Source organism: Leptosomus discolor, chromosome 1 (assembly GCF_034619465.1).
Source record: "Leptosomus discolor isolate bLepDis1 chromosome 1, bLepDis1.hap2, whole genome shotgun sequence".
In the NCBI taxonomy this organism is placed as follows: domain Eukaryota; kingdom Metazoa; phylum Chordata; class Aves; order Leptosomiformes; family Leptosomidae; genus Leptosomus; species Leptosomus discolor.
In genome coordinates this window covers 205308726-205450441 of record NC_141391.1, presented here as the reverse complement: position 1 = coordinate 205450441, position 141716 = coordinate 205308726, and the positions used below count along the sequence as shown (strand labels likewise).

The 141716-nt window shown below is 39.0% G+C and overlaps 3 protein-coding genes across 3 annotated transcripts; 2 read left to right on the top strand and 1 right to left on the bottom strand.

Annotated features, from left to right (window-relative positions):
* The first annotated feature begins 22752 nt into the window (after positions 1 to 22752).
* GSAP (gamma-secretase activating protein) lies at positions 22753 to 69775 on the top strand. The gene is made up of 31 exons (XM_086474344.1): positions 22753 to 22837; positions 26407 to 26480; positions 30973 to 31029; positions 31889 to 31958; positions 32386 to 32442; positions 32582 to 32670; positions 33086 to 33155; positions 34259 to 34308; positions 35581 to 35685; positions 36589 to 36648; positions 37367 to 37410; positions 39023 to 39108; positions 43662 to 43739; positions 46320 to 46397; positions 46859 to 46951; positions 48226 to 48443; positions 48749 to 48818; positions 49532 to 49614; positions 50281 to 50334; positions 54251 to 54376; positions 54799 to 54854; positions 55264 to 55295; positions 56952 to 57013; positions 58590 to 58685; positions 62996 to 63066; positions 63617 to 63711; positions 64832 to 64951; positions 66223 to 66284; positions 68197 to 68301; positions 68451 to 68544; positions 69585 to 69775. The coding sequence occupies exons 1-31, from the start codon at positions 22753 to 22755 to the stop codon at positions 69683 to 69685; spliced, it is 2541 nt and encodes an 846-aa protein (XP_086330470.1). The 3' UTR covers positions 69686 to 69775.
* A 1360-nt stretch (positions 69776 to 71135) lies between these two features.
* On the bottom strand, positions 71136 to 137188 carry CCDC146 (coiled-coil domain containing 146). Its single transcript, XM_086462424.1, is given in 18 exon segments — positions 71136 to 71552; positions 72768 to 73016; positions 74404 to 74541; positions 76023 to 76151; positions 81579 to 81807; positions 82443 to 82667; positions 85030 to 85194; positions 85316 to 85404; positions 86740 to 86910; positions 88108 to 88203; positions 91871 to 92057; positions 92828 to 93055; positions 94385 to 94458; positions 95071 to 95240; positions 95770 to 95831; positions 104052 to 104261; positions 108965 to 109047; positions 137033 to 137188. Coding segments are annotated over 18 exon segments (3078 nt in total).
* Positions 122139 to 128032, top strand: FGL2 (fibrinogen like 2). Its single transcript, XM_009955765.2, has 2 exons — positions 122139 to 122886; positions 125632 to 128032. Exons 1-2 carry the CDS (start codon positions 122139 to 122141, stop codon positions 126336 to 126338), a joined length of 1455 nt encoding a protein of 484 aa, XP_009954067.2. The 3' UTR covers positions 126339 to 128032.
* Positions 137189 to 141716: the final 4528 nt, after the last annotated feature.

Here is a 141716-nt window from a genome sequence, read left to right as displayed (position 1 = left end):
GTTTCACACATGTTCAGTAATTATCAGGCTTTCCAGCACACCCTCTGCTTTCAGCAGTCAGCTCAGCAGAAACAGCCAATCACCAAAAAGCTGTAGCCTCCATGGGTTTCAACTGCTTGGCTTTTCTAAAAGGAAATATTATACATGGGTATAGATATTTATTACAGATCCCTCTCATTTCATCTCCTAAAGGTTAAGTAAATGTAGTTCGTCAATAATGAACAGCCTAGTTCGTGTTTTACAAACAGTCATATTTTAAGCTGAAAAACGTCCTGGATGACAATACATGTGGATGGCAGACACCCCCAGCAGCAATCGCAATCCAGTTTCTCCAGGAGATTCTTATTATGCAGCCAACAGCCAAACAGGGGACAGGGAACAATATGGGAGCAGATGTTTGTGTCCTTTTGTCCTATATAGAATTTCTGCCAGAGGAGATCAGCCCTGTTTATACTTCTTGTTCCTCGTGCTCTGTGAGAGGAGGAATGGAAGTGGCCAGCATGAACATTCGCAGGTCATCCAGAGGAAAAGGGGTACAGGATATTACTGATAGCGCTGCTGGAGTCTAGTCATCACTGACTTTGGCAGTTGTTTATTTAGAGTATATCGATAGCTGCTGAATTCTGGATCTCTTTGTGGTGTGGCCACAAGAAATGAAGACTTAAGACTTAAGCTTAACAACATTAATATTAGGGGATTCTGATGTGCAGTTTTATTCTATCATTAGAAATAATTTGCAAAGGCAGGAACAAAATCAATCTCATAAATATCATAACCCATCTTGGCAGAAAATGCACACAGAAGCTTTAACAATTTAAAATACATTCAGCTTCTGCATGAAAAACTGTGAAGCATCTGTCTCAAAAGCCTGGGTTTTTTAAATAGCTTTCTCTGAAGGACAGGTAAATAATTTTAAATATTATCACTTCATAATTTAATTGGTTGTAGATTATGACCTATGAATGCCAAATACTTAAACCTCTCACACATTTTGTTGTCATTTTTGTGTACATTGCTCATCACACACTTATCTAATGCAAATTTCTTTATTTTGACCTACCAGAGATCTCAGTTGTTTTTCACAGAAGAACCTACCTTTCAGAAATGTTTATGATAATGCATTTCCAGTTATTATTTTCTTGTCACCTTTTGAGTTAATCATTCACAATGGATTATGGTAGGGGGTTACAAAATGTAGATTTCTGCTTACTAAGGCTTTAATTTCTACTGAAGTTGAACAAGAAAGATTCATGACCCAAGCTTTAAAAAGCCAGCACATCTTACTTTCTACATTTTTAAACAACTGTTTGTGAGACAGGCAGAGAGAACGTTTTCAGGTCAATTTTTCAATCAATCAGGAGAAATAGTTCAACAGAAAAGGATTTTCCCCGTCAATGTCAGTTGAAATAGGATAAAATTCTAAGGATTAGGAATTGAGTGTAGAAAGTAGAGGTCTGTTGAATGTACCTGACGTACTAATGAGCATGTAACTGCCAGCAACATACATCAAAATCCTTCCCCATTTCCCTCTCCCTGCAAATTCAACAGGTGGGCGGTCTATAGATAATGGTCTCCCACCATAATGGCCAGTTAATGGTCACTTAGTGATATTCACTAAAAGCCCTAACATTAACAATTTGTCCATTTTTACACCTCCTAATTTTTTTGTGCTGTTATCTGGTGTACACAGAGGTCAAAAGGTGAATTTTAGCAAACATATTTAATTGCATTTCTTTCCGAAACTTCAACAACAAAAGTATTACAAGATTTTTTTTGTCATGGTAGGTCAGATCACTGTCCATCTGGGTCCACATCTCCCTGTAACTTCTCTCTAGAGTGGCCAGCAGTGGATGCTAAGGGAATGAATGCAAGAGATGGCATATCCATAGAGTGGTCCTCCACAGGCACTGGCTCTTAGCAGCTGAAGGAGATCCTTAACTAGAATTTATATATTGAACATCCTGTGCTGTAGTTACCAAACCGTATCTGCGAATTTATCAGCTCCTCTTCCTGACACTACATATTTCACATCCAAAATATTCTGTGGTATCGAATTCCACAATGTAATTATATGTTACCTAAAAAAGTACATCCCTTTGTTGATTTTAAATCTGTTGCCTGATAGGATTTCATTTGATTCCTTCTAATTCCTTCTATCGCAGAAAATGATAACTAGCCTCCATTGCATTCACAAACTCAGAGCTGTCTCTCAAAACCCTCCTTAAATTTTCTTTTGTAAGCTGGTCAGTCCAAATCTGTTTTGGTTTTCTTCATACAGAAGCTATTCTAGCTGTTTTATTATATGATACCTCCATTTCTTTCAAAAATGTTGGTGAGAGACCTAAGCTTTTAAAAAACTTGAAAACGTCAGTGTACTATAAACACTGGGTGACCCTTGCCCGTTCGACCTCTAATATCTCTAATAACTTTGTGAAACACCACGTCATGTACAAAGGTTTTGTTGATTTTTCTCCAACATACTCATCTAAACAAGTTGTTTACTTTTTTGTATTATTTTGTATCGTTTCTACCAATCTGCTTATATGGGCTTTCTCCTCCTATGGCCTTTCTGTTTTAGAACAGCACCTGGAAGGCTTCATTTCCCTAGCCTCTATCAATTGCAAAAGTAAACAAATATATTATTAATATTTGATTATCATTCAGACATCTGTAGTTATATCATTAAAACATCTTTTCATTTTTTGTATTGTATGCACAACAAGTTAAAAGAACTTTAATAAAAAATTAATACAGTGTGTTTGCAGAGCTCCAAAGACAAGTTTAACTGAAGAGATAGGTCTGAAAGCCCTTTGGAACTGGTTCAAAGCCCACTTGAGTCTTTTTGCAACTCCAAAGAGCTCTACTGCATTTACATTGTTTGGCAACTGTATGTTTGATGCTAAGAAATATTTGCAATCAAAATTTGCTGCAAAAAATGCTTATTACTGGTTATAATGTTCCCTATGAGGTTGATGCTGTTCTGTACAAGATTACCTACTGACTGCAGTGAGCACAGAATGAGGCTAAACCATCCCATTCCTTCTTTGTTTTGAGAAGCAAAGCCCATTTCAAGCAGAAGGAATTCTTCCATGAACTCTATGTCATGTTTTGGGAGAACCAAATCTCAAAGCGTTTACTCTGGAAAAATTTAATTGAAAGTAACAGCTTAAAGCTAGGGCTAAAGAAGACCAATTCTGCCCCAGATGGTAAATGTCTAAGCTTAACTATTAAAAATAGTGCTTCGAAGTAAGGAAAAGAAAAGTTGATCTGGCTTTTTATTGAACTTTATTTAATTTGTGAAAAATGTAAATGAGCAGTGACAAAAATGTCAAGGCTAACATTTTATCTACCCTTCCTCCTTTTCTTATGTATTTTTACATATTCCACATAACTCCTTATCAGTTCATTTAAAAAAACATGTGTTTTATTTTTATTTTCGCAATGTGTTGACTCAAAACTTTCACGCATGCACTATGATTTGCACATTAAAGGCCAATTTACAATGCAAAATTTCATACTAATTTTTATATGCAAGTCAAATTGCCAGAACAATGGTGCATGCATTAGAAAGACTGCATTTTGAAAATGTAATCTTATGTAGGCAATAGATTGCTATTGCATCTACAAAAGAGTATCATAAAACAGTGAAACATGTCTCATAGCAAAAGACATGTTAGCACTCTAAGCAGCAGCTTGTTTGCATGAAAATTAGCACTGAGAAGTTTTACTGGGAACTTGAGCGCTTGGGTTGTCCATTAGAGTAGTGAGTGCAAGATGTGGAGTTATTTTCATTTTTGTGTTGCCTCTGTTCTTCTGACCCACATGGAAATACCCACTTACTTTGAATTTTTTTGAAAAATCTCACTTAATTTTAAACAGAATAGTTAGGTTTGTATCAAAGTGTATGACACGGATGAATAAGACTCTGTTGCCTGGATGCCTTTGGGGAAGCTAGCATCATTAGTCTGCAGTCAGGAATATGATGTTGGATCTCAGCAGGGATGTTCGGTGCTGCAGAAAGGCTAAGGGAATGCAGAATTTCCAACTCTCCACTTTACACCTCCCAACTAATACCAGAGGATAATTTGTACAATGACCAAGGGTAGAATCTGTCCAGCTTTTAATGAGTTAGATGACACTGCTGCAGCAGTATTATACAGGTGTTACTGTCACAAGACCTAAAGAAAGGTAGAAATATTCACACTTTGGAGATCTCTGGTATCTCTGCAAATTGAATAAGGTAGTGTGGTATCAGTTCTGCAGCCTGGACAAAATGGCTGACATCTGAGATTTTTCCATAACTATGAGGTAAAAAATAATCCCTTTTTGATAATGATTCCTGAAATTCTGGACAGTCTGAATTTGTTGGCAGGCCCCATAAATGCTCCTTTAAATGATACAGACCCATTGAGCAGTCTGTGTATATGACAATCCTGTTTCAATGCATGCAAGGGGACAGATGTGAAGGGATCTGCTGAAACGTTGTTAGTTCTTAGAGTTAGTTTTGTTCTGCTGGGTTGCTCTTAAGCTTTTAGTATCTGGGCTTTCTACTATCGCCATTTACTATGCTTGTAGTTCCCTCTACGCAGCCTGGAGTAAGAGCAGGATGACCACAGACACTCTGCAGAGCTACAGTTTGTAACTTACACTGACACCAAATGTTGGTCACTGGGGTAAATACTTTTTTCCATTGTCAATTAAAATCCATATTATGTAGAGAAATTAGTATTTACCATTTCCACAGCATTTCGTGTTTCTGAAATACTGAAAACATTTTAAATTGATTAATCCTCTCTGTCATACACATTGAGGTCAAACTTGGTTTTATGGGCAGCAGCGTTACTCAGGATTAACTCAGCAGAACTCAGTTTCTCCAGCTTTATATGATAATACAATTTGGCTTTTAGTGTTTACAAATATTCTAAAGAGGTTAAAACATTGAATCAAATTTTGTCCTAATCTGCAAAGCTGTTGCTGTGGTCTTACAGGATTCCATAGTTTTAAGCACTGGCAGGATCTACTCATTTTGAGGTTAAGCTTGTACAAGAGGTTACTATGTTTGTGGGATAAAATTTATGCATGAGACAAATTCACTGAACACAGGTATTTGCCAACACCCTAGGCCCTTGCTACATCTGCCCTATGAGTGTAAAAATTCAGAGCAGGGCAAGATGTTACTGAATTTAATCATGGCTACCCCAGTGCATGTAGTCACAGGCAGACATTCATCCAGCAGAAGGGAAGGCTTCTCTTATTGCAAAGGAACAGTTGTAGGCTGGCACAGAGAAAGGAGAGTCAGCCTACAGACCACTAACTAGGTCCAATACAGCAAATCCTCATCCTACCAGTATTATTGCATTTTATCATATTAAAAATATATTTAAATAATTGTAGATTTTAAAAAATGAAATAGTATCTCCTTAAATGAAAAGCAGATGGTTAATTCTTAATTACAAGAGGAAAACCGAGAAATAAATGGCTTAATTTATAGCATGGGAGATTTAGCAGAGACGTTAAGAAAATGCTTTCCAGCCTAAAGCACTGTTAAACACAAAAATGGGTTAGCTCAGAAGGCCATAAGAAGGCTTTAGGAAACCGGAAGTTTTAAGAACAGTTATGCATACTTTTATTGAGGATGGTCTAGTATACAGATCAGTCTAGAGGAACGGACACCAATGTCTTGAAGTTCCATCCAGCTTTTCACTACTAAATTCCACAGGGGAAGGTCTGCCCTAAGACTGATGTATACAAACAAGCCTGAAAGTAAATGACCAACTTGAAAGAACTGCACAACTGAATAAATTCAAGAGAAAGGAAATGTCCTTACAGTTTTCTTACTACTCTCTATCTCAAAGTCATGTTTCACATTGGGTCAGCCAAGAAAACAAATACCATATTCTGATGCAATCCAGTCCTGTCTGTGTTGCCCACATCACTGTGTCTTTTTTCCTGTCTTGATTACAGGTCAGAGTAGTAAAGGCTTAAAATTGCAGTTGTCAGAACAAGAGGTCACTTGAGTCACTGCAATTTTCAGAGATGTGGCTTATGCCCTCAGAATTTTCTCTGGGAATGTTTTATTGCAAATGAAACATATTTCATATCACCCTGTCTTTGCAAGACTTGAGAAGACAAAGTGGGATAGAATGTCTGAAGGGTTTCTGCTTGGGTTTTTTTGACTGCATAAACATTAGAACAATACAGTCCTGGTTTGGTCACTTTTATGGCTAACTGCTCGCACTTCTGGTAAAGAAATAGTTTAAATGAATTGAAAACTGATGCTCTATTGCAGTCCTGTTGTCTGTGTCACCCCTTTAGAGAAGGCAAACACTTTTGAGTGACCTGAGCTTGACCTTTGAATGAAATTCTCTGCTGGTGTAACTTCTTTGATGTGTATAAATCTGACTTTTGCTTTCTCCAATCTTTGCAAATTTGTAACTTGAGTTTTCACATGTATTTTTCATGGTACAAATTACATTTGTCTCTAAAAATCCAAACTCTGACCTGAATGCAGCCTTGGCCATCTAGTACTGTAAAATTAGAAACTGAAAGCTGAAATGACACATTTGAAAATATACAGTCATTCTAATTAATGGTAGAGGAAACAAAGCAAAAAAGGCAGCAGATAAACTTCACTAATGTTCCCCTTAAATCCTGATTTCATTCCCACCAGCAAAATTACCTGTCTAGCATGTGTCTAGAAAGCAAATAGTTGATTTTCAAATGTGCATCCATACTGTGCCCCTAAGTATAATCTGCAAAGATGCAAATGGAATGCAAATATTACCAACATTACATCAAATTCTGGTCCAAACCAAAACCAAATTATGTTCCAGTTTTGCACCAGTAAATCCCCGGTGCAGGTCAAAGGCACAATCAGTACCCAACAGAATAAAAGACTCTAGCTGAGCTCTGAGCAAAAGCTTTACTGCACTAACCACACTGAAGCAGGAACAAAAAATACTAGCATAAAATAACAGTAGAAAGTAAGCTAAATTTATTCTCTAAATGCGGACAAAATAAGTGCATAGTATTTGTGGTTCTCAAATGCTTCGGAGGACTGCAGAGTATTTAGTGGAAATCTTTCAAAATTGCCAACTGAACTGATGGACATCTTGTTTATACATGTTACATTACCGAAATTGGGCATTACTATATTTAAATGAGGTTTTGTTGAAGTTTTTCACGTCCTACCAGTTTTAGACTAAACCAAACAGTGGTTTATTGAGATTGAAACATTTTCCAGTCAGTCTGGACTGAAGACAAGCCTTAAGTGACTTTAATTCTGGAATTGTTTCAATTAAAAAAAGAAAGTTTAAAGATGCTATGCTAACCATGTTAATTTATTTTTGCTGCACAGAATTTTTCCCAGCTTTTATATTTATTAGTTGTATTTCCAAGACTTTAATATCTGCCTCTAATTCTCTTTGCAGTTATTCTGTAGTCTAGATGGGTTGGGAGAAGTGGAAATATAAGCAAAGGTTGGATTACAGTGTTTAGAAAGTATGCTGTAAAACGTAACTCCTAGTAGCTTTAACTATGTTCTCGTGGGGAAACAACAGCTGAAATACAAATCTAGCATCTGGGACAGTCTGAGACCCATAAACCAGTTAATTTACAGTAATAAGTCGTGGCTGCCCCCTCCCTGGCAGTCAAGGTCAGACTTTGAGCAACTTGGTCTAGTAGGAGGTGTCCCTGCCCATGGCAGCAGTGTTGGAACTAGGTGATCTTTAAGGTCCCGCCCAACCCAAACCATTCTGTGATTCTATGATTCTATGCCATTCTCTTCTGTGTGGGTAAATAAAAATAGAAGATACTTACTGGGGTACTTAACAGGCCTTAACATACCTACTGCTTACTGTTCAAAGATACCCCATTTTAAGCAAAAAATGATACGTGTCTTACATGTGCACAGTTTTGCTAAAATTTGCAGCTTTATCTTTCAGGCACAGCATTAATTCCTGTGCTTTTCTGCTTCTGCAACATTTATATCCCCGTCTAGTCCAATCCCAACAAATCTGTAAGAAAAAATTCACACCTTTCCCCCACCTTTATGAACTCAATTTGCCCTCACAGACTGCTAAGCCCAATTTAGTTCCGTAGCACAACCAGCAGTGGTTGCAACCGTTTAGCTAGTTGAGTTTATTATCTCTATGCATCGCTTGCATGGCTTTCTATTACAGACTTGATAGTTGCAAAGCACCTGGGGGTGGAATAACTCTTCTTCCTACACTAGATAAATAGTTTCACAAGTTTAGTTTCGTAGGTAATTCTCAACAACTTGGATGTTTTCATTAGCCTTGGCTAAGTTTTGAAACTTTGTAGCCCCCACTGGGAAGATAAAGCCTTCCACCTCACACTCCTCCCATTCAATCATGGGGGTGACTCTTCACACCCTGAAGTAGTCACATAATTTCTCCAAATATTGTGCTTCCAGGACCTATAAATGAATCAATGTCATTTCAGCTGAAAGGACCAGTCTGCTCTGATTAAACTGGTCTGCCGGGAACAACAGCATGTTTCAAAACACTCAGCTTCCCTTGGTTGTGACAACTGTTATTGAAAGGATGGTCAGAGAGCAGTCGTTAACAGTGGGGCTGCAGCCCTGAACAAAGCGAAAGCTAGCAGACACAAGCAGAGCTACTCTTACAGTGTTTGCAGTCCACTGAAACAGAGGTACTCATATCGATTGTTTGAAAGCCAGAAATGAATGGTGCATGTCCAGTTGAGCCCATTAGGTGTGCTGGAGAAGTGGCAGCTTTGCAGAATGATGCATCTGAAAATGAAGCACTGAGAGGATCTCTACAAGTAAGTGCTCTGTGCTCTCCACGGTTTGGGGAAGGTGATGTCTTTAGATAAAAAAACATAGGATAAAAGGCTGAAATACATTACTTACAATTGTTATCTTTTAGTCATGTGAGAACTACAAAAAGTACAAACAACTAGTTAGATTTGCCTGTTGTGCATTCACACGCTGCTCCTCAACGCACTTCTCAGTTGCATGAACAGAGCCCGATGAGCAAGCTGGAAGTGCACCTCTGCAGGATGCTGCCTGGCCCCCTCAGTGACCCTGATGATTACTTCATTGGGTTGTTTTGTGGAGTAAATTTTCTAATTCCACCTAGATGTTAAGAAAGGTTACTCTTTTGCAAACTTTCCATACATTAAACAACTTCAAGCCTTTCCAGAAATGACAAAAAGCAGATCAGCAGTAGGCTGTATTACTTTCCACTGACTTCACTGGCTTTAGGTCAGGCAGTCTGAGATGTACTGATATTTAAAACGACCTATGAAGCTGACATTTATATTGAGAGCAAAAAACATTATTTCAGGATTTTGAGAAAAGGAGTCTAATATTGATATAGAGTATGTACCAGTAATTAAAGCATAGAATAAAGAGTAGGATTGTGGTAACTAACACAAAGAAATGTTTTTTGAAGCCCAGAATATTCAGACTTCAGGTTAGATATAGTAGGAATAGAAGAAGCTGAAATAGCAATGTGTCCTTAAGGCACCTAAACAACTGTAACCTCACTTCAGAGGGAAGTCATACAACAATCAGACAATCAGAATTAAGGCATTCTCTGGTGCATTTAGCTCCTAAATAATTAAAACTGGGGTTTTTTAAAGCCATATTTACATTTATTATGTAAATGTTGTTTTCCAACCTGATAATACCACTCAAGGCTATTATTCATGAAGTTCTTCAAATGAAAATGTGTAGAAATATTCACTCTGCACAATATGGGACATTCAACTCATTAGCTAACCTCCTCAGGCTCTCAGTCCAGAAAGCACTTCAGAGCATCTAATTTGAGGTCTTCAAACAGTTCAGAGCATGAAAACTAAGCAAGCTTCTTGTTCCCACAACCAGGAACCACAGTCCCACTGCTTGTGTACCCAGTACCGCCCTGCACATTTCTCTACCCACAGTCCCCACCATGAATGTGTGAACATGAAAACCCTACTGCAACTGCATGTTTTGTGTGGTCACTCTTTTCCTGCTGGGCAAGGAGCAGGTAAGAAAATGGGTTTGTCAAGCAGTGATCATAGAATCATAGCATGGTCTGTGTTGGAAGGGAACTTTAAAGATTGTCTAGTCCAACTCACCTGCCACAGCCAGGGACACCTTTCACTAGATCAGGTTGCTCAATGCCCCATCCAACCTTGAACATTTCCAGGGCAGGGGCATCCACAACCTTTCTGGGCAAACCGTTGCAGGGTCTCACCACCCTCATTTGAAACATTTCTTCCTTATATCCAACCTAAACCTACCCCCTTTCAGTTTAAAACCATTGACCCTTGTCCTGTCACTGCAGGCCTTGGTAAAAAAATCTTTCCCCGCCTTTCCTGCAGGCCCACTTTAAGTACTGGAAGGCTACTATAAGGTCTCCCCAGAGCTTTCTCTTCTCCAAGCTGAACAACCCCAACTCTTTCAGCCTGTCCTCACAGGGGAGGTGCTCCAGCCCCTGGTCATCTTCATGGCCCTCCTCTGGACCCGCTCCAACAGGTCCATATCTTTCCTGTGCTTAGGACTTCAGAGCTGGACACAACACTCCAGGTGGGGTCTCAACAGAGCGGAGTACAGGGGGACAATCACCTCCCTTGACCTGCTGGCCACGCTGCTTTTTATGTAGCCCAGGATACAGTTGGCCTTCTGGGCTGTGAGCGCACACTGCTGGCTCATGTCCAGCTTTTAATCCACCAGCACCCCCAAGTCCTTCTAGTCAGGGCTGCTCTCGATCCACTCATCTCCCAGCCTGTATTGATACTGTGGGTTGCCCTGACCCAGGTGCAGGGCCTTGTATTTGGCCTTGTTGAACCTCATGGGGTTCACACAGTGCTATGGTTTCTTACTATTGGGGCTGAGGAAGCCACTTCATCTTGATATTCTGAAGCCTTCAGTGTGGACGGTGCCAAGTACAGACTGTTTCTTCAGCGATTTTGCTGTCCCCACCAGCTTGCCATCCTAGACAGCTGCTACCTTCCCTAGGGCTAAAGCCAGCCCTGACAGGTACACAGGGACTGCAACAAAAGAACCAATGTGTGAACTACAGTTGATAATTAACATTAGATGGCTTTAGTGCCTGTGAAAAGCAAACCACTCATTTACATGCCTTCATAAAAGATGCTTAGGGAAAGTAAAGTATAAAATGGAAATTAGAAGACCTAGGTGAAAATTTGACAAACAAACAGGTATTGACAAAAGACAGTTACAGGGAACTTTATTTCAATATTAAAGATACAAATTATCCATGAGACTCCCAAGAAAATAAAACCAACAATTACAACAAATAAAGCCTCTGTATCCCATTTCAAATGTAATATGTAGTCATAGAAAGATACAAAGAAGTGTCATAAGGACGATAAAAGGTAGGGGATACATTTTACATGAAAAGACATTAAATAGACTCCTCATCTTGGAATAAAGATGATAAGGAAGGAAAACATGATAAATTTATATAAATTCCTGATTAGAAAATGATTATGCACTATTTTTCTTAATATAAAAACTAGAGTACATCACATAGAATTATCATGCAGGACAATTAAATACGCAGATGCACTTTTTCACATTTAGTAAACCATTAAACTAATTGTCACAGGATTTTTTGGATGCCAAAATAATTAATAGGTTCCAAATTGTCTTGATCCCTGATTTTTATAATCTGAAAGAGTTACAACAGAAGGAAATACAATCTTTTATATTTTTATATATGTTTTTTCTTAGCATCTATTACTGGCCACTGTCAGAGGCAAGATGCTAGTTAAATGGACCTTTGATCTGACCGGAAAAGTTAGTTCGAGGTATTATACAAAACAAATAATCACCTCTGTTTAGCTTTTTTTCCAGGAGAGAATTTGGTTAAAATAATATTTTTCTTGCAGAAAAAATACAAAAACAGCAGAAGGATTACAGAGAAAATAACACAGATGTTAACATAAACTAATAAATTTAAATAAAAACCAGGCAGGATACATCCAACCACATTTTAAGAATGAGAAAGTTCATGAGCTAACATACAAACTCTATTAAATCATCTAATTATCTAATAGTATTATACGTCTGTAGCATGTGTATATATCTAGAAAATTAAAACAAACAAACAAACAAAATTTATAGGAATTACAGAAATAATTCTATACAAATAATCATTGTCTTTTTCACAAGGCCAAGTGGTTGACACAGTCTCTAATGACAAACTCATAAAAGGCCTAACGACGAGCACGACAGGACAAACAGCTCTGCCCATGTAAAGAGAAACCACGCTCCTTATCATCTAAGTGTCGTGACAAAATGGAAAACCAAGTGTGTATACCTTACTTCTGGTTTTTAAAGAAAGTTTTTCAAAGTCCCTCTTCAGAAGATGTTCAGGAAAGGCTATAAGAATGATCCAGAGCATGGAAAGCATCTTCTCTGAAGACAAATTTAAAAGATTAATTGTGATTAACTTAGGAAAGAGCACAGAAGACTAAAAAGTGCTCTGGGGAATATAGAGCAAGAGTTTGAATTTAATTCAAAGCAATTAAATGATGGTAGTTTCTTAAATAATTCTGTTTCTTACTTCTCTCCTACCTCTCATGTACCCTGTAATTAGATTGTGGATAAGAAAGGTCGTTGAGCCCAAAAGTTAAAAAGGAATTAAACATTTCTATGGATTTCAAGAACATGTAAAGTTCTACATAATCTGAATACCCTGGAATATGAAATGTCAGACTTTGAGGCATAAATCAGTCTCTGACTATTAGAGATCGGAGTGAAACCTACCATCCAAGACAGGTGCAGAATATCTTTAGTTGACAATTGCAGGGCTTCTTGCACCTTTCTCAGAAGCATTTAGAATTGATCATTTCTGAAGGTACAACAATTCAATCCATATGCAATTTTAAATACATTTTCAATTTCTATACTCCTACCATGACAAGAACAGTTAAGTAGTGCTGTGGGAAAAGGTAGAACCAAACCCAGTCGCAGCACTCCTCTGTTTGGGACTGGTGACATTTGTAGTGGAATGAGAAGCCAGTAGCCCAAAATGAGAGAAAGAGGAAAGAAAAAAAGAAGGCTTTTGGTTAAACACCAGGGTAGATGGGCAGCGGTGAGCATGTCAGATATGATGATTTCAATGCTTATGTTTGCTGACTGGGGTTAAGGGAGAGGAGCACGCAGAGGGAAAGATGGAAGAGGAGGCTGGCCAGTATGTGCTTGTAGGGAACTTAGCACAGATACCTATAGCAGCTGTGTTTTGGAGGGAATGGAGGGAAGCTGGAGACCTTAGAAAAAACGGAGATGATAAGGCATGAAGACTGCTGCTTGTAGGACATTAGGGTCAATGACCACTAAACATGAGGACTACATAAAGGAGCTGGAACTGATAGAAGAGCTGAACCCAGGTCTAAGAGTAGTGTTTATCCACGTGGAGCCTTCATACAACTAATAAGCAAGCAAGGCCCCTTGTAGATACTGCTTGTAAGTATTGACCTAGCCGACAAGAATTGTCCTGGGGTCCAGCAGCAGAACTGTGTCCTCTGATGCCAGTAATGGAATAGTGAGGGCAGACATGCTCTTGGCCTGATCTTGGGAGAGAAAAAAAGCTGAGCCTCAACTTCCAACATGGCTGATAAAGGGCAACACCTTTCTGCCAGTGGCCCTGCTGTCTGTGGGTCTACAGAAGCAAGGAAAGATATATGTGCCTCCAAGACTTCTTTTTAACAGTGAGTTGTGGCAATTACACTCACGGTGTGAAGAAGCTGGGAGAAGAACCAAGAGGAGAAGGATGCTAAACTCTGTATGTCCTGTCAGCACCTTCTGCATGATCTCCAAGTAAACCTCAAAGAAGTTGTGCTACTATCATGATGATCAAGTACATCTAACTAAGTATACAGAGGAAGGCAACTACTGTAGAATGAAATGCTACCACTTAGCTTTGGGGAGGTATCTATCTACACTTTAGAATATCTGGAAAAACAAGTATGTTGTACATTGGCAACATTTGCAGATTACCAAATCATTTTTACAAAGTTCACTTAGAACTGTAGAAGAATACAAAAACCTCCAAGGGCTGCTGAAGCTAGGCTAACGGGAAATACAGCCAGATAAAGTCAAATGCTGATAAATGCATGACAGTGCTGACTGGAAAAAATTCCTTCAATTACGGATAAACATAATGGATCCCACCTCTACTGTAACTACCAAGAAAAGGGCCTATGCATCATAGTAGGCAGCTAACTGAAGACACCTGTTCATTGCACATTTATATTCAAAAGAACAAATAAAATAAGGAGCTACAAAAGACCACCATATAATATACTGACAATCCAAGTATATAATAAATAGACTTTCACCATGTACAATAAAATACAGGGAAATAAAAAGAAGTGGTTCAGACATGAATGAAAAAAAATCACTGGGGACTTAGAAAAGTACCTAAAATGTTGGATTATTCCACTTTAAAGTGAGAAAACAAGAAAGGAAATGAAAGAGATATGTAGCACAATGTATGTTGGAGAGAAGACTCATCAAGTGCACCTATAATCTTTATAATTGGAAGAGTCATTCAAACAAACTGAAAGATAGTAGACTGCTAGGAGTATTTTTTTGATACAGACAAGTCACTGTGTTACCCAGCTCGACTAATGACAATATATTAGCCTCTAAAAACATATTATCCCATATCAGAATGAAAAATAGAAAATTAATAGGGACATCGACACTAGTTATACATCAAGAGGTTTCTTAGGTGTTACAGAAGAAGATACAAAAATATACAGAAAAAAAATGCCATTGTCATACTGTGCTAGTGTAATCACTAAAACCAATATTCTGCTTAAAAACAATTATACCCTGTTGAGAAAAAACCAACTACTTTATTTAGTAATAATTATAATGATTCAGAAACTTCGTGACTGCTCTCTGCTCAAAATACATGCAGTCACTTCCAAAACAAGGAGAATTCAATGCTTTCATTTGTAGCTCTAAAAACCTAACATAATTACATTCAGTTAGTTGTGGTACTGAAAGCAGAACTTAGCTGCATATTTTTCCCATTTTTTTGGTATTTATGATATTGTAAAAATAATATATGCATCCTTAGGACTTGATTCTGTGACATTTACCAAGTCCCACTGAGCCGGGAACCAAGCCTGCAAAATCATACTCATGAGAATACACTCCCCAAGTCAGGTCAGTGAATAAAAGCTCCTCACATGAGTAAGGCTATAAGAATAGACTAGAGGAGGTCAAGGTCAGTGAGGAGTTTTGGCTGAGTCAGGGTTGGAGGATAAGGCCCTTATGAATCCTATAAATAGTTCATTGTTAAAAGAGGTCAGATTGAATTCTGGAAGTATTTTGGAAAATGAAACCATTGCATGACTAATGACGTACACCTACCCAACCATCTCTGCTTATTAATGTGACATTTGTTTGGAACCAACACATATAATAAATAAAAGATATTTTTAGGACATGCCAGGGAAGAAATGCATTCAGATTTTGAGAGAATACATTGAATGTATTTAAAGTGTTGCACTGTATCAAAGGAATGGTTGTTACAGCATAAAAATAAAGTATTAAAAAATAGTGGTTTCTATTGATTTTCATGGAAACAGGAAACCAGGCCAAGGATGCTAAGAATGGGATTTTCTTGTCTGACTTATATCAGCTAAGAGCTGATACCTAGACTCCTTTTACTGTAAGTTGAGAGAAGCAGGTGCCTCCATGCACAATTAACCCCTTCCTAAGGCTGCAGTTTGGCACAAACTTAAACTGGCCTAACTGAGCACCAGCACCGGGAGAAGCAGTTTCCCCAAGGCCTTTTTGCCCAGCGTGAGTGGTTTGTTCCCAGTTCTGTAGAATATTTCAATTTTTGTTGTCATAAGAGTTGATGGCATAACTTGATGGGTAGCTGATATTACTGAAACCAGCCCCTCCCTCCTCCTTTCTCCTTTCAAGGTTATTTTTCAGTTGGATCAGTTCTCTGGTCTGGAAACTATGCCAGTGGTGGCTGGGCAATGGACAGCAGGAATGCTGGGCCAAAACGACTGTTTCTTTTAACCTGAGAGTCAGAGGAAAGCAGTTGGCAAAGGCTCTGAATGAGCCTTGTGGGTCCAACACTTTATTACTGCCAATGCATGGAGGTCTTCTTCTATTGTTACGTTCCCCTCCCTGCTGCCAGCTGCAGACTACCACCACTTCCCTGTGCGATGGCTGTGGCACTTGTAAAAGCCTTCTGTGACTGGAGACACTTTTGTAACCTGGCAGAAAATTAAACCATTAAAAAAAAAGTAAATAGAGTTTAGTGGGTTAGCAAGAAGAGCTGGATCACTGAGGTGACAGATGTGCAGCAGAGCTGGCAGGCAAAAAGGGTGGATGACATGGGAATGAGGGTAGGAAGCAAAAAAATGAGAAGAGAAGGAAGTCTGGGACCACCCTTTCAACAATCATGAGTTGTTAGATCAGCTGCTCATTAAACCACACTCTTAGAGCCCCCTTCCACATTATGCTACATGGGAGAGTCACGCTTTCCTCTAGGCCTCCAGCTGCACATTTGTGGTAGGCATGAGAGCAGATGGGAGGGGACAGGAGACCCAGCATCTAGAATTGGGTTGGAGTATGTGAAATGCACCCTAAAGTAAGTGGCAGAACCAGGTTGTATCAATTGCCTTCCGCAGTTCTTCTCTTTCTTCATTAAGTAGAAGGAGGCTAGACAAAGATCTCATACGGGAATCCTGTTTTCGAGACGACTGAAGCTTAATGAGGTGAAATTCAACTGATATGTTCATCCCATGCTGTCCGTTTGTAGTCTCCACTCTATCACGCTGTAGCCTTACACCTTGAAGGAATGCATTTGTGCTAAATATTTCTTTCCTATTTTACAATAAAAGTGACAAGGAAAATGAAAACACACTGAAAAAGTGAAAGAAACTGGAACTGATCTGCTGATAATAATGCATTGTTACATCTGTTCCCAAAAGAGTTGCAAGTCTGTTACAGAGTATTGACACTGTCCTCTTGCAATGCAAAATGAAGTCAAAACTGAAAGATCACAAAGGAAAAAAGGGCAAGTTTCTAAACACTACTGATGGGTCCTAATGAGGCTGTAGCTGGAAGAATAAACACAGAGCAAAGAGCTCCTTCAACAGCTGTTGAGACAGTGTGCGCTCACGGAGCTTTCATCAGCGCTAGCAGGGGTTAGTCTGTGGAAAGAACAAAGGAGCCTCAGAGCCTGGGCCATGGAGGGAGAACCGACGGAAACAAAAAGGCCACTTGGACGACAGTCAGGGACTTCGTTTGGTCCCGTTCTCTTCCTCTTCCTCCCTTTGAGGAATACCTTAATTGCTTCAGAAGCCTCATTGACTTGAAATATGTTATTGGTTTGAGCACTTCAGTGAGGATATTTAAAAGAAGGTGTTGTTCAATATGAGCATGAATAGCAAGATGGAATTTCTTCCTTAGTAGCTAAACCACTATTTCCTATGATTAATTATTAAACAAAGCATAGAAAAACACATCCATGAAGCACTGTCATCTGTAACAGATCCTGACTGACTTCAGTGAAATTACTCAGATTTATGTTGATATTCTGTGATTAAAGATACTGAAGAAATGTTATTCTCACACACTGAAATAAAGTTATTTACCACCCTTGAATCGCAGCCTTTATTTTTACTACTAAAATACTGATTTCTAATTGCATCTTATTTGTGTTTCCTAGAGGGTTTAATAAACATATTGACCACCTCCTTGAGGAAACCAATTTATTTATATATTTTGTGTTTGACTGGCTGAAAATATTCTTCAAGGAAACAACTGTCTAGACACGATGACAATAAACCCTCTGTTGCTGGAATAGTGGGAAAAGAGGTTGCCCTCAGCAAGCAGTATTTCCCAAAGAAGTCATGAGCTGTTTGCCAGGCTGTCATGTGTTTAAATAATTATTTTACATATTCATTCTTCATAAGGAGTCTTAAGTATAATTTCCTGATGCGGAACACATTGATGATTTATGGCTCCATATGTTTTTTCCCATGAACAAAGCTTCATTCTGTTGAGATTGATGAAAGGTATGTTACACCCATCAATGCCAGGATGGGGGGCAATGTCTCATCAGCCCCACACTGGTTTCATGGTATGATTTTGTAATTCCTCCCACAGGAGCTGTTTGAAAAGGGATGATAGGCACGTACACAATTAGCACAAAAATTACTGGTAAAAAAGTGCTGATGCTGGTTACAATGCCATCAGCAGGGCCCCATGCACTTTCTGATGATTGGCCTGACCGTGGTCAAGACCCACTCCAGGTAAAGATTCGAGGCAGATTCTCCCATTACTAAGGCAGGAACAGATTCTGCTTAAAAAAAAAAAAAAAAAAAAAAAAAAAAAAAGATAGAAAAATTTAATCTGTCATTTTTTTCTGAGAGCTTTAGTTTCACATCTCTATCCCAGAGGTTGCTCCATCGGGACCAGCTCCTGTGCCTACACATTCCTTCAGACTGGCTCTAGAAACCCAAACTAACTTGAGCGTAATAGTCAGAAAAGGAAACTGAGCATAAGCAGAAAGTGAAATTCACAATTTGGTTTCATGGTTCAAGCAAAAAGGAAGCAAAAGTCAGAAATAGGTTATAACATGAATTTCACTTGGCAGAGATAAGAACTTTTTTTTTTTTAAAACCAAGAGCTTCTTTCTCCATCTAGCAAAGTTGACAGATGTTATCAAGAACACATCAGGCCCTCTGTCTTAATTCAAAGCCTGCTGAAGAAAAGTGTAAGGGTTTTCTTAGGTGTTTATGGCTTTTGCATCAAGCTTGTAATTTTATGTATCAGGGTTGAGGTGGCATGATACACTGAGTTATTACTTGAAGTACTCTGAATGAGTCAGCTTTGCGGCTTCTGAGGAATATATTATGCTTCTATGAATTCAACCTGGATCTCTGGGCCCGTATATATGGCCTCTCATGTGCCAGACTGACAGCTCAGGGAATAATAAGTTTCACACAATGAGCTCTAAATCTGTGAATTATTTTTTACAGTTGTGAAGGAAATAGATAAGCGAGAAAATAAAAACCATGGGAACACAAGAAGAGAAAGAAGAAACCCCATCCCACTTCAAAGAATTAGGTGCTATTCAGGTGACAGTGGCTGTAGCAAACACGTAGCAGTACCTTGCCAAGACAGAGCAGCAGTGGATTAAGTTTTCTTCATGACATTGCAAATTCTTATGTGAGACTGCTTGCTTGTTCCTTAAACGTAGGACTGTACAGCCCCAAACCTGCGATTGCCTGCTGTTTCCTGAAAGATGGGGTATCTTGTATACGTTAGTAAGTACGTGCTCTGAGTTTCATTTTAAGGTTAATGCTGACATCAGTTGTCAGCATTTTATGATGCTTCCTCAGATGATTTAAAAAGTCTGACTGCTAAAGTTAGTCAATTCAGAAACTGCATCACTTTCTGCATTTACTGTGAACTTCATTTATTTGATTGGAAGTATTCCCTCTGTAGTATATAAACACACAAACAGGCAGGCAAACCATTTGCTTTCTCTTAAACATATTTTTGGCAACTGAATGCAGATGTATGTATTCCTAACGTATATAATGACTGTAAATTAAGCCCTCAAAAATAAGAAATTGCCAAAAAAGCATTGTTTATACAAGCTTAATTAGTTATCTTTGAAATAGCATTCATCTCGTAGTATAGAGTCGGTTTTCCTTAAGACTCCCCTTTTATTTTGTTCATAGCATGGATTACATTTTAGAAACGAAAGAAGGTACAACAAATGAGACTGTTCTCTAAACCAGCATTTGTTTTATTGTAATTTTTATATATGATTGTGTGTGATTTTTTCGAGAAAGCACAAATAATTACACCAAGGAATCATAATGATATTCCCAAAGGTCATCAGCAGTGTTGGACCTTTAAGAATCACAAGGAAACCTTTACCACTTGAACCAAAGAAAATGGCAGAAGTAATATATCGTCTTTTTATGTGGATAAGCCACTGGAAAACAGTGCATTTCCAATCATTTGCTGGACAACAGAGAAACTTAGGAATCCTGACTTCAATTCTGGGAAGACTGACTTCAGTTCTACACAGGTTATAAACCTTTCTCTTGCCTTTCTAGATTCCCTCTTCCTCATTTCCTTCTCTTCTGGCTCCTTGCTCCTATCAATTCCTTCAGCTCCTGCTGGTATCATCTTCCGCAGCTCTACGTGGTTGCTCTTCTCAAATTTCTGTATCTCTTAACCCTGATAGTCATCATGAATCACCTCATCCCTTCCTGTTTCTCAAATCTCTTCATCTGTCAAGCTACCACTTCCTTCTCACTGAAAAGATAGGGAAAATTCTGAGAGAATTTCTCTTGCCCCAGTTTCAGGGACTAACAGCAGAGAAGCTTCCAAGTTGCTGGGATGGTGCAGTGGAGGTGAGGTCCCACTCTATGCCAGGAGTCTCTAGAAAGCGTATTTATAAACTTCAGTGAGATAACGCAAACATATTGGGCATACAAAAATAACAAGAATCCTTTGCAGTGAAAACACAGTCTGAGAGGAAATTTTATTAACTATTTCCTCAACATGAAAGTTCTTTCCTACTGCACACCTGACTGTGAAGTCTTCACTCATACAAACTCTTCCAGCAACTTGTACAAACTCTTTCAGTCCTTTCCAGAATAAGGATTGTAGAATGGATCCTATGCAGAAGCCAGAAGTGAATGGATCTCCTCCACACCCGCTTGTCTGCATAGCTACTCACCAGCTCACAACATCTAAGAACATTTCCAATTTCTTTTAAACATGTTAACCAGCTCAAGTTCTATGGCAGACCCAGCAGTTGCCCTGGTTAACTCCATGCAGCTCCTGCTGTCCAAAAGACCTTTCACATATTGTGTAAGATACTCCAGAGGAACAGCATCATCGTATGATTCTTGGTCTGTAAATATCAGAGGATAGTTCACCCAAGAGTTATGTGGGCTCTCTTTCAAGAACTATAAGTGACATGGTTGATTTTGAAACAAAATAACAGTGACAGTTGTTTTGTTGGTCTTTTTTTTTTTTTTTAAGGCAGGACCATCAAACTAGGCAGCTATATTTAATTTTCTTTCTTTTCCTTTTGCATTTGGAGGGCCTGCTGTCATAAGCAGACTCTTTGTTACCCATCTCCACATTTCTTTTTGTTTTGCTTTACAGCAGAAGCAAAAATTCTGCCAGCTGGCCTCATCCTGGCTTTAAATGCACTCTATAGCTCTGGGCATAGGCAATTTTCTCCATCTGAAAATTTTTGCACATACTTACACAATAAGTAATTTCATTGGCTTCGTTTCCATCCTTCACTTGCCTCTGTGGTTGTGTCATCCCCAAATACACATAATCATGACTTAGCCCTACCTCATCTCTTAAAAAATGCATCCATTGGGACCTTTCGTGTTTTCTACTTTTGTCTCTGAAATAAATATCCCAGTCACGCTTTCAAGCTTTCTTTCACAACAGTGAAAATATAAGCTGAAATTCTTGCACAATCACTTGATCCAAGAAGCTTTAAGAATGCTGATTATGAAACTTCTGATAAAAGTTAAGAGCTCACAATATGGAGTTTGAGGGAAAGCATATGCCTGCTTTACATACCAACTTGCCTTTCATCCACACTTTGCAGATGTACCTGATTCTCATTTGGTCTTTACACAGCTCCAAAGCTTAGCAATGAGGGGGAAAAACTCGGTACTGGATTACCTCTCAGAACAGGCGCAAGCTGTTCTGTACTCAGCGTATGTCTCGCTTGGTGCATGTTCTTACAGCCAATCCACTTCTATGCCACTTTTAGCTGGTTGACATCAGCCAGCACATGTCGGAAGGGAAATGGTAATAACAGGCAGGCTATAGATAGCCATGGAGTAGCATCTTATCAGCGCTACAAATATGTTCAAAAGCTAAAAAAAACCCAAGCAAACAAACCACAATACCCCCTAAGCTCACACTAAGCTTCACCTCCTTTCCGAGCAGATAGATGAAAAGCAGGATCTGGCCAGGCCTAGTCTGAGAGGACATTCTGAGCTCTGCCAAAGCACTTGGCACAGACAGACTACAATCTATTCCACCAACAATTTCAGAGCCCATAATCTCAGAAAACAGGGATGCTGCTGGAAATTCTGGAAAACACCTAACACTTCCCGGGGGAACGCAAGAAGGGTAACAGATGATTGGGGCTTCCTGATCAGTGGACACCTGACGACTTCAGCTTGACACCGGACCTCACCCGCAGGTAACTGTTTAAGGCTCCGTGAGGGAAGCTTCAGAAAGGACCACCCCTTCTTCCAGCACGCCCCGGGAGCAGCCCGGCCGCCAGCTCCAGCGGGCAACCGACGGCCTTCGAGTCCGCCCGGAGCCCCCCGTAGCGAGACTCCGAGGCGCTGTCCCCACGGCCTCCGCGCCCCGGAAGGAAGCGGAAGACCGCCGGGCCTCCCAGCGGGACCGGCTCCGCCGGAACCCCCGGCGGGTCCGCCCCGCCCCGCCCCGCCCCGCCGCCGGCTGAGGGGGCGCGGAGAGAGGCGGGAGCGCGCCCAGCCACTCCGCTCCGCCGCCAGCTGAGTGACACCCGCCGCGCCCAATGGGCGCCGGGGCGGCCCGAGCGGGCGGGCCCGCGGTGGCGGGTCCGCAGGAGCCGGTGCGGTGGGGCGGGGAGGTCCGGCGGCCGGAGGGCAGCGGGGCCGCGCTGGTCCGGCGGGGCGCCCCGCGTCCCCCGCGGGCCGGGGCGAGAGGAGGGCGCTATGCTGCTGCACCTGGTAGCCGAGTTTGACCTGCAGAGGGATGTGGTCCCCTGGCTGGCGGCGCGGGGTTGGGCCGCGGCTCTAGGTAACGCCGCGGCGGGTGGCGCTGCGCCGGCGGGCTCCGCTGCGGCGGGGCCGCTTGCTCCCGCGCTCCCCGGGGAGGGCCGAGGACAGCCCGCTCCCTCCCTCCGCCCGCTCGCAGCCGCCTCCGTGCGCTTCCCTCTCCCGGGGGCGGAGGAGCTGGGCCTGAGGCGAGGCCCCCGGGTGCGCCTCCCCAGGGGCCAGCGCCTTCCAGTCCGGGCCGCGCCGCGCCGCCTCCGGCCGCGGGGGGTCGGGGGTGATGGCGGCGGCAGAGTGCTCCCCTCCGGAGCAGGGCGGGGGCAGCGGTGTCTGCTCCCCCCGCCGCCGGGCTCCAGAGCAGCGGGGTACGGCCGGCGCGGGCTGCCTGTCCACGGAGGGGCTCGTCCCTCAGGTGCCTGTGGCTGGGGTACTTGTGGCGGGGACGTTTGAGGTCTTCAAGGAACTCACACGCCGAAGGCAGTTCTGCACGTCTGCTGCGCTCCGCAGCTTGCTTTCTTCTGCTTCACACTTCCCCGCCCCCCCCCCCCCCCCCCAAAAAAAAAAAAAAAAGCTTAGCATGACTCCCTCTCCCACGCTACACCCCTTTCTGGGAGAAAAAAAAAAAACAAACCAAACCCCAAACACTTGTCTATATGGTAAATGAGTGCTAGCTAAAATTAGGTAGTGTTAGCTGTCACTGCAGCATGCGATAGCTAGCGTAGCGGGCGCTCGGTGTAGTGGTTGGAAAAAAAAAGAATGACCCCCGCTGTATTCTTGGCCCTGTGGTTTTTTTGCTTGAATTTGTTATTCATCTGCAGGGCAGCTGGATCAGTTCTGCTTTTCAGAAACTGATGGAAACCTTAGTCTAAAAAACCGATAATAATACTGTAATGATTATTACTTCTGTAGAAATAGATGGTCATTGATCTACTGTGTGATGAGCTTGAAACCTCAACTCCTTTGGTTGTTTTTAATTAGCTCAAAATACTTATCGTGCTTCCCACGTTGAGGGGCTGTTATCAACTAGTTTCATAAGAACTTGTTTGGAGATAAACCAGAATGTGTCACCTTTTTTGGTTTTATAAAAGATTATTGTTTACGAAGCTATCAGTTCTGTAGTCTGTTAAAAGTAATTTCACATATACAAGATAGTTTACTGTTGAATGGTGTACTGAAGGGGTTGGAGGTAAAATTCTGAAATTCTCCACGCATAATCAATTCATCTATGAATTTACCTGTTTATCTGTGATGAATTCAGGGAGTCAGCCTATACATTGATGTCCTAATGATCTCAAAATGGTACTGACTTGTGTTTGGGAAAGGGACAATTGTATCCAGCTTTTTAAAATGCAGTACAGAGTCACCATTCAGTAAATGTCCCTGGTAATACAGAATCAGAAGAAACTAGGTGGAAGGTGCATCTGATCAGATACCAACATTGCTCTGTTGCGTTTCAATTTTTGTCTGTGTATATTGACTTTTTCCCCTGATGTAGTGCTGTTGTATCAGGAATGTGAAGGTGGGAGGTAGGAATTTGAAAAGATTAATATAAACATCAAAGAAATACCCATTCACAGAAAGTGAGTAGTTTTTAGGAGTCGTGGTACTTTTGTGTCAGTGGTTTCAGATGTTATAGTTATTCGTATTTACTATTTTCTTTCCTGAGTGCTTGAAAGCCCTTGATAGCATGTGAGAATTTCTAATTGCGTGAGAGCTGGGAGTAGCTCTGATGATGGGAGGGGAACGGCAAGTGGAGAGAACCAGTGTTCTCTTTATTCCACTTAGTTTTGTATGAGCTGCATATAATGGCCTTCAGGAAATCAAACACTGCATTCTCCTGAGTATGTTGATAAGGGTTGTTTGCTGGGCAGGCAGGTTGGGTTGGTTCTTTTGCAGCTCTTCATGTGCTGGTCTCAGCTGTGGGGATGAGGAAGAAGTTGTGATTCTACATGGGGAGTTGTACTGCAGGACTTTCCAAGGGCAGAGATGATTGTCACTTTGGCTCCGTTTTCCTACTGATAATGTTCAGTGACATGAAACTCACTTCTGACATGGAACTTTTTCAGCACCTTTAAGATCTCTGTGTCAGGTGATAGAGAAATTCATTGACATGGAGATTTCTTGTGGACCTTCTCTATTTAAATTCTGTTCTGAGGAAGTAGTATTGTATGAGAGAGAAGTGTGGAGACCGTAGTACTCATCTTGCAAGTTTGAGGTGGTGGTTAAATTCTGGGAAGTTTCCACTAAAAGAAGAGCAGAATATATGGTTATCTGAGTCTTTCTCAGTCATCACTGGCTAGCCCAAATGTAGTGCTATTGTAGGGTACTTTGAGTGTTCTGAAACCAGTAGAAAGTGCTGTGTTGTTAAATATACACTAAGGATTTTCATTGTCCTCCCACAACAAAGTAGAGAATTTATTTCCTTCTGATAATACTTGTAAAAATTTTTTTTTCTTGTCAGCACAAGCTGTACAAGCTTGTTTGTGCTTGTGAAACTAAGTTTCACATGTCTTCCTTCTGTCAACGTTTCATGATAACTGCGAAGTAAGTAGTGTAAAACTTGACTAAATGCTTGCTGAGAGTTGTGGAGAATTCTTTTTATTGATGCTCACTGAATGACGGGCTACCTTTATTCTAAAACCTAGGACCAGTCCTGTAGCTGTCAACCTTACTAAGGAAGGGCAAAATTTCCACTTTTAATGAAAGTTCCACCTGAGAAACAAACTTTTGGTATCTTCAGTGGTTAGAAAACTGAAAAGCAGTGTCAGGAAAGCAGGCATTTTTGTCACCTTGAGTACAATATTGTATCTTTCTCTGGTGTTTTTCTTTACTTTCTATTTTGTGCAGCTTTGTCTAGATGTGCTCTTCTCTTTCTGTGTCCATCCTAGCTTCCTGCTCCTCTGTTTCCCTTTTAACCCTGTTCTTTCATTCACACCCCACGTCATATCTCTTGTCCTACACTGCTTAATTCCCTTGTACCTGTATGTATGTTGCATATTTGTATATAAGGTGTTTCATCTTGTGGTTCTTGGGTTTTTGGTTGTTTTTCGAGATGTGGGGGCAGTTGTTGTGGTAGAACTAATCTCCGAAGACAGTTTATTTCCAGGCATTCCTTTGGGATGCTGAATGGGCAGGTGGGAGCAAGTGACGTTTTACTAGGGCTAGTTCTATTTCCTTGTGGTGTTCTGAGGTTTGGAGTGCAACTGAACTGTTTGAACCCCATGTTGTGTAAAATGAGTAAATGCAAATTTAGGTTTTTTCTGTGAATGGAAGATAGTGAAAAAGCACACTCCATTTTCATCACAAAAGGTGGTAGCCATTAGAATCACAATTATAATGAAAGTTAGTTTACGTACATAATTCTTTCCTGTGTGTTTTGAAACCCTTTAACTATTTTGTGTTGAAGTTTATGAGATTTAAATCGTGGTGTAAGAAATAGTCTCTCTCTCTTTCCAGAATGGAGTAATTCTGGCGTGTACGAAGAAGTATTTATATGTAAAAATGTATTCGGTATCTTTGCTTAAGGTGTGCATAAATTGTATGATGAACCAGGTCAAATGAAAATCCAGTGCCTTTTGATACTTATCATTTCAGATACTTCTGAGAATTCATCAGTGCTTTACATTGTAAATGTTGAAAGAAATGGAAAAATTATTTATACCTGGAAGGTAAGTCTGTCTCAGAACTTAATAAAAATATAGCAGAGAATAACACTGTATCTATGCTTAATTGAGTCCTTGTAGCTTAAAATTTTTTGTGGTGAGGGTTAGAACGTGAAAACTCGACTGGTTGCAACTCGAGGGGTTGGGCAATGGGAAAATACCCATTTCCACTTCAGACAAAGGTTAAGAATGATGAAATGGAGAGTAAAGTACTGACCTGATTAAGTCCACAGGGGTTTTGCTGTTAATTTTTTCAGGAGCCAGAATCTCACCCTGAATTAAATGCAATTTGTTTTAACAGATAAACTCTTCATAAGCAGCACATTCTCTCACCCTCAGAATTTCTCAGGGAAGTCTCACTATTAAATTCATTTACACTGCTTTAGTTAAATATGTTTCCTCCTACCAATATATATGTTAAGATGCCATTTATCTAACACTAATTCTGCTTCTGGCTTTCTTCTTAGTTACTTTAAGATTATTGCAAGTAGTCTGAAGTAACTGTTATTTGATGTCTTGAAGTATCTAGAGCTATCCTTTTTAACATCGGATTCTGCTATTTGTATAGCTTTTAGGTTGAAATGTCTGTAGTTCCAAGAGATAGTTAAATGATTTGAGGAGGTTTCCCCTTGATGAGACAAGCTGTGCTTCTTGTCTATGCATCTCTGAGAAATCTGTAGACCCAGCTGGATTCTGGAGGACCTTGGTTCTTGGAGACTACAGGTTGGAGATAGCAGACTCCATTAAAATAGGGCTGTCTTTCGTGCCCCTCCATCTCAACAATGCTAAAACTCTCCAGCTTCCCTAGGGTTAAGGGAAGAGGTGAGGCCTTCATAAAGGTATAACACACTTTAACTGTGGGTGGATGTTTCCTTTAGTACAAGCATAGGGAGGGGAGTCTGTACAAGACAGCGGTAACCTTAAAAACAACACTAAAGAATGTGTCATGATTTTTTTTTGGTTTTGTGTTTTTTGTTTGTGGGTTTGTTTTTTTTTTTCATTGCTCAGAACTCTACAATGCCTTAATGATAGTAAACCATCTAGCTCCCAACGGGAGATCTGTTACTGCCTATGTGTGATGTTGCTGCTTCCTAGCATCTGTGGAATCTCACACTAAGCTTTTTTGGGCTTCTGACAGCCCAGACTGCCTCATATGCTGTTCAGGCTCTTGCCACTGGCACAAGGGATGAGTTGTAGCTTGAGGTTCACACAGCTAAATGTAGACACCTAGCATGCAGGCAGACACCTAAACTCCCGTTGTAGTCAGTAGCAATCTGGTCAAAACAGTTAGTGGAGTTTAGAGAAAAGGCCACTTGTAGCCTGTGCTTTGGGAGGAGGTGTGTGGGGTGGAGGAGGTCGACGAATACCCACTAGACCCCATCAACTGAATAGGCCAGTGACTCTCAGGAGGATTTAAACACCTAGGCTTAGTTCCTCGAACCTAGGGGTGAAGGCTGCATGGGAAGTCGCTGTAGTTTCTCTTTCCTGATTTTGGGAATAAAGTGACCTCTGCAGCTTGTATGGTAGGAATGGCTGGATGACAAAGCTTGAGAACTGGAACTAGCAAACTGGATAGCTGTGCTGCAGTTTTCACTTCTCAAATGCCATCCCGAAGGAGATGCTGTTGCTGCTGCTGCTTTTCCTGTTCTCTTACCGTGATAAAGTAGCCTGATCTTTTTCTCCTGAGTGAGTCAACCTGCTGAAGAACCAGCATCTATTTATTCCTCTATTGGGAAGGATGCTGACATATTTGTTTACTTCTACTTTGTGTTTTTGCACTCGTTAATGGGCAAACTGGAAGATACTTCCTGGAGTTTTCTCACAAAGAACAAATGTATCTTAAGGTGGTATTGGGTTAAATATATGATGCTTCCTCCAGAGGGTTGTTGTTCATAGTGTGTGGTACACATTTCTTTCTTGGATCAATAAAATTTCCACTCACCAGCTGAAATTGTTGGTACTCACTTAGGTGCTATTGGTGTCAACGGGAGTCAATACATCCACATTTGGCTGCGTGCATGATAAGAACATGTGGGTATGCCTGCCCTAAAGCTTGTGTTAGTCTAGGTGGCTTGCATGTTGGTAGGAGCACCTGTGGTGGCCCAGGCTGTAGCTGCCTAGTGCTCACCCAGTGTCCTGAACAGGCTGGGTCCTGAGCTGCTGACCTGTGCCTTCCCTGATGGCTGCGCTTTTGGTAACTTAGTTAAGTCTGTGTCAGCTGCAGTCACACCATGGAACTGTGATACCTTAAAGCAGGACTGAATGGTGGGGGGTTTTTCCCTTCTCAAGAGTAGAATGCTAAAAACCAGGAAGTGTTGGGAGTATTGTGTGTCGATGTCTGTCTTCTTACACTTTACTACTGACTTGACAAGGATTCAATCCAAGTGTTTCCTTGTCTGAAACAGTATGTTGACAACATATGGGTGTAGTTCTGTGATTCTGGATTTTAGTGCAAACCTTTAAAGAGGAGTATCCATCATAATGACATAAAAGAAAAAAGAGTCTTAGCGTATGCGTCTTGGCAAATGACAAGTAGTTTTAGGCCCCAATTTGACACTTTTAAAATTTTACACACTTGTTTAAAAATACAAGTATTCTTTGCACTGTGCTATTGCTATTCTGTTCTGCTGTTATACATCATCACACTGGAAAGCTTACCTGGGGGAAACACTGCTTTTAGTGTCAGCAGTTAGTCCTGTTTCCTTAAGTTTACATTGGAGAAATCATGATGTAATTACAGCTTCTAACAAACTACAGATCTTACCAAATTGTTAAGGCAGTTTAATATCTCTTTCTCTCCCCCCTTCATGATAAAGTATTTATAACTAATGAGCTACCACTTTTGCAAGACACAGCTGCACGTCTGTGAGCCTTTCCTCCTGATTTTATAGCAGCAAACTTTAGCTCTGACATTGTCAGTGAGGATAGTGCACAAACAAGGATATAAACTAAACTGAGCTGTCCTGCCTTGTTTCCTAATAGATACAAATAGAAAACAACCTTTGTCTGCTAAGTGGAAGAAAATCATGTGCATGCTACGTGAAATCAGGGGAAGGTGGAGAATGAACTTTATTTTCAAGCTTATTTTAGAGTGTTGTGTTGTGCTGTAGTTTTGACAGTGTCTATCTTGTGACATTGATAGTTGGTGTAAAGGAAGATATTTTTAACAGAAGTGACTTCTAGTGTCAGCACTTCTATTTTGCAAAGCAATACAAGAATCTTTTGAGTAAACACAAAAACAGGCATCTTAGCTTATGCACAGATACGGGCACTGATGTAGTCCTGTTACCACTCTTGTAAAGCATATTTTCCAGTAGCTAAGTACAGAGCATGTTAGCGTTTTGGATATACTTGGAGAGAGCAGTTATTTGTGAAAGCACTTGCTTAATTTTAAATTAGGAGGCCTGGAGCCTGTGTTATAAAGACTTGGTATAAAGACCTTTTGTTTTCCTTGTTTAAATCAGAAGTCAAAGACTTTTGTCATTGCCACAACAATGATGAGACACTTAGAAATAGACCCCTTAGGAAGAGAATAGTCAGGCTTTTGTTTTAACTTCACAAAGCAAGATGCCATAACTTTGTAAATAACAGTAGATTTCTCCCCTCTCCCCCCCAAGCTGTAGTTAAAAACAGTGATGCTCACTGAGTACAAGCCTATGTGGCTGGATTTAACTGCAACAGTTTAGCAATTTAGTGCCTATACCTAGAGTACATTAGTGGACTTCAGCTTGATTTGATATACAATACATGCTGCCAAGCAGATTTTTTTTTTTTAATATTTTGAAAATTTAAAGCATGATAAAAATTACCAGGAAAAGTTTTGATTTGCGTAGTCTTAGAAGTGCCCCAAACAAAATCATTGTTTGTTACTATCGGTAAGCTAGGAAGGATGTGTATTTTGATTTCTTTTCAAAGGCAGCAGGCTAATGGTGTCATCTGATCTTGTGAAATACATTTAGCCTTCAAGCAATCATTTCCTAAGGCAGAGCAGAAATCTTTTTCCAGCCTGCAGCCAAATCACTGGAAGCTATGTTTGGTGATGTTTGATGTTTCTGTGCTTCCTTTTGCAGCAACGACCCACCAAGTTGATAAGGTTTGGAATACCAGCCTTGAAAGTTCCAGGGGCCATAGCATCCCCTTTCATTCTTTTACAGTCATCTCTCTTCCTGGTCCTACTGCCTATAACTAAAACCATTTCAGAAACAAAGTGAGAGAGAGGCACTTGGCTTATGCGATGGCTTGTGGGCTGTGGATTGGCCACCTATCAGCTTTATCCCATGTGTTAGTTCTAAAAGGAAAAGAAATAAATCTTTGTTCTCTTTCTTGCCTTGCTTTCTTGGAATTAGATAATTAACTGCTTGTTTATAGGACAGGGAGGTGTGTGAGGATGTGTGTCAAGGGGCAGAGGGAAGGGGAGAGAGAGGTAGGAAAAAAATAAAAACAGCATTTATCTTTGTACATATTTACATTGCCAGTGCTCATTTGTTTTCATCCGTAGGGAAATCAGAGAAATACTCACATTGGATTGTACGATCTTCAAACTAAACAAAATGAGGTGAGAGCAACACCAGGCTTCTCCCTAGGGAAGTCAGTGCTGTAATGTTTCAGATTTGGATGCCTTGCAACACAGTATGTTATGTCCTTAAGGAGTATATGCTTGTTTGAAACAGAAGAGAGACCGGAGAAGGCATTTGAGTGATGCAGAACATTACATAACATCTGAATGGCTTGGGAGTAGTAAAGCATCATGTCTGCAATCTTTTATTTCTAAACAACCAGTTCAAGCTCTTTCCAATCCTCTTCACAGTGAACATGTGTGCTAAAAAGGAAAAAACTTTTTCACTGTGAGAGTGACAGAGCACTGGCACAGGCTGTCCAGGGAGGCTGTGGAGTCTCCTTCTCTGGAGACATTCAAAACCCACCTGGATGTGATCCTGTGTGACCTACTCCAAGTGGTCCTGCTCTGGCAGAGGGGTTGGACTAGATGATCTTTTGAGGTCCCTTCCAACCCCTGACATTCTGTGATACTGTGAAAAAGTAAATATTTTGGGTTTTCTTTGTTAAGTGTGCATCCTCAGTCCGTTTGGTGCTACCACTTGTAAGAAAGGATTCTAAAACTGAATGTACTGCAGTTCAGTGGCTGGAATCGTAACGGGCCTTTGCAGGTGTCCCCATAACAGTATGAAATGGATGAAATTTCATATTTACATAAAGGCCTGCTGTGCTGCTTTAGTGGCAACATAGAGCTCAAAAGAACCAGTAAGAAACAAACAAATGAGGAAAAGGAGAAGTGATACAATTGAGACTTGAAATACGATTGTTCTGGCTGTGAAATTACTTGCTTTAAAAATAAAAACGGTGTACTGATCAGCAGTTAAAAAGTAATTCATTAGTGTTAATGTATTTCTCCATAGCACCTCTATGTGTTTGAGAGGGATCTACGCATAATCAGTTGTTCGGTCAACAGCGAAAGGACGTTATTGGGTAAATATTTGTTTTATCATTAAATTTTTTTTGTCTCATGGTGAAGATGATTTAGTTTAGTAGGACGACACAATTGGGTTTAGAATACTTAAACTTGTTTTGACTCATATGTTGCCCACAGCAGCCTGTGCATTTCAGTGGATGCATCACCAAATAATACAGTTAACAGAGTAAAGGCACAGCGGTAACGATATTGATGTTTTATTAAGACAAAAATCGAAGACACACTGACCCTTGGTTCACTTCCCCCTCCTGCATTTATACATGCCTCCTACATCTAGAAGAGCTTCTGTTGTTCCTTTAACGTACGTGGTTTTGGTAAAAAAATTTGTGATGCTTCCTCTCCAAGAATGTTTAATTAATACTAAATATGCATGCTCACTGTGGTTGCATTGTTGGTTTTTTTTTGTTTTTCTCCCCTGCTTAGCGGTCAGCTTCCGTCAATATACAGAGGAAGAAAGAGTAAGTCGGCTATTACAGTCAGGTACTAAAAGTGGATTGTTTTAATACTACTGTTAGAAATACTGTACCCTTTTGCTTTTTTCCCCCCATGTAATTTCTGTTTAGAAAACAAAATTGTGTATAGAAAAAGGATGTTATCTTAAAACATGTTCTTTTTGCAGTATCCAAGTATTTAACCTTGCTAATTGAAATTCATCCCATTAATAATGTGAGAGTCCTAAAGGCTGTGGATAGCTGTGTTCGAGTACAGGTAAATTATTCAACTAATGTGAATTTAAACCTTTTTAATCCACTATGCTAGAGAGAAAAAGTGATTTAGTGCAGAAATATCCTGTGTTAGCTTGCAACTGTTATAGAGATAAGTGTGCCCATGTGTCTTCATAGAGCGAAAAAGAGAAACTTCGTAAAATGTTTGATATAGAATATTTCTGACATGAAGGCTACTTTTTTATTTCTCTTCAGTCCCCCCGAAGCTTGCAACTATAATGACTAGTGTCTATTGATATTAATATCTGTAATAATAGCTGGTTTTATTAATTAAATATCATTAATGTGACTGTCTTACTCTAAAAATATGTAAATATCCAGCTAAGAAAAAACCTTTTTAGATAAGTATTTGAAACTACTTTGGTTATTTACTTACTTTTGTGGAACTTTCTGTATAGTTTCTTTATCCAGTTGAAGGCAGAAATACTTCTACAGAAAGTCGCCTCTTGCTAGTTTCAGAAGATAAATGTGAGTTAATATTTTGAAAGTATACTGTGGTTCTTTTACTTTAAGGTCATTGCTATAGATTATATTTTTGGTAGGCTTTTATTGGGAAACACCCCTCCCCCAAAAAAAACCCAGAAAAAAGGATGTGAGCTAGTCTTGGTATTCCAAAGGTCTTTCAAAAAGCTGTATAATTTAATGGGATTTTTGTTCAATGTTAGCAGAATAGCCAGCTTTGACTGCGATTATTTGCTTAGTTCATGCATTTATTGGTTATCTTTATTTCTAAAATAGCTGAAATAGACTTTTATAGCTGCCTATATAAATTCAGAGCAGATCAATTGACCACGAGAGATGGACTGTGACTTAACGCATGACAAGTGGGATAAGAATAGGACAATAGTTCCTTGGATTCAGCTAACTTTGCATGTTTAGCCTAATCTAATGGAAGGGAATGGGTGGAGGTGGACTTGGAAAAGGCTGTTTATCCCTCTTGCTTTTCAATCTTATTACTTTTTCCCACGTTTTTGGAGAGGCCCATCTTCTCTGTGAAGCTAGACACCAGCCTTTAGGTAGCTGGACTTAGGTGGGCAGCGTTCACCTTCTAATACTTTCACGTAGTGCTGTGAACTATATTAGAAACATTTGTAACGTCGTCTGAGTGGATCTTGCACCCTTTGCACAGGCAAACTAGCTATCACTTTTAGGAATTCTGTGTGGGGAAGGACTGTGAGGTGGTATTCATGCTAGGAAGTGAAACAAGGGTGGGGTGTAGTCTCAGGCACGAGCATGCAGCTCTGCATGCTCTTTCTTAGTCAGTGTGCTCCTTGGCTGGGTTTGGCATGTTTCCGTTGGCGTTCTTCCCCGTGCTGCTGCGCTGATGTGGGCAGAGAACTGTTTCCACAAGGTGGTATGGCCAAGGCCATCCTCGGCTCAGGCAAGGAAGGGTGTCCGGGTCTCTGCATAGGCACCAGTGTTCCCATATCACAGATTTCCTTTTGCATGGAGTAAGATTTCCTGGACCTAATGTGCTCTTATAGCATTCTAGGAGGTGAGATTTTTTAATAAGCTGTATAAAAGCATTTAAAAATGCGTGTTTGTAATGATATTTTTTATATATTTTAAAGACATTGAACAATTTGACATTCATGTTGTTACAGAAGAAGAACACAAAGTGGTAAGACTTGAAAAATCGTGGATTTTGAGGTTTTTTGCTTTAATTGAAAATGTAAACATCTGTCATTTTAACTAACTGTTTTTGTAGTTTTATACTTGGGCAACACAAAGTATATTAAAGAAGATATTGTTAGTGTGGCAACTAACACAGCTAACCACAAAGCTGATTGAAAATATACTGTGTAATCCATGAGCAAAGTTACTTATTTTATTGTTTTTTTCTTGCTGAATGTGTCTGTATGTTAGAAGTTGGCAGTAAACATAGTGTATATGCATTTTTAAACCATTTAAAATATTTGCAAAGTCGTCTTCCTGACTTTGCCTTTTGGAAGTCCGTGTGTGCCAGTAAAGGACTCATTTGAAAAACAAGCAAACAAACAAAGGACATAAAACTTAGGTTCCAAATACTGTGAATGTTCCAATCTCTTTTTTCCCTTCATCTCTTTTTGCTGTTTTGTCTTCAACAGATTGTGGATGTGTTGCTTGAAAGACTTATTAATAAACATACATCTAACATAGTAAAGCCAATGTTTTGCTTTATGGAGACAAATGTAGGCTTGGAAGGAAAAAGTTAAGGTCCTGATTTTCAGTCACTTTGAGAAAACCATGAAAGACTTCAAAGGTTATCATTGCTTTTAAAGCAGATGGGTTTTATATGCTAGACTACAGCAGTGGAGTTTAAGACTAAGAGTGTAATCAGAAAAAAACAGACCAATCTGATGTCTTTCTAACGAACAGATTGGTCTTGGTTGATATGAAATCTCCCTACATCTTTTGAGAGTGCATGTATACAATCACAACAGTTTTCCACAATTCTATCCCTTTTCCTGCTGCCCACTCCCCATCATGTGGCTGAGACTTTGGACAGAAATCCCTTTTGGAGTCAGCGCATCTTCTTTCAGTAATTGATGTAGCTGGTTCTGAACTGACTGTGGTATTTCACTCCTCTCCCCTTCTCTATGATGAAGAGTGCTGTCTGTTTTTCTTTGTTCACTTTGAGCAGCTGGTGGTGAATTTCTCGCAGGCAAGGAAATCTCAGAGAAAGTATTTGGTAGTAGGTGTACCCTGAAAACTGTACTTCTGATCTCTTTAAACTGAGCACCTTGCACACAACAAAGGTGGACTTTGTGCAGCTAACAAGTGGCATTTTCCCTCCAAGGGCCTTAGTGTTTGCGCCTCTTCTCTCATTGCTTTTCTATTTAAAGCACAGACTGTATTGTAATTGTTATAGAACTGTATTTGACGACTTCTAATGTTCTTTCTTTCCCTTTAGGTGATTCAAAACTCGGGTCAGCTTCCAAGAGCCAGAGTTGCAGATGATCTCATTTGGGCACAATGGGATATGATGGAACAAAGGCTCTTCTACATTGTTCCAAAGGTGAGATGAAAGTAATTCTAGTAGGTTTGTTCCTGCCTGTCTCATGATAGTAAAGTTTTGAGTGTGGGGGGTAATAATAATGTGAGTTTGGTTTTCATTATAGTAGTCCATCTTGTTCCTGCCTCACATAACCTAAAGCAAAAGCCAGACTTGCCTTAACTGCTATTTGTACATAGTAAATTGCAAGACTAGTGATCTTAGTGCTTTCTATAAAAAAGGGTGAGTTTGTTGGGTTTTTTTGCTTTAAAAAGATCATTCATTCGAAAGGATCTAAATCTACCAAAAGCTGTTGTGAATATAATGTCTGTGTTATAGAGAGGGCAGGTTTTTGGCTAGAAAAGCTGAAACTCTTCGGGTTTGAGGGGTTTTTTTGTTTGTTTTGTCTGAGAGACTATTTGCACTTCATGTATTCTACGTAAATGAAAATTGATTTTTCTTAACTCTTCTTAGCCACCAAAATATATGCGTGTTAGGAAATAACAGGAAGTGAACTGTGATGGAGAAACGTATTCCTGTTTTTGTTTCTGAGGTACCCTTTTTGAACTGACCAAAATAAGGTACAATAAGATACAGTTCACTTTTACATATCCGTAGTTATGGAAAATGTTTTTTAACCTTCGTGTGTATGTGTGAGAGATGTAATGCTGTGCTTCAAGTGAGGGCCCACGCAATTATAGATGATTGGCAGATAATGATCTGTGACAGGAAGGAAACATGTCATAGTGCTATTGTTGGGGGGGTTATAATGTCGTTTTTAAAGTTGTCTTTTGTCCCCTGACTTCTGCATATCTGTTAGCAAAGCAGGTTGAGCATGGAGAATGGAGTGGAGTATCCAGTCACTTTTCACTATATATGATATGCTTTCTATTTTATCAGTTACAAAACACATTGTTTCAATTCCAGGAATCAAAGAATACTTTAAAATGTATCCAGTTTTATCCTGATGAAAATTTTAACTCAATAGTAAGTCATGAGTATTTTATTATACAATGGTTTTGAGTGGGATGTAATTATGTGTTCCAGGCACTGATACAAAGATCTGTTTCAGTGTCTTTTATTATTGGAACTTTTGCAAAGGAAAACTGGGTTTTGTTTTTCTGTTTGGGTTTTTTTTTTGTTTGGGGTTTTGGGATTTTTTTTTTTTGGTGGTTGTTTTATGTTCTCTTCAAGAATATGTTCAATCAGATTGATTGCACAATGGTCAGGTAACTTCAGTGGAATTGCACAGATACTGACCTAGAAGTAAGTGACATTCATGATATTATACTGATCTTATATTCAAGTATTGAAAAGCAAGGTTATCAAGTGCACTAGACAAAGAAACCATTTACTATTTTTGTGTCAGTTTTAAGCAAGACAGGAGACTGTTGCAGCCAAAATATGGAGAATAGAACATAAAAACTACAACTATTGAAAATGTAATTGATACTAGAATTTTGTCCCAGTGGCTGAAATTTGCTCTAATGCAGGACTTTAAATATCTTACAATTTATTTTCTTTTTTTTAAGAAAATAATCGATTTTATAGGTTTTAGGGTGACTGTAAGGATTAGAGGAGGATAAATAAACTTTTTAAAAATGTTTAATCTGGTGAAATGTGAGATGGACACATTCTACTGCTCTGAAATACTAACCATAGTATACTGACCTCACTAAATAACAGATTTGGTTTTGGTTAACAGCTGGAATCACACCTGGATATTTCAGTAAATGACACACAATTAAAGTAAGTTTTTTAATGTTTTGTTTTGCTTTCCTGTTACTATATGGGGTAGTGTTTTACAAACCTAAGTAAAATTTGTCCGAACAACAAGTATCTTTGTTTCCAGTTGTCTGCGTGGTGCTAGGACATAAGAACAATATCAACACTGCCACCAAACCTCCAGTTCCTCTCATTTTCATCAGAGTCAACTGTAAAATGTAATTTAATCCTTGACTGCTTTTTGGTGCCGTTTTTTAGAATTATTTGTCTGAAGAGCTAGCTATAGGTTAAACCGTCCTTCCTCTGAGTATTCTGTACCTATTTAAATTAATTTGTTCTAATCTTGGGTATTTTGTAGAGGTGATGTCAAAATTCCTGTCGAGAGAAGCTCTCCATTTTTAATTGCTGTTCCATACTTTACTCGGCAGTTAACCAGACCAGTAGCTCCTTTTTATAGCCTGTGAGACACTGCCTGTGCTCTTTTCTCCTTCAGCATGCTATTTCCAGGCAGCCTACACTTCCAAAGGCTAAGATTAATTTGATTCTGTGTCTGCCATGCACATGACTGTATCAGAGCTTGTCTCCTTTAGGCTCCTTAACTGAGGAAAAATTAGTAATAATTCATCTCATCCTCATCTATCTACAATCAGTTGAATTGACGTTCCAAAAGGGCCTGTTTTGCTTTGTGAATAAAAGGGAGGCCAAAGCTACTAGATCAGATATCGAAGGTCGTTGAGTTTCACTCTGCCCAAACTGAGGCTCTCAGAATGTCTCCGTGCTATGCAGAAGGCTCAGTGTGGTGCTGTTGCACATGCAGTTGCCCTAAAAGAGCAGTGTATCCTCTTGCTGTGAGTACTGAAAAAAATCCATCTTTTGTAAGAGCTTTAGTGCTATTTTTTTTTTTTTTCCCCCAAAATTATTGCAGAAGACCTAAGGGAAGATCCCTACAGGATCAAAATCCTTTCTGGAAAAATTCCCAATCAACAAAACCACATACAAACAAACAAACAAACCAAAACAAAACCCCAACAAAAAAGCCCACTGACTACAATATTCTGTTGCACGTTCTGCATGGAAAAAATAGGACTTGTAGATTTTAAAGATATGTAAAACTATTAAAGCACAGGCAGCATGAGACTGAAAAAGAATGTCATGGTATGACAAGTTCCATGTGACTGTGATTTTTCTGCTTTCCTTTTCTAGTATTTCCGCTGAAATGAGTGTGCCTAATTGCAGATTAAAACGTAGCTTTACAGGCATAGGAATGGTAGAGTTAGGCTGCAAAGCCTTTGAGATTTTAGGTATGATGAATGAATGGATTTCCAGTACTTCATCAGAACTTGCTTTCACTTGAAAGTGTAGGAATGGTTGGATGATGCTGCAGTGAGTGACTATGAAGTTTGCAGGTGTAATCAAAGTTGTTGGTTTCTGATAACAGTGTGAGGTCTTGGGATTCTTGTTTCTAACAGCATGGAGCTGATTGGTAAAAGCCTAATTTAACTTGCATTGGAGACGTTTTATTATAATTTAATTAGTCTGTTGTGACAACATAGTAACTGTTCTCATGACCTTTGTGTTGTGATGAATCTCTGTGGGTGAAGAAGTTATTTATTTAGTGATCTTTACTTGCTCATAGACTCGTGAATTTTGGATATGATTACTGTCAAGACCAAGATGTTGCATCTAAATCTTTGAATCTTCAGGTTTTTACAAGTAAAGCAGGTAATGAAGAAATACAAATATTGTCAAAATGATCTCCACTAGTAATTATCAGGCAGTGTAATCATAATTGATTACTAAATTTCTTTGTAAGACATTATATATATATATTTGTATTTGTATTTTGGGGGGGTGGGGTGTGTACGAGTATGAGATTTTTCTTCCTTTTGAGTATGACTGACAGGTAACTGTGAAGAGAGGGAGAAGGCAACTCTGCACTATTTTTCTTATTTTTTTACTCTCTGAAAGCTACATCCCAGTTGAGCTGAATAGTAGCTAGGGTTTTATGTATCAACAGCAATAATAAAACAGTCACCAAGAAATTTTGTGGTAGCCCAACTTCAAAGAACTGGTACCATGCACTCATATGGGTAAAATATCTCAGTCTAAGCACACTGTAGCATTTTCTGCTGGTTTCAGAACACAGGCGGTACCAAAGCGTGGTTGTGTATTACATTAGAGCAATTTAATATTAAAGCTGACCAAAAATGTGTTAGAAAGTAAATTCAAGGAAAGTTTTGGCTAGGTCTGTTGTCTGGGTGTCTGACATGGTATATAATTGTGTTACAGAGTGGACGTGTGTAAATGGAGCACATGCAATAGAGCTTCTAAGAGCTTCATATTGCTGTTAGTATGTGATACTTAGAAGGTCCAAGTATGTGATATTAAACTTAGTAGGTGATACTTAAGGGTTTAGTGTATATAATATGATTCCTTAAACTTAGACCTAAAATGTTCCTTAAACGTCTAGGATTTATGAGTCTCCCTGCATCCTAATGCATGTCCTGAGCTTTTTTTTTTTTGATTAAAAACTGGTCTCAAGAGATGTCTGTTCATCACATTTTCAGCTTCTAAATTAGACCAGAACGCCAAGCAGAGATGGTATCTGATTAACCTTTGCACAGTCTACAGAGTTGTATAGGGATATGACGTGATGCAGAAGTGGCTTTACATCTCACTTCTTCAGGCGTGCTGTATGCACGCAGGCGAATTGCTGCGGTATTTGCCAGTTGTGTTGAAATGACCATTAATGCAAATCAAGTGAAATACAGTTTCCTTACACGGCTTTTTTTTTTTTTCTTACCAAGGCAGACAGCACGCTTATAAAGATTAGAGGGAAGGAATTAGAAATAAGAGAAAGCCACGTTTCTATCTACCAAATGTAGATTAGGCTACTGTTTCTCTGTTAGCAGGACAGACTATTTCTTATACAAACAATGTGTCCAGTAATATAAAATGTTATTAATTTGTATATGCATATTTCCTCATAAACCTGTACTTCTCTGGGGTTTGTTCAGCTTGAAGCACCTCCTTTTTTTTTTTTTAGGGTAAAATTCAGTCTTCATCCAACAAGACTGTTGTTTGGTTACTCTAAAGTAAAATGTTCTTTTCCATATCGAAACACAGTATTTAAATTCTGGGTGGAACCTTTCCCATGTGCTTTTCATTGCACTTAATGTAAACCCCATAATTTGACAGTTACACTTACTAAATGAGATTATTGTATGTGGCTGTTCATTGTATGTTGTTTGAAACCAAGGATTTCTTTGCACAACCCATTTTGAGTAACTAACAGTTTGGAGCAAATGGTTTCGGCACTAAGACCATACCTAGTTGTTGAAGAACACTGTGGGCAGTCACACTAAAATTTCCTTTTGTGCCTCTTGTTTGTGGTGATTTACAAAACTGGACTGCAAGCTCTTTGGGATGCAGACTGTGCCTTCTGTGGAACTGCTAGCACGCCTCAAATATTAATGCTGATATCCCTACTTGTACCACTTGGACATCTGTGGCAAAGAATAATTGGCATAACTTCAAAATGGAATATTCCATGCAATTTCCCATTTAATAAAACTGTTACTGGCTACTGCCAATCTGAACTCTGAATGAAATCACTCTTCCTTTCTCAAACTTCCGCAGTGGAAGAAAAGTAGCCCTGTTCCTTATACTCAGCACAAGCAAAATGTCTCCAGATAAAAACCCCTATGTACTTCTAGATTAGCTGAGATTGAGCAGTTCTAGTCTCAGAATTAACTTTTTATGTCCAGAATTCAGTGGTTGTTTAAACCACACTGTGCTGTTATCTTTCGGCAATTTAGAAGTACTTTTCAGTTAAATTTGCTCGGTATTAAAAAAAAAAATGCAGGCAGTAAAATGACGTAAACCCAGGATTACCTGCCTAAAAGATAAGCATCTGGACTATATTTATAGAGAGAAATAGGCATCTCCAGAGGATGATTGCATTTATCCATATTTCTTATAGGAAATAAGGATAGGAGTGTATAGGAGTGTGAATGAGAGATGTTTGGATGGCTGAAGTCAGGTGAGGCAAGTCACTCCTAAGCCAGTACCACTAGACAAAATTCCCTGGTGCAATATTGTATTTGAATTATGACACTTCAGGTGTTGGTACAGCCTTATGTCTTACACTTCTGCGTGAATGGAAAGGAGGAATTCAAAGTTTCCTAGGGAAAACGTCATGTCTTTGTAGGTGACTTTTACAGTTTCAGTGGTATGATGTTTATTTGTCAAATGGCAGAGTTGTAATTGTTTCCGTAATTCTGCTGAATGTACTAACTCACTGTTACCCTGTGTGAGCAGAACTTAATTTTTAAATGCTTCCTTTTTTTTTTTTTTTACTACTTTGTGATTGAGATCTTCTTTTTTTCCTCTCTTATTTCTGAAAAGATAAGAGTCCATCCAAATATCTTTTCATGTGAGTCTTCTCACCTTGTGGCATTTAGGTACAGCTCTTGCTGTTTGCGAATGATTTTGAAATAGATAGTGTAGAAGACCTGGTTCTGCCTTTGCATGAAACACTTGACCATGTAGGTGCAATAGGATAACAAGCTTTCCCTACATCAGCACAACCCAGCTCAGATTTGCGAAGAACACTGGTAAGGGTAGGAAAGAAATTTGTCCTATATTCTCTGTCTCTTGCTGTTCTAATGGGATCGCCAAAGCAATATCAGATGTAACGTTGCTTGGACACTTGCTGATCTGAGACTGTTGTGTTTCTGTCTGTATTACTGAAGGACTATTTGATATTTTCTGTTGTTCGTTTCAGTTTGTTGACATTTGGACCGGTATCCTAGAGCTGAAAGATTCATGGCCTATTAACCGTTCCTCTTAGCCACTGCTTTTGGATCAGCTTGCATGTATTACCCACTGACACTTCAATCTGAACAGGTTCACTTGCATGTTGGCAATTTACATAACAGTGGATACAGTAGCCTGCAGCATACGAGAAAGAAATTTGCAGTGTTGGAAGGAAGCTATTGATAATAAACCAGCACTGTGGGTTACTGGAGCTTTTCCAGTCTTCCTCATGAGTCCTGATGCTGCTGCTTTAAAAATTATGCATGCTCTGAAGGATGCCAAGTGCTCTGGCACAATGCCCTGTCTGTTGTCTAGATGACTCAAATCTCCAAGCAAAACTGTATCAATCATTATTCAATAGCTAAGAATAAACAAGAAAAAAAAAAATTGCATCTCAAAATAAAGTATTTGCCTTCCCCAGAAGTGGGAAGTGCCTCAGCCGTATCTGTATCACAGCTATGGTACAGCCTTGTGGTCTGAAGTATGAGGCATTTAACCAAGTAAAATACCTTGGTAGCTGTGCTTTTTTTGTACTTGTACTTCTTCCATACTGTGCCTTTTTCTGTATACCTTGTATACATAAACGTCTGTTTTCTTACAGAACAGTATCTGTATTAGTATTACCTTTTTTTTTACTTTTAAGTGATAAACGTTCAATAAAGTTAAAAGGTGAATGGTCATAATTGTGGCCTAGCTTTCCCAGCTGTATTGGGATAATGTGGTTTGGAAGCTGTTTCTAACATGAATGCCAAAGCAGCTTGCCAAAGCATTGGAGTAAGTGGATTAAAGTTTTTAGGAGATGGAGGGAGGGCTACCATCCAGTGCAGTCAAAACTGTATCAGTCTGATTTAGAAATAGGCTGGGAGGGGAGAGTGTTCCTGCAGAAAGTACCTTGGCTGATGTAAACTTGTGCCAAGGACTGAGTTTTCTTCAAAAAAAGGAATTAATGGCTCTTTGGGCTGGAAAGTGGAGAAGCGACTGTCCTTTCTAGTGTGAGAAAGCTCTAGTAGTGTATCATGCTGCTGCCAATATGAAATTACTTAGAAAGCAAACAAACTGTGTTTTACTATGTTGTTCAGTGCGTATTTGACAGTCCCTGAACAGAAAATATCTAGAGATTGAGGCAGTATGTGGAGAGAAAGGCTTCATGATTTTTCTGGTTGCAAGCCTGAGTTTTACTGGGAAGGGCTAAAAATGTACTTCTGAAGACAAGAACTGGCCATGTCAGAACCTAGGTTTCCATTGTGCCGTATTGCCTTCTCTGCTCTCTCTTATTTTGTGTTTTGCTAGGTAAAATCATGGTTAGAGATGTGTAATATATATTTCTGTAATCTTTATCTTCTTTGAGAGATTAGTTTCTAATTTGAAATAGTCTTGCTTTAGTTTTGTGCAGTGTAAAGATGTCTAGGTATTCAGGTGGACAAGTCAATTTTCTTTTCCTTTTTTTGTCTTTTTAGGAGGCCTGTGTGTGTGTTGTAGTCTAGCCTCTGATATTCCTGATGAAATAACGTACTCCATACATTTTTTACATAAAGGTAAGATTAACTTGTTAAGTTATGCTTTATTTTGGAGAATGTCACTTTGCTGAAAGCCACAGAATGCCTTGCAGAACAAATAAACTGCCAACGTCTGCAGACAGTAAACTAGGTTGATTTTCCTACTGTAGACTTCCTGCCTAATGCTGAACAAGTAGCTTCAAACCAGTAGCCTCAGGAGTGTCTATTAATTTGATCCCTTATTTCTAGCCAGACGTTCCAACGTGCTGAGCACAAACATCAGTGAAATCTGTGGGAGCTTGCAGGTGTGTTGTACTTAGGCCATAAGGCATTTGTATGGGAAACGGAGCCAACAGCTCTTAGCTTAAATGTCTGTGTAGCAATCCAGTTCAACGTGTCATTTTCACAGCAAGAGGTACAACACCCACTGACTGTAGGAATAGTTGCTCTATAAATGGTGCTCTAGCTTACAATTTTAAAACTGATTTTTTTTCTTGAAAAGAATAAAGAGCATTGTTTTATTCTGATCAGAATAAAACTCATCATTAGCAAGATCTTTCTTGTTTGATATGTGGAAGAGAGGCGCAAATTATTTCTCAACTGAGAAGCTGCATAGTATTGAGTAACTGTGTCCAAGTGGACAATGTACCTCTGCTTTACTTCAAGTGTTTGCTTTCTTGTGTTAGGAAACTTTTCATAGGGCTGCCCTAACATGTTGCTTTGCTGCTGGAATGTGGTGGGATTGAATGAAATGCATTTTTGTGTTCTTGAAGACATTTACAAATTAGAAGGGTCCATTTTGGGTGTAGCAGCACTCTGCATGGTACTGATACGAAGGTCTGATTTCCTCAGATATACTTGATACATACGAATATCTTATCTTACACTTATAAATATCGATGCTTACAAATATCTAAAGGGTGAGTGTCAAGAGGATGGGGTCAGGCTCTTTTCACTGGTGCCCAGTGACAGCACAAGGGGCAACTGGCACAAACTGGAGCACAGGGAGTTCCACCCCAACATGAGGAAACACTTCTTCACTCTGAGGGTGGCAGAGCACTTGAACAGGCTGCCCAGGGAGGCTGTGGAGTCTCCTTCCCTGGAGGTATTCAGAACCCGCCTGGATGTGATCCTGTGCAACCTGCTGTAGGTGAAGCTGCTTTGGCAGGGGAGTTAGACTGGATGATCTCCAGAGGTCGTTTCCAACCCTTACTAGTCTGTGATTCTGTGATGTGTAGCTGAAGGGTGGTTGCATTGCTTGGAGCCAGTCATGGCCCTTGTACATCCCTATCTGTACTGGGAAGAAACTGAGGATAAATATGGTGACATTCACCAGCTATATCCAAAATGACCTTCATGGAATGGAGCTGTTTGGTGCAGAGCTGTTTGTGGATTCATGTAAGATTCATCAGTTGTATGAGAGAATTTTAAGACTGGTCCTGAGGTGACCCACAGAAGCAGCGGTATATCAGGTCCATAAGCCACATTTTGGAGACGTATAATGACTTCAGTCTGTGCTGCAGCATCTGTAAACTCGGAAGGAAGCTTTCCGCCCCCTCTTAAAGCAAACATTTGATATAGCAAAAGTCACGATGTTGCGGGTGTATTTTGCAGTGCTGGTGTCAGCTTGCGTGTGTTTGCGTTGGCAAGTAACAGGATGCTGATCGTGAGTATACTGACTCATTGCAAACAAACTTCAGTCAGTATCTTGTGTGAAAAACTATTTGTTTTAGATACCCCTTCATCTGTAGTGTTTCTGTTGGTCTTGGAGGTCTCATTTTTATTTTTTTTTTTGTAGCATAGATAAAGCGTATCTCTCTGCTAGGGTCAGGAAACAAAGTCCAGGATGAGTGACTGAAGCATGGCTCATGATCTACTTTCTTCCTTGGTGATCCTGTAAAGTGTGCATCTATTGTCTTATCTTGAATTTTCATGCAGTATTAAGTAGCATCTTGATCATGACATCATTCAGTCTTTAGGATACTGCAGCATGGACATTTGGAGGCCAGTCATTGTTGCCTAGTTATTTTAATCTTCAGCTTTTCTCAGAGGTTGAGGAAGTTTGAGGTCTCTGTCGTTCTTATTGGATGCCAGAAGAAATATGGTGCAAGTCTAGAATAAAGTAACAGCTGTGCTGGTGCGAAGCCCATGCAGACACAACAGGTCTGAAATTACCCTATGTTTTAAACAGAGCTGAACTAAATTACAGCAATAGGGCATGCAGATAAACAGAAAATCCCTTAAAGCAGTTGAAAGATCACCAAAATGTGAAGCACAGCTATGTAAAGGGTTTGAATTTGGGTTTTTCTGGCAGGGAAGTATTTTTACACAAGCTTGCTCTGGGATGGAATGCGTCTTTGAACACAGGTTGTGCAGTGCATGGCCAGTTTTTGCATACTAAAGAACTGCATTGTGTGGGTGTAGGTCTACTAAGTATGCAGCAGCTCTGTTTAGGATGAAGTAAATCTGTCTGTGCAGACAAGCCCATAAAACAGTCTGAAATATCTCTGTTTGGGTGTATTGGCGCTGCTGAAGGTTCTAGCTATAGAGTCATACTTGGCTTGTAACAGATGGTGTTTATTATTTGGGTTTTTAAACGGTATTATTATTTTTCCCTAGGTTACAACAAAACTTTTACAGTTTCTCTAGAAGGAACAGAATCTCATCAATTGAAGGAAGTGGCTTTTATGAATCTTGGTAGGTTACTTGTGTAACTTCCCTGTGTGACTGCTATTCTCTGTCCCCAGTAGGGAGACAAATGGCTAACCCTTCTCTAGAAGGAAAGGATTTTTTTTTTTTCTTGACTCTAAGTAGTTGTGTTATTTTGCTGCCTTTTTTTTTTTGCTTAACTTTTATGTTTGGCATTTGATACTGTAATACCTCACCTTTAGTAAGTAACTTCCTCTGAAATTGCCTCAGAATCTGTTGCTGAGTTCTTGAGTGTCTCAAGCCTCTTGAATCCTCCCCTGGAAACCCAAATGAACTGCTAGTGTTTCCTGTGTTAATACAACAGCAGCTTTTAATTAACTCCTTTTATATTTCCTAGATATAATCAATTCCATCAGAGAAGTGGGCCAAGATGAGAATCATGTGAAACAGCCTCTTAAAGCAAATAACTGACCAAGTGCTAAATTGACCACTGTTATTTCTTTAAATAGACTATTATGTGGCTGCTTATTTGCCTGGCCAGTTCCTGCACCTCCTGAACATTCAGCATCCTGACCTTCTCTGCTATAGTTTATTTCTGACAGGTATAGTAAAACTGGTGCTTGAAGTAATTTTATCGTAGTGGTGGAAACTTGTTGAAATCTCTTTACGTGAAAATTGTATTTCTCAATGCTTGCTTTCTTGCACAGTGTTCTGAAGAAGGAAAGAGACTGAAAAACAGAAGGATGGCATTTTTGCCACTTGCCATTTTAAAAAGACATGGAAGTGACATTTCATACTTCCATCTATTACGTACTTCTAGCTTGTTATGAAATGGAAGAAGACCTTTCACTGAATTTGAGATCCTTTGCCTTGGTTTCATAGTTTCCCTTCCCCCATTCTTTGCACATGCTTCTGGTCCTCCAGTGTTCTCAAATTTCACATGGAGATGTAAATTTGATTTTACATTTCCTTCCTCCAATTGAGTTGCTCTAAATGTGTGTGTTCAGAGGGTGTGGGGAGAGGAAATCTGTGTTTCCTTCACCTGATCAGGCTGATGCAATTTGATTTAGAGTCTCATCTGAGAGGCACGTTATTTCATTTCCAACAAACGTCTTTATGGGAAGTGGGTTATTTTTGGAAGTGGAGGGCCTTTGTTTGAAAACAGAAATCTGTTGTTCTGATTGGGTAAAGGAGAAGTAAGTAGTGGGAACTGGTGCAGGGGCAGCATCACAGGAAGCTAGTACCTGTGGTACATACATAATGAAATACTGTTCTGCTAGAAATGAGCAGAAGGCATCAGTGTTGTATGGGGGCCTGATTTTTCTGATGCAGAGGGTCTGGAATCCTACTGTATAGTATTGTTGTGGTGAACCTTAATACTTGCATAAAAAAAGATCTGATGGTTCAATCAGTAATCATAGAGCAGAACCTTCCTCTTCTGGCCATTGGGATTGATGGCAAGAGATTCACCAATGCAAGTTTGTGTCATGATTCTGCATGTGAGCAGTTCTGAACTGTAACAATATGCTTAGGTGCTAATTCTTCTGTAGAGTCTCTATTACTGGCCTTGTGTCCTTCTCTGTTCCGTCCTATGTTCTCTGATTTGTCCTACAACAGCATTATGAGCCTCGAATCTGTACATCTTCTCTGCTTCAGCAGTAGGGAAGGAGAGAACTGAGTATGGACTGTGCTCCTCATTTGCTTCCTTTACCCAGCCAGCACCATTCCTCCTCCTCTTCAGCATAATACCAGGGCAGCTATTACAGGAGGCAGACTGTTTCTTACTGATGGGGACCTGGGAGTCTTAAGAGAAATACTGGTAGCAGCCAAATTTTGTGTTCTTACTGCTTTTTATTCTCAAACCAATGTCCTTCAGGTGAGGATGCAAGAATTGACATGTTGCAAAACTGCTCCATCCGATCCCCACTCATGTCAACAGTCTTGGATTGCCATGTAGGAAGTATGTATGCCGTGAGCATCAGTGACAGTGCCTTACTAAGGTTCCTACAGAACAGCAAGCAAGACAGCGAGAGATTGGCAGCTCTGCATTGTGCTCTGTTGTACTTCCAACACACAGAAGACCTGGAAATGCAGGTGGGAAAAGAACCTCCTCTAAGTTTTTTCAGTGACCAATGTCTTGTACAAAGTAGGGTCAAGGCATGAATGATATTGGCCAAAGAAGAAAACTCCTGATTCACATGTACGTTTTGGCAGTGCCAAGAGGCTCATCATCTCGGCTGCCCAAACCGCTTTATTGGTCGAGGCTGTCCTGATGAAAACATTTATCTCTGTATCACTACTTCAGGCAGAGTGTTACTACTGAAAACAAAGTCTCTATAGTCTCTTAAACACGTGTTTAAACAGAGATGTGACAGACTCCCCTGTTCTTATTCTGACAGATTATTTGGTGGATTTCTGAGAACCTGTCAACATGTCATTCTTTTGACCCCATTCAAGAATTTATCATTGGTAGGTATTTCTTTTCCTGCATTCTGAATTTTCCTGCATACCCGAGTTGCATTTTAAGGAGAAGCCACAATGTCACAAACTGACTCTTCTCTTTACGAACTTTTTGGTTGTGATTTATGTTAAATGACAACCTGCATTTTGTGGTGTTAGAGGCAATATCAGTAGTTTAGAAGATATATAGACCTCTCAAAATCAGATTGGTGGTAAAACTTTTCAAATGCGTTCTTCTTTCTAGAGGGACAAATAGATTTATTGTTATTTTTAGGTCAGTGGAGAGCAGATTCTCCATCTGGCACCTGTCTTGGATATCTGGGATGTAAATAATTGAGATTGGAGCAGAGGAACAAATCTCCTCTAGCCCAGCCCAAACCATTTTTCATAAGGATTTGGCATATCATTACACTATTTTCTAATATCTGATTCCTCAGCCTATCTATTTCTCATGTCCTATGCCCTGAGCCTCAGTACAAAGGACCCCTGCAGTGCTGAGCTGTAGCCAAGCAGCTGACCCAGCCCTGCAACCATCTGGACATCTCTTCCTCCTTTTGTGCACAGAATGGGACCAGTTCCACCATGGAGGAAGCTGTTTCAGAGACAGCAGCAGGATTTGTCCCTAAAAAAGTATTAGATAAGGAATTCACTGTGAAGCCTACTTTTGTTAACTGATAGTTTATACAATCTTGCCCTTATAAATCTTTTTACCTTGCTTTCAGCCTCCCTGTACTGCAGAATGTGTCCAGAAACACACAACCTGGATAAACTTCTGCCCTACACATCACTGCTTGACTGGATTGGGGTAAGATAACAGCTGGTGCTTTAATTTATAGCTAGAGGGAGTCTGGTTTTTTTTCTCCCTTAATACAGCCCTTAACTTGTATGCCTTGCCTTTTCATAGACATATTCCAAATCCACATCTGTGCTTTAAGCCCATTTTTGTAAAGTCTTAACCTTAGTGGTGTTTTCCGTGAGTCCTATCTTTTGTCAACAAATAAAAGCATTTATAAAACAAGAACAGCTACTATAATGGAATGGATGAGTAAATCTCTCAGTTTTCATAATGGAATATTAATTTATTCCTTATCATATGAGGTTTATAATGAAAACAGAATATATTTAACCAGCAAAATCATGCAGTTATTTCCAAGACGAACAGTATCAGTAGGGTTAAGATTTATGAGTACGTTCGCAGAAGTAAAATAACTTTAGGGAAGACTACAGTTAGAGCAAATAGCTTATTTTAATTTCTCTGATCTGACACTGTTCTAATATATTGTCTTTTTTTTAAATTAGATGAATGAGAGAAACATCTTTCATATTTCTTTTTGGCAAAACTGAATGTACAGTTTTGGCTAGCTAGTTAGTTTCACAAAGGAAACAAGTAATGGAGGTTCACTTAGATACCCAAACAGGCCCATGTTTATGCTAATTGATTTGTTTTCTTATAATTTGTCTGTATTTATAGATTATCCCTGGAGTAACATGTGCAACAGACATTATTTCTCTACCTGTGTTAGAGGTAAGTTCCAGTATAAAACCACATTTGTGTTTGTGGTTAGGAGGTTTTCTTTGTAGGGTGGGCATGAGCTAAATACTAATGAAGCAGTGTTCCCACAGCCCTATCCAAAAATAGGGGTGAAGAGAAAATGGCCCTGTTTGAAATGGCCTATGCATTTACTAAAGTATCAGTTATTCAGACTGATGTTTGCTAGCTCAAAGATGTACTTTTTTTTTTCTCTTCAGAAAGAGACTTCTTCCATTCAACAGGGAAGATCCTCCAGTAATTAATTTGTTAGATTTGATTCATACCTCTTCATTTTGTGACTTTGTTAGCTGGAGGTAAACTTGGCAAAAACAAACGTGTAGGATTTCTACCTATCTCTACAGACCCACTTTGAGGGATATTTCATTGTGCTGCCGATGGTACCCATGGTTCACGGCCCTCTCACACCGTTTTGTCCAGAGCACCCTGTGATTGCACTTGATGTCAGGGCTTTGGCTAGCTAAATCTAGACAAATTCCTGCACTGCCTGGAAAAGGCGCTGAGCTGGATGGTGAGAGCACATGCCATTTGGATAGGAAGTTGCACTTTCTGTTGAAAACAACATGAATGATTCTTCCCGTCTTCCGTTCTACTCCCTCAGCTCTAGTTTAAAGAAATAGTTGAAATTTTCCTAAGTGATCCCCTACAAAATCTTTTTTTAATAAGCAGCTTGTTGTGACAGGCTAATGGGAAGAGTCAGAGCTTGAACACAACAGTACCAGCGACACATGGGAGTAGACTCTGGATACATGACTATATTGTTTCATGTAGCACTTTAAAGAGGTGAGAGTCTGTTTCCTCCCCAGTGCTTATAATTAGCTCATAAAGCTTCACCTTTCACAAAATCATTTAAAATCAGTGTAATAATGCACTGCTCGCTCACTCCCCAACAGTGCATCACAGCTGTGCTGCTACAGATAAACATGACTGCTGTCAGGGAACCGGGCTTTGCATGCTTTGCTTGGGAAGGCTGCCCTGAGAGCTGGGACACCTGGGAAAATCAGATCTTGAGAAAATTTGTTGCTAGATAATCCCTGTAATTCACTGAGGTCAAAGTTAGCAGGCCTTTAATTTGTCTGAGATTGAACGTCAAGCCTCTCGGGGCAAATGCCTTTAGCAGCTATACTTCCTGATTGTGGAACTCATTTCCTATTTCTGTCTGAAACCTAAACAGATTGAAAAGGTCAGAGTTGAACTAAAGACAAATATTTCCTGCTACTTTTGACTGCAAATTACTCTGACTCTTGAGTGAGGACAAAGATGATAATCCGAAGGGTAAGGTTTAGTGCTTTGGATGCTTTGTACCACTCCAGTGACACAAACCCACCATGACCTGAGTTCAGATGATCAGTTGTTGGTATTTCAGTTGGTGTATGTTGTTGGTATCACAAGTCAGACCCTGGTGACAAATCTGGTCCTAGAAGTAGTATTTCCTTTGAAAAGATTTTATGACGTTTCACAGAAACAATGGTGAATTGTTGCTTTGAGAAGCTTTTTGAAGTTCTCAAGCCCATGAATAGTTGGGAGCCTTTGGGAGGGCTATGCCCATATTCCTCAAAAAAATTGGTACTATTTGGGTAACAGGTGTATTTTTATCACTAAATTCCTGTTCAGCAGGAGGTATTGAGAGTATCTGTGAGAAAGGGGGAACAGTCAGTCTGATTGTCAAAAAGCTTTACATAAGGATTGCAATTAAGGGCCTGATTTTTTTTTTTTTTTTCCCCTGTTTTAGACACAGAACCAAACTTGAAGGGGTGCAAGCAGCCTTGATTAGAAGGGGAGAAGGAAGGGGCAGGTGGAAGAAAATAGGAGGAGGTCCAGGAGAAGAGTGAAAACATGTAGTGCAAGCAGTTGTCAGAGATCAGCTTAGGAAAAGGCAGCATCTCCCTCATGCTGTGCTGAGCTGTTGGGGTGAAGAGTGATGTTTTAAGGAGTAGCTGCCTGTGCAGCTGAGTAGTCAGTTACACAGCTTCCTGAACGCCTTCGCTGCTGGGGAGACCTAGCACTACCGTTCCCCTGGAGAGACCATATGCCTCTTAAAGGTCATTGCCACCCTGCATCCTTTCAGAGTGGTATAGCAGAAAGCTCTCTTTGTCTTCAGTTAAAAACCCACTACTTATAAAGGGCTTCATGGGAGCTTTTAATGGATTGCAACCTGGTAAGGCCTTGCTTTGACTTCTGGTAATACAAAGTCTTTTAGGTGTTTGTGGTTACGTATTGATTCCTGACTATCTAGAAATATCTGCAAAATAAACACCACCTAAATTGAAGAAGCTTTCTAGTCCTTGCCCTGATGATCAAGAAATAAAGATTTAATTAAAATAATTCTTTATTTTAAACTTTTGACTTTTTAATGAGATCTAATACAGTGCAGGTTTTCAGTGGTGTCTGCTTTTAATTCCGAAGTCTACCACTTCCTGTTAGAGATTCAATATATGACAGAAACTTGCTGTCTTGCATCCCCCCTGCCCCACATCAAACAAAATCCAGTGTGGCCTGAATGCAGTTTTGCAGTGGTGGTGCTGCCGCAGTTGCATAAATTGGTCACTAGATGATATCCTTATGCTATATTCTTGATGTTGCTCTGATTCATATTGGTAACATTTAGGCAGCATACTGCAGTAGTAGGTTGTAAATCTTGTTAGTTAGCTCCAGCAGGGTGAACATATGGTGCCATATGCACTCCTAGTTTCCAGCTGCTAAATATAACTAACATGAAGCAAAACGGAGGTTTATTTTTTCTCTGCTGCAGCTACAACAATAAAGTGACAACCAGCACTGGCAGCAAGAGGGAAGTGGCTGGCGGGATTGAGTCTCTGCAACTTATTTTCCTTGGCAAATTGTAGTTTATAGTAGGAAGTGGTTTTAAAGGCTTCTGAGGTCTTCTTCTGAAGTTATTGTCATTGTAGAAAAGTAGGGGAGAGAGACCAACATCCAACATGTTAATGCAAGACAGAGGAATACTGTGAACTCAAACTTCTCTTCTTCAAATGTCACTAATGTAGTGTCTGTATTGGGAAACAAATATATATTAAGAGGGGCTAGAACCATCTCTTGGTTTTTAAAACGGCAAAAAAGAATTGCCTTAATCTCATATTTTCCTCAGCAATGATCACATCACTCCTTTATAAACAGTGGCTTCAAATCTTTATACCCAGACCAAGTACTAGCTCGGGAACTAGTGTGCATCTTTGGGTTTTTTTCCTCCTGTCTGTTCACAGCTGAGTTTAAATTAATATCAGCATTAGCGTCAAAGGCTTTAGAATTGCTATGGAAATGTTTGAGTTTTGTTTCTTTTCTGGGATGAGGCACTGTCACTTGAGGTTGGCAAACGGATATTTGCAATGTAAGTATTAATTCAGCTTGAAAATAGTGGTGGCCTGCAGTCACCAGGGTCATGGTTGTGTTCCTCTATTTGGAACTACTGGAAACCTGAAATTGGATTTATCTGACCAAATGTAAACATTTACATCCAAGTCAGTTGCCTAAGGCTCCTTTTACAGTCAGCGGAAGTCTAGACAATATGGCCAGTGTAGTCTGTGGTGCAGTTCTTCCCATCCTGAACATGTGAAATGGGTCAGATGAATTATGACCTAGAAGTACTCCTTCTCCCCAGTGACTTGAAAGGATCCTGAGGTGGCAAAGTATCTACATTATAGGCACCAAATCTTGCCCTCAAGTTCAAGTAAGTGCTACTCCTGATGTCAAATCAAGGAAATAAAAGTACTGGGGAAAAAAAAAAATAGTGTAAAAGCTTTTGTTTAACTCTTTTCACTCAGATTGTTATGAAGTTAAATTAATCACAGTTTTTTCCATCGCTTAGTGGGAGGGTGATTAGGTATTTCTTTAAGAGTGCAGCCTGTATTCATGTTTTCCCTGCAATACTTTGCAGTTCCAAAACTCCAAAGGCTTCTGGGAGAAGCTCAACTCCAATTTGGAGAGTGTGAAGTATGCAGAGCCACACTTGCATTACCACAATAATGTGCTCAGGAGGGAATGGCGTAACCTTTCAGAAGAGGTAAATATGTATGCACTGAAACAGCATTCAGAGCTGCCTCTGAGGTGGATGTTTTAAAGCCAAACACAGAAGAGTTGGCTTTTTTTTTTCATTTTGAAGATAAAGAAATGGGAATCTGATTATGAGAAGTGCAGACTTGCAGTCATTTTACTTACAAGGTGACTGCCTGTATGTCTTCCCTGTTAAAATAATGTGAGGACTAAACAAACGCAGAGATTGCACATGCCTGTATTGCCATGTAGGTTAGATGTGTTTGAATGGCTATGAACATGGGTGTTTGGAAGATGGGTTGAAGCCCCACTATGCATTATTTCCATTCAAAGGGGAAATCAGCTTAATTTCTCATCTGCATTTTATCAGGGAGTATTTTAATTAGCCTTTTACTTTGTTCACTTGGGGATTTTTGTTTGTTTACAAACCAGAGAGAGGAGAGAACCACCACAGCACATTTGAGGAATATTTTTGAAAATGCCAAAAAGTAGGTATTGTTTTCTATTGTATTTACCCTTTCTTATTTTGTGAAGCCCGTTGAAGGATTTAATGTGCCGTTTAAACTAGGTATCAGATTAGATACCTTAAAGAAGATTATCCAGCTGAAAATCAATTGTTGGAACTCTTGTAATCACTACAGGGTGATCTGAAATATCCAGGCCTCTAGAGCTAAGGCATTTAAGGTAGACGAGAAGTTGCTCTTATGCAACCTGGGCAGATAGAATTTTTTTTTAATGCTGTTTAATTTCTTTACTAAATGTAGTCACATGTACAGTTCTTAGATTTCTTTAGCTGTCTTTGAAAGATCAAAGGGTCATTTGAAGTTTTTTAATGTCCTTATGAAATCCTCTAGAGTAATGCATATGAAACAAGCTGATTTTTGTTTCAAACCCCAGGGTGCTTTCTCATCTGGACACTTGGGACTCTGGTAAGTAAAAAATTGTCTTGATGTAGGCCTTTGCTGTAAGATTTATTAGGATATTTCCATCTAGCTGTTGTTCGCTACAAGTAAATTGCTGTGTGTGTTTTCAGCACTGAAGAGTTTGCAGCGTTAAGATGAGAGGTTATTAAACTGGAAGAAAACTTTCTCTCTGATAGTAGTGGTAGGATCATATACTGCCTAGGAAACCCTTGAAAATAAAGTTCCTACTTCATATTGGATCTAACAACATAAGCAGTAAACCTTTGTCTGCCTAAGGATTTCTTCTTCATGATTTTTCTTCTGGAGCAGAGTATCAGTGACACTATATCACTGAGTCTTCTCTACTTAGAGCTGCCTTTGCAACTCTAGAACTTGTGTACAGCAGGAGGAGATTAGGGCTGGTGAAATATTGTGGTGTGGAGAAAGCAGATAAAATTAATCTCCCTATGCCAGGAATGCTCGAGGTATTGTGATGCTCAATTTCTCTGTCAAAAGTAAGTAAAACTAAGTTTAGTAGTAAATTATGTTCCTGCTGTTTGCACAGCAGTGCCTTCTGCGTGCCCTGTCACTGTGTGCTGTGAAATGATGCTGATCTAAGTGCTGCTCATTACTTTTATTATGAAGAATTTTCAGTGCATTCATTTCCAGCCTCTTACCACTGATCATCTGCACCACTGCTGGTTACTGGTATGGGCTCTGACGTTGACGGACCTTATATCAACTTTGTGAGCCTCAGGTTCATATTTTCCAAAGGTGCTCATTGATAAAGAAGTCAGATGTTTAACTGTTGCTAGAGAATTTATAGGTAGCTGCCAGCTGGGAACAAGCATCAATGTAGTGTATCTTCCCTGTAGATGTTTCTTCAGGTCTTTTAAAATCAAGCAACACAACAGGTCTTTGTGCTACTAAGTGGTAAATATATTTCAAGGTGAGCAAAGATGGCTTGAACTCTGTAAAAATTTAGCACTTGAGTCTGTAAAATGTTGACTTGGTTTTATGCTACGTGATGAAATAGGAGATTCTTTTTCTTCGTTTGCTGTTAGTAGGCAGGAAGCACTGATCAGGAAATACTGGGTATTAAATTTCAGTAGATACTATAACCTCCTTCCATTTAGTTAGAAAAGCTGTGTTCTCTTACGTAGGGATCTGCAGATCTGAATAGCAGAAGCAGCCAGACCATGGGAGAGAACCAGGAAGGTGGGAGGTGGTTCTGTGTGGAGTGTTTACTTTCTGTCTAGCCATTTCCTTGGAAAAGCCATGCAGCTGTTTTAGCGTGTTTGTTTGTAAATGACAAGATTGAAATAGCATATGCATTTGCACTGGTGTTACCAGAAGGTTCTCCGTGCCTCTTTGCTCTACTGAATCACCACACTCTGATCAAAAAAAAAAAAAAAAAAAGTAGTGCAAATGAAGTGTAAAGTGGTATGACAGTCTTGTGTTCCTCTATGTTAAGCACTTGAGGGAGAAGATGGCAGATACAGCGTTATTTTCCATTCCTCAGTTCTCTCTTTCGTAGTCCCTGATTCTTCACTTAGTTCTGTAGGTGAATAGATCAAACCACTTCTGTTTGTTTAAGTCTTAAGTACTTTTGAAGCTGGTTGAAATCTGGTGGTATTTCTAGAGCGTCATGTCCTTGAATGATTCTTGCTTTGTTTATTTCAGAGGAAAGGCTAATACCTCTCTTTCAAGAGGAAGATTATCACCAGCAATTACTAATGGGACTGGTATGTGCTTTTGTCACAGTGTGCACTAGAGGACGCACAGCCTCAACAAATGTAAAGAGTAAGCTTATAAATTCCAGTGCTGCATAGAGGCTCCCTCAGAGTAGCTATGGGACAAACACGGTATTTCCTAAGTTTTAGAGTTCATAGTCATGATATCATGATAACATCTTAACAGGTCATAAGGCATAGGGGAAAAACAGCAATGGAAATTTGATTTGTCAAAATGCTTTTTTCCAATACAACTTTTCTTTAGCTAGAATCTGTTATTCCATCCTGCTGGAATTCATCTTAATCTGTCAGTTATTTTTGGACTACTTTACATCCTTAAAACATGTGTAAGTGAATTCTCTACCCACTGCTTTCCTCAAAGAGAAGATCACAGATCGTCTCACTCCTCATTTTAACTTTTTTTTTACTGTCTCCTTTTCCTCTACCTCACTTCTGGGACTGCTGTGGCTATTCTGAGGTCCCTTCCTCTTTTGCAAGGTTTTCACTGATGATCTCCCTAAACGACCTACCTTCCTTATGCTTCTGGGTAACAAATCCTGTCTCAAATCCCTACCTGTCCTCCCTCTGTCTAAATACACATCTTCGCTTATCTCTTGTTCTTTTACTATTAAAAACAAATAAAACTCCTTGGCATGCACTGGAGGGCCTCAGCACTGCACCTCTGAAGAGCATATCAATGCTGTCATGTCGGTCCAAATCTAAGGCAAATTTTCATTTTTTCCAGTCTTGTCCCCTTGCTTCCAAGTTCTGCCTCTCATTCTCTGAAGCTTCTTTCCATTCCTTCCCTGCAGTTTATTCAGACAGATGCAAAAAGCAGGTCACTGCTGTCCTTTCTCTATGCTTTCCTAATACCTAAATTATTGTCCTGACACGTTGAAATTAATGCGCTTGTAAACTCCTTGAGACAGAGATTTTTATTTACCTCAGTTTTACTGAGCTTTGAAACAAATAATGCTTCATAGTAATTCTCAGCAAAGAACCCGCACGGACTGAGTGGCAATCTGAAGCTACCTGCGATCAGAGAATATTTCAGAAAGGAGAGGGTAGGGAGTGGCACGGACTGTATGGTAACAAACACCTGATTTTAAAGACTTTACAATTAATGTTTAACCTGAAGTTGCCATTAATCTCTCGGGTTCTTGGCTACTATCACAAACTGTACTTGTGCTAGTTTTCTCGGTCATAAAATCCCTCAGGTTTACTTGTATATAATAGATAGTTACATTCTCAGGATTCAATGTTCATATTAAAATCCTTTAGCCCTGTTCAGTTGTCTTGACCCAGGGAAATGTAAGAACTGTAAGCTTTTTCTCTTCAGTGTCGTTGAAAGTTCAACTTGGCACTCGTTTTATGGAATTGGCACCAAGTAACCATTTTGAATATTGACACCTGCTGTTGAATGGGCAAGATTGTACAGTAGCTTGGGATCTCACTCTGAACGGGAGTTTTGTAACAGGGAAACGTCTTGTGGTGCTAATGCCTATTGATCAGACCCTGCACCTGCTGGAGCTTTTGCGTCTTTTTGAAGATGCCCCAGGACGCTGAATTGTTGGCTTTTTTTTCCTAGATGGTTGCTCAGCTAAAGGATCACCTTATGAGACATCTACAGTATGTAGGAAAAAAGAAGATTGACCAAATAGTTCTGGATTATGTTGCAAACCTGGTTAGTTTGATTTCATCATCATGTTTGTGAGCAGGCGGGTATTCCTTGGAGGGTAGGGTCTTGGGTATGTACTGTGTGTATATAGCATATATTTAGCTTGAGGAGATTGGTTTTAAGGTGTTTAACCATATTTTGCTGCTTAATATTGTATATATTGATAAAGAAAATAATAACAAATAATATTAAAGAGTTGTATTGGTCACACAGAGTACAGAAGAAACAGTTCCCTTTACAGCTTATAACAATACGGTCTGCTCCCAGAAATGAAAATGTGAACTTATCCTGAAAGTTGAAAGAATGGTCTTTAGATCCATTTTGTTTCCTGTAGAACACATTTCTACACGTTTTGAATAATAAAAGTACCATCAGAAGAAATGCAAATTAAGAAAAAAAGATTTCATTCCAATATGACATGAGAGTAAATCATCACTATTCCTGCATACTGATTTCTGATGGGCTTTTTGTGAGTGTAACAGGAGACAGAGTTTTGGCTGAAGACATCCATGTAAGCTACTGTGGAAAGTTTGCTTTCCCAATTCTTATTTTTGTCTTTCATCCTCTTAAGAGAAACTTTTGAAAAATAAGCTGTAAAACCTATGACTGTTGTGCATAGAAATTATTGTACCTGGTTTTGTCTTTCTCAACATCAAGTTCTTTAAGTGCAGAATGAAGAGTCCACAAAAGCTCACGTGGCAACTGGTAAATCATGTTCTTTGACTTTGTGCTGGCCCTGCCACACCATTCAGTAGAAACTCCCCACAGTGCTGTGTTCTAGGGATGGAAATCTAAGGAAACTCCTGAGGCTACTGGTGCTGGCATCTTTTCAGAAGTCCTGTGCAAATCGTTTGTGCTGTCCGCGTTAAAATGTTCTGTGAACCACTGAGGTTACTGACTTTTCTGTTCAGGCCTTGCTCTATAGCTTGACAAGTTGTTTCGCTGGTAATCGGCAGTCTGTTCTCTGTATCTTTATAGGAAAGAAAGAAAAACTAGTGGCTGATTAAAAGAGGAACAGCACAGCGTGAACCGAAGCTTCATACCTGAAAACAGTGCTGAAAAAAAGCACAAGCAGAATGTTTACTCTCCTTTCGTTCGTTTTCCAGTTATCATTTGTTCACTCTTAATATAAACTAAGTTAAAAAATATGAAAACACATATGCAGCCTTTATCTGCCAGACTAAATTCTTGTAGACTAGATCTTGCGGTCAAAACAAATCTCAGCCCTCCGCATCAGCAAACTCTCAGGATTAAGTTGGGATTTTTTTTTATCATCACTAAAAGTAAGAATTCTCTCAACCTAATTTACAGATGTCTCCTTCTTAGAAAAGCTACTATAAACAAAGATAACATGTCTAAAAGTTGCTTCTGCCCTTTGGCTTAGTGCCATCTTAGGTGCTGTTTGCAAGTCTTTAGAAATTATTTCGTTGTTAGGCTTAGGTTTCCCTTCAGCCTAATCAGAAACTCTTGCACCTTAAATCTTTCTATATCCTAAATGTCTTTAAGTTCTTCAGGGGAATGAATTGTTTTGATTCTTCCGACAGTTTTGTGTAGCATCAGCAGCGTGTAGCTGAGCTACTGGAGCTAATGAAACAGGAAGAGGCTTGAAATTATTTGCTTGTCTGTTTGCTTTCATAAAATATTTTTTTTTTATTACATTCAGGAGCAAAGGGGTGGCTGAGAATAGGGCTCCGTGGTGTGTGGCCACTGTATGAATCAATTTCAGCAGAAGTCAAAGTAGCCAAGACATGTTTCTCCTAAAACAGCAGACTAGTGGCTGGTTGCTGTCAGAGAACTGTGTGTACTTGTATACAGAGAAGTAACGTGGGGAAGTGTGAATGAAAGGTCTTAGTGGGTATTCCCGTGTTTGCTGAGGAGGTCTGCAGAGCCTGAGTGTGCCTGGTTACCAGTCCACATGCCGCCCAGCCTGCAGTAGTTGTTCGTGTGTCCATGTTCTCTCTCTCCCCTGCAGTCACTTTATCTTGGCTTACTCTGTATCTGTTTTTCTCGCTCTTTTCATTTCAGTGGGGCAGGAAAGGGGGTAAATAACTTACTGAAGCAGTATGGCACTTCTGCCCTGACAGCAAGCGGAAAGGGAGACAGAGTGAACAGGCAGCACAGGAAAGAGGCAGACCAGAATAAACTGTTCAAATTTCTCTGAAAGTTGCTGCAGTGGCTGGGTGCACCTTTTTTTGCTGATGTCTGTGGCCAATTATCATCTGATGTGGTCTCAACTGCGGAGGAACAGAAGACAGACACCATTTGGATTTGAGTTTCCTCAGAAGGAAGAGGACTGCCTTGTACCCCTGCGCAGGAGGGGATCTGGCAGACAGCAAGGCCTTGTCTCACTCCCTTTTCTGCTTTGCTCCTGATTCCGTTCTTCGGCTGCTTCCGTGTCTTTCCTGTAGAAACAGCCACAGGAGCTGAGTGCTTGTGGTTCCAAATGACTTTAGTGGAACTTCACTGCACCATTGCCTGGAAATACAGATGTTTCAAGACAGCAAGGTGCTTTGCAAATGTCAGCCAAGGCACTACTATGTGCACTGTCTTGCTCTTGATCATGTCTGCTCTCTGTTTAGAGCACTCCAAGGGAGATGGCTTCTGATACTTGCCCAGAAAAAACTCATATTGTACGTCTTTGTTACTAAATGAAAAGTGGCTTTGCCATGAAGGTACAGGTTTAGTTCTTAACTTGGTTCCCCTGAAGACCTCTGCTAGCCTTGGAGAGGAAGCTGCCTGTACTCCCTCTGCAAAACAGATAATTCTTTCTTTCTCTCATGCACGTTATCCTGTGTGTTACATACTCAAAAAAGTTTGAGACATGGCTTCTCCTTCTGTGTGTATTTTCTACGATGTCCGTTGTAGATGGTCGATGCTGATCTCCAAAGTGAGTAGTGCTGTTGGTGAGGGTGTCATGTCACAAGCATGCATGTGTAGCCCCAATGCAGAGGCCATAGCTGCGCCCTGTGTGCTGGCTGGAGATGAAAGTCATTCTGGCAACAGGTGCAGTTCTTGTGACCCTTCTCTGAAAACGGGAAATCACTCATTTCCTAGAAAATGAGTGGAGAAAACTTGCCATAGTCCGTAGAGATTAAACTGGAGCTTTGCACTGCATCCAGAAAGTATGAAGGTGGAAAGTATTAGGTGGTTATCCTGCATCAGGTAGCCGTGCAAGGCTGGATGGAGTAGTGGAGGGAAGAGGTGTTACCTTGTAGAGCTTTCTGGCCAAGGTACAGAGGAGAGCACTCAGGAGCATGACTGAAGATCAATCCTCCTGTTTTGGCCTTTGCATATGAACCTCTCCTGTTCTGTTTCCCTCTTGCTCAGAGCCTGTGACAAGTTAGAGGTTGGAGAGGGCAGAGCCTGTGAAGGGAAAAGAAAGTGGGGAAGAGATTCTTGGATTCTGGCCATCTAGGGGAGGAAAAGGGCTTGTAACTTCTCGTGACACCTCCCTGCAGAGCAAGGGTCAGACTTGCTTCCTGAGAGTTCCCTGGGATTGATTGATTAGTGCACTTTGAGGCCGAGAGATAAAAGGCATAGAGGAAGTGTCTCAGTTTGGTTACTGAGATATGGAAGTGGTTACACGTGACAACAGTGAGGAGCTGACTAGAGGAAGTTACTTCAACTCCTTCAGGCGTGGTTTCTCTCTTTCAGCTGCAGAAGCTTAGAAGGCCCAAGTGAGAACGGGGCTTGTGGCTTTTGTATGTTGACAGTCTGTACTGGAGGCCAGCCTGGGAGCACGGAGAAGCAACAATATGGGCTAAGGGACTGTTGTACTTGACTATGGACAAAAAGGAAACTCAGCAGAGGAGAGGCATTTGCTTGTCTTGTCTTTCATCCTTGCCAGGACTACATTTGTGATTCCTCCTGCAGACTTTTTCTCAGCAAACCAAGTATTCCTCTTTCTTCAGCATCATCCAGTTTGGTAGGGGCCCTAGGGACCTTTCCAAATGCTCAGCCACTTGGACATGCAGTTTTTGCTTTCATGGCAAACAGATCTTTGAGAATTTGACGCAAGAGCATGAGATCAGTTGATCCCCAAGAACCGCGATGTGTTAAGATGCTGTATGTCTTGTGCAATGCTTTGATGAGCTAGAAGCACTTACTTTAAACTTCTGGAATAAGAGAATTCAGTTACAACTCAAATTTTAATTAATCTTACATTTTAAGCCCCTAGGGAAAAAAGATAAATACTGAAATCTTAGTAGGAGTCTCATGACAAGTTTTTAACATAAACTGGTGTGTGAAACGAATGAAGGCCAAGTGCCTGCTGTACACAGGCTCCTAGAAACATTGTCTTGTCTCTTTTGTTTTAGCTGAATCTGGTACATCGAATAATGAAAGAAGTTTGGAGGAGATACCAGCTTCATTCCAGCATCTTCTGCTTGTGAGCAAGTTATTTGTTAAAGTTTTCAGCCTGCTTTTTAAAATATGGGCATAATAATTTTGGTCTTCAACGCTACTACTAGCTTGAACAGTCAGCGTTTACTCTGCTGCGAACGTCAGTGTGACTGCGGCGTACTCATTATAATGATCCTGCTGGCCCTCCCCAGGCCAGCGTGAATATTAATCATATAGGCAGTTTTACAGCTGGAGTTCAAAGTTGCTGAGTTCTCAGTGGTCTTAAACTGGGTAGTGGGTGCTGAACACCTATAAAAGCCAGGTTGTTTATACCAGCACTCAAAATATTTCACCTATTGCTGTTGCTGCCAGGTACTGCTGGGAGACTTGTAAAGACGCGGTAGTGGGGGAAGCAGGGGAACACTACAGAGACTTTGTGTGTCAGCGTTGAACAGCTAGTGCTGTTCGGTGACAAACACCTAAGTAAACAAGGTAGCATCCCATGGCAATTCACCCAAAATGCACACGTTGACCATATCTCCAGGAGAGTGGGGGCGTCTCGGGTTCCTAATATGCCGCTCCTTTGTTAAATACAGTGATGAGAGAGGAAGTGCAGGAGAGTTTGCAGTGTTCCACATCATGGGGCGGATTCTGGAAGCTGCAAATGGCATGTGCCTGCCTTTACCTCCTGGTAAGTCCTGTGTTTTGCTGTTTTAATCGTGAGGAGAGCGATGCTCAGAATTCCTCCCAGAAGAGCATTAGTTGCAGCACCTGTGTCAAGTTAGTTTGGGCAGTATTGAAAGCTATTCAAGACAGTTACAGAGGGGAAGATCCTTCATGAACACATGCAAGTGAAATGAAACAAAACTAAGTAGTTACTACATATAGCGACAACAAATCAGAGGTTTAGTTCTCTTTTTGGCTTCCAGTGAAATGGTTGGGCACAGTCTTAGCTCAGAACTAGGATTTAGACTTCTTTCATTTATGTATTTTTCTTAGACAGCTGGACTTTAGTGTCGTGGGCTACAAGGGAAAATCCTATCTTACAAGGGAAAAAAAGTGTGTGTTTTCTCATGCTGTTGCCCCGCTAATATTTTTCAGTTTTATCCTGCAAGGATTACCTCCAGCCTTGGTGGAGGAGCTGATCTTGATAGTAGCCTTTCATTTCACAGAGCTCCTTATAATTGCTTATAGTCTTTTCAAAGCACTTGCTTATTTTTGTTAGGGAAAGACTTCTTAACCTTAATGCTTTTGGATTCTGTTTGAATCTTTCTAGTTTGTATTTCCTGATCTGTCTTCGGTCTGTGAAACTGTTTTTGGTATGAGGTTGTCCCCTAAACTTACACTGTTTAGGTGCAAATGGTGTCACGTGATGACAAGACCATCATCTGGCGATGTTAAGTGAGAAACTGAAATCTTAACGCTGCCTGTGGGAGTATGTGGGTGGCAGCCACAAACTGAGGTAATGAGGCCTCAGATTCTGATCAATTGGGAGGAAAGAGGGAGATAGAAGGCAAACTGGTAAAACAATTCAGATAGAAGGGAGCATCTTGGAGATGTTAATGACTCTGTATAACTGTGATGACCACTTTCAGTTCCCTTGGCTTTCCTCTATCTGACAGGATTGTACTTAAGAGAACTTAAACGGTGCTTAAATAAGACCACGTGGCTTTTGATAAGCCGATTTCCTCACCAACTAGAAACAGAAGTTAAGGAGAGTTTTTTGGCTTTAGCTAGAGTACACAGTCTCTAACACAGACTTAGAAAAAAAGCACGTTTTTGTACCAAACGAGTTTGTGTGTGTCTTACAGGTTTTCACACTCTGCATTTGGGGCTTGGTGTTCGATGTCTCCCTCTGCACACCCTCCTGCACTATATTGATACCGGAGTCTTGCATTTGACAGAAACATGTGTCAGGAAACTGCTGAAAGGTACAGTGAGTTTCATCTGTTTCATTTGTTACCAGCCAGCAAACTAGGAGTGGTGTCCTTTCAGCCATTCAAACTCAGATGTGGGATTTACTGCCCAGGAGACTCAGCTGTTCTCTCAGGGTATTGGTTTGGTAAGGGCTGTAGCTGACGGTGTTGCCCAGCTGGAAGGAGAAAGTTCAGGCTCAAACACATATGATTGAGCCTTACCGTGTTAAAGAAACACCTGTTCGGGGAGGATTTGAGCTTATAATTTTTGCACTTGGGACTTCTTGGAAAAGCGAATACTAAAGCTCATCATACGATTTGTTGGGGGATTTCTGTGATTATTTATGAATGTGCACGTGTATGAGTAAGGAAGTTAGTCTGCTAGCCAGTTCTCAGCTTTTGCTTTAATTATGTTTGGAACTAGATAATCCTAGTGCTGGGATTAGCAAATGGCTAGAAGCTGTCTGCTAGGAAATATTTCAGAATGAGTAAACGGAAGCCTACCTGACCCAGCATCCCAATATTTTTAGTAAATACTGAGCTTGTGGATATCTTCTAAATCTATTGCAACGTTAACTAAAAGCAGGAGTTAAAATAGGTTCTGTATGAACCCGTGTAGTCATCAAGAGCAGATGGTGTTCTGGATGTGGCTTTCTTCTCAGCAGGAGCCAAGTAGCTCATTTCCACGAAGGGGCCTTAGGAGCAAACTGGTGTACACTGGGAATGACTGGGGCCTAAGGCTTCGGAACGAAATGGGGAGTGGGACAAGCTGGCAGCTGCAGGCAGGGTTGGCATCACACCCATGTTAACTGCCACTTCTAGATCAGAAAGGAGGAAGAGAGAACTGCAGCCTAAGTTTCCTGGTTTGCAGCAGCACCACGATAAGACTCTGACAGCAATGTGTTTCATCGCAGCTGCAACCGTGCTCCCTTGTAATGTGCTCTTTCTCCGGTGTTCAGAAAAAGGGGCAGCACAACATGCTGTATTAATCTGTGACTGGTCTTGAGGAATGAAATAATATAAATGTGGGGCCTTCTACTTAGTCAAAACACGTTTGAATTGCCGTATAAACTGTTACATAAAATGGTGAAGTTGCATACAAATATACAGAACAATATTTGTACGAATGGTATAAATTACACTCCTAATAGCCCTTATTTAAAATTAAGATTTTCATTTCATTACAGAGGTGATATTTATTCAGAATATCTTCAGTGAAAGTTTAAAATTTTCAGTTACATGGTTACTGGGGGGTTTTTTGTTTGTTTTTTTACTTTCTCTTACAGATCTGGACAACACCGAGAAGAATGAAAAGCTGAAGTTCAGTATCGTCATGAGGCTTCCCGAGGTACTAATGACTTTGGATGTCACTTCTTGGATTTTTGAATTGATAGTAAATTCTTCCCTGTGCATAGGCTCAAGCCATTGGAAGACTTAGCTGTGATTCAAACAGGGCACAGATACAACCTGAACCTCCGCAGTTTCTCCATCTGCTGCTCATGACCCGTAGGATACCCTGATAACTCATTCTAGATTTGTCCATAGTGTTTTACAGTGTCTCCAGTACCCTGGAGGAATCAAACAGACAAGACTGACACTGTTCCGCTGAGGATTCATCTGCATAAAGCAGATGGGGTTTAAAGAGGATTTACGGGGTTTTTGTATGTGTGTGTTTTAGCATCCACGAATGGCTTTCTCGCTTGTGACCTCTCTGTTTGGTTTTATTCGTTTTATCAAGTATGTTCAAAAGCTGGTACAGCAAAAGCTGTGACATGCGATCATAACACAACTCTGTGGCAGCAATCGAATTGCAAGGTCTCACCCGTTGGTCAGGTGACTCGTTTAGCCACATGCTGGAACTAATTACTGATGCCCCATTAAAAGTTCCAGCAGAATGTGAGACTGACTTCTCCTTTTCCGCTTTTGTTCTTCGTGTGCACCGCCGTGCTGCAGAGGAAAACCAGGGATCCCCCTGGGGACTGCCTTGCTGTAGAACGGGCTTTTCTCAACATAAGTTGCTTATTGTTTGCTCATTATGGGCTGTTACGTATAGTTCAAATGGCCAGAAGTGCTGCTTTGGTTTTCCTCTAACAAGGGCTTCTTTATTTGGCAGCAGATTTGAGAAGGGGCAGGGAAGGAGAACGCCACAGGAGGTTCTTTGTCCTCTGTATCTTGTTTCGGGCATGAGTTGGTGAGCTGGGGTCAGCGCGGGGCCTCTCTGAGCTGTCAGCCCCAGGCCTGGTAGGAGGGGAGCCCATTCCAACCACGCTTTGATGCGAAGGGCTGAGCTGTGAGGGCTTTAGGGGACATGTTGCTGGTTACGTACAGTAGACTCAGTGCCTTATTGTGTCTATTTACAGCTTTGGGAAAAAATGCAGAGATGTTTGTTTGCCAAAAAGGACACTTTGGGGTGACTTGGACTATTTTGAGCAGGTTAGATTCACTAGATGACTTCAGTTGCATCAGAAGCAAGTATTTAAGCACCATTGAAGCTGTCCAGCATTTCCTGAATGAACTCTTTCAGTAGTCTGTATTGGAATACAGCTGAAAGTGAGTGGGGGAAAATAAGATCTCAATAGGGAAAATAGCAGAAGGTGGAGCTAATTTCACAGTGTGTTCGTATTTGTTTGCTTATTGGTTAGGACTGGAAGCTTTGGGACATCTGGGTCTGAATCTCTTTTGCCTTTGGGTATTTGAATCAATGTTATCAATTCCGAGGACAATGTCCTAAATAATGGGATGCAAATTGTGTTCCCAGTGTCTCTCTCCTTGTCAGCATTCTGCTTTTGTAAGATTCCTTAGACTGAGCCAGAGAGAAGCCCTGTTCTGAACAGAACATTGAGGAGTGGGGCATCTGTTATTCTTTGGGAGAAGAACGGATCTAAACCAAAGAGTCGCAGTAAATGGCCATTTTAAGCCTCAGTTAATATTTAAGTACACATGCAAAGTGGGACAGAGTGATGGGACAGACTCATATAGAAACCTACTGAGTAGCTCAGTGTGTACTGAGTAGCAAGGTTTTGACTGTTTCCCACATTTTTCAAGCGTATTGTAATCTCTGAGTTACTGGCTATGAAAGGCAGGCTTCGAGACTAAAAATGATGACATCTTAGCATCTGTCATAAGTGTCTGAAAGAGAAGCATCTGTGTTACAACCTGGATTTTTCTTTTGGGCTTTTCCCTCCTTTTCTCCCTCCTAAGTTTCCACTGTCATGTGTTTATGTTCTCAGGTCTTTGGGTTTTGTTTTTTTGCTTACTAGGCTCTTGGGGAAAAGGTCCGCCAGTTCTGGAATCATCCAATAAATGCTAATTTCATTGCCCGGAAATATGTGAAACTTTTGCTCGAGAAGCTGGGGAACAGGCAGGTAAGAGCACATAGGCTATTTTCTTTAATCTTTTGCTTTGCCAGTGTTGAGATTCCTGACCTTTCTGTAGACTGTAACACACTAAAGGTAACACTGAAACTTGGTACTGTGTGGCTTTGTGAACTAACCTGAAATATTCTCCCTTGCAGTGTAGCAGGCCTATCCCTGAGAGACTCCCGGTCCCTGTAGAGTTTTTGCCACTTAACTACCTGACTAATATGCTGGCAGAGATAGAGAATCAAGGTAATGTTCATTCTGACTTCGGAAGACCCATAGTTGTTCCCCTTTGCTCGCACTCAGCCCTATCCTGACTATATTGACACACTGACTGAGTTCTAAAACTCTGGTGATGCCTGAACATGTAGGTTCTTCGGTCATCTTTCTGCTGATGGGAGTTGTCAGGGGGCTCCTTTGCTGCATATCATCCACACCCTCCGAGTGTTGAATCGAGTCAGGAAACTTGCATTTTTTAGAACACGTGTAATGAAACGTGGTTCCTGTACAGCGTGGTGGTACCTGTTACTCTGTGTTCAAATGGGGAGAAGGGCCTTTTCCTGACTTACACAGTATGGTGGCTGAGAGGCAACCAACATCAGATCTTCCACCTCAGAAAAAGAGTACCCACATCGCTAGATTAGGAGGTGCTCTGAAGTAACAGGCTTCTGTTTATTTCAACACCATTCCTTTTTTTGACACTCAATTCAGATTGGTTAGGGCACTTGCTTCATACAGTGACCCTAAGCATCTGAAGCTTTTGAATTCCACGGAAAAAGCAAGGTGCATTAAAGGAAGCATTACGCTTTTTAGCATTACTGGCTATGTCTGTACTAGTAAGCAAAACAAAGTCAGGATAAGGACCTGAAGGCTGAAATCGGGTTGTCCATGTGTGGGTGTCCTCCCATTTGCGAAGGTAAAAGTGTTAAACCATGTAGAAGCACAGGGGAATGTGCCATGGCCCATTCGATGTTCTAGCAGTAACGTAGCCACTGTGCTTAAGTCTCGTTTGGGATCTCCAGGGTAGGGTTAGTGTGGAAATCCCTAGCGACCTCCAGGGATGGTCTGTCATTCCCTTACGTCCCACTAACAGGAAAGTTTCTGCCATGGGTGAGCATCCAAACGGCTCCAGTGAAAGCCGTAGGTATTTTGTGTAAATGAAAACACAGCTCCACCTGTTACCTTATCTGTTGGTATTGTAGGTGAAGGTGCTTAACACGCTGCAGGTCTGAGTGTACAAGAACACTTATGATTTTGTAAATACGAACTTTCTCACCGTGTTTTTCTAGGTGTGCATCCATATGAAAAACAAGATCACGTTAATGTACGATTTGTAGAGGAAACGGCACTCAAACACACTATGACGCTTTTGGGCCTCAAATATTCCTGAAATAACGTGCTGTTGAAGAAGGCTAACTGTGGTACTCTCACATAAAAGTTATTCACATGGAAGTGTGCAACCAACTTTTTTTTATTTGTTTTAAACTTAAATGTCATGTCGTTTTCCAAATAATCTGCAGTTTGTGTAGCCATCATTACCGACATAAGCTATCCAAAATACTGTTTGGTGCAACGTATTAAGGCTGAGATCCCTGACTTCTAGATAAATCCTAGAGAAACTCGTCTGACACAAATCCAGGTTTCCTATGGATGATACCTGTGGTTTCGTCGTTCAGTGTTGTAGTCAAGTAGGTGGAACTACAGCAGGTATCGAGGCGTGCTGTGAAAATTGGTATTGATGTCAATTGTTTTACCAAGATAGACGTAGCCTGGTTGTATCGTACAGTAACAAGAAACTGGTAACTGTTTACTCAGATGAATAAAATGATTTCTTGATGTGTTTATGCAAAGCAGGTAAGAATAACATAATGCATCAGTAATGATGTGGTCATTCACTGTGGTGGTCATGTGTTATGTTACGGCACTTCTGCCTTTGGAGTTGGATTCTAATATATTTAGGTTTGTAATTGGTGCAAAATACAATCTTCTTAAAGTGCATGTGAGCCGGTTTCATTTCGTGTTTGTTTTTTTAAGGTATGGGCAATATATTGTAGGCAATACAGGAAAAGAAAAAAGTTCTTTAGAAATTTACCTGAATGGTGGCTTGGACAGAGTTTTACTTCTTGCCTTACAGCTTTTAGTGTTACAGTTCAGACCTCAGCTTCAAAAAGAAATGATGTAGATTGTTTTTCCTTAATTTTCAACTTTTATTTTTATATAACCGAACCAGTGTTGTTTGTGGTGTTTGGTGGTTTTTTTAATGTGCTGAACTGTGACATTAATTTAAAAAATAGTGATTTATTATGTGAGAAAACCTTAAGTTCTGACATAGGCTTTCTGCAGCCTTAACTGGATGTATAAACACCTCTGTCAAAGTTTCAGACTATTAAACTAGTGAAACTCACTGACAATTTGATAGATTTTGGAGGTTTTCAGTAGCAAATAATATACTCTCTGAGCATTTCCACTGATGCTTCCTGTTCCTTACCAACGAAATAAAAAGATCCAGTTCTCGGGAGTGACTTGGCAAGTTCGTGGTCATTCCCATCAGTGGAGCAAGAGTTTTAGCTTTCTCAGTAACTGCATAGAGGGAAGGAATATTTTTCTCAATATAACTAAAATCTGTCTGGCAAGCGTGAACTCCAGTCCCAGACTGCTGAAAGCTATGTCGGTGTATTTGTGTAAGTGTTGGGGACTTTGTTCCTATCACGTTAATAACAAGAGAAGATTTTCTAGCCTTTCCTTTTTAATTAAATGTATTATAAAATATAATCAGATGCAATAAAACTTCACCTGGAAGAAAATAAGCATAGTGTGAAGATCACTCATTTTTCTTAACACTATAAAGTACCGCACTGCATTTGGGATCCCAGGCTCCTCCTAGCCACTGGATCCCTGACCATTAGCTGTGCTGCGGGCACTAACTCCCGCTTTGCTTTCCATATGGGACTGGACTGAACGCTAACAGACGTTCCTTCAGCGCGGTGTGAATGCTGTGGACCCGAGAGATTCAGCACCCGGTAACGGCTTCTCCTGCTGTAGGTGCTGTCTGTGCAGATGTCAGTTGGCTTCACGGCAGGTTTTCTGAAATGTCTCATGTTTGAACCAGGTTCACTGGGTTTGAAAGGAGCCAGAGCGCCGTAGGGCCGCGGCAACGCGGGACTGCGCTCGTCGTCCGGGAGGTAGGCGGCTGGGCGTTGCTCAGCTGTGGTGTGGGCACAGCCGGGCGCTGCAGCTTGTGCCTCTTCTGCAGCATGCTGGGAAAGAAACACGGTTTGATCACACGGTGATTATTTTCTTTAAAACTCCAGTACTTACCTGAGCCGATGTACAGAATGCCTAACAAAGGCAACGCCATTCATTAGTCCTTAGCAAACCAGGAAAGCCAGAGGGGTATTAAAAGGAAACCGTGAGTTTTTATTGACCATGCAGATGTGAGTTTGTCCTTTAAACAGTATACAGTTTGAGCCTGTAATGCTTTTGTCATTTGTGAAGAAAACAGATTAGATGAACTTTTAAAAGTTGTAGTAAGTGTGCACAGAACTTCTCAGGAACAAGATAATAGTTCTGATGCTTCAAAACGTAGCTGTATTTACGCTGACAGCAGTTCCTGAATAGTTACTGCAGTGAGCTTGTGTCTGCAGCACTGGAAGGAAACTGAGTCACAACGTGAGGAGAAGTGTTAATGAAATAGAAGTTTCTGTGGTAAAACTGGTTTAGAATAAGGACTTCTGCCTGACTTCAAGTTCTTTGAGTGTATGCACAGTGTATTCCCCTCCCACCTTTGTGCGCCTTTCAGATTCCCTTAGAGTGATCAACTAAAGGATTCACGTAGGAAACTAACTTCCCATCAGCAAAAGTTCCCTCAGTCTGCACATCTCACTTTCATACTCCCTTTTCTTCCCTGGGAGCTCTCCGCTCTGGGATCACTGATGGTCCCAACTAAGGAGGCACAGGATCCAGCAGCGTAGGATTTGAAGCACTATTTGGTGTGCTGCTGCCCTGCCTGCCCTCACTCTTGCCCAGCAGCCTGATTTCTTGCTACTTCTGATCTGACGCTCACCGCATCTCATGTGCGGAAGATGCTGAACTTATTTTTCCTGAAACCCACAGCCCACCTGTTGCAGCTTTAGCCTGAAATCAAATGGAAAGCCATCCTTCACCAGTGGCTATCTCACCCATCATCCCAGGACATGGTCACACGAAGGCTCCCTTCTAGTGTATTCTCTCCTTAAGAAGCAATGACTGGTTCTAAGTGGTGTTGCCAGACTGCAGTTAAAACTGCACACACCCACAATGTACCACCTCAGCGGTTGTCTCTGTCTATACCGTCATCTCCACTGACTCCTGGAGCTCCGTGTCCGGCAGCGAACAGCCACGCAGTGAACTAGCACAGCTCCTTCAGAAAGACGAGCTAGAGCAGTGAAAAGGTGGGGCTGAAGATCTCATTGCAACATAGGGCAAAAACTTACTTTAGCTCTGGCTTCAGCTGCTGCTTTTCGCATCTTCTCGTTGCGTAATATCTTCAACCACTCATTTTCTGTTTCTTTAGGAGGGGGAAGGCCTTGATCTATCCTTGATGAAACAGTCATCAAAAATTGTTCTTTGTCTCTCATTTCCTGCTGGAGTTTAATGGCAAGTGCTTGCTTCATGGATAACTCTCCAAGAAGAGCCATCATCTTCTGGGTTCTGTCCTTTATCTTCTTCTGCAGTTCATTTGTCTGGAGTAAATAACAGTTGCATTTCAGTTAGGGCTTCCCTTTGGACACTTGCTAGGTATGACACTTAGGTGGGTGTTAGGTACGTGAAAACAAGTCCAACTTGGCGAGGTTTTAAAAACTAGTTCCATACTTGAAGGTGACTTAATGAAACAGGACATGTGTTTCTGTATACACCTGGAACCACAGAAGCTGGCAGCCTAAGAAGCCACCTCTCCTCCATTACAAGGTACGGAAAAGCAAGTTTGTAATTACCTCCTGCCCTTCTCAGCTGAGTAGCAAAACTCCCCCTGCCCTCACAGGCCTGGTACCCTGATTCTCATTGAGTTTATGCACCATTAACTTGGTAATAAAGGTGTAATAAGCCAAATCCTGACAAGATAATTGAGCGATAATGCAGGTGCAGTGAGGCTGTGAAGTTATCCTTGCCGGCGGGCGAACAGTGTAACTGCAGATGATTTAAACAAAACAAAACAAAAAACCAAGGAAAATTACTCTTTTTTTATTATTATTATTTTTAAGTGACTAACAGGGAATTGGGAGAGTCAGAGCACTTGTGAATGTAACTTTTGGCACACTGCTATTTTTACAGGCATTTGTTAGCCCATGGCCATGATTTCACAAACCAAAGTAACAGCCATGTTATTTCTCTGTGGAAAATTAAAGATTTACTATAAAGATGGGTTTTGTTTTTAAGCCTTTCTGAGTGCAAAGCCTAACACCTAAAAAGAAAAAAATCAACCCTGCCCTTGTTTTACATTAATTACTTAGCTTTTTTTCTGTTTTTCACTCAGCTCTGCTCTATTTGGAGCTTTCTCATTAAGGAGGTGGGGGTGAGAGGATTTTTCCTGGTCCCCAAACAGTATTACTGGCAGTTAAAAGGAAATGGCTATAATTATTTAAAAGTAACTGTGTTGAAAATGCTATTTCTTTCCTGTGTGGTCCTCCCTACCTAAATAACAAAGAAACTTTGAACCCGATATCAAGTTTATCTTTTTTTTTTTTATGTTGGAGTAGAATTTACCTGGCTTTCCCTTATTTCTTTTTAGCCTTTGGCATGTTTGTTGTGGAAAGGCTGTTATGTACAAGTGCAAAGGGAAGATTCTGCCGAGTTTCTAAGCATCCACCTGAGAAAGAACTAATTTTGGTGAAAGTTACTATTTATAGTGCAACTTTCTTCCAAAAAGGAACTACACTCACCTAATGCTTTTGGTATGTCTATGTTGCTGTTACTACTAAATGTCTATAATCTCTGAAGACTTAACACATGATTTGCCTATCACTATTTCCAGCCACTTTTGTAATGTGCAAGTGAGTCATCTTACCTCTTGCCCAGATGTTATTTTATTTCATGTAGGCCAGCAAGCCAAGCATGCAATGCGCTGCTTACCCTCTTTGCTAACTGCAGCGTGTCCTGCTTCCCGTTCCCTGCCATGGCACGGATTCGGTCCGTCAGCCGGGAAATGTGCTCGTAGAGAAGCTCTGTCTCCAGCAACTTCTTCTCCTTCTGCACCAGCTCCACCTCTAGCTGCAGCGAGAAGGGTGTAGGTAAATGACAGGGGAAGGTGCAGCACAAGGTGTCCTGTGATTGCTTTGAGGGCTGCTGAAATGATGCTGGTGAGCAGCCACAAATAATCACCATCAGTTTTCTCAAAATTTTCACCCTCTGCAAGTATCGGGCCACAGTTGGTTCAGTTGGTTACGGTCAGTCATACAGTTCTTCCATACCAGACCGGGCCCTTTTTGGGGAGCAGGGGGTTACACTGGCCTTATTACTGCCTTGATTTGGTTGTCTTGAAAGCAATGTTTTTTTTCTAGTGGGGTGTTTTTTTCTTTAATCTTCTGGTTCCTTGAGCCATGCCATAATGAGAAGGCTTCAGCTCTTCCTTTAAATACCTTTTCCTTCCTGCTGCTAAAAAAAGAAGTAAGTATGGCCTCCAAAGACTAAGAAAGAAAGTACTGTGCAACTAAAACAACTTTAAAATCACAAGGAGATTGAAAGAGAACCTTTAAACTTATCTCATGACTCCAAGAAACCTGGCTTTTTAACGTGCAGGTTGGTAATAGCGGGCTGTGTTGTAGCCTGCTTGGCTATGCAGAGCTCCCTCCTGTCAGGGAATCGGGACAGTAAAGCAAAAAGCTCAAGTAATTCAAGTAGAAGTGCTCACGGTAAATCCTTACAAACTGGATTTCAAAAAGAGGACTTAGGTGTGTGTGTACTGCTCTGAGCTTGCTGTTACCCTAATGCCTTCACAGCCCCCTGTGAATCCCCCCGAGCACTAAACATGGTGGGGGGAGGAAAAATACCTAAGAAAATATGATAGTTGCTCATTCCTTTCCTTTATACCCCACCACCACCACCCCCCGCCACACAGGAGGTGCCCTGAAACTGGCTTTCATCTTGGACCTAATGCTTCTCTTTGAAGCCTCTCCTGGCAGCGGCTGGCAATGCTGCAGTGGTTGGCTGGCCTGGCTGCCGCTTCCATGACGGTCTGTCCTGTGGCTCCCTGTTCAGTGTGGCAACAAAGCAGTGCAAACAAAGCCTGGGAAGGTGTTTGTTTGGTCCTATGTCCCATATGCAGACCTTATTAAGAGGGTAGTGATGGAACAGCTAATAGCCAGTTGCAGAAGAATGACAGCTTCATTTGTTAGCAGTTTATTATTCTGCACTTATTTCCCTCTGCTGCCTTTTCTGTGCCTTCCCGTAGTGATGTGGGTGGGTCTGCATTGCAGTGCCAATGATGTGAATGGACCAGCTAGCAGAGGATGCTGCAGAGCCAGGTGTACCGCACAGAGCTCCCCCTCTCCAGCCTCTGCTGGAAGAAATCAAAAAGTCCAATGTCCAGTTGTCCTGGAAAGCAGAGGCTGGGCTGGAGTTCCCATTAGCCAATCATAGTGATTTTAATTCCTCTCACAGAAAGTTTGTTTTAAAAATAAAAGTTACCATTTGCTTTTTCTCAAAGAGGTCAATCACACCTAGAGCGTTTGTGATGTGAGAAGTGAAGTTACCTGCTCAATCTTTTTTAGCAGCTCAGGTGGAGATGGGTCCTTCCCTCCCAAGTCTCGCTTTCTACTGTCATTTGTGGAGTCAGCAAAACTCTCCTCCATCCGTTTAATCCTGTCCTTGCACTGGGAATACTAGCAAACAAAAAGTCATAACGGTTATTTTTTCAGACAAGAAGCCAAAAGCCTCACTATTACTACGTGATCAGAGATGGAAGGTCTGAGTGTGTCAGTTTTACATCAGGAGAACCGCACTAAAGCGGCTGGGGTGGCTGCACTGCCAACACCTGGGCTTGGAAGCAGGACTCCAGCCTTGCTGGAAGGTGTTGGGGATGCTTGGGCGGTGTAGGAAGAAGCAAAACAGCACTGGTCAAACACTGGGAAACATTTCCCTGCAAAACCAGAGGTGGACGTAGGTCGTTCTCCTGTCCTATTGAACAGGAATTTGGAACGCAGTAGATCGTGTCGCAGAAAGTCATCTCTATAATGCACAAATACAAATCAGCTTCATCTTATTAATGGTTTAAGTGTCTTGAGCGCTTGTCTTGACTCCTTCTCCACGTGCAACGCAACAACCTGAAATTGTATCTAAATAATGCAGCTGCACAGAAGAGGCGGCTTCTCTGAGCCACACATATCACGACAAGAGCCCTGGACTAGAAGATGATTTTTACCTTCTGAACGTGTTTGGGAAGTTAGAAGAAGGCTGCCCCAGGGGCTGATAGCTTCTTCAGCTTCTGCTGGTGGCCTGGATGAAAGCTGCAGATGGTCTGTACCGAATCACGCCCTTTGGGCCATAGTGGGGTGGGCTCGGGGCCACCCTCTAAGGCCACTGTGAGCAGGGGAGGGACAGAGCGCAGCCGGTGGGGCTGGGCAGCGAGCTGAGACCCACCGCAGCTACGACTCCGTCCTGCGGAGGGAGAGGAGCACCAGGAAGGGCGGAGGTGGCTGCGCAGGGGCGGTGGTGGGCACCTGCAGCTCACGAGGGACTCGCCATTTGAGCACGTCCCTGCAGATTTTCTCAATGCTAACAGACAAGATTTCCTTGTGCTGGGGGTAAGGAGGTTAATACAAAGGATTACAAACCATTTTTCTTTTTTTTTTGAAGAGAAGGAGAAACAGTGTGACAGTTGCATGATAGAAGCAAACCCTGCTGTCTGCCAGAAGTGGAGTCCCACCTGCTGCTTTGTCCTGAGACAAGGACTTTTATCCTCAGGAATGCACAAAACATTGAGATGGGCGGGGGGTGGGGTGGGGTGGTCTTCCTCTATTCCCTGCAATCTTCTGTTTAACCCACAGGATCCATTTAGGGGTGTAAGAAGGATACAAGTGCCTGACAGTTTGGTTGCAAGTCAAATCTGAAAGTCCCGCTTCCCCACTGGTTGGCGCTAAAAGTATCATCATCCCTACAGGCATCCAGGTTTTGTACATTACAGTTCTCAGGCACGTGTCCAGAAGTGACTCAGTGGTGACCCTGAGTGACGTGGTACTCCCAGGACCCCGCAAGGCAGGTGTTCCCTGACCTTTCTGATGCGAGACCTTCCCAGGGAATAACGCTTCCCAGAACACGCTAGATGGACATCCACGCTTCGCATAAATACTGGCTAAAGAAGTAACGGGGACCATTTCTTCCTGTTTGGACTTGCAAGAGTGACAGTGGTGGGGTTTTGTGCTTTGACATGCACCTGGGCATCTGTCAGCACGTTGTCACGCCGTCCTTGATCGATTAGCTCTAACATAACATGACCCAAGGAAGCTGGTACAAATGCTAACCGCTGGTCGCAGGCGATGATGATATTAAGGAAAGAAGTGGTCACCGGCTCTGAAAGTTATGAGCAGTCAGCAAAAAGACAACGTAAATGTTTAGATGTTGCTACCGGGATGGGGCTTGTTCACTGGACAAGTCATATTTAACTGGAAAAGGGAAAACTGACAGATCTGCTCGGATGACTACAGAACATTACCAGAACACTTGTCTTAAACGCTTCTTTTTCTGGTAAAAGCGGCATCATGCAGCTCGCTCTTTCACACTTTTACTGAGAGCAGGCGAAGTGAAAACCTTAAATAACTGTAATGAACAATCACGGTTTGGTTTAAAATGAATGCCGTTCATTGTGCAACTAGGTACTGAAAGATTTAGTTTAATTACAGACAACTAAAACTCAAGACTAATAATATACAGAGTGGAAGACTGTAAGAGCAGGACCAGCACAAACAACAGGATGCAGGTATACTTTCAATGGTGTTTCGTATCTGGGGCCAAATTTCTCAACCACTAACTGAGCTGAAAATTCCTTGCTGGAGCAGTGGTACCTTAATGAGATTAGGGACAGCTCACCAAGTAAAGTTGTGCAAGATTGACTATTTGATTTAGAGAAGAAGGACTATTGCAGCAAAAGACCTGTCCAAACCATAAAAAAAAAAATCCATAAAAAGTTTCATGTTAAACTTAAATACTAGACTTACTTTTAAATGCAGTATGAATTGGGGGTGATGAGAGGCAGGCTAATCCAAAAGCATGGGAAACAACGCACATTTAGCAAAACCCACACTATTCTGTGTTTGCTTAAGTGATGTGACTATAGGCATCTTTATTTTCTCCTCATTTGTAGTTTTTTCCTTGGACAAGACTTTATATGAGTTCTGAGAGATTCTAAGTCTTAAACCCAAAAAATAATCCCTTCTTCTTGGAGTGGATTTGATACAGAGGATAGGAAAATGCTCTACAAGGGAGGCTTCTCTATGTTTGCTTGTAATCAGTCAGGAGGAATTGCTGAAGGATGAATAGATGAGAGGGAATACATACCTAAATAAAGGGACTGGTCTGAAAAGTGGAGATCTGGTGTTTATTTTGGAAATCTCAGAGAAGGTAGGTGAGGTATGCAGACCACTAGAAAAGGGCAAATATCATACTTATTTTTAAAAATGGGGGGGAAGGAGCTATGGAACTATAGATAACTTCACTTTCTGAAGAATAAATCTGGAACAAAACATTAAGCTTTCTTTGTAGGTAGCTAGAAAAGAAAAAGGGTAGGAATAACAGTCAAAGCAGGTGTGTTGAGCCACACCAAACCAGACCAATCTCCTACTATGATAATTTAACAGCTATGTGGATGACAAATGTTAGGTATCGTACATCTTGATTTTTACAGAGCTTCGCTATTGTTTCATATGACATTCCCATAAACAAGCTAAGGAAATGGGTTCTTGATGAAAATGTAAGGTAAGAACTACATAAGTAGAATGAGGTTAAGTTTAGAGAGACTGCAAATACTTTTTGTAGGAGAAGATTGAAATTCAGTTACCTTGGTCTGAAAAAAGGTCTGAACAAAAGAGGTAAAGTTAAATAACAAATGCAAGGTGCCACTTGTAAGCAGGAAAAATTATCTGTACAAATACAGAATCAAGGTCAACTGATTAGATATTTTTTCTTTAAAACCGGGTCTGGTTGTTACATACATTTACATGAAGAGGAATCAATATGTCATGTTGCAGGAAAGGCTGCCATTGCACCAGGACACACAAGAGGAATGTAACCTGCCAGATGCCTGAATGAATCCTTTCACCCTGAGCCACTGATACTGGGCACTGCACCTTAAGAAAATGAAAGAGATGCAAAACAGCCCTGTAAGAGCTGATTAAAAGAAGCAGGGTTGCGTAGCCTAGCAAAAGAATGGGAGAGGAACATGATTAACTTTCTTCCAGCAACATGAAATGCAGCAGGGAAGAAGAGAATGATCCCTTGGTCATGTCCCTGGTGGACAGAATACAAATCAATATTCTCATGCTGCAGCAAGAAAGATCCAGTCTAATGCTTAAGAAAATATTTCTGCTGTTAAGGAATGACTGGGATAGCTTGCTGGGGAAACTGGGGTTTCCCAGTGGTGGCTTGAAAGCACAGCTTAGCCCTCTCAGCCATGACAGGCAATCCAATGCTGTAGTAGGAGCAGGATTGCCTAGATAAACTCGTTACCTCTCTAGCACCATTTTTCTATGACTGTGATGGTGTAGTCTGCAGATTTTCATGGAGTTGTATTAAAACCTGGACAAATGCCTCACACTGTGGGTCTCTGTACATTAGCTGAACTCCGAGGCATGAAAGTCCCATCTACAGCATCTTGGCAGCTCAGCAGGTCTACATGTTGGACTAAGTCATCATTAATGCTAAGCACCTCCCGTTGATGCCTGAAGGCTGGTTAGTTTTCGTGGGTCATTTCAGTCAGTGGGAACAGTCGCTTGATGTGCAGTCCCAGGTAAAAGTTACACAGCTTTATGCCCAGAGAAAACCACCTTAGACTCTCACCAGGTATTTTTTGTGTCAGACAAAGGAAGTATCTGTAAATATTTCTATTTTTAATGCTTTACACTGATTGTAACAAAACTACCTAGGCTGCATTACCAGCACTTGCTTAGAAGGTGTCTGGTATTACTCAGGACAACGGTATTTTCCTGTTCACCAATGTCTTGCGCTTCTGTGGAGATGTGCAGATTCTGATGAACAGTGTGTGAGTGGAACATACATCTGTGTGATGATTAAGCAGCTCATCTGGAGTAAAGGAGACCTAGGTGAAATTTTTATTATTGCTGAATTGACACACAGCCTGACCTGTGCTTTTCCCCTTCCCAGTGGGTACCACGGCCACCGAGACAGGGGGTCAGTTTCTGCAGCCTGTTGAATACATCTTTTTTTTTTCATACTGCCTCCGTTCATCATGTAAATCTATAATGGTACTGTAAAGTTCTTTGGGGTATGATTTGCATAAGGTATTCTACAACATCTATTCTTTTAGCAGAGCACACAATTTCTTTAGAAGGCCAGAAGTAACAGAACAGTGCAAGCACTATTTAACAGTTAGTCACAGCTCCCATCGATGCAATTATGAAAGGCAATGGTACACCCTAATTTAGGATTTTGTGCAGGCACTAACAGAGTATGTATGGAAAAAATTACCATCTGGAGATAAGGTCAAAAGTAAATGAGCCATTTCAGAAAGCAAGGAAAGAATGTCCTGAACACTGCAGTTTGTTAAGTTGTTTAATGTCAGTTTGTAACAAGAACTAAAACTTACACTGTTTTTGTGTAGAAGAAAATATATGTGGATTATATCATTGTAGGCAGCAGAGTTTCCAGAGTAGGTTCAGGGTCAAGTGTGAATTGAGTTATTATTTTAGAAATTTGAAGAGCTGAGTATGTCTCCCACCCCTCCACCTACCCCCATCAATACAGTTCTAACAAATTTTATCTACATTCCCATTTTTTCCCTATGACTCTCATTCTCCAGCTTAGTCATACTGACATTTCAGGCTATGGGGAGGCTTAGCTGAGATTCCGTACCCAGGAAGCGTTTGGCATGTGCATAATAAAGTGTATCAGCCAGTTACACATAAGCGTAGCAACTCTGAAGTTAAAAACATGCATCGGTGCTTTGCTAGACAGGTGCATTACTGAACTTTCTGTTTCAGTAAATCTTGTACATCCAGACATTTTTTTCCATGAAATTACACTAAATGTTAAAATACAGATTAATACAAACAAACAAAAAAAGGCTCTTTCCCACCCACCTGTGTCTGAAGTACCACCAGATGTGCGTCCAGGGCATTCTTCACTGGGAGTGCTCTGAAACACAATTTAATCTGTCTCTTTTTCTCAGCCACCTCTAGCTTCAGAAATCTGATCTTTTCATCCATAACTTGCATCTCAATATCTCCATTTCTACACAACATCTCTTGCATGTTTATTTTTTCATATAAAATGCATAGTTCTTCTTCTCGATCTCTGAGCAGAAGACCACTGCAATAAGCCCAAAATGAAAAGGCAAAATTTAAAAAAAAAATTACTCACATTCAGTCTATTCAATTCAAGAACATAACTGACAACCCTGAAAGATAGTAGTAATCTGGGAAAACGTAGAAAGGTTTCACAAACATTATTTTAGTATCATGAAAACATTTTAAATAGGTAACAAAATAATTACAATGCGAAAATCAGAGAACAAACAATTGCAAAAGTCTATCTAGTCTCTCATGTAATTAATTTTGTAAGTTCTGCTGACCTTCCACAGCATTCATTTAAAAATGGATTAACGTCATCAGGGAGCTTTTCATCTTTGCGTTTCTACACCTTGTCTGCGCACAAAGCACAAATGCAGCGGGAGGCTACAAGCTGTCAAGGCATTCAGTAGCCAAGCCACCATATTTTTTTAATAATAGTTCTGCAGAATGAACATCTTCACCCGTGCAGAAAAAAAAAGTCTGTATAAAGCAAAGCAGCATTGACATTGCAGTGAGGCAGACTGTTTAGTGAAACACTGTAGTGAGACAGTCTTTTAGTATTCCTAACTTGGAGTGCTCATAAGTTGAGAAATATTGTTGATTCATGAATGTCAAAATTAAACACTGCGTTACAGATCAAATTTACATGTATACCTCTCATTGTGTTGCTGAAGAGCCCTTTCATATTTTTTGCGTAGCTGCACAGTTTCCTCCTCAATGCAGGTGACTGTATCGGTAAGTGTCTCAAGATCCAGACACTGTTGCTTCTTCTTTTCTTTCATCTCATGCATCATTTTCACAATTTTGCAATAATCACTTTTGAGACTGTCTGTAATCGCAACATTATTTGTATTCTTCAGACGTTGGTTCTGCAATTTTCTTTAACATGACAGAAAAGTAGGAGAGCTTTTAGTCCTTTCAATTTGAAAGCAATTTCAGCAACTAAAAGCAGAGCTTAAACTAATTCATCAAATACACAAAGGATCTGCTATGTCACAGAAGCATTACAAGAAATAGAAAGACTCTGAGAACAGCTTTTCTCTGCAGTTCTTTGTAGCTTGAAGAGAACTGGATTATGGCCCCCAAAAATGCTACAAACAGAGCATTGCACTACAGCTCATTTGTTCCTCACTGGGTAGCCCAAGGGGACATAAGAAATAAAGCTCAAGAGCAGATGCATAAACTGTGATGCAAAGTCTTAACGTGTAGAAATCCTGTCCTTCTATTGAAAGAGCGGTATATAAATAATTTTGTGGTTGCGATTCAAAGGTCTCTAAGTTTATTGTTTATAAAACTGTATCACAACATTCACACAAGAAAGAAAATTCTGTTTCCCCATTTGACAGATGAGAAGAAAAATCACAATGAAAAGTTAGTGACAAGATCACATTATAGACCCGCAAAAATGAAGAACAGAACTGATTATTCCCAGCAACCTTGGTGGCCATTAGATGATGGTCCTTCACTTGAAAAACAGAGTCTTGTTGCCACATGGATAATTCGTTTGCTTACGACATGGAACTTAGAGTTACCACATTTGATAGTGGTAAGCGTCACTTCTTGATCAAGTACCACTGCTTTATCAACACTGGGGAGATATTCATGTGAACACACAGAACAGGTAGTGCAAGGAGAAGCATAGTCTCCTGTTAAAATACAGAACTGCAGATGAAATATCCTGCCTCCCCTCATGGGTTCCATCATTACGTTGCTGAGGTGCTCTGTACGGAGCAGTGAGCTACCTTCTGCTTCATTTTCCCCATGTGTGTTACATTTTCCAGTTCCACAGGGTGTTACTGGATTGAAGTAAAGTTCCATTCCTGAAGAAACTTTCTCTTATTTGGACTGACACTCTGTCTGTCCTCCAAATCGTGTAGGTTGCAGTTCAGAGATACTATGACAGTAATGTCTGATACTAAAAATATTTCCCATAGGCAAGAGAATTAGTGGTCATTCAGTACCTCTTCAGACTAGGTTTGCAGAGATCAAAATGTCTCTGGGATCTGTACTAGAGTGGGGTCATCTATAATAATAAGGTATTTCTGGTATCCAGACTATATATATATCCATATATATATATCTATATATATCTATATATCTATATATCTATATCTATATCTATATCTATATATATCTATCTGCCTTCTTAGCCTTGTTTTCCCCTCCTTTCACCAGTGATTAATTGGGAAGGCCTCAAAAATTTTAGCACAAAATGTCAACTTGTGAATCCTGACAAAATCACTTAAATCACTGAAGCTCCACTTCTTTTCTAGCTACCTCCAACATGACTTTGAAATCAAGCTACTCGGAGACTCACAATATACTTTGAGTGAATGTATCCTGAATGGCTTCTTTGCATTCTGGTTGTGCAATTTTTTTGGCACTGGAAGACAAAGTTTTGGGAAATTTAATGATTTTTATACTACTCAATTTTGCCTGTGCTGTTTTGCATACACAGTTAACTATTTACTAGCTTCCCGCTTTCCCAGCTACTGATTTCAGAGACATTGTCGTTCTGTCTATGTTGCAGAATATCATCACTAGGATGACAAAAAGATGGCAAAAAGACATCTCCACTAAATGATAGTCTAGGAAAAAAGAGTCACATGCACCTCCTGTTCCGCTGCATCCTCTTTGTTGGGAATGTACCCTTTCATTTTGACTAGGATTGCCTGGAAACTGAAACCATGTTTTGCTTGATCTGAAATAAACATTATCCAATAAACTTCAGTTTGAGCTTAAACCAAGAAACCCAGTTTGTTCTAATTTAATAATTAGACCGCTACATTACAAGCTAGTGACTCATTTAATAATACCATGCACCAGGCTATTGTGGAATCATGTATGGATTTGACCTCCTTTTGTCTAAGGATAAGCAACTATGAGTCCAACAGTGTTGTTCATATTGGATGAAATAACATGATAATTCAGATACAAAGGAAATGCAATGACAGTTTATCCCTTCAAAGGACAGGAAAGTAAGAGAGTAGCCAGACAAACTTCAAAAATGCTTCGTGCCATGCAGTGCTGCCCAAGCTAATTGTGAAGTGTTAGGGTGACAAGAAATTGGAACAGATTATGGAAAGTTGTTGCTAAATGTCTTTGAACAAGGTTTTACAAATCAGGATAATAACTATCAAGGATGATATAGGCATAGCTGAAGATGGATTAGATTATCTGTTAAGATTCTTTCTAGTCTTACATTTCTATAATTGTGATCTACAGCTTACTTAAAACTCACCTTTCCTTGGTTAGAACAGTATTCCTTAAATTTTTTATTTCATTTCCTAGCAATTTTACCCGGTTTTTGATTTCACTTGCTTTCTGCTGAGCAGCATGCACCAAATTTACACGTTTATTCCTTTCATTTTGGATAACATCATACATTTTAGCAAATCCTTGGAGTCTGAAGAAATGACAAGTGTGAAAGAAATAATTATTGTAATTTTATGCATACATCACTTGGATAAAAATTGCTTTTAAAGCCATTTTTTTTAGCTAATGTATTGTTGTTAACATTTTCTTACCGTTTTTGAATTTCTCTTTTCCTCTTTTTATACTCTCTTATTTCAAGATATTTTCTTTTTATTTCTTTAATAATATTTTTAAGTTGTATCTGAAATTTAAATAGTATTCAGTAAGCACTTTAGATATATCAAAGAAATATCTTCAAAGAAATGACTCAGAACAGCTGTTCCTCTTAGACGAGGAAAAGGCAGCGAGGTGAGATTATTCTAAGAACTTACTCTAATTATAATGACACGCTTTTACTGTAACAGCATTAAAGAACACAGTTTTTCTATGTATATTAGCTTGAAACGAGTGTTATTAATGTAGATAATTTGATGCTGCATCTTAAAATGCTTGGTCCCTACTGTTCTACTGTTTCTATTAATCAGGCTCTTGGTTCCACCACAATATAACTTTTTGGCACACGCGCCACTGAAATTGTACCTTTTCAAATACTCTTTTCTGGCTTTTAAGCAATCACTTATGATTGAGTAGAATGGTACATTTACATTCTGTTATGGCTCTGGACTTTTTGTTTTCAGTTGTGTTCAGTTTTTCAAACCCCGTGTCATTAAGCTTCAATGGACAGGCCTTTTCTCACCTCCCACTGGTACCAGGAGGAGGAGGTTAGTATTAAAAAAAGGTGGTGCATGCTGGGTTGCAACTCTGGGCATGTGCATGTGTTCATTACTTTGCATAGTTGTTTTTTTTTTTAGTAGTTTATGGACTGATTTTTACTGAAGGTGCAAAGCTTACCGTGTTTGTGTGCTCTATTTTTACAGACAGTCAAAGATTCCCAGAGTGCTAGAAGGGTAGCTTATCTAATTTATTTGAATACAGACATACATTGTGGAAACATAAATTTGTTCCCACATACAAACCTGGTAGTTAGGACAAACTGTGCAACGTCACAGCACATATATGATATTATAATGCCAGCAAACTGCAGGCAGCAAACCCAATAACCTGTCCTAGTTTCTGTGACAGTAGGCCAAGCTTTCTTTCCATCTTTCTTCACATTAATATAACAATTTACACCTGGAAATGTGTCAAGAAAATAAAAATTCTGCCTCTCCTTGGAATGAGTAAAAGTTCTGTTTATCTTTTAGTGTCCATATATTTGTAAAATAAAACACAGTTGTACTTCTGAGATCTCAGTTGAAGCTGTCTGCTTTTCTGCCTCTTTATTCCATAGGCTTGAAAGAAAATGTCCTTTCAAATACCTTATTTCAATTGTGGCATGACATTTTAATACACTATTGCACTGCACCATAAATTGCCAATAAAACAACACAGTATTGTGAGCTTCCTGTGTTGTGATGGAACTTCAAAGTGAAGTGGGAAACAAGAGTCTATAAGGCTCTCCTCATTAATGATTTAATTTCTCCATATACCAGCTTTCACTTTATAAGTTATCCAATAATATGAGATAATTTTTTACCTGGGCTTTCTGAACATCCCTAGATTTCTGTTCCCTCTCTTCAACTTTGAGCCAAGTCAGACGTGCAAGTCTGGATAACTCATCTCTGCATTTTTCCTGCTCTTTGAAAAGCTGGCCTTCTTCAGCAATACATTTTTGTAACATGTGGGCATCCATATCTGACATCATTTCCTAAAGAAAATTAAATTCAATTCCTTATGCATCGATGCATCAGTGTTGGCAAACCCACAGTCAGAAATACTTTGAGTTTCTCTGCAAAGTACACATAGGTACAGACTACATCGATTTAAAAAAAATAAACTATTGCTTTAAAATGCCAGCTGAAACACCAGGCAGCATCCTTATAATAACATGTCAAAATATTTTATCACCTAGAAGCACTTCTGTTCCTCAATCTAGCATGTCTTTCAGCTATTTCCCGTTGGGGAGAATGGTTCCTTATGGCCATATGATCTTCAAATAAGCTCACATGTCCATACTACACAATGGATGACACTGAGCTTTCACATTAAGAGACCAAATTTAGACATCTGAAATAGAGCTAAGTATCTAGATGCCAAGAGTTGCTGGAGATTCAGTCAATACAGCCAGTGAACTCTAAGGAGCTATTTGTTTTACCCAGTGTAGGCCAACCTCTTTAGGGGGAGGTGAATGGATGGCTTCCTGGGCTCCGCTGACTACATGACTAGATTGTTGTTGACTATGGTGGCACATTAGATTTATATCTCATACACAATAGTGACATGTAGATACCAAACGTATACGTATTCAAACACAAGCTGAATCCCACCTGATGATGCTAACAAATTCAAAGACAGCACAAAAAGAAAATGGATATAAGGGAAAGAAGATAAGGAGGTGTGATCTTAAGACAGTATGCCCGAAATACATTGTGTCTTATAAAGTCCTTAATATAGTGGCAACTACTAATACTTTCATAATCAAAACATCTGCATTTCCAGACTACATACAGCTCTGCTGATTATTGACAGACATCTGCAAACGACAAAAGTCTGAAGATGAAAAATGATAACGTTAAAAATGCTGAATTGTCCTTCTTTCAACAAGACAGTGTGCCATATCCAAATCATATTTCTACTTGTAATGTCATTAACAATATTCAGAATGACTTAGCCTAGAAAGTAGATTTGCTTTCTGCCTTCCAGTATGTGACCAGTAACACCTAAAAAAATTTTTTTAAATATGACAAACAAGTTGTCTTTAAAATTGAACAAATACTATTGCATGTTTTCTCACCAGAAAGTGCAGCTAGAAACTCCCATATTTTTTCTTCAAACAATCCCTTTATTCTCATGATTAAAACCAAACTGTTACAGTGAAAAAGCATGAGAAAGCAGAACTCAGCACCTGTTCAGCTAAACTTCTCTTGGTCATTTCAATTTCCTTCTGCAGTTCTCGTCGTCTTTCTAATAATACTCTGTTACTTTTAGGGATAGCTTCTGCCTACAAAAATAAACCAAGCACACTGAGTGATGTAAACAAAATACGTGAATAATGTAAACTGCAGATAACCTATTTGAATTAGTTACACAAATTAAGAAATTAATTTTCTGTCTCGTGAAAATAGCTAGTCCAAGAGTTCTTCATTGAGTAGAGTTCCTCAGCAACATATCCAAGTTTCTCAAATTTTTCTTTTAAGAATTTAACTATAAGCACTAAACTATAAGCCCAGTTTAAGTATTGAATTTATAAGGATTATGTTTTTCAGAACCAAACTGTCACTAAAAAGCAAATATTCAGAGGATTTTCTGAGTGAAATTCTGAACTTACTAAAGGAAAAAAATAGATCTACCACCGATTTTAATATCGTCAGTAATTCATTTCTGTGTAGATTTGATACATTTTTTGCTTTTTTTTATTAAAGTAGGATTTTCCTGTTTCCTCCATAGACCCTGAAAGTCAAAACTATCAACATAAACAGTTATGTACTATTTTTCTTGTACATTATGGGAAAATGTGTTTATTTTAAAATGAGGTGTGTGAAGGAAGACACACTAGAAACTACCTTCTGACTAAAATATATCTGAGCAATCCCGCTACATACTACTTGCATGATATAACTTGTAAGGTGAAAGGTTGTATTTGCCTCACAGTAATACTTCACTTAAAAATTCTTTACGGTTATAAGTAAGAAATAAGTACAGCAGGCTAACTATGCAGGCATATGTGGCCTCTCCGTAATTGCAAATCTGTCATTCATACAGGTGGGAAGAACATGACACCGAATGACACATCTGGAAGCTATTCAAAGGTAATACATGCAACCCGATGGTGTCTTTCTCAGATCTCAACCAGATGTTAGAGTTCAAAACACTATACCTCAATACAGATCATGAGATGCCTTGCACTTATGGTTGTCGCTTTATGATAATACTATAAAAGCAGATGATGTTCACCTGCAAGGGAAAGGGAAACAAGAAGCACAGTAAGGGTCGAACTGTGGAGTTACTTTGGTTTTAGCTGCCAACTCTGAATTTGACTAGACTTAGGTTTGCTAAAAGGTCAATAGAACCTATTCCAAGCAAGTTACTTTCACTCCTGTGGAGGGAGCAAACACGGCTTTTCTGTGGAGCATATATTAGTCACCACTTCTGCTGTGTAAAAGGCTGCAGTGTCTGTAAGTAGGCATTTCCACATTTTCAAGACGGGATTCTAAAGATGCCATCAAGTTATTGAGTCTAAAAGTAGAAAGCTCATATAAACATCTTTAATCCATTAAGGACTTTTGTTCACATAAGACGTGACTAAACTTAGGCACTTTTGGCTGTCTCTGCGTTGGCCTGACTGAAGAGAAGGCGTGCATGGCAAGGAAGAGCAGTTCTGCTCTGGGCTGGCAACAGCTGGAAAGGCCAATTCTCTTTCACACAGAATGTTGGTGTTTAGCAATATCTGACCTTTCACAACTTACTAAGAAGAAAAACACATTTGAAGGAAGTGTTCCTGTAATTTCCTTATTCTACAAACCAGTCACTCTGCACTGAGCATGTGATTTAATGTAAAGAAATTTGGGGAAGCACACTGATGTACTGCTGCTTCTGCAATCACATTTTTATACTAGCAATTAATTCTTGTGAATTTTTCACTTGGAATCACAACGAATAAATGTAAATCTGGCTTTTTAAGCAGTTAAAGGAACTTCAACTACTTCAAATATTTTAACTTTTCCTAGGTGTGCTCCCAAGTCTTCCAAATTAAAATAGTCTCAAGATAGCAAAAGCCAAGCAGAATCAAGCTTGCCACTCTAGTCTTTTGTACTCCAGTACTGCATTTGAACTGACCATGCTGTAGGGGAACGGTGATTTCACATTTGCTTTTCTAAAAGAGCCAAGAAAGGAATCGGGGAAAACACAGAGCATGGGAGGATGGGCTGAAACATCTATATTGCCATGGCCTGTTCGCATCAGGGTAGCATCTTGCAACTTTCTGGAGTAAAATACTGCTCAGCATTCTACTTCTACCTTTACTGCCATTTCCTTTCCCCCGCTCCTCATGCTGATGCTACTTGCAAGATGCATACAAGCCTACAGGAGAACCTGGCATTAGCACTGCGGGAATCCTTTGCAATGCAACTTAACCTTTAAGGGTCTCATTACAGGTCTCGCCCTTTCACAGTGTGAAGGGTTGGGTTGGGTTGGGTTTGGATCTCACCCAGGACTGTGAATTCTAACCACAGCCGTCAGTGAGTTACAGCATTTGATTTTAGTATTACATGATTTTGAACAATTGTGGTCCTCCCTCTCTGAATATTTCTTCAACAAGAACACAGGAAAAAATACCATTTCACAGATTCTTTTAGCTGATACTTGACAGAAACTCAGTATGAGCTTTAAGATCAAAGTCTGGAATATGAGTCAGCCCTTTAATCAATATTTCAGAAAATTCAGTCTAAAACTTTTTTGTGTAGTTATAGAGCTTTCCTCCCTCCTCCCAGGTGGGCTTATATTACTGGTAATTAATACACATGTGAATTCGGGAGGAATTTCAGTGGAGAGAGAAAAAATTTCTTCTTATTTAATAATATTAAATATTATTGAGTAATGTTTAGAGTTGTTTAAATAGCAAGGCTAAGCATGTATGAGTTTTGATATCATATAGTTATTTTAAAAAACTTTACAGTAACGTACATAAAACTTTTTTCTGTCCTGCATTCCTTAGAAGGACCAAGAAAAAATTCAAGGACACTGTGTCAAGGTAGGAAACATCAAGTCCTACGAAAAAATATCCACCTGGCTAAGCAAGATTAATTTTATAAGACTGACTTAAAATTTACACTAAGCAAGGAGCTAGTATAGGAGAAAAGTTTAAGAAAGAGAATGGAAGAACCAGTGATGAGAGGAAGATAATACAAAAAAAGTTGCAGACAAAGTAAATTTTTAAAAGAGAATTGGAAGGAGAAAAGAAAGGAAATGCTTTGAATAGACAAGCAGAATGAGACTGACCTTTAAAATCAGCATAGTAAAAGGCACAAATAAAACAGAAAAATCAGTATGGGAAGAGGAATGAGTGAAATACTAATGCAGGGAGGAAACGAGGAAGGTTAAATTTGAGTGGGAATAAAGAGAACATTATTTAACATTATTTAATACCAAACTTTATATAGTGCTAGTTTGCTGTTCCCTGGAATAATGTTAAATACATTATAAATTATTTACAGTAATGTAGAAACAACCTTCAATTTTAAAAAATATGTATATTTTCATCATTTGGGAGCCAGAGAGTACTTGGCTCTATTTTTCTGATACAAATTTCTTTGATGGCAATAGGCAAGTGACTATATTATTTCACTCATAAATTATCACAATTCCGCAGTGCTTTAAAGGAAGACATGACACCACGGTGCCAATGTAATCTTCTGGTTCTCCTTGATAGGATGCTCCCACCTAAAATCTATTTCTTAAGAATAGTTCAAATATATCTTGATGGAGTGTTTTTATTACAGGCAGAGCATCTAGAGGTTTGGTAGTTGTAGCAGCACTCTTGACACTTTTATATGCATAAGACTTAAAACAGTCTTCTCCCCTTCCCCCTTTTAGGACCAGTCAAAAGATTTCATAGACGGATTTCTTACAAGAAAATTTAGAAACCTTATGATCAATGCATTCATACAGACCTCTAACTTGAGTCTTCTATGCTGTGACTTATCTTGTTCCAAGGAATCAGAAATCATACTCAGTTGTAACTGCATCTTTTTTAAATTTCTCAGTTCTCTATCTTTCTGTGTTTGATTGTGAATGAGAATATCATGTTGCTTTTATTTCTCCAAGACACATTTATTTAAACTCTCTTCCAGAGCTTCTCTATATAGACACAGAATGTCAGAAAGAGGTAACTTGACCAAGACACATGTGCAAACATACATGATTATTTTAATGGGTTTTGAGTACTTCATCATTATGGCTGAGCAGCAAGATAAACTCATAAACTACTTTCACAAATTACCTGAAAAGTGAGCAATTTTATAACTTTAATCAATTATGGTATTTCTGATGATGTAAATGAGATCTCACAGTCTGTTCTAAACATGCTAAAAATTCCAGAGAAACTATTACTTATAAGAAGAGGAAAACACGTTTTAGTAGGAGAGAATATTTACATGTTCATTTCCCTTAACTATTTCAATTTAAAGTGCCACTATCCTTTAACACAAAACTTTAAAGGGAAAAAGCATTGCTGCTGAGCATATGGCCATGGTTACAACTACGCATCTTCCTCTGCAAAGAAGGAATCATTTGAAGCTTGCAATCAACCTAATAGTTTTTTTTACTTTACCAAGTATATGTAAATCATAATTCAAGGGAATATTAAAGAGGAGCAAAATCCAGTTTCATTCTCCCAGGATTTTATCAAATGCTCTGCTTTCTGATGTTGTTCTCCGAGACAGATCCTAGATTCCAGTAATTTATATAAACAATTCTGAAGTAAAAAAACTAGCCTGATAATTTCTAGTTCAGCCCAGTTGCAGCATAGAACTTGAAAACATAAGCAATACAGCAGAAAAAAAGAAATAGATCTTTGAGAACAGAGAATTGTTCACTCATACTACATGGCTTATGTCTACTACTCTAACCTGTCTGATAGGATCGCTGATTCCTTCTCTCTGCTAATTCGTAGTAATTTTGTCAAAGTAATGCATTCTTGTTCTTTGCTTTCCAGCAAAATTTGTTTCTCATCCAGTTCCTTCATTACATCTTCTTTTTCTTGCAAAATCTCTTCAGTCCTTTTTTCAATGGCTTCCAAGGTACCATTCAACTCTTTTATTTGGTCATTAAGGGCTTCTTTCTTCTTCTCTGTATCACTGTGGATATATTTTAACAAAACTGTAGGGGTTAACATTTCCACACACATATTTAAATGGCAAAATGTAAGTCACCAGTTTTCATGGACACACAAAATCATTTCAACATCACAACTATCTACATGAAATGTTTGAAAGCAGACTGCATACAGTGAAAATCTTCAAATGCCAATACAGTTTAACAATAAAATTGCAGATAGCCATGGGACTAACAGGGAGTTTAGCACCATGATAGCGTTAAGGAGAGTTCTGCTAAACTGGTTTCTGTCAACGTTACTAGGTACGCGGGTGTGACACTTCTAAATATTATTTCCAAGACTGTGAACTCTGGTTAGTCCATTCTGTGACATGACACAAGTGCAAAGAATCATTTAAACACTTCATTAATAGCAATCTACACAATGTATTGGTTGGTTTTTTTAAAATTGCTTCTCTATAACACTATAGGAAAAACTTCTTATGTTTGTGATGGTAGAGTTGCATTAAGCAGAGTAGCGAGGAAAATGTGGAAGAAAAACCATTATACAAGTTTTAAAACTGAGAAATTTAACATAGTCAAACAATTTCTATATTACAAATGGGCAGGACACACAAAAACTGCAGTGTAACCCTGTGCCTGAATGGGGTAAAAAACCCATTGTTCACAGGGATGGCAACTGGACTGTTAGGGTCTGTGATTGACCTGGCTGAAACTGCACAGTGCTAATTAGATTTTACACATACAGAAAGCAGCACATGTCATGCTGCTGGGGAGAAAAAACCCAGCTACACAAGAGAAAGAAAAGGCTGGCTACTGGCTTACATTTTCCGTGTTGAAATATTAGAGACCAGAATTCACATCAGGAGCTTACAGCAAAGCACCTCTGACTAAAAAACTGGTACAGAAGTATCAAGGGAGAATGATTATCAGCTCAGGCCAGACTGTTAGCTGTGAAAGCTGCTAGTTTCACTGGGGCCAATAGAGATAAGATAATATACAGTCACTTTTTTGTAAAAAAGCCTAATTGCTAGATTACATGGTAACATTATTTTCCCTTTAAAATCTACTAAGTAGACCTGATATACAGTAACACAGCACACAGTAAGATGGTTTAGCAAATTTTGGCCAAGCTTCGTTCTAAATTTTTCTTCGTTGTACTTAAATTTATGTTTCACTCAATACACTATTTTTCAGTACAGTAAGTGGATTTTAAGTGGATTATAGATCCTTTTTCAAAAGTTGATCCTAATTTTAACCAACAGCTATACTCAATCATCTCTATAACAAATGGGTGAAAAGAAGTCATAGACACATATTTATGTGTATATACTTATTTATTACAAGCATACATTTTTTTCTGATTCATCTTCTCCGTTTCTTTTCCGAGTTGTGCTGGAACACCAAGGATCTTAACTAGCTCATCCTAGTGACAAAAGAGAAATGTTAACTTAATAGCCTCAAAATCTGATGAGATTTCATAGAAGTAATATTCACCTAGAACTGCTGTGAAAACGGGCAGGAAAACATGTTTTTGAATTACTTGAGCTTGTCCTAGGGAATTGTAGCTGCTCCTTTTGAAAATAAACATTGATATTTACGATTTAATTCTGCCTGCAAGATAAAAATTATGCTTGAATATTATTAATACATCTGATTATGTTATCTATACCTTGGAAAGGAAAGCAGCAAAGACCTGGGTATGTTTTTTAATCCTCAGCATAAACCTGTATTAACTTGAATGTGAACATATGTTAGAGCAGCCTACAATAACAAAAAATAGCAACATGTCATTATAGAAACCATTTTTAAATCAAAGCCATGACTATTATTATTATTTCCTAAAGGAGTAATCATGGATATGGCACAGCAGCATGTTTCGTGCCTGTTGAAAGATGATGTAATGCCACCTAATGAATTTGGAATGACAAACAACATCCAGAAGATTCATCATTTCCTTGGACAAAGCATGTACCCATAAACACATACATGCACACACACACACAGATATACATACACACAGTTAATTTTATGTTACTTTTAAATTAGCCTGCTTCTCCAGAAGCTTTTCCATTTCTTTCTTATCTATCAACATCAGCTTTTGCTTGGATGAAACATCTTCTTTTATTGCAGCAATTTATGCTTTCCTTTGGATTACTTCTTTGCAGAGCTCATCACAACTTTCTTTCAACTGTTTAATTTTCTTGTCTGCTTCCTTTAAAAATGAAGTAAAAGATCAGATTAATTTTATTTTCCCTTTTACATTTTGCAGGCTTGTGACATTACAGAATCATTAACATTGAATGATGATAACAATTTTTACAAGTTATGAAATACAATTTTTTAGCAGATGTGTGCTTCATCTGTCAATAACCAGCGGAATTTTATTTCCAACAAACCCACATATATTCATCAGGATTTATGACTGCAAATGTACTTTCCATACTCACATCCTAGAACCAAAAACCTCCAGCTATCTTTACATGCATTTGCTGAATTCTTGAGCAAACTTAAGGAAATCCAGATCTTTGCTGAATCAGTTATTCGTTGCTTGCCCTAGAGTTATCAAACCTGAGTGATATAATATACCCTCTCCCACAAAATCTACCTCTTTATTTTTCTATTTATTCCAGATTTTAAATAAACTCTAGAGCTACACACCATGAAAACATTTTCACTGATGTTTTTATATGTTAGCAGACAGAATATAAAGGATGGCTTTTTTCATGTTTTGTACTTACCCTTTGTTTTGGAATTCTTTCATATTCATTTTCCAGAAGCCTTTTTTCTTCTTGCAAACTACAGGACAGTCAAAACAGAGCTAAATATATTAGTAATATAATAAATATTACTATAATATAGTAAACAGTAAAAAAGTGTGGAAGCCCATTTTGTGTTAGACTGTGGTGAATTCTCACCAGGGACGACTGAAGGGTGTACAGATTTGAAGGAAGGTTGTTGACTCGTAACTGGAAGTCCTGAAAGACTGTCAGTTGTACATATGCAGGCTTTTTCTACAGTACACACACCTAAACTTTTGAACCTGATTCTTCTTGGACTTATCACCTCCTGCAGGGATGCATTTACACCTCATTCACCCTTGTCTTTATACCCAAAGAGTGTCTTTATACCAGCAGAGTACAACAGGTCAGATGGCACCCTACACCCACAGTTTCTCCCAACTTCAGGAAAGAAATTTTTAACATGGGACTGAGGCAAAAGGAAAGAGGAGGTGGGTTGGTTATAAATATCCACAAAGGCATCACACATCAAAGAAACTGCAGTTGCTAGTAAGAAACTTTCTTCTTTCTTTGAGAGATTGCTCATGCAGACATTCACACTGCAAACAACTGTAAGTGAAACTCCTCAAATCTGGCCAGGGTCCTGTGAAAAAAAAAAACTTGAAAAGTGACAGGGGTTCTAGACTAAAAGTCAGTGGGGTATAGTAGAAAACTAGATTGAATAGCCATGGTGATCTTAACCTATATCCAAAACTATGTTGCAACTTAATTTCAGGCAGCAAGAGACAGATGCTGAAGGAGGGAAGAAGGAGGAAAAAAATAATAGGAAACCTCTTAAATCTTCTGGATGTATTTTTGGTAACGCTGCCCTGAGAAAGATGAAGGATTGAGTACAAAAATGGACCTGAATCAACAAGCTTATTGGACTGACAATAGAGAGCTTCTTGGTGGTGGACAGGTAAATACTGCCAAATATAAAAAGCTAGCCCTAGTGAAGAAATATGTCAATACATCCCCAGTGCATGAACGGAATAAATTCTACACCTGTAGGAGGTAAATGGGCTACAGCAGTTTGCATGCTGTCACCACCAAAGTGAGCTTAATTAAGTCCTTGTGCTATTGATTTGGAACAAGGAGGCAGGTTCTTGCAATGTAGTTGCAAGATGATGACACCTATGATGACATTTTTGTGTCTCTGGCTATAAAGGAGTAAAGATTGCAGCCGGGGAATGGGTGGAACAAGCAAATCCTCTGTCCCGGATATCCCAGCAAAGAACCAACTTCAGCACTTAAATTTCTGTTTGTAACTCCAGCTGGAGGATGTACTGGTCGGGCCTCCTTGAGACTCAAGGCAGTCTGTTAGAATAAATAACACTGTAAATAAGGGGCTATTAAGATAAGGGGACAGGCTGTCATGAAATAGCTGTGTCCCCTGGAGCTGTAAACTATGGCAAGTGGGTCCTGGGGCAGCCCTGTGTACCCAAAGCAGCTATTGCAGTTGCCTCTGAACGTGGTTGATACAGAAGAGAGACAGATGATTGGTATTTCTTTTTTTTTTTCTCTGAAACTTTTCAGAGGCAGCCTAAGACTTTGCGTGGTCATGGTCCAAGTTTCAGAAGGTGGTGGTCATAGAGAGAGAGGTCAGTCTCCTAGCAGCCAGGCTCATGGAGGATTGTCCCTAGGATCTTGTGCTCAACTCTTTATCAGTGCCAATTTAAGACTCCCTGCCTGCCCCCAGTAAATTGTTTCATATATTTTGGTCCTCCAACAAAAGGAGCAAAGCTTATACCTGGAAGCCTCAGTTGACATCTTTCCAGTCAAGGAAAGAAAACTGTCAAAAAAGAGAATTGGGTTGGTGGTGTTCCAATCAAAAAAAAAAAAAAAAAAGTGAAGGACAAGCTCTGGCTCAGATGAAGAGGAAAGAGAAAATAAAGGCACAGAGAAGATGTTGTTGATTACAGCATGTATATCTATTTGTATGGCCAGAGTTCAAGTATGCCTCTACAGGGACTGGTAAGTCTAAAAACTAATTTGAATGCCAGTGTGTGAACACCCACAGAGTGAACGAGGTAGCAAAAAATATCTTTTAAAGAAAAAAAGTTGAATTTAGATGAGTCTTCCCCAAGAATTGATAAAATGAATTACTAAAAAAGTTCTATAATTTAAGAAATTGCACAGAAGAGTAAAGAAAGACAAAGGAGTATTTTGCAGGTGTATAGTACAAGTACATGTGGGTAGAAGGAAACACCATAAGGTGATTTATTCTTTGCTGCAGTGGGGCTCAGGAACTACTCCTTTTATTTTACACTGTTTAAAGTCAACGAGGGAGAGCACAGGATCAAACTGCATTAAAAACTGAGCTACTTCGATTCTGCGACAGCAGCTTTGGTCTGCTCCTCTGTACTGTGCCCATAAGCTACAACTAAGTATATTGTGTTGGAATGCCACGTGGGTCAAACACAACATTTGCACCTATCAACAGGTTGTTTAAGTTTACAAATATGTTAATAAGGACAATCCATATTCCCAACACTTTTTGGGAGGATTCCTAGTTGAAATCCTTGGGACTGGCATAATCACACTAATTATAATGTACGTCCACTTGGCGCAAATACCCGTAACTGTTTGACTGCCACAAAAACTGATTAAATAAGTCCTGTGCAAACTGATTAAAGAAGTACTGCATTGCTTGTCATCAGGCTGTGCTGTGCCCACTTTAATATCATGCCAGACAATCAAAAGAGCAATCCCAAAAATCAGGAGGGAGAGCGAAGTTGACACTGTTTTTCTTTTGTCACATTCCTCACTCATGAGGACAGATTCCTGTTGAGCCATTCAGGTTTCACAACAAAAACTTTTCCATCCAGCAAAAGTAAAATGATTTGAACACCTCATTTTGTGTGACAAACAAAGGCAACGCTGAATGGCAAGCATCAAGTTACCTTAAGAGCTGGCAGATCAAATACTTCCTCACAAAAAACAGTGAAGGTGTGAAAAGAAAAAGAGGGTAAAAGAAAGAAGTTGAATCTCTCCATTTTGTGCAATGAGTTTGGTTCAGCTGCCTATATCCCAAAGTTAGCCAGGTACCCCTATGCATCCCCAGGCTTCCTTACTGTCAGGGATAAAACCATGGACCTCCAAAGGGCAGGGCATCTGACACCCCAGGTGCCTATTTTAGGAAGAGATAAATTGCTGGTTGAAGACAACGTATTTCTCTGTTGACTCTAAAGAGAGATCAAGATGATTAACTCAGATTAAGAGATTGAATAAGATTCTTCAAAGATTTTAAATTCAGTCTCTGGTTTAATAGTTAAATGGACACAGAAGCTTAATGTAGGGTAAGCAGAGAAAATCTGGTGTTTCCATTTAGCATTTGAATCTTGTAATCTGTGATACATGGACATCAGCCTCATGAGCGCCTATAGAATACTTAGACATCAATCACTACAACAAACAGTAGCTGCAACTGGCATTAGGCTTTTATAACTCCCATTGTTTTATAGCCCTTCTTTGATGAGTGTATTTTTCAACATCATGTGGTTTTTATCTTTATCATTATTGTACTTACAACAACACACATAATGAAAAGATGAAACTCAGTTTAAGCATCAACGCTTGCAAATGTTTCTCACACTGGTTTGCTTAATTTCGTGAAGCTTAATAGCAGTGCCATACATGAAAAGCTATCATGGGTGCAGATGTAGAGTTAAAAAAAAAAAAAGCACACAGAAAATTGGACCATTAATGAAAATACATTCCAGACTTTTCCCTGAGAGATGTCTACAGCTGCAAACTGACACAGAAATAAAAAAATTAAGTCAGCGAGATTAAGAAATGGAGTGGTAGTTGTCAACAGAGTCATTTCAGTTCCTCAGCTCACAAAATATCCAGAATGTTATTATCCTTGTGAATCCCATCAGCAAGAAACCAAACTCCTTCAGCCACTCTGACACATAGCTGGAATTGCTGAGGAATCCACAGGAGGTGCTCAGCACCCCACAACTAAAATCTAGTGGCCACAGGTAGAAGGTATCACAGCCGACAAGTTACCAGCATGAAGTTCCTGTAAGGTTCTTAGCTGTAACTAGTTTGTATGTACCAGAGAATGCAGTCACAAGACTAGTTGATAACAACTTCAACTCTAACTCGATTTATTTTACTTATGGCTTGTAATTCTTTACTAGAAAAACTATGGACAGAAGCTTAACTTTTCACTTTTTAATTATTGAGTGACTAATCCTGAAATAATTACAAGCATTGAAATAATTTTCCATATTCGCAATGCTTCTGCAAGGACAAACTTAGTTTTGCAATCCTGACTTGCATGCAATGGCACATAGTACTCCAGTGAATAACCATTTTGTTACCTGCACAAACGACTGTGAGGGCTGTAGATTTGACCTAGCTTTAAAATAAAATTGTTTTCAAGAATCAGGCACCTTTAACCTCACAAACTCTTGTTATAGATAATTTAATTACAAATCAATTGCTTACTTTTAAATACATGGTTTAGATTATAAATTCATTTAGATTATATATTTATTATTTCTCAATCATAAACTATTGTTATTATTGCCTGACAACGAAAAGCAGCTTTGCTTTATTTTGTCTCACAAACCAGGACTCTAAGCCTCACATGGACATTAAAATGAAAAGTTTCTTCAAGCTAGAAAAAATCTTTGCTCATCACATTGATCCTTTCCTTGTTCTTGTGCTCATCTGATTTTTTTGATCTATATTCTTATTTACTGAGGCTTGTTCGGTCCCAGTTATATGAAGAAACCTCATGGCTCTGAATGCAATTGTACCAGAACTGAATTGGGATCACTATTTTTCGTTTTACTTTATTACACTTGCCTAATAGTTTTTGAGAGGAAGAATACTCCTGGAGTCAGCTCTGGTAGTGGCCCAAACTTTATAATCTCAGTAGAATCCTTCAACTGTTGCTCCCCTCCTGTGCTGAGCACTCAGGCAGACACACTAGCAACGAACCCACCACAATCGCACAGCAGAACAGGAACACAAACTGGAAGAGGAGGCACACTCCTACAGTGGGAGCACACCACATCCATGCGGTCACACTCAGCGTGAGTTCCCCAACAGCTGAAGTGCATCGGAGCTGCTTCGGAATACCTCATGTGTCTACCCAAGCTATGAAAAAAGTCACAAATTTCTGAAAACCTGCTGATACTACAGTGCCAAAAGCAATTTAAATTTACTCTGGGAATGCTGACTGCTCATTGGAACAATAAAGATTTAAAATAGAAGATGAAATATCTCCTTCAGCTGTTGAAAAAGGTATCTGATCTGGAAAAAATTGTTTAGAGAGGTAAGCAAATGGGAAATGAAATATGGAAGAGAACAGAATATTAAGAGATCTTGAGGCAAAAAATAACTTTGCTAATATTGTGGTATATCCATGTGACTCTTCAAGAGAAAAAGTTTACTGTTGTCAGATTTGAATGTGACAGTATGACTGACCCAACTACATGTAGCCAAAAGGGTGCTAAATGTCCTTAGCTATCAGAGAAAGTGAACTGAGGCAGGAAGCAAAGGCAGCAGAGAGTAGAGAGATGCTTCAGAGAAGGAAAGGCTTACAGAAACAGGGAAGCAGAAGATCTGCAGAGGCTCTCTCTCTCTTCCAGCTCAACAGTATTTCTGAGCAGACAAGATCCAAGACTTCTAAGAAAAGCATAAAGCAATAGATAAGAGACGCAGATATTCCCTTCAAAAGCTTTTCTCCTCCATGTTCCCCTCCTGCTATACATAACAAGATAAATAAGTAATATATTTGTTTTCAGACTAAACAGCCATTAGTCATAATTCCCAAAGAGAAGTTTACTTCTAAGTGCCAAGCACAGCTGGGACTGTGTTAACACAGTTGGACAACATAGGAGAGAAACTGTGCTCCAGAGAAATCAAGGGCCAAGAGAGGCTGGACCATGAGTTTCTGTCCTTCTGAGAAATGAAGGAAACCAAGCAGTCACCTGACAGCAAACTTACAATATTTTGATGCAGCTTCCCCTCATGACACCACCCATGCATACAGATATTTCAGAAGACATTGCTTTGTTATTTGTATAACTCCATCAGGCATATAGATCTTCATTTTACATCGGTGTTACTATTAGGTCACCTGCTACTCCCAACTCTATTCTGGACATTGGTTTTCACTGTCTTTCACAGGCATCACACCCGTCCCTTCTTCACAAACATGTATTCATGTCCATTATCTGTTTTTCTTCATAGCTCATTTCTCATTTCCCCACCACATTCACTCATGCATTCCCCGCACAGATATATGCCAGTCCTGTTCATTCTACACCATGCCAACATTAAAACCCCTGTCCTTTCTGGAAAGCAGTATCTTCTCTCATGATAACCAAATCCACACATAACCAAGGCACATCCTCCTCACTCCACACCCACAACACACATAAGACCCAATGTTACCAGCAGGCATGAAACAGATTCCAAACAAGGAAAAATTAAGTAATCTGTAGCTCTTCAGTTTAGAAAACTGACAAATTAAGGGAGGGGGCAGGAGATCTACCAAACCGTCCTGCAGCAGTGAAAATGAAGAGAGGATCAGATGTTCACTGTCTCATCCAATACAAGAACTACATGGCATGAAATGAAACTGCTAGGAGTCAGGTTCAAACTAGAAAGGAGGTGGTAGTTCTTGTGTAGTTAATCTGTGGAACTTGTTGCCTAGGATGTTGCAACGCCAGAAGTTTATACAGTTGAGGAGGAGACAGGAGGAGGTCAAGGGGGAGGGGTCAGCTGAGGATTCCTAATTACAGAGGACTGTATTTGGCTCATGAAATCCCTGCATCACAAATAGCTGGGGGTTGCACTTTTAGTTGCCGTTAGATACTGCGCCATACAGACCTCTGGTCAGACTGTACAGCTGGTTTTGATCTCATGCAATACATAAGACCAAACAGAGGAAGTTTCTTATTAAAGTGAAAGAATATTTTTCACAGTATGACTGACCGAAAAGGTATATTTTTAATCTGTAATATAGGTTATTCAACTCATATATAAAAATTAATGCAGTAAATGTGCAAGGGTAATTGAAACAATACCTGCATTTTGCATAGGACAGAAACCTCCTTTTGACTAGAGGTGGAAAATAGAGTATGAGTAAATATCCCCTGAACATATAAAACCCCATTATTTTTTGGAAAAGTGATGCAAAATCAGTGAAAAATGTTCATAAGATATGAGGAAAAATGGGTAAAAAGCATGATATTTTGAAGAGCTCATTTCTGGACTGCTTAGAAATTGCAATAAATTCTGTATTTAATACTTGTTTCAGGAAACTTCATGTTGCTTAGTTATCTCATAGCAAATAATTTTTTCCAGATGCTTTCTATGTTTCTTTACTTCTCCCACTCCCGATTTGCTTCTTTCTCAAGTTTCTTTCTCTCTTAGAGCAAACATTTGGCTCTAAAAAAAAATTTCAAGAAAGAACTGCCAGAAAAATCTGCTCTGTGCAGTTTGTACAGTGCCCCTGCTCTCCTCGTAGAAAAATAGTTTTAACTGCTGAGCTGCTGACGGATTTTTTTTTGTATTTATATGCACCACCTACACTACAGCTTGATTGAAGAAGGGTAAAAAAAATCCACAAAACGAAAATATTAATTCATCTCCATAGGTACGTATTTTAAAAAATGCAATAGTACTGTTTATAAGTTTACTACAAAAGCTTCAAGTGCAACACACTCATACATGCAGATAATTAAAGTATATACAATATCAAGCTTACCCTGTACTTTTTTCCTTTTATAGAAATGTCAAGTAGTCACTTCTTTCACAGCAAATTTCTCATTTTTTCCGACAAGAGTATATACAGTATTTCTCCTCCTTTAAATACTTGAATAGAAAAATGAATACACTGTGCTTCTGATGTTAAAAATAGCATTAGGTCTACTTACGATGTTGTTTCCATAAAATCCCACTCAGCAGGGCTCGGAGACACTTCAATCATTTGTATTAAAGGTGTCCTCGACTAGAACTGTTCCTGTTAATTTTGCCTATCTAAACATTAACCATGCAATGTAGTAAATTTAAAACAGCATTTCAAAGGACACCGTAGCATGTTCTAAAATTAAAATTATCTACAAATCTCACACCAGGGTAATTTTATTCATCACTGAAATGTTGCTGTTACTAGGGAAAGTTTGTGGCAATTTTTTTAACAATTGTATTCTATGTTATTATCTTTCTAGAAAAGCTATGATAAAATTGTAAGCGTTTGACCACTATCACCTACCATTCCATCTTGAACTGGATTTCATACTCTCTTTCTTTAATAGCATTGTATTCATTTTGGCAACTAAGAAGTTGTTGCCTTATTCGGGAAACTTCACTGGAGGATTCTTCAGGGAACTGTTCTGCTTTTTCCAGTTCATATTGTTGCTGTTCCAGTTCTACACTAAGACGTTTGGCTTCCTGCAACAGCTGGATCTCAGATTCCTGTAAACTACATGAAACAGAAAAATTTAGAACTAAGCAATGCGAAGTATAAGCTTTGTATTTACACTTCTTTACCTACCTATAATATTTAATTCAAGGTTTTCAAGATGAGATGGGATTAAGTCCTGAATAATCTGGACTGACCTCCTAGTTGACCCTGCCTTGAACAGGAGGTTTGACCAGAGACCTCCTGAGGTCTGTCTGAACCTGGATTATCCTATGATGCCATGAGAGCAGTGGAATCTGATGTGAGGGTCTTTTTCTACGTACTTAGAGTTGGAGTGGGATTCATCTCACCTAATTTTAACCAGATTAGTTAGTCTAATTTATATGTCTATTACCTCCTACAACCAGTGAAGAGACAGGGAATCTGTTTTATCCTAAGAAGTCTATAGGCTGTATCTGAATCAGCGTGGGGACCCATAACAGGGACGTATTCACCAGGACAAGGCATAGTCTGGGCCATGTGACACCTTTAAGTCCTTAGTAAACTCCGGGACACATACCCAGTGCTGAATCACTATTGCTGTGGTGTTACCAGTATCTGAAGTAACTCATTTAATGATACACAAGCTGCAAAGGCACTTGTGGGCTTCTGTGGAAGTTTGTTATAAGGCTTGTAGACACGATCCGTTACCTGACCTGACTTGTATCACCGAAGGCTAGCTTCACAGAAACAACAAACTGTAACATTCTGTCAACGGCAGCAGACTGGTATTCATGATACGCTTCGAAACCTATGTGGTGATAGCTGAATAACAGATCTTAAAGGCTGTCAGTAAAATACATTGATTATTACGGAAAAGTCTTAAAGGGAACTACAGTATGAAAATTCATATACAATGCACAACATATAAACCTATTACTTACGCTATAGAAATCATTGTGTGTACCTTATACTACATTGTAACTTTTGTGTAATGGTATACTAAAATTAGTCACACATGATGTGGAAGAATAAAGAACTCTATCACTTGCCTTTTATTAATTAAAAATATAATGCAATTTAATATTTTTTAAAGCAAAGGAATTCAGAGTCTCCTATATTGAGGAACTCTACACATAGATTTTAGCTCAAAGATGACATTTATGGCTCAGCAACAAAACCAAAATTGCGTATCACACTGAAGAATAGAGTTGAGATGGTAACTACAAAAATATAAAATATACAACTGACTGTACTGCACAAACATAGCTGAAATAATACGGCAGAAAAAGTTTTGTTTCTACTTAGATAACCACTTCCTTTTTTAAACCAGAAAATAAGAAAACCACAGACTTCAACAGGAAACAAGAGTGTGCCTTTTATCACGAACAAAAAGTTTCATGTGTGATGTATTTACATAGTAACTTTTTAAGGGAAAAATAAATTGTCTGATTGACACAAGATCCTATGCAATATTTAGAGCTTTTTTATGTCCAACAGAATTAATGCTGTTTTAGGATAAAATATAATTGGTTGCAGTAATACACATTCATTTCAAACATAATTCTTACATAAAACATAAATATTACCTAAAATTACATAAACACATAAGTTCTTCCATAAAAACAGAATTCTTAATACTGATTATTTCAAGATAATAAAAAAAAAAAAAAAGAAACAAGAATTGAGCGTTGAATCTAGACCGGATCTCACTTACTACAGTTGCCAACAGTATTTTTTCATGTGAAGATTTAAACTTAATTGAAGACAATGAAGAAATAGCTGGATGTCTACACAGTGTACACATCTAGAAACATAGGAGTGCAAAAGCAGGCTTGCCAAGTCTGATGTGGCAACTTTTGAGTTATTAATTTAACAGAGGCTTAAGAACAAGATTCCTGAACTGTCAATGAACTATCATTATTACCCGACTTTCTTACAGGTTGGTGTATCAGCATATTCATGTTAGGTTCCTAAATTGAGATAATAAAAATTTACAGTTGGGATTGTGTGACTAAATGGGTTTTCAGGTGCCAAATATGAGCTGAGGTACATCAGTTTTAGGTGCAGCCTCACTGCAAAGTGGATGGATGAGATGGCACCAGAACGGGGTGACAGCCTGTTCCCAGAATTTCAGCTGTGCAGCAAACAAATTCAAAAGCACATAACATTTTGAAGAAATGCATCGAAGATGTGATCTGCCAGGTGACATCTTTCAGCTTTTCAGAATGCCAAATTGTGCAAAACTGAAACCAAGAAATAAAGGACTATTTACCACTAAACAAAGGACCACACTATACACTTACAACTCTGTGTACTCTAGCAACAGCCTTGGAAATTATCTGCATACCAACTAGTTGCATTCATCATATTAGACAAATTTGTATTGTTTATTGCAACCATTTGGCATAGCTGTCACAGGGATCTATGCTGCTTAAGATGCATTAAGACTTTCTCCTTGAGGTTTTTGCATGCGACTAAAGGGAAGACGAACACACACAGCTTGAAGACCTCATCCAGTGTCACTTGCTTCCACACAGCATTGTAACAGCACTGGGACAGATGCGGAATAATCAGGAAAAAAGATTAAATTCAACTGTAATAAGTAAAAAATAATTAAAAAGCGGTATTGATTCCATGAATGGTTCATTGCAGGAAAAGAGTATAACACATACTGAACCCGTCATCAGGACTCTCTTTGTAGCCAATGGAGAAAACAGACACAGATGTCCATATAAGGAGGAAGTGTGTGGTCCCTACTTCTTTCTATTGACTCATAAGGGACTCTAAATACCTAGTTCAGATGTGCATGTCTACTGATGTTAACATCTGGATAACTGCATCCTACTTTTGATGTCTGAAGAGTCCTTATAATATACTGGAGATTATGATAGATTTTTGTAATTGGTTTCCCTTGCTTTCTTTTAGCAGTAAGGGAAATTTATCCGTGTGAATTAGTACTCATTCACGTGTTGGTGTTTTGCTTTGACACGTGACTACGTGTAACTAAAGAATGTGACATGATTCTCTCCAACCAACATTCTTACAGAAGTATGGCAATTTCATACTCCTACCAGAACTACGGAAAGAATGAGAGATGTAATCTACCATCTGACACGTTCACGCTTTTGGTGCATGGTGTTTGCGGTAGTTTTACGTGTGACAAAAGACAGCTGAGTCCTGGTTTTGCTTTAGGCCATATTCCACTTATTATACATACAAAGGAACTGTCTTTACATAAAAGAATGTTCTATATAAAAGAATGCTATATAAATATATAAAATAAAATATGTAGTAATATGCTTGTAATTTTTCCAACCAAAGACTGGTTTCAAACTAACACTGGCTAAAAGTCAATCGAGTTCAGCAGCTACTGGTTTTCTACTTCAGCTCAGTGAACACTGGTGTGGTAGAAACTGTCTGAATCAACTAATCCAAAACCCACATAATGTGTTGAGTTCTGAGCATTAAGAAAATGCTTCTTCCATTTTCTAGGGAGTTGAACTGGTTTAAGAGTGCTGTTTTTAATTTTGCTTTGTAAAAATATTTGCTACTCAGTAATCTGAATAAAGTCAGATGATGTTTCACAGAGCCAGGGCCATACCCTAATACCCCATTTTATCAAGATGAAACTAGAAGACTCAGCTAACCTCAAGAAAAACTGCACTTTCAGGATTTTGGGAACTTCTTTTCAAATTACTTTACATTACTTAGAACTCGTCACTATTCAGATTGCCAGGAGGCACACAAAATCCCAACATAACCCAAGTAAGCACTTATGACTTGAATTAGTTTTACAGTCCTTAAACTAGGCCTTAGCTTCAGTGACAGAACAGCCATAGTTTTCTTATAAGCAGAGTTGCCATAAAGGTTTTCATGTGGACTGTCAGGGAAATTGGGCTAAAAAGTTATTAGTATGGTGGATATTATAGTACATAGTACAGAAATATAACTGGAATAGCGTGATGCTGATTTTACTGATAATTGTGGGTATACCATAAGTAACACCAAAATTATTAGCCACAAATGCTAATGTACTATTGCAATATTTGCCATAGGACTTCTCTGTTCTGTGACTCACTGTTCACCTAGTACAACTGTAGTATTGCATCCCACTTTGTCCTTCCCTCTATCCTTCCACTCACACATGCCCTGCTCAAGCCTGGAATCGGGCTCTGAACACGATATCTTCTCTTCTCTCTCCTCCAGCAAGTACCAGAGCAGGGCAGACTCACAACTACTACACCTGATTTCTGAGTTTCATTTATACTTTGAAGCTTAAGGTTCTAATCTTTAAATTTATTAGCAGTGCTATCTAATAGGACTGTCGATATCCTCAGAGGGTAAAATTCACACCTATTTAGATGTGACAGAGTCTCATTTTCCTTCTTAGAATCAAGCCTTTAACTTCTTCAGTTGCTCTCTATGACTTTAGCTCAGCAGGTCAGAGTCTCTTCATATGTTATAATTCTGGGTACATGACCTTCAAATACATATTTCTTTTAAACTTGTCTGTTGCAGTTTGTGCTTCCCTTCATTGCCATTATTATTATGTCTGCATTAAAAACAAACACGTTCGAACAAGTATTTAAATGTCCCAAATTACATTGAAAGTTCCTATTAAATAACATTGTTTTTCAACCTTGTGTTCTTGCTTCCTGTTTATGAACAATCAACTGTAAGAAAGCCTTAAATGATCATTAGGCCTCAGCAAGAGCAGCAAATTACTTTAAATATGTAATGCTTTGACTACTTAAACAAAGTCTAAAACAGGAGTATTATACCTTATCACAGTCTTATGCAGCAGGGTGTACTTTCCCTTCAGCTCAGCTACTCTGGTGCCTGTGATTTTTCCAGCAGAAAATAGCTATGGAAGGGAAACAGACAGTTATGAAACCTCCTAAGCAGTATTTTCATTCTGTTGCAACTTTTTGTAACTATAATTGGCAGCCTTTTAGTTTGTGCAGTCTTTGGTAACATACCACATCAAATATCCAGATGAAAAAATGTTTATTTACATAATAACTCAAAGCATAAATATAAGAATATAAAGAATGTGTCTGTCAAAACTACAGTGCTACAGCCACCATTTCTTCTCTGATTGTCCATCTGTATTACATTTCATGACAATTCTGTCTTGACTTAGAACTCAAGCTCCAAGTCACTCGTTTTCCACATTGCTTAACTGGTTCAGTTTCGGTATATACCAGCTGGCCTGCACAGGTGAAACTGATGCTTAGTGTCTCCAGAGGCAAAATGGTTGTCAAAACCAAGGAGCTGGGCTCAAGCCAGATCATCCCCAGGTCACAGAACACATTGATACTCTTAGTCACATGGTTTAGTTTTAGGTAGTCCTGCAAGGAGCAGGGAGTTGGACTTGATGATCCTTATGGGTCCCTTCCACCTTGATATATTCTATGCCTTCAGCAAACACCAAGATCAATCCACTCCACATATTTAGTACTGCAAAACCTGTATGTATGTGATGCAGCATACCCATCTCTTAAGTGATTCCTCAGATGTCTTGAGGGCAGTAATTTAGGCCAATGAGCCAGTCCTTCTTAATATAAATAGGAAATAAGAGTAGGAGCCAAATTTTGCCACTGGGAAATATCAAAGCAGCAATACAATAGTTATCTCCTGGGATATTTCTCTAGAAAACCTTGTCTCCCCCTTCCTTTGGTTACAGGTAAGGAGAACTATGTTAAATCTAGATTAAAAAAATGTAAGGTGATCTGGCCCTGTAAAATTCCATAGCTAGCCTTTTGGGGCAGCAAGTCAAATCTGCAACTTCTGTGGGAACCTGTCAAGAAATGTGGTTGTGCAGATCTCCTGAAAAAAAGAAAGGAAGTTACTATAGCACCAGGAAAATTCCAGAAGCCATACTTCAACACTTATGTTTGACAAGGCCTCCAGGGAAAGGCATTTTACTAAGCTGAACTAAGGGCCATTTAAGAGATTTGCATGTGGGCTATTCTGTAGATGTCCCTTTCTTGAATATCCAAGGCATCCAGAACCAGTCCTATGGTCAAGAAGCAGAACCCAAGTTAATATGCCAAAGGAAGTATACATTTTGTTGATAGCTGTTTGATTTATGTATTTTTTTAAGATCTACTGCAAAATATTTCATGGTAGCAGACAATCTTTGCTGCCTGAGGCCCTGAGAAAAGGAAAGGAGGTCTGTCTTTCATTTGTTTCCATAAGATTAAAGATAAGCAGCTCTCAAATATTTATTTTGGCATCCTCTATGATCCAAAGATACTGTTCACTTAAGTTCACAATACTAACTAGCCCTTCTGTGAGAAACAAAACATTTCCTTATCTCAGCCTATTTATTTCTTAGCTTCATATTTAGGTAGAGTTGTCCTATTTGGGTGATACCTCACTAATGCGCTTTCTCCATGCTCCTCTGACCTATACCTGCGAGTACCAGTTTTTCTTACTGCTTAGCTTCTCACTGCAGACCTATGCCATGTTTGACAATGTTTTTGCAGAGATAAACTTGTCCTTGAGGCTATGTCTTCTCCTTTATATCCATAAGCTTTTTACACCTTCTACACTTAATTTCTTCATTCAGTTCAGAGCTAAGATCTTTATTCCAATAAGGCTGGTCCTATACAATGTGAAGAGACATAGCTCTGAGGACCACATAACAGACTGTATGGATAGCATACCAGCATGTCAAAGGGAGTGAGACTTCTGTGAAAAGTATCATCGCCAGATAGTTCCCATTACCCAACTTTATTTGGAGAGCCATCAGAGAGCCAGCGTTGGGCTACCCTGACCCTAGATTTATTATTGAAGCCCAGCACAGTGTTTTCTCCAAGATTCTTAGGAAGGCAGAAGGGAAAGGGACAACAACGTTAGAGGAAGAAATAGTCAGTTGTGGAAGAAGGGAGGAAAAGCATGAGCCTACCGTAGAAAAATTGTATTATTTGTGGTGATAAAACCAGAAGAGGGATGATGCCCAATATACAGATAGATACTGCCTTCAAGGCTGCCTTTCCCACCTACGTGATAGTGGGTGATGTGTAAATGAAGTGAACCTCAGAAGCTATGTTAGCTGAATCAATGGATGCTCCCAGAAATTCACTGAATGCCTAGAACAGGGCTAGCAACTGTTTTCCTTACACATTTCTATCATGCTGATAAGACAGTAAGTTTCCTGTCCCTGAATACATCACCTGTTGATAATAAAACTTAAGAGATAGGACTGGAATGACAGTAAGTATCCACTTGGACCTGGAACTATGGTTGTCCACAGTCAGCAGAAAATCAGTAACAGCCTTTTGCAAAACATACTGAAAATAGGTAGAGGTCACCTTCTTTTAGAGCCACTACTCAGTGGACAGTGTAAAGGATAGAGTCGGTCTTTCTTGCCATCAGGTGGGCTGAGAAGTAAACAGTTTTCCAACTGGGATGACTTTGTTTTCTACTAATATCTAGAATGGAACTAGACCCAAGAAATTGATTGTCCTTCCATCTTCTGAAAAGGCTGCTCACAGTCCTGAAGCAAACTGCCTCTTGTGTGCCATGGACATCCTCCAGCTCTATGGCAAATTACAGTAACTATTATAACAACTTTTCCTGTGCAGTTTCAACTTAGAATATTGTACACTTTATTTCATTGCACAGAAACAAGAACATTTGGCCTTCTTGGGTTGTAATCACAGACCTTGCCTATCCCCTGTCCATGGAGATACACTTCTGCCTCTGACGTTCCATTCCAGATCACCTCCTCACATATCTTTCACAGATTTTTGTTTACATGAACAAATATCTTATGGTGAAGAACAATATTAGCTACTAAGTTGCCCTTTAGCAATCAAAATGTCATTTGGAAATCTTTAATCTAAGGGCAACAACTGGATTATCTTGATTTTGTAAAAATGTTTGTGCCTATTATATCCACCAGTTGCTAAATAAAATTTATACTATGTTCATAATATCCATTATAAAAGGCATGTACAGTAGTTATCACAACCGCATTTTAAAATGCAGCACAAGTTAAAAAAAAAAAAACAAACTACTTGAAATGGATTAAGTGAATACTCACTTCTCTCATGTTTTTCAATTTATCCAGAATAAATTTGATTTTGCAGGCAGATTACAAATATCCATGACAGAAGGTTGTGTGGAAGGAGATGTCTTGTACAAGGTACCTAACACCTCGGACTTTCAGAAGATAAATGCTTGCCAGAGAGCATTAAAGTCTCATATAAAGGTCAGTATTAAAATCCCCAGATTCCTGTGAAATCTAGTGCCAAGGGTCTTGCAAAGGTTACTCAAAAAACCCCATAAATCTCAAAATGGTCTATCTTGCACATGTGACACAAGATTACGCTGATTAATTCGATTAATTCCTAATAATAGCAACATGGAAATTCAATGTAAAAAATAGAAAATACTCCTAACATTTTTATTATTTGTAAAAATGCTTGAGTTTAAACAATATATGTTTGAATAAACTCTGGGTTAATTCAAAAAACATAATTAATATTTTGACAGCAGTGACTGTAATGAGTATGAGACCTTCCAGATTTCAACCTTAGGGAAGTAAGCTTGCAAGTTAGTTCAAAAAAAGTCAAGAACACACAAATAAAACAAGTAATGATAAGAAAGCCAACAGTATTTATATATATATATATGCACCTCCCCACAAACTTAACATTTCTAAATGAAGGTTTATGATTAATTTCTTCTGGTCTGTTGGATCTGTATTAGCCATGTTTCTACGAAAAAAAGGAGCTGTTTACAAGACTAATATCCCAAGTCTGAAAAAAGAAGTTATATTTCACACCTACCCCTTCCCCCCAAGATGCCCTCATAGTTCATTTTATTGCTTGGAAGCTCTCACATTGCTGGGATAAGTAAAATGGTAGTTCTCCTTAGTTCAACTAATTATGTTGCTACACTGAAAAGGAAAAGAACGAATGAAAAGGTGGAGTAGTGAGGTGAAAAAACAGTTTGTGAATGGCAACAGAGAATGTCTTTTTTCAGTTCTGTGTTAACCATAATGCCCTGGGAAGAACTGACAACATTTTGTTATACTGGTGATCTCAACTCTGGAGTTTGGAACATGATCGGGTAAATATTCTTAAACTGTTGAGCCTTTCAGTCCCTTTCCACATCAGTTGTACTCAACTGTATTTTGCTTTTTTCAAGCATTTCTTTCTTGTTATACAATGACCTTGGACCCCATACATTTATAAACACACTCAAAATTGATCGGTCATCCGGATAAAATAAAATAAATTTTCCTTATCTAAAGAGAGAATTATTGGAAAGTTGGATGAAGATTTGGCTGTTAACAAATAGTTGCCTGGCAGCTTTCTGCTTTCCTTTCCTTATACTCCCATAAATGTAATTACATTAAGAGTATGGAAATATGTATCTTATTGCTGGATCTACTTGTATCTTTTCCTTTTAGTTTAAATTTTCTGTTATGATTATTTTATTCAATTAAGTTACCCTTTCTTTTACTTTACACTCATCTTTGACTGATGAACATGAGTGTAATTTTCTGTTATGTTTTTTCATGTTGCCTCACTATTTGAAGCTTGGGTTTTCTACCAGAAAAACAAAACAATTAAAAAACCCAAATGACAAACCCAAATCCAAGTTTCAAAACAAATTTTTTCCTTCATTCAGTGAAAATCCCATGTAATGAAGTACTGGATAATCCTGCCTTATGATAAAGACTGTGGAGGAAGATTTTGCAGAAAAGGGGAAAGGAAAGGGCATATCCTTCATATTTCTCTAGCAGGAAAAGGTGGATTTTCTGGCTCTTGGAGGAACCTTTCAAATACAGGAATCCATGAGAAAAACAGAAAATATTTATGCTCAAATAGCTGTTCTGTACGCCCACATAATTTTTCTCTATACCCATACCAGTAATAAGTTTATATTCACTTGCTACCAACAGCTCCCCATCAGAGCTCTCTTGAAAATCTCTTGAGGAAAATTCCAAGAAAAGGTGAGCACCATCTGAGGTTACACACAATCTGAGGGAGCTCTTGGTTATCCTTCCAGCTTGACTTCAGGTCCACTAGCCCCTGGATGTAGAACCACAGTAGTTTCTCCAAGGCTGGAAGGTGGATATAGATGAGATGTTGGTAAGAAAGAGAAGGGGTCAGAATATGAATGGGAATTAAAACCACAGAAGGGAGAGGACCCACCTAATAAATGAGGTACTCTTCCATGTGAGCAAAACTAGTGAAATCTGGCCCTAACTACATCAACACCTCGTCACTCCTGCCTTAAGTGCAGTAGGCTTTCACATTCTCCATTTCAACAGATTATATTCAATCCTTTCTGACAGTCAGCTCAAAGCAATACACCAAGGAACTCATCTGGAATTTCAAAACAAGTTTTCTGTAACTCAAATGTGATGTAAATAAGAACTCTAATAACTTTGACATTCCCTGTTTTGAATTTCAAGGCTTCTTGCGCTTCTTTTGGGACTCTCCAGAAATTAATAAAACGAAGATGAATCTGAAACTTAAAAAGATGACACCATCTGAATGTTGGACTATCTCCAACATTATCTTTTGATAAAAAAGCAGCAAGAGAAGCACAGAAGGTAAATATAGCCACCACCAAGAAATTACTAATTGACATCAATTACTCATAATCATTACGAAAGTGAAACAGTTGAAGGCTTCCTAGGAGAGACTTAATTTCGACAGATGCTAAAATCTCTGCATGTCAGAGAAATGACGGAGCCAACACATGTTTCTAATTACGTTTGAAGATACTGCAAAATAACTAAAGTGTGTTCTAAGCTCGAATGGAATAATAACACTTTCCACCTCTTCATTCTAAGTTGTAGGTTTTGTATTTAACAAGACAGCATGACTACATTTAAAGTTATTTTAACACATAGACTATCCAACATTTTATATTCACTTTGTTTATTTCAAACATCTGAAAGGTCTCATCAGACAACTCTTTTGCCTCATAATAGGAGACAACAGAAAAATACCAAGGGATTAATATCTTTCACAGTTTGTATACACTCAGGATTTCAGTATAGTACTAGCCACTTAGCAAATGGCTCTTCTGGCCAGTCTGCTATGAGAGGTTTGGAATTTTCTCTCTATGTTGTTTATTTGAAGAGCTTTTCTTACCTCTTTTGGATAATATTTAAATGTTTAAACATTCAGGGAAGAAAAGGAATAAGTGCTTCTCTTTGAACAGAAAGCTCTGTATCCTCTGTCAAAGTCTGTTTGAACACTTACCACACAGCTCAGGTGTTTCTTAGTCTGGGGAGAAGGCAACACCGTCCCCCGTTGACTTTTCAGGGGTTATTTCTACATTGCAGGGGGGGCCCTTGGATCCATGATAATGCACTAAGGGAACAGACTTTTTCTCCTCAAGTTCAGCCCGTTGCTCAGAGCAAGTTTATAACCAAATGAAGGAAAAACAATCAAAAGTCTATAGAGGTCTTACTTGTAACCTCTGTGCCAACAGGTTTATCTTTAAAAAAAAAAGCAAGAAAACTGCTCTAAAAACTATGAGCCCCGATGCCAGATAATTTGATGGTCATATGTACTTCTGTGACAATTCCATCTGATTCCCTGAACTTTATATAGGACAGTTTTTACCATCTTCACCACTTTTGCTGCAAGGCTTGAAGTATGCACTTCCTTTTCTAGAATGCTTTGTTTATATAATTTTTATTACAACATATAATTTAATGCAAAAAATAAACTCTATGTAATACAAGATAACAGTAGAGTCAGAAAAATGAAGGCTGGAAGGAACCTCTGAATGCCACTTAGGCCAACCTTCTGCTCAAAACAGGGAAAGCTTCAAAGTTAGGCCAGGTTACCTCAGGACCCTGTCCTGTCGCATTTTGAAAGTGCAGTGACTGAATAAGGATGCAGTGGCTGAATAAATATTGCACCAGTTACTAGATAGTCTCTGTATTCTGCTGATGTACCAACAACTCTCTCTACTTCTTACCCAAAAGAAGATACTGACTTGTCCTGAAGTATACTGAGTATAAACTTTGACTTGCATACTTTGTCTCCCTTACAATTTTTTCCAAACCACGCAGTTAAAGACTGAAATGTATTGCCTTTAGACTTTAGGAAGCATAAGGAAGGCAAAAAGAGATGCCAGAATAGAGGATAATAATTAAGCCAATGTACTTGAGATTCTGATTCTTTTCAATTATAGAATTTAACTCATTAAATTATTTCAGACTGCTTTACAGCGTGTATAAGAAAAAAAAAAAAAAATCCAGTGAGGCTCCTAATTGTCTTTGACAACAGAGGGAGCCAAAAATGACTAGACTCAGATTAGACTAGCTCAGACTAAGCACCAGATGTTTAGACGACCTAAACTCTGTTTTTAGTGTAAAGTGTTGCATCACAATTTATATATGCCCATTAAATATCATCATTACACTTTTTATTCAGTCATCTACATCACTCATTTTTCAATATGCCTCAAATATTCGTACAGAGTTACAGAAGACTGACGCTACTAAAACTACCTAGAATTTCTCTACTCAGCAATATTTCAGGCTTCAGCACATATTTCTATTTTAAGACAAAAAGATAAAAATCGCTAATTTAAAACTGTAAATATTTATTTACACCATAAATTGTAATTATCAGTATGTCAACACAATTCTGCATTCCATTTTGTAGATTGGGAAACTTTTAAAGTACAGACAGGAATAGCTGTACTGCAGATATTTAGGGAATGATATGCCTTGTTTAAGCCATAATTCCAGAAAAAGGTTATGATGGTAGAAAGTAAAGAAAAATGAAGTATGATTTTTAAATTAAATGCTGTCATTACAGTTTAAAAATAAGGTGGGATCCCTCTCATCTGTAACTACATACATACTGACAGGCAGTAGATTTTTAGAAGTATGGGAAGTCCCCAGGAAAAGACTATTTATTAGCCTTTCAAACTTAATATTAACCTCTGTCATTGAGTTTTCTCAGTATTTAATTTAGGTGATAAACAACAATACCTGTGAGGCTATCAGTTGCACAAATGCAGGCAAGAATTTCTCTCCTGAGGTTTGTGATGTGCAAATTATACTGACATACCATCTTATATCGATATACCATTGAAAGGCTCATAGACTACTACAAAGTATTTCACATAAAAAATGCTGTATGCAGATGATGCTGCATAAACAAAACAAAACTGAGAGTGGGGGTAAAGTATAGGCATACATGAAAAACAGTAATATACCTACTTATGGTAGATGTAGCACTGTATTGCCTTACACAGAATTTCTACAATTTTACTTTTTCAATTACAGATAGATCAGCCAGGCATACTTTAATGATAAACAAACTGCTGAAAAGTCTTCTAAAACTAACAAATAACAACTAGGAAATATAATATCAGGAATTCTTTCCCAAGGCATAGTTCATAACAGCAGTTTTGTTCCCCAGTTCATGGGAAAAAGCAGTCCGTACTCAGAAAATATCAAAATCAGCCACCATCAATATGATACTGTGGGTGAGAAAATACTGCATCTTGGGGCCTACTGCGTCTCACGTGGCTCAGTAAAAGAGAGGGTAAGAGATCCTTAAGATAGGCATTTGAGGAAAGGAGGTACCTTTCCTGCTGCCACCTGTTTGTCTATGAGTCTCAAAGGAGGACACTGAGTATCCAGTACAGTCTTATACTGGCTGGTTTTATTGGAGCAGGTTTCCAGGAATCAAAAAGGAATTTTCCCAAAAAGACATAGCAGGGAGAGGCTTTTTTATTTGGTATGTCATCATTCTGAAAGTGCTTTCTGGTTTATTTTCTCAATATACTTGGCCAACTATAGCATCTCCTGTGGCTATAGATAAAGGAAATACTCGGCAGTAAATTCTAGATCTTTGGATGTCATGGGAGAAACAGAATAAATAGGAACTTAGCTTCATGGATCTCATTCTTTACAAATATGGTCCTTGTCTCAACAAAAGGAGTGATTTCTTTGACCACATGAATTTTGTAATACATATTACAATGGCTTATATAAATATGTTAGCTACTACTTACATGCTCTATGTCAGTGTTGCCCTTCTTCCTGTTGCCAGAATTTATAAATAAAGCAAAAAGACTAATTTAACAGACAGGGAATCCATGCGGCCACTAGTTCTATGTAATCTGTAGCTCAATAAGAATATTAACAATTAGAATCAAATGGAATAGGACTGCCTTCCTTTTCGTGCTCTGCTGTGTTCTCATAGACACACGAGGAAGTTGAACAGGTAGTCCCATGATCCAATGGACAAGATAAAGACTGCTTGCATGAAGAGTGGCTACAGAATTAAAAAAGAAAACAACTGAATTAATCAAAAAGAATCCTAAATCAGAATTTGTTTCTTGTATGGGCTTTTGGTATATATTCCACATTGGGGAAAAAAATGAAAATTAATCAAATTGCTTTTCATCCTCTTTCTCAGCGAAAAAGTATTACAGAATCACTAAAGTCTACAAAAACCATCAAAAATATTACTGCAGTAGTTGAATCTTAATACATCCCACCTCTTCCACCAAAATGGTTTGTATGAATGAGCCCAGATGTGCTTCCGGTTTGCTCATACCAGTCAGTCAAATTTCTTACACATACTTGAATGTTTTGCAGCAACTCTTCTGCAGAAGATTTAACTCCAAGCACAAAGCCAGAAATCAATCAGATGGCAAGCTGTCATGTTTCAAATTGCCATAGCCACTATTTAAATTAACATCTGCCTACAGTCTTAACTTTGTTGTTTTCTACTTGACCTACGTTCCACTATCTGCCAGAAAAAAAAAAAAAAAAAAAAAAAAAAACTTGCTCTAAAAAATCATGGGAAATAGTTCATGCTGCTTTTGATAAACTTTGAATAAACAGTCCTCAGACAAGTCTGTTAAACCAAGATATATTTCTTCTTTAACCTTGCAACCACTGTGTAGTTCTGGGAACAGAATTAAAATCTTCAGTAGAATTTAAGAATATCATGGGCTCTCAGTTATTTTCTTTATCTTTAGGAAGACACATCTGTAAGATTAAGATATCTCTTCAGTCCAGGAGGAAATACAGATTCCTAAAAAGAAGACTAAAAGAGACAAAAAGCTAAAAGAAAATTATCTTTAACCAAACAAAAGATCTTGGTGGAAAATTCTCATTTGTGGTCATCAGCTGTTACTCAGTTAGAATCTTTCACAGCTGAAAAAGATTGGCTTTGGGGTTTTGCGATTGCTTAACTACTTCATAAAGTTTTAAGTATTTTCAGAAAACTCTAGGGATCTAGAAAAGCCCCATCTGGGAAGAAACTTTGTTTATAAAGAAACTGTAGTTCTCAATTTTGAGCTGGTCCAATATTTCTGCCACTAGTTAAGCTGCCTCAGCATCTTAACAGTTTAAGATTGCTCAGTGTACTTTCTAAGGGCAAAGACTTGTGAAAAACTCAGTTTTGAAAGTTTGCTTCGTTTATCCCAATGAGGATAAGAGGCATGAAGCACAAAAAAGGCTGTGGCATACTACTTTGAGTTCCTGAAGGAAGAAGAGAGATCTGACAAGTTGGTGGGAATGGCCATTCCTTGACAGAACAGGAAGAAACACCAGTCCTCAATTACAAGACTTCTCCAGGTAGTAGAAGCGTACAGCTATCTGATGGAGAAATGGGTCTTTCAGGATCCAGAGAGACTGCTGATAGCCTAGCAGCAGAACGTCAGACTAATAACAAAATCAGGAGGATAGCAGAGCATCTCAAGATTACAGAAATCTCATCCAAAGGAGGAAGTAAATATCCCAAAACGAAGGTATATAAAAGACCAGGGAATGAATGTCTCAGGACAAACGTGTTTGAAAAGCTCAGATACCTCACGTTACTATCTGAACTTTCTTTTCTTTGACATTCAGCATTACTATAAATTTCTGCCCTTCTTGAAGTTACTATGTTCTAACATTTTAGGCTTTCAATGCTGCACAACAGTCATAAATTATAACAACATTTGATATGTGTTTAAACATTTCAAGGCAAGTCATAAGATGTGGTCTACCACGGATAATTATTATTAATTTTACAGATTCAGAACAGTTTGTCCAGTCCAAAGTCCCACAGCAGATAGCAGAGTTTGTTGTAAACTGAACAAACAAGCATGTGGGGGGAACGTGGCTTCCCAAATCACAATGATTTAGGAATTCTATTATATTTCTAAAGCCCCTCAAAAGAGGCTGGTATAGCTTTCCTCAATTTGACAGCAGCAGCCATACAGGCTCTGTAAATACCTGATTTTAGAATGACTGATTCTAAAAAAAATTTAGGATCCTTAACAGGATTAAATGAAAAATTTGTAAATCTTACTCACAAATTGAAATCATACATTCCACCTGTTACAAACATTTCAGTTTTGATGCATTTTAAACAAAACCAAAGTGATGTCAATATCTGTTGGGGGGTGGGGGGTGTCTATCATCTCATTGCTGGGGAACTATCATGATCTGAAAGGGAGAGGTACACAGTTTTGCCACATAACTAAAAGCACCATGGCAGGTTCTGAGATGTTAATTTGGAATATGGGAAATGTAGATTCAAAACCCATTTCCCAAGAAAGTGCCCAGACCATTGTGCTATGCAGAAATCTGAAGGAATTGTTGTAGCAGGTTAGACAAGTAGGGTTTTTTTACCAAGCCTCCCTCCCTCCTCTACTATCAATATAAGCCTGTGGTCTCTATAAAAGCTAGTAACATTCCAGAGATCATGAACTTAGGCAGTATGTGTGTGACTAATGTCTGTTTAATGTTTAATCTGTATTATGAGTAATTTCAAATAGGGTTTAGGGAAATAAATTATTCAGGTTGGACTAACTAAACAAAAACTGGTGTAAAAATCCTTTACTCATTGCCTCTTGACTGAGCTATGAATACACAAAGACATGTCCAAGTAGCCTTGCTTTGAGGCACAAGAAAAATGACATAGGTCATTAAAACTGCGTAGGCACCATGTGAGAATGGCAAAGGTGGCTGTAGAATGCAAAAGAGGAAGTACACCACAATTGTCACCTAGAGCTGAAGTATTCCATCTGCTGTGATTAGACACAAAAAGTACACAATTAACTCCTGAAGCTGATACAAGGCACAATAAAAAGAAAAGCAGGAACTGAAAATCAGGAATATAGAAAAGAATACGTCAAACTGATGGGCCCATGGGAGCTCTTTCCCTAGCTCTCTACCTTGCTTTAGATTTAGAATTTGGGACATTATTCAAAACACCACAAGCTGCTTTGGGGTTTCTGGACAATCAAACAAACAATCCAACAGCTAGGATCCCACGCACCAAAGCGGGGGTGTATGTCTTGAGTTCCCTCCCCTTGACTTAGAAAGGTTCAATAAGAAGTACTCAGAATCAGTTAAAAGCAAATTTTAACTGTGATGTGCCATACAAATCATGAGCATTACAGATAACAACTCTAAGTAGTGCTAGGCAAAACAGGAATAAGAAAGTGCTGCTTATCCTCCTTAGTTTGTGACTCTGTCCTAGAAAATGTCTGGAACAAAAACTGTATGTCTGTTTCAACATGCTTTGGGATTGAAATAACTTTCATTAATACATCTGTTCAGTTAAACAAAAGTTTTAGGAAGAAGGGGACTGAGCGTCAGTGAAACTATTGCTGTGATAAACCTCAAACTGGGAAAGGGGCTGTTTTTCACTTTTTCCACCTGCTGTGGTGTGGTAAAACTACAGTCTGGTTTTGAAAAGCAGTTTTAGAACATTCAAATGTTAAGAAACAGACTTTAGAAGACTGTTATAACACAGAGCTAAGTTGTTTTTTTCCCTCAAAAGAAAATCCGTGTACAACAAGGAATTAAATTAAACTGCACAACTGACTAGCACACATGCATTTCATCATTTTGCTTACATACAGTAGTTCTGAGTCAGGAATGCTCACCAAAATGTGCTACTCCTGCAAGCACTACCTACTTTGCTCTGCTATTAAGCACTCATGATGCAAGCACTCCCACCCATTTCTGAGAACAGCGTAGGCAGTCTGATAGCTCACAGGCTTCAAGCTGCCCTTATAAAGTTGTTCCACTTTCACATACTTCCTCATACTGCTAGTTTCTCTGTGAAGATGAAGCTCCTCATTTACTTAGTCTTGCTGAAGACAGCTCTCCTTGCTTTAACAAATGTCTTTGCAGTTGTTTTAGAAGATGAAGAGGATGCTAAAGGAGGAAAAGTTACTGAGACTTGTCCTATAAAACTCAAAACTAATCGGAAATGTGATGAAGGAGAGGATTGTCCATATCAGATAAATCTGCCTCCGATGACCATCCAGTTACCCAAAGAATTCAGACTGCTTGAGAGAACTCTCAAAGAAGTACAGACCCTTAAAGAAGCAGTAAACAAGCTGAAGAAATGCTGCCAAGATTGCAAGCTGCAGGCAGATGACAACCAAGACAGAGACAGTAGTAATGAATTCCTGCTACCTGATGCAGAAACTCCAGCAGAAAACAGCAAAATCCAAGATAACAGAGTAAAGGAACTGCAAAGCAAAGTTAACAGAATGGCAACCAGCTTAAAAAATGCAAAGAGCCAGATTCAGACACTGCAGGGTCGTTTAGAGAAGATGAGCCTTATAAATATGAACAATGTAGAACATTATGTTGACAGCAAAGTTGCTAATTTAACGTTTGTAGTGAACAGCCTTGATGACAAATGCTCTTCTAAATGTCCAGCGATGCAGCCAAAACCTGGTATGTAACCTGTTAATTCTTACTGCCTGTATAAGCTTTCTGTGAATTTTACAAAATACAATTTTAAATCTATTTTAACTGAATAGCTGTGGTTTTAACCTCACAAGTTACGTGTTTGTTCTTTTAATGTTTATTTATACTCTTCTAAGATATTTCAGCTGCCACTAGAGGGTTACTGAGAGCTGCAGGTGTTCAGTTCCTCCTAGAACCGGACTTTATTATTGTATTCAAAACATGCATTTTCAAGGGCCTTTTTTTTTTTTTTTTTACAATTCAGTTAGTAAATGTGAAAATTTAACTTTATTTTATACTGTCCTACCCTTCATTAAGGATATTAAACATCAGTGAATGACACATTTTCTCCTTGGATAAGAAGGGGTAAATTTTCTCTAGGTGTGCCTTAGAAAACTGCCTGTTTTTTTTTTCAAATGTGAAACTGCAACTATTCTGAAAAGGTCTGCAAGACATTATTAAACATCAAGTGAATCTAGCAAAATGTTTATTTTTTAACAGATGGATAATAAACTAGTTTTTCTATCATTAAAGCAAATATCTGAAAGGCTCAGCTAAAAAAGCATATTAACAGTACTTCTCAAGTGGGTAACATATGTACCATCATTTTAACAGTACATTTTAAAACCCTCAGCACGAATTTAATATATAAGCAATATAAAATAGAAAACAGGTGTTATCACTGACACTTTATTCTTTTACTTTTTAATTGACCTAATTAAAATCAAGAACTAGAACTAATAGTTTATTTCTAATGTTGACTCTTACTAAGGGAAAATTGAGGGTTTTTTTTAAAGTCATAAAGTTTTTCTACCACATATAAGAATCTTTGAAAACAAGAAATATTGACTGGATTGTCAGTGTACTCTACCACTTAGATACCATACATATGAACATAGGGCTCTCTAGAGATAAAGCAGACAAAGATCAGGATGCGTTACAGTTTTAAGCCTCTGTTGCTTAGCATTCAAGTTTAAAATAAAACTGTTCTTCTGTCTACCCATATTGAAAGCTGAAGGATGTGTAGATGGTACGGTGTATGTACAACTGAAATTCTTGAAAGTGTGAAAGAGCAAATGAATAATAATAAAGGTAGTGCTTTTACTATATCAGTATAAATCACTTTAAATCAGATGTAAAACATTCACAAAAAGAAAGAGTTATGTTTGGTATATTGATAATGGGCAATGAATCAAATTCAAGTATAGTACTTCATAACAGACTAAATTAATTTTAGATACTTCTCACACTTACTGTTGGGTACTGTTCATAGCATATGAACATGTAGTTATTCCTTATATTTTATAGTAACTGATGCTAAAAGTGTTTCTAGAAGCAATATACACATTATGAAAACTAGCAAGGATAACAGCTACAATTTTTTCCTATGCAGAAGCTATTCCTGCATCCACTGACAGTAATAGCAAAACTTTATTGAAGTAAGAGTTGAACTGGATTATAAAAGCATTTTATCTGAAACGTATATTCTCTGTCAACATCTGCTCTGCAAATTAGTCCACCAAAGATCTTACACAAAGTTCAGTGAAATAAATGAGAATTCATTGTGGATTTAGATTCGGCTTTTAAGCCTTTGATTCCTGTAGTTTGTGCTTTCATAGGTGCCCAGTTTTCTGTACTGGCAAACAAGGAGTCCTGAGTCACTCCCCGCTGCAGCCTGAGAACACTCCTCCCTTTAAAGAAGTAGTTTAATTGTTTACATTTTCTAGGAAAAATAAGCAATTCAAGCCTGCAAATCAACACGCCCATAGATTCAAATCTGCAATAGGGATGAACATTATAGTTTTGACTCTTAACTCAGGACTTCTGAGAGCTCTCTGTACCACTTAAGAACATGGAATTATAATGCCATGCTGTTGAACACAATGTCATTGCTGGATGACACTGTGGATCAAAAAATGGTTTTTCACTTGCAGGAAAAACCTGGGGGTATTTTTCTTCTGAATAAGATATATCACCCATCAGTAGGAAAAAGCTGTGTAAATGGCAGATGCTAAAACTTTTCCTGACTTTAAAGCCAGCAATACCACATACACAGAAAGCACTCTCACTTGTCTAGCTTCATCTTTCTAGGAATCACAGTATTACTACAATAGATGAGACAATTTTATTACTTTTTTCCTGCTTCCTAAAGTACAGTCAACATTAACACATGAAACATTCCTAATGATGTTATGTTCTGTATCAAATGATGTCAGCTGAACAATGGCCAGATTAAAGTCATTACCATATGGACAAAGCTTTTTCTCTGACACACTGCCAGATGAAGATTTAAATTTTAGACAGGGTGTGATGGTGTACATTTAAATACAAAAAAACAGCAAGTGTGTAACCATGAAGCATTAGAAATACACACTGAAGAAATCAGGCTGAATTTATAGGAGGTAATGAAAGGACAAAGAGAAGAGAAAAGCAGAAGAGGGAAAGCAGATAATCAAAATGAACCCAGATTTAGGCAGTTTTGATACAAAAAGTCATTTATATGGGTTCTTTTTGACAGCTATCTGATGCAGCGATTCTAGGTGACATCTATTATAGAGTAAACCTGATGGAAAAAAATCTCTTTCTCCCTAGAGCTGAAATTGCTGTAACACTATTTCCTATGTAGAAGGCTCTCCAATCCAAGCTCTGTACGCCACATCACTCTGGGTAAAAATTTTGTTTATTTTTAAATTGAAATTATGTTTATTCTAACACTATCTGTTCTTCCACCAGTTATACAAATAATGCAGAGAGACTGTGCTGATCATTACACAGCAGGCAGAAGGAGTAACGGAATCTACAGGATTAGCCCTGACCCCAGAAATGCTAGCTTTGAAGTTTACTGTGACATGCAAACACACGGAGGCGGCTGGACAGTGCTGCAACGGCGTCAGGATGGTAGCACTAACTTTAACAGAACCTGGAACGACTACAAAAATGGCTTTGGAAACCTCAGCAGGGAGTTTTGGCTGGGGAACGACAAAATTCACCTCCTGACAAAGAGCCAGGAAATGCAACTGAGAATTGAACTTGAAGATTTCAATGGTATCAGAGAGTATGCGAAATATGAGCACTTCTATGTGGCCAACGAATACCTAAAGTACCGTCTAAGCGTTCACGGCTATAGCGGCACAGCAGGAGATGCCCTTCGCTACAGCAGGCATTACAACCACGATCAGAAGTTCTTTACAACTCCGGACAAGGACAATGATAGGTATCCTTCAGGAAACTGTGGCGCATACTACAGCTCTGGCTGGTGGTTTGACGCATGCTTGTCTGCCAACCTCAATGGCAAGTACTACCACAAGAAATACAAAGGTGTTCGCAATGGCATCTTCTGGGGTACATGGCATGGCATTTCTGATGATATTCCCAGTGGATACAGGCAAGCCTTTAAATCAGTAAAAATCATGATCAGACCCAAAAGTTTTGCGCGGTAATTCTACGCCTTCCTCTTAACTAGCTTGCATTGGATTGCACTCAAAATACTTACTCAGTATTATACTTAGAATTCAAGTATTCAGTTATGTTTGGCATAAAATAGTTCTAGACAAAACAACATACTTCCACATAAATTTTTACAGCTGGTTTGACCCATATAATGTATTACAAACGGCATGAATGTTTCTGAATAGTTATCGCTAAAACTTAGCACAGGTTGAGTCTTGGTATCATTATGTAAATATTCTAAACATTGGTTTTGGTGCTTTTATTGACTGTGATATACCAGATTTTATGATTTAAAACTTTTAAATGATCTTCCACAAATTGTGTCTGAATGAACACCTACATTTTAACCTGAAAATAACTCAGAGGTATAACTGGTAACATAAATTTGTCAACACTTAGAATGAAAATTAGTCTTTCTGAAACAGCCCAACTTTTTGTATCATTTATCCCTCACAACTTCAAATGTATACCATGGCAATACCATTGTTTTTAAAGGCAAATTATTATTATTTTTAAAGGACTGGGAAACAGAGGGCCACGTGGTTTGCCCAAAGACACAAAAAAAAGCCTTGAAGAAAATTAAGAAAACTTAGAAAATTAAGATAATTCCTCAAACCTTATCTCCTTCATCGAAGAATATTCAGAGAAGTTGGTGAAGGAACTGAATAAAAGCAAGTGGAAATAATGTAGGGAGTATGTGATGAAAGACAACATTTCTTGCACATTTTGGTTCCTTCGTTCAAGACCAAGGTCCTATTTGTTGTTTGTGGGAGAAAGGAGATGATATGTAGCTTATTGCACATTTATATAGGCAGGTAGACAGGTAGGACAAAGACACACTAAGAAGAATCCATGTCTTTGCATTAATGCCTCTAAATACATACAATTTCCAGTGCCATTTTGCTTTCTCCTGAATTTTTTAGGTAAGCCAAAATGTTACAAGACGAATCTTGCGAAGACTCAAGTTCTCATTTAAGCACTTCTCACTCTAGGTACCATTAGACCTTAAAATTACGAGAAAGATTATAAATATTTTGAGAGATATGAAAAGATTGTGTTCTCCCCATTTTCTGAGTACCCCTTTTGTAGCCACAGAAACATGAACAACCCACTGGCAATCAGAAAAAAAGAACATGTGAAAGACTTTTTTTCTTCTAAAATTTAACAAATTAAACAATCGAATTCTCAAATACTTCAGGAAGTGCAAAGTAGAGATACTACTGTTAAAGCTCATGTTGTAGATAGCAAGCACAAATTTGACTAGACATTCTATTGCCCACCCTAGAAAGGACATGTCTCTGTAATTACAGTGACTACTAACATTCTAAGTGGAGATGCAATTTATCTTAGCAAGAGGCTATTTTGCTATATTGCTTATGCCAATCTTGACATGCAGGTAAACTTTGCTGGCATAGCGTTTTTGGTTAAAAAAAGACATACCAAAAAAATTAGAAGTAATCACCTGACCTAATACTTTACAAATATGACTTTTACTGTTTTCTAAAAGGATAACGAAAACTAGTGTCATTACAACTTATACAAATGTTAATGCAAAACAAGTTACGCAAATTAATGCAAAAAAACCCCAGTTATGCAAGTTACTACAAAAAAACAGTGGCAAATGCTAAATTGTAAAATATTAATATATATTTTAAGGAAGTAAATACTTTGAAGGATATTTCAGTGTGAAGTGTAATTTGGTTTATTTTATTTCAGTTTTAGAGAGTAATAGAAATTTTAATTGCAAGATGTATAATCTTTGCTTGAGAATGTTTTGGAGCTATAGAATATTTATTTTGGGATAAAAAAGTATTGTCTAAACAAACAAAAAAAAAGGCAACTTATGAAGTATTGGTTAGAAGAGCAAATATCTAATCGCATATGATTATATTTGATCATTTTGCATGAAATGCACAATTTGCTCCTATTCATTATATGGTAACTAGCTAAGTACGACTTAGTATCTACAAGCTTCTACTTGAAAATGTCTTTTTCCTGTTAAGCTGTTAGAAGAGAAACTGTCCTTTTTTATCCTGTTTAAAGGAAACTTCATAAAACAGAAATTTTAAGAGAATAAGCAAATGTGACTAATACAATCTACAAAAGCTGATGTCTTAAAAAAAAAAGAAAAAAAAAGAGAAAAGGAAGCTTAATATTGTTACACAAATCTGAATATTACCTGCCTGGAACTGTTGTAGCTGAATCTCCATCAATATGTACTAGTTTTACAAAGTGTGACTCCATCTACTGTTGCGAGCGTTATTTCTGTTTTTCCTTGGTGTAATAAAATTAATAGATGTTTATGTGGACTATCAAAAACATTCTCATTGTTTTATTAATTTTCTGTAAAAATTGTAGCAATAAGAAAACACAGACAGCTTTAGATGACCAGCAAAGACGATTACATGATGTGACAGAAGAGTAACTGCTAGTAATGATAGTTCTTAAGAGATCTGTTTTATGACACTTCAGCTGACGGATAATACCAAAGGCTGACATCTCAGACATCTTTTTGAAGCTATTTGTATTTTGGAAGAGAAAAAAGTAGTTGCCCCATCAAGAGTTTACACAACCTGTATCTTCAACATGAAAGAGGAGAAGCAAACTCATCTGTTTTTTGTATTACACACAACCTTTCAGATCACATGCCAGTTTCATCAAAGCATGTGAACAGAAATGACACCTCAAATTAAAGCATGTAATTTTCTATGTAAACAAAAGCATTTGGTCTTTGCTTAAGGCTTAATAATTCAAAGCATGTCTTTCGATTTACAGAAAACATCTATGTAACACTGATTATCATACAAAAACACTTATGGTTTTGATCTTGCTAATATTTAAATTGGGAATTTTAGTGAAGAAGGTTACTAAAAGCAGGTTTGCTAGCAAAATTCCTATGAGCTGTTTCCAAAAAATAAAGGCACAAACTCATCTGTTCAATGTGATCAGCCAAGCAAACTGTGATGTCTTGGCTTTCTATGCATTGCTTAAACAACAACAAAAAAAAATCAGAAAAAACAGAGGAGAAATTAAAAGGTCTGAAAGCAGTCATTTAAAAATTTGTTTTCTCCCTTATTTATGCAAATATCTGTTTTCTTAATGGTGTTTTTTTGCGAAACACTGCAGTCAAACTCAGAGAGTGAGTTGCAAAAGACAGGTAGTTTGACAATTTAGTGGAAAATAAACTGGCATTTATGTGATTATTTTCAAAGGAAATTAAGCTGGTTCTCAACCCATACCTAGAACACTGTATTTATAACTTAAACCGAAACCAAACACAAAAAAAAGGTGCCAAATTTACTTAGTTTCTATCAAAACAGGAGAGATGCCACTTTAAGTTTCATAGAGAAAAAAGATGAGAACTGAATGCTGGCCTACCAAGAAAGATATTTGAAATATATTTTTATAAATGTATTCTGTGTTCTTTTGTGCAGGAGATAAGAGAAAAATAATATGGTATATATGGGCCTGAAGACATTGACTTAAGTTTCAAATGGCTGAGCAATACCATCCACAGGCCCTGCTAAATGCAAACATTCCTTTAATTCACAGCTTTAATGAAACTCTTATGGAGTTATAATACTTCTGCCAGAAGTGAATTTGGCTATCACCCTCAATGGTAACTGGAAAGAGAAAACAGTGTTTTAAGATGATGCATCAAACCCAACCCTCACACAAGTCATGAGAACAGGATATGAATCAATATTAGCTTTTAAGTCTTTGTTCACCAAATTTTTCTGATGTCACTAAAAGAAGAATCTGTTTGGAAAATAATCAATAAGCAAAAAAAATATCCCAAGTTACCTAATTAGGTTCATATAATCAAGACAAACTGTAAGCCTAATTAGTATTACACTTCTACTGAAACAGTACGCCAACATTCAGAATTACACAGTAGAACTCGTGTATGTTTTGCACACTTATTTTTAAGCAATTACATGGAGTCAGTGATTTTTATGAAGCAGTAAGGTCCACTTTGAGAAACAGAAATTATCACTTTGGGCAGAGTACAAAAGCCCCTCTGCTTACTTCTGCAGCTCAAATTCTCTATGCTAAACTGTCCTAGTCTGGCTGGGATAGAATCACAGGCCAGCCATGCCAGGCAGGCTCCGGTCAGCCAGGGCAGCTGACCCGAGTTAGCTACAGGGGTAGCTCATCCCATAAAGTCATGGCCATTGTAAAGGGGGAAGATTTGCTGAGGAGAACTCCTGTGGGGTTTCTCCTGCTCCTCTGGCCTCTCCTGAGGGCTGCTCTCCAGTAGATCATGACAACTGCATATTCATTTGGCTAAGTATATTTCTGTTGGTATTGGGGGTGTTTTCATTAAATCTGTTGTACTTCCACCCATGGGTCTGCTCTCCTTTTTCCCTGATTCCCTTCCCTGGCCAGTGAGAGTTTGTCAGGTGAAAGAGCAACTGTTACAGTTTAGTTCCAGGTACACACTAAATGTAGACATAAACCCAAAGATAAGGATTCTTTCTCGTGCAAATTTTTAAGGCTGTGTTCGTTAAGGAGTATTTGGACACAGGTTTTTTGAACAAGTAAACCAGAAATCACCTTTTTAACATTTAAAGTAACCTAATCCATATAATGGATGATTCTCCACCACTGGACATTTTTATTGAATGTATGTTTGGTTAACATTGCTCTGGCTTCCTCACCACGCAGTTGTGCTGACATAAACATCATAAGCCAAGGCCAGGTGGACTCACAATTTTAGTATAAATTCTCCCTGTTTTGGAATATCTGATCTCAAATACATCTTTTAGGTGAGAAAAGGGAAAGAGGGACATAGCTTTAGAACACAATACAGCAATATGCTCATCTTTTTAAGTCTCAGAAATTCTTGAGAAAAGGCCAAAATGCAAGAAGATGCTGCAGTTAAAGGTTATTCCTTCTCCAAGCCTTGCAGCTTTTGGGAGCTGTGGTTCCTCTGTGTGGCACAAAATCTGCACTTGACTTTATAGCAGCATAGAAGAAATGACACATCATAAATGCTTTCAAACATACTTTTCAGAAACGAACAGAAATACCACCTGCTTTGTGATAAACTGAACACGTCCAACAGCTTCCTGGCCTTGTTCCCTCACAATGTCACCTGCTAGTGGTAAAAAGAATCTCTCGATAAAAAAGTGTATTATACTGGCTCTGTTTCCACTCCTGCTGTTTAAAGACCTCTGTAAATTCACTCCATTCTTCTACAGCTTTTTATAGGTATTACCACCTATTGGAACATTCAACTTTCCTAACACAGCCACTGAGTGGTTTAATATTCACTACGCAAACTATTGCTTGCTTGCTGAAAGCTGTTGCAAAAGCCCCCCACATTGTCATCCCTAGCTGACTCCCCAGGTGACCATATCAACAAAGTTAAAAAGGGTTTATTTAATTAGCAGTCAGATTCCTATGGATGGAGGCAATATCTGTCTGTGCCACCATATTAATACAGCTTTTTTGTTGTGCTCGGAGCCTTTGAAACATATAACGTGGAGTGTGCCGGGATCAGCTTAAGTTTGAAAATGTTGTTTGCAGTCAACAGCTGTGTTAAGCTTTTTATATCTTTGATAGAGCACATACTTATTTGGAGAATACTGAAACAAATTATCCACTGCTACGGTTACCATGCAAAAATGTACTGATGATCATACTTTAAAAGAGTAGAAAGCACACTACAGTATGTGTAGATGAACAGAAATTAAATTGGTGTGTATATATAAAAAATAAAACTGCTGCCTTAGTCAACCAAGATAGCTTTTCTAGGAAATCTTTCATTTAAAGATGTATATACCTTTTTTTTTCATAAAAGGAAAGTTGTTCACACCTACTATTTAACCTAAGATAGGAGAGAATTAAAAGCCAGCTTGTTAGCAAAAGAAATTGGAAAGGCTGTATTTTCTAGAGTGGCATTGTTAGATGTTGGAATGCCATCGAAGAAATACATGAACTACTGATTCTTAGTATTTCTATTTGAAAGCTATAGCCAACCTTCATGTGACTTTCTCTTCTTTCCTGTAGCACAGATGAGAAAAAAGAGAAAAATTAAAAGCACCTTTCCCCCTTTAAACCACACTCAAACACGGAACATACGCACCATTCCACAACTTTAAAGCTCTTCCAGCTAGGAGACCCACATGAATCAGCATCAAATCAGCAGAAGTGAAATGTGCTGGAGAAGTCTCTGTCACTAGACTGGTCATTTTTTGGTAAACACGGAGAGTTTGCACTGTGTTTCCAGTAGAACCAGGATTTTGGGTAACACCTTTGTTAGCAGTTCAACCACTTTGGGCAGTCCGGGGTAAGAAGTTCATTAATCTCAGAAAGACTCCAAGTTTCAAAATAGTCATGAAAAACAGTCATGAAAGGTTCTTTCTGCTTCCTGATGGATGGTGGCAATAGGATGGTTGGATACCAGCAAAAGGAAATGTAGCGTGATACTGACAATTTCCATTAAAAAAAAGCAGTGCAAATGAAAGACTTGGGGCCGGTATCAGAGAGGGGACACAGTACATTTTATCTTTATAGGACACAGGGTGCAACAGTCTGCATTAGAACAACCACAGAAATCTGCCAAAGGAGTTTATTCTTCTGCAGGTTTAGGTTTAGCAGATAAACGGACAACGCTGATTAGAATAAAGGGATTATTGCAGTACCTTCCAAACAAGGTACCCGCTCATTGAGTCTGGTAAATATAATGCACTTTTCATTCACGAGTACACTATCAATAGCTCCCTAGTAGCATCCACTACAAAGACATGCTGATAAATGTTGCAGAATCCTTTTTCTGGTCTTGTTTTAAAAACAGATGTATACAGTTGAGTGAACTAACAACTATCTTTCTAACCAACAAAAGGAAGAGAAAGAAAAAGCATGGCATAGAAAAGCTCAGACACATCACTCTTGAGTAAAGCCTAACAGAATACAATATAATACTAACTGAAAAAAGACCTTAAACTGGGAGAAGCTACCCTTCCACCATTTGATTTATCCTTTTTTTTTTTTCCAGAAAAAGAGGAACTTGTACCTAATTTATAAACAAACAGAATTAACTAAACAGAATTAAAAGATATCAGGCCCCATGACTGACTTCTCCTTTTAACTGAAAGAACCTGAAGAATACTAGGTTTTGATCTAGTCTCTTGAACCAAAAAGATGTACCAGTAGATTTTGTGAGCAATTAATGAACTTTATTAAATCTTTGCAATTTTGCAGAGATAAAGTGGATGGAAAACTGTTCCTGGAGCATAGCTGTCAATGATACACTATCAAATTGGGCAGATGTATAGAGTAGGGCTCTTTTTTCATCTGGGATTTAATTGTCATTTGGGTAACAAAACAAACATTAAGCAACAGAAAAGGATTCGAGGACTGTAATAGATTACAACTGAACATCAACAGCATCATGCCAACTAATGTTTTATTTATTTATGTTCCCATTAAAACGGGAAAGCCTGGATCAGGTGAAGGATAGAACAACTTGAGTGTCCAGAGGGAAAAAATGCTACTATATAGTGCAGGGAAGGGCAAAAATTACAGGGACAAAAATTATGAGAGTGGGCAGCAGGCAATTTTTTTAATTAGTCTTTTTTTTATTTTCATTCTGCCCAATCTTGTCACTTTGAGCATCTAATCCAGCTTCATGTCATGTTCTGTTGCTTTTTCTATTCAAATGGCCATTTTAGTATGTCCTGTGCTGCTTTAGCAGTAATAGTAGTGTTGTAACAAGGATGACATAAGGATAAAGGGAGAGGTAAAATGTACTCTGTTATCATCTGTTGCAAAAAAATAATAAGAATCTGCATACAAATGAGGACTATAAATTCAGACCATCTTGTTGAAGCTAGCTACTAGTAAAATATTAATTTTATAAAATTAATAGCTCTTGAAATGTAGACAATGTACATGACATAATATTCAATAATCTTTTGCTGCCTTTTAAGAATCAGATTACGTATACATGGTCTACAATGTGCTAATTAAAAATGAAACCAGTATAATTTATGGCATCTTAATGTAGCATTTATACAAGTAATATATTTATTTCATCACAGAAGTCCTAGACTATGTGGCTTTCCATAAAATTTATTAACATTATGCAGATTGATTTATTTCTAATGGCGTACGCTAGAAGAAAACAGCATATAAGAAAGGATTCACAAATCAAGAAATTAAATTAAAGTATTAGAAAAAAAAGGTCTTTATTTCAAGGACACAACAACAAAGGCTAAAAGAAGTGGAAAGTTCGTTTTATGAATGTATGACAGTCCTCTAACCAACAGCAGTGGTTACTGAGTTAGGCTGATGTCAACTTGGTCATAAATAAAAACACTTGGTGCAAAGAAGCAAAAGATGATGGACTGAGTGGCTTTTGTTCAAACCTCTATCCAGTTTTTAACATTTTTACCTAACCCACAATGCTAAACAATGTTACTATGTGTTATTAAAAATGAAGGAGAGTGTGTGTGTTTGACTTCTTGCTTTTTATATGTTTGACCATCTGCTACTTACATGAGAAAAATAGGACTGGCTTGACTGGAAGGTTTACTGCTAGAAGGGATATATCTGTTCTCAAATAAATCTTATAATATCATAAGGTGTCCCTTCTGGTAATTATTTGCTGCTATGCAGGCTGAAATGACTAGCCAGTAAACCAGAGATAATATGACACAATTCTGCTTCTGTGGAAAAATTGTGAAAGCTCTTCCAAGAAGCTGAAGCCAGTGCCAATGCAACAACCTCTGTGGTGACCAAAGTCATATATTTATCTCTGAATTATGTATAAAAGTTCAAGAAAGGAAAACAAACAGGTCAGTGGAAGAGAAGAAATGTGAATAAGTGATGAAAAGCAAAAATGACCTGGAAAGCACAAGTACAAACTATTAAAAATTATGGTAAGAATAAATGAGTCATAGTTTCGTTTTAAAAATTGACAAAATGACCAAAAGACCTCATTATGAAATCTTATGCAAATTGATTACTTCAGTTTTCCACTGCATGTTTTTTCCCTGAGCTGGGAACAACTTCTACTATTAAGGTTACCCTATATTTCCCATCTATGGTTTACAATGTTATCAGAGTTAAATAAGTTGGCCTTCAATTTGACATGTAGTATAACCACTTTGGAAAGATTTTTTGGGGGAAAAAAAAAAAAAAAAGAGCAAATTAATCTCACCATTTTCTAGAATAAGGCCAGAAAAATCTGTTTTCCCCATGAGTAAAAATAAGGAAAACAAAGCATAAATGTAGAATATCTTCCAGAATGTTGTACCATTTAGTTTTATTTTATCTGGGGAGAGGTGGGGGGTGAAGACATCTTGTACTGGGTATATGCTTCTTGTTGACATATGGAAAATTTCACTGAAAATCTATGGAAAAGTATGCAACCAGCTGTAAAACACAGTACTCCCCACAGTGCAGTTTCCATACTTTCAGTAGACTGGAGGATTTCTGTAAGGTGGGAGGTCAACTCTCTTTGAGAGTTAAGCTGTCCTGGACTTTTGCAACTGCCTTGGACTGAGAAGAAAGGGGGGTTGTGCTACAGCTCTACTGGAAGCTGTGGGTTTACCATATACTGGCACTGGACTGAAAGTGAAAATCTCTCTCCCTCCTGTATAATTCACCTGAATGCACAAGAGATTAGGGAGAGATTGACTGCACAGCTTCATGCTATGTTCAATATAATCTAATAGCAGGATTGGGAAAGGGCACTCCTATTTTCCTCCAGTACCAATTCTCACCCCTTTCTTTCTACTGGATGTAGGTCCAAGGCAGAGAGAGAGAAAGGTCTGGACTAGCAAACTGATCTGACAGATCCAAGCTTTCTGATCCAGAAAGAGCCCAAGGTAAAGCAACTTCAAGTAAGAATTTTAAGAAAAATATGAAATATGAACAAAGCCTGCTTATGATATGAGAGATGTACATGTTTATAATAAAGAGGGCAGAAATTGACTGCTCTCCATTATCACTGTGGGAAAGGCAAAAAGAAAGCTGCATTATTCACTCCAAAGGAAATCTGGGATTTAGGAAAATCTTTTATTAAGACTCTAGCAATGATGAAATGCTGGAAAAGGGTACTCAAAGAGATATCTCCATCAATTAAAGTTTTAAAGGTCAAATTAGACAAACATCTGCAGAGAATCTACTTCAGTGTAAATTTTGGATCGGACAATCTCTTAATGTCTCTTCTGGCACTACATTTTTAAGGATTCCACTTGATATGTATATTGATATCTTAAAAACTATGTTTCCTTAACACAGAAAAAGAAACTGGGTTCCAGAAGGGTTCTTCTATCAGCATCAGTTATTAGTGCCTCAGAAGCCACTTACTTGGATTTTTCCTGCAGCTATTGCGCTTTTCTAAAAATCATAATGCAATTACCTCTATAGCAAGAATACTACAGAAACAAGACCTCTCTATTCTCATTCCCCTTAAGGCCATGATCACTTAAAAAAAATAACGTGGTTATCTATTAAATGCACCATCCTCAGCAAGAATATGGCCCATGTATGTTTCTGCATCACAAAATGTTCTTACCAATTTGAAAAAAAATCAGAGAAGAAATAGAAAAGCTACAGATAGCCTATGGCAACAACCCTGAATTACTAACAACAAAATATACATTTCAGATTAAGTGATTCGGACAGAGTATGCACTGTTATAGATAGAGAAAGCTGGGATGTGTGGTACCTCATCTAAACACTGAAATGCAGGACTTGCTGTTACGTCAGCGGATGCCTCATCTCGGCTATAAACTGTTGGAGCCAGAGCACAGATAGGTTGCTCCTTCTCGATTTCCAATTCTGTGTCACTGGAACTGGAAATTTCTTCACCAGCCTTACTCATTGTTTGAAGTTCTAGGAAGTAACAGAAATACCAAAATACAGTTAATTGCATCCAGGGATATATATGACTGTGCAAGATAAATACGTAGTGTAGAGAACACAACATCAACGCAAGACCCACATTCAAACAACACAAGTCACAACATCAGCAAACTAGTTGGGTCTACAGTTATAACTTCATGGAAGACTTGTAAGAGGCTGCACTATCACTCTATCATTGTTTATTTTTAAAATCCTCTAACAGTTGTCTATGTTACCATCACATAAATGCTAGACAACATGCAAAACAGTATGTCTTAAAGAACAGGCACTGAGTAACAGGTTTAGGCTGGAAAAGGCCTCTGGGGTCATCTAGTCCAATCTCATGTTCAAAGCAGGGCCAACTTCAGAACTAAATTGACTTGCTCAGAGCTTCGACCAGCTGAGTTTTGAAAATCTGTTAAACTGGGGACTCCAGGCATAGGCAGGCCCTTATAAAGGAAACGCCCAGGTGGATGGGACTCCTATAGGTGTAACTGCTATGATCTTTTCTCTGTCATCAGGGCCAGTCAGCATGGGTTTATGAAGGGCAGGTCCTGTTTAACAAACCTGATCTCCTTCTATGACAGGGTGACCCACCTGTTGGATGAGGGAAAGGCCATGGATGTTATCTACCTCGACTTTAGTAAGGCATTTGACACTTTTTTCCGCAGTGTTCTTGTAGAGAAATTGATCTTGGCTTGGATGGGCATACGCTTTGCTGGGTGAAAAACTGGCTGGATGGCCAAGTCCAGAGAGTTGTGGTCAATGAAGTTAAATCCAGTTGGCGGACAGTCACGAGTGGTGTCCCCCAGAGCTCAGTACTGGGGCCACTCCTGTTTAACATCTTTATCAAAGATTTGGACAAGGGAATGGAGTGCACCCTTAGTAAGTTCGCAGACGACACCAAGCTGGGGGAAGTGTCGATCTGCTTGAGGGTAGGGAAGCTCTACAGAGGAATCTGGACAGGCTGGATCGCTGGGCCAAGGCCAATTCCATGAGTTTCAATAAGGCCGAGTGCCAGGTCCTGCACTTTGGCCGCAACAACCCCCAGCAGAGCTGTCAGGCAGAGAGGGACCTGGGAGTGTTGACTGACAGCCGGCTGAACATGAGCCAGCAGTGTGCCCAGGTGGCCAAGAAGGCCAATGGCATCCTGGCCTGTATCAGCAATAGTGTTTTCAGCAGGAGCAGGGAGGTGATCATTCCCCTGTACTCAGCTTTGGTGAGGCCACACCTCAAACACTGTGTCCAGTTTTGGCCCCCTCTCTACAAGAAGGACATTGGGGTGCTGGAGAGGGTTCAGAGGCGGGCTACCAAGCTAGTAAAGGATTTGGAGCATGTCTCGTATGAGAAACGGCTGGGGAATCTAGGGCTGTTTAGCCTGGAGAAGAGAAGGCTGAGGGGAGACCTTATTGCTCTCTACAACTACCTGAAAGGAGGTTGTAGCGAGGTGGGTGTTGGTCCGTTCTCCCTAGTAACAAGCGATAGAACGAGGGGAAATGGTCTTAAGCTGCACCAGGGGAGGTTCAGGCTGCATATTAGGAAGAACTTCTTTACTGAAAGGATTGTCAGGCATTGGAACAGCCTGCCCAGGGAGGTGGTGGAGTCACCATTCCCGGAGGTGTTTAAGAGACGGGTAGATGTTGTACTTAGGGACATGGTTTAGTGGTGTTGATAGAGCTAGGACAAAGGTTGGACTTGATGACTTGAAGATCTCTCCAGCCAAAACTGTTCTATGATTCTATGATTCTATTTCCATAAACCTAATCCAAGAATGTGTTTCCTCTTCTCTCCATCCAACATAAGCCCATGCTTCACAGTGTCCCTTGACCTTGCAGGGAGTAATTACATAGAAAAGGAAATCCTTTAGAGAACATAGAGATCTTGAGGACAAGACCTGGTCTAACTTGTGTGACTAATATCATTAAAGTTATTCATATCTCTAAGTCATTGCATGGCCATATTAAAAAAACAACAACAACGAAACTCCAATAAATAAACCCCAAAACCATGCAAAATGAGAAAACATGACAAAAAAATCTAAGGAGGTACAAAAATACTGGAAAAGAGTTATTCAGGTACCTCCTCATGTCAGAGCTCCTATGTAGTACTAACATTTCAGTTATGAACCAGGTGACATTTTCGGTACCTGTGACCTCTGCTAAAATAATATCACTCTGAAAAATATCCAAGTGAACTAATTCAAGAGTAGTAATAAAACCAGAGAATTTAAGCTGTATTTTGATCCCTAGTATAGTGTAGGAATCCTTTTTTTCCTTCCCCAAAAGAAGGAGATTTAAAAGAGGCTTTATCCTGAAGAAACCTCTTTCAAATTAGGTAACACAGTTTTTAAATAAATACACAGAGAGAGAAATAAAAGAAAGTTGGAACAAGTATTTTCCTACAATTGTATTTGAGAAAATCCCACTTTCATAGCTCTCATTTAGGAACAGAAATCCCTAAGATTCTTGCATTAGGAAAAGCTAGATCAAGGTTGTTTATCAATTACTTCTGAGCAAGATGAGACCTAATGTCATCAAGTTACTATAACTTCATGTAACTTCACTTTGTGTTTACTATCTCAGTCCAGCACCTGAGATTTATGTTCCCAGGCATCAATCATGACAACTGTCTGAGGTGTGTGAAAATGCTGAGATGGAAGAGGGAAATGGGAGGTGGAATACAAGGGGATACAATGCCCCTGGTACCCTGATCAGACAGAAATGTCCATCAGGTTGGTACTTGTCATTATATCAAATGCCAAATAATAGCTGCCAAAAACACCTTCTGGCATAATAGTATCTTAAGAGTTTTGTCAGTATTTTAAAACTCTTTGAATATACCTTTTGCATGAAGGCAGTATGAAACAAGACATAAACATTTCAAGAGAAAGATATAAGAGATACGGGATGACTAAAGAGAGGCAATAAGCATCTTACAGAGGGAAAAGAGGGGAAGAAAGACTTCTGAGGCACACAGAAATCTTGTCATGACATAGTGAGATAGGGGAGCCGTGGGGTATTTGTAGACCAAACCACAGTGGAAAGTGGAGACAGAGCATACATGGAGGAATTCAAGAATTCCTTCACGAGTTCACTGAAGTTGGCTATAGACAAAATGGATGGACAAATCAGTATCACAGTATTTTAGTTCAAAATTTAGGGAGAAAGATTGCCAGCTTCTACAAGTGTTCACCCAACACCGGCACGTCTTTCTAGATTACTTATTATACACAGTAACTATTATGCAGAAAACAGTGTATTCTGCTGTAGGACAAAGTCGTTACAAAACCCATATCAACTGCCAAAGATGCAGAACCCACCTCAAATTAGCCAGTCTTGACATCATTCAGCCTTTCACATAAAATATGGGAGACACTTCTCTTTTTTAAAAGAGAGCTTTAATAAAAAATATAAAAATATAAAATATAAAAAAAGAAAAAGGAAGTAAAACTGTAATAAAAATCAAGAAGAAATTTTGAGAATATTTCAACACTATTTAATGGGTTTCTCCAAAGAAACAGAAAGAGAAATTTTGCATTGCGGAGCCAGAAAGCTGACAGTTAAGAAAAATATAATTTCTTTTTATAATTGTGGTGGGAAAATGGATACAAAAATATTGTGGTGTGTGTATTCACCTTTTGAAAAGTCATTTGTCTACAAGGGCAGTGAAAATTAAACTGGCAAGTTTATGACTTTCTTCAGTGGTGTTTGGAATTCCTTTAGGAACACTTTGACTTTTAGAGAGATTTCAGCTGCTGTAGTTGCTTATGGAAAAAAAAGCAATTTCATGATCCCTCCTGGAGGAGTCAAAACATTGTGAAACCACTGTAAACATCATAGAAGCCAAGAAATAAACTCTGAAATACTGTACATAAACATGTATACACATTTATAAATAGAGAGCAATTTTTCATCTATAAAGAGTTGCTGAATATTTTAGCATATGCATTTCAGGTTTATGGCAGCTGCTGCTTTATTTGTTCCTCTAAACATAGTGGAAGAATTTAGACAAAAGGAAAAGCACAGTGGCAGAAACTCTAAGCAGAACGATGCCAAAACCTGAGAACTTCATGGGCATTTTTGATGTGTAGGCCTTTTTGTCCATACTTGTATGTGAAACATACAGTTGACGCCAGTCAGAGTACACTTCCTCACAGTACAGTAGTACAAAAGAATCCTTGCCAAGACTCCAATTTGCTGGGCAGGGAGAGAACAAAAACAATCTTCTGAATCTGAAAAGTTTATAATACTGTGTTAAGAAACAACTATAGACAGCTGAGACAGAGGAAAACAATTAGACAGGCTTCGCTAGTCTTCTTCTCCACTCTTTCTTAAGAGGGAAGGGAAACAGACTGTAACAAAAGAGATGTTCAGTTATGGAATATTAAACTAAGTTTAGCATTCTTCAATTACCTACTACATAATTAAATTTAAAATTTAGCCTATACAAAATTCATTATATAAAGTTCAAAGAGCAAAGTGGAAAATTTGTATTTTTGCAGTATCTGA

What these genes read in the sequence shown, in the direction of transcription:
- GSAP (XM_086474344.1), top strand. Translation starts at nt 22,753, where the DNA reads ATGCTGCTGCACCTGGTAGCCGAGTTTGACCTGCAGAGGGATGTGGTC. An exon ending in CAGCGAAAGGACGTTATTGG is followed by an intron (nt 31,959 to 32,385) that starts GTAAATATTTGT and finishes TCCCCTGCTTAG; the next exon opens with CGGTCAGCTTCCGTCAATAT. An exon ending in TCGTCATGAGGCTTCCCGAG is followed by an intron (nt 66,285 to 68,196) that starts GTACTAATGACT and finishes TTTGCTTACTAG; the next exon opens with GCTCTTGGGGAAAAGGTCCG.
- FGL2 (XM_009955765.2), top strand. Translation starts at nt 122,139, where the DNA reads ATGCAAGCACTCCCACCCATTTCTGAGAACAGCGTAGGCAGTCTGATA. An exon ending in AGCGATGCAGCCAAAACCTG is followed by an intron (nt 122,887 to 125,631) that starts GTATGTAACCTG and finishes TTCTTCCACCAG; the next exon opens with TTATACAAATAATGCAGAGA.